At 40.0% G+C, this 137,395-nt stretch overlaps 16 protein-coding genes and 2 long non-coding RNA genes across 37 annotated transcripts in view; 8 read left to right on the forward strand and 10 right to left on the reverse strand.

The window, feature by feature from the left end:
• Positions 1–489: 489 nt before the first annotated feature.
• grk1a (G protein-coupled receptor kinase 1 a) lies at positions 490–6,536 on the reverse strand. The gene is made up of 7 exons (XM_034679827.1): positions 5,773–6,536; positions 4,470–4,597; positions 4,043–4,200; positions 2,954–3,037; positions 2,326–2,450; positions 1,026–1,227; positions 490–869 (listed from the first exon to the last, which is right to left on the reverse strand). The coding sequence occupies exons 1-7, from the start codon at positions 6,472–6,474 to the stop codon at positions 577–579; spliced, it is 1,692 nt and encodes a 563-aa protein (XP_034535718.1). The 5' UTR covers positions 6,475–6,536; the 3' UTR covers positions 490–576.
• Positions 6,537–7,526: 990 nt separating this feature from the next.
• On the reverse strand, positions 7,527–19,193 carry tmco3 (transmembrane and coiled-coil domains 3). Of its 11 annotated transcripts, none has more exons than XM_034679824.1 (16): positions 18,989–19,193; positions 18,399–18,455; positions 16,912–17,035; positions 15,722–16,035; positions 14,763–14,930; positions 14,359–14,538; positions 14,080–14,277; positions 13,870–13,998; positions 13,669–13,761; positions 13,116–13,302; positions 12,797–12,914; positions 12,465–12,660; positions 12,231–12,381; positions 12,017–12,096; positions 11,785–11,934; positions 7,527–11,014 (listed from the first exon to the last, which is right to left on the reverse strand). In XM_034679824.1, the coding sequence occupies exons 4-16, from the start codon at positions 15,977–15,979 to the stop codon at positions 10,901–10,903; spliced, it is 2,022 nt and encodes a 673-aa protein (XP_034535715.1). In that variant the 5' UTR covers positions 15,980–16,035; positions 16,912–17,035; positions 18,399–18,455; positions 18,989–19,193; the 3' UTR covers positions 7,527–10,900. The 11 variants fall into 11 exon arrangements, with proteins under 11 accessions (XP_034535715.1, XP_034535717.1, XP_034535708.1 ...); XM_034679826.1 differs by having other exon boundaries at positions 12,465–12,645; positions 16,930–17,035; positions 18,399–18,535; XM_034679817.1 differs by having other exon boundaries at positions 18,399–18,535.
• Positions 18,468–25,730, forward strand: dcun1d2b (DCN1, defective in cullin neddylation 1, domain containing 2b). Of its 3 annotated transcripts, none has more exons than XM_034679829.1 (7): positions 18,468–18,713; positions 21,612–21,828; positions 21,911–22,079; positions 22,282–22,412; positions 22,541–22,623; positions 22,786–22,882; positions 23,360–25,730. In XM_034679829.1, exons 2-7 carry the CDS (start codon positions 21,654–21,656, stop codon positions 23,437–23,439), a joined length of 735 nt encoding a protein of 244 aa, XP_034535720.1. In that variant the 5' UTR covers positions 18,468–18,713; positions 21,612–21,653; the 3' UTR covers positions 23,440–25,730. The 3 variants fall into 3 exon arrangements, with proteins under 3 accessions (XP_034535720.1, XP_034535719.1, XP_034535721.1); XM_034679828.1 differs by lacking the exon at positions 18,468–18,713 and adding an exon at positions 20,465–20,543; XM_034679830.1 differs by lacking the exon at positions 18,468–18,713 and adding an exon at positions 20,569–20,670.
• Positions 25,731–28,312: 2,582 nt separating this feature from the next.
• On the forward strand, positions 28,313–31,791 carry adprhl1 (ADP-ribosylhydrolase like 1). The gene is made up of 7 exons (XM_034680251.1): positions 28,313–28,724; positions 29,765–29,929; positions 30,026–30,151; positions 30,420–30,560; positions 30,656–30,783; positions 30,878–31,010; positions 31,101–31,791. The coding sequence occupies exons 1-7, from the start codon at positions 28,511–28,513 to the stop codon at positions 31,268–31,270; spliced, it is 1,077 nt and encodes a 358-aa protein (XP_034536142.1). The 5' UTR covers positions 28,313–28,510; the 3' UTR covers positions 31,271–31,791.
• LOC117810420 lies at positions 29,942–40,238 on the reverse strand. 4 transcript variants are annotated; one of them, XR_004630778.1, is made up of 4 exons: positions 40,100–40,238; positions 39,812–39,917; positions 34,315–34,422; positions 29,942–30,348 (listed from the first exon to the last, which is right to left on the reverse strand). It is a non-coding gene; the product is annotated as an uncharacterized LOC117810420 (long non-coding RNA). The 4 variants fall into 4 exon arrangements; XR_004630775.1 differs by lacking the exon at positions 34,315–34,422 and having other exon boundaries at positions 40,100–40,235; XR_004630776.1 differs by lacking the exons at positions 29,942–30,348; positions 34,315–34,422 and adding an exon at positions 39,473–39,636 and having other exon boundaries at positions 40,100–40,235.
• Positions 39,382–48,630, forward strand: grtp1a (growth hormone regulated TBC protein 1a). Its single transcript, XM_034680248.1, has 8 exons — positions 39,382–40,000; positions 42,348–42,499; positions 42,622–42,780; positions 44,336–44,460; positions 45,611–45,707; positions 46,183–46,355; positions 47,731–47,916; positions 48,038–48,630. The coding sequence occupies exons 1-8, from the start codon at positions 39,939–39,941 to the stop codon at positions 48,128–48,130; spliced, it is 1,047 nt and encodes a 348-aa protein (XP_034536139.1). The 5' UTR covers positions 39,382–39,938; the 3' UTR covers positions 48,131–48,630.
• Positions 48,631–50,429: 1,799 nt separating this feature from the next.
• lamp1a (lysosomal associated membrane protein 1a) lies at positions 50,430–60,700 on the reverse strand. The gene is made up of 9 exons (XM_034680499.1): positions 60,302–60,700; positions 54,963–55,069; positions 54,650–54,869; positions 54,372–54,536; positions 53,330–53,535; positions 53,105–53,230; positions 52,954–53,020; positions 52,707–52,874; positions 50,430–51,429 (listed from the first exon to the last, which is right to left on the reverse strand). The coding sequence occupies exons 1-9, from the start codon at positions 60,354–60,356 to the stop codon at positions 51,290–51,292; spliced, it is 1,254 nt and encodes a 417-aa protein (XP_034536390.1). The 5' UTR covers positions 60,357–60,700; the 3' UTR covers positions 50,430–51,289.
• Positions 60,701–63,575: 2,875 nt separating this feature from the next.
• On the reverse strand, positions 63,576–77,280 carry cul4a (cullin 4A). The gene is made up of 20 exons (XM_034680510.1): positions 76,613–77,280; positions 74,240–74,355; positions 73,828–73,931; positions 72,040–72,109; positions 71,884–71,957; positions 71,638–71,800; positions 71,463–71,552; positions 71,284–71,366; positions 69,945–70,012; positions 69,420–69,538; positions 69,141–69,333; positions 67,274–67,378; positions 67,022–67,132; positions 66,563–66,648; positions 66,322–66,429; positions 65,285–65,398; positions 65,095–65,200; positions 64,831–65,003; positions 64,559–64,711; positions 63,576–64,474 (listed from the first exon to the last, which is right to left on the reverse strand). Exons 1-20 carry the CDS (start codon positions 76,752–76,754, stop codon positions 64,379–64,381), a joined length of 2,274 nt encoding a protein of 757 aa, XP_034536401.1. The 5' UTR covers positions 76,755–77,280; the 3' UTR covers positions 63,576–64,378.
• A 1,698-nt stretch (positions 77,281–78,978) lies between these two features.
• Positions 78,979–93,802, forward strand: tgfbrap1 (transforming growth factor, beta receptor associated protein 1). 2 transcript variants are annotated; one of them, XM_034679960.1, is made up of 14 exons: positions 78,980–79,118; positions 79,207–79,439; positions 81,594–82,309; positions 83,169–83,363; positions 84,939–85,093; positions 85,190–85,272; positions 86,508–86,688; positions 86,764–86,924; positions 87,048–87,105; positions 87,207–87,350; positions 87,469–87,612; positions 89,239–89,398; positions 89,548–89,999; positions 91,258–93,802. In XM_034679960.1, exons 3-14 carry the CDS (start codon positions 81,613–81,615, stop codon positions 91,444–91,446), a joined length of 2,619 nt encoding a protein of 872 aa, XP_034535851.1. In that variant the 5' UTR covers positions 78,980–79,118; positions 79,207–79,439; positions 81,594–81,612; the 3' UTR covers positions 91,447–93,802. The 2 variants fall into 2 exon arrangements, with proteins under 2 accessions (XP_034535852.1, XP_034535851.1); XM_034679961.1 differs by having other exon boundaries at positions 78,979–79,439; positions 81,599–82,309.
• A 987-nt stretch (positions 93,803–94,789) lies between these two features.
• Positions 94,790–101,588, reverse strand: LOC117810453. The gene is made up of 8 exons (XM_034680300.1): positions 101,476–101,588; positions 100,258–100,388; positions 100,021–100,166; positions 98,340–98,457; positions 97,513–98,199; positions 97,202–97,362; positions 96,997–97,114; positions 94,790–95,564 (listed from the first exon to the last, which is right to left on the reverse strand). The coding sequence occupies exons 1-8, from the start codon at positions 101,586–101,588 to the stop codon at positions 95,179–95,181; spliced, it is 1,860 nt and encodes a 619-aa protein (XP_034536191.1). The 3' UTR covers positions 94,790–95,178.
• A 4,562-nt stretch (positions 101,589–106,150) lies between these two features.
• Positions 106,151–110,243, reverse strand: mettl21e (methyltransferase like 21e). Of its 4 annotated transcripts, none has more exons than XM_034679922.1 (5): positions 109,955–110,243; positions 107,157–107,332; positions 106,941–107,058; positions 106,758–106,855; positions 106,151–106,651 (listed from the first exon to the last, which is right to left on the reverse strand). In XM_034679922.1, the coding sequence occupies exons 1-5, from the start codon at positions 109,989–109,991 to the stop codon at positions 106,340–106,342; spliced, it is 741 nt and encodes a 246-aa protein (XP_034535813.1). In that variant the 5' UTR covers positions 109,992–110,243; the 3' UTR covers positions 106,151–106,339. The 4 variants fall into 4 exon arrangements, with proteins under 4 accessions (XP_034535813.1, XP_034535814.1, XP_034535816.1 ...); XM_034679923.1 differs by having other exon boundaries at positions 107,157–107,314; positions 109,955–110,242; XM_034679925.1 differs by lacking the exon at positions 109,955–110,243 and adding an exon at positions 108,172–108,284 and having other exon boundaries at positions 107,157–107,314.
• Positions 110,244–111,917: 1,674 nt separating this feature from the next.
• ercc5 (excision repair cross-complementation group 5) lies at positions 111,918–120,028 on the reverse strand. The gene is made up of 15 exons (XM_034679918.1): positions 119,771–120,028; positions 119,450–119,625; positions 118,776–118,891; positions 118,547–118,648; positions 118,327–118,402; positions 117,997–118,140; positions 117,705–117,912; positions 116,108–116,992; positions 115,735–116,018; positions 115,074–115,193; positions 114,662–114,875; positions 113,932–114,076; positions 112,961–113,161; positions 112,787–112,871; positions 111,918–112,685 (listed from the first exon to the last, which is right to left on the reverse strand). The coding sequence occupies exons 1-15, from the start codon at positions 119,856–119,858 to the stop codon at positions 112,119–112,121; spliced, it is 3,411 nt and encodes a 1,136-aa protein (XP_034535809.1). The 5' UTR covers positions 119,859–120,028; the 3' UTR covers positions 111,918–112,118.
• Positions 120,029–122,212: 2,184 nt separating this feature from the next.
• Positions 122,213–126,844, forward strand: blzf1 (basic leucine zipper nuclear factor 1). The gene is made up of 7 exons (XM_034679920.1): positions 122,213–122,352; positions 122,626–122,711; positions 123,810–124,270; positions 124,517–124,716; positions 124,909–125,037; positions 125,261–125,489; positions 125,582–126,844. The coding sequence occupies exons 2-7, from the start codon at positions 122,693–122,695 to the stop codon at positions 125,765–125,767; spliced, it is 1,224 nt and encodes a 407-aa protein (XP_034535811.1). The 5' UTR covers positions 122,213–122,352; positions 122,626–122,692; the 3' UTR covers positions 125,768–126,844.
• A 65-nt stretch (positions 126,845–126,909) lies between these two features.
• Positions 126,910–128,732, reverse strand: trmt10c (tRNA methyltransferase 10C, mitochondrial RNase P subunit). Its single transcript, XM_034679919.1, has one exon. The coding sequence runs from the start codon at positions 128,464–128,466 to the stop codon at positions 126,991–126,993; it is 1,476 nt and encodes a 491-aa protein (XP_034535810.1). The 5' UTR covers positions 128,467–128,732; the 3' UTR covers positions 126,910–126,990.
• A 199-nt stretch (positions 128,733–128,931) lies between these two features.
• txnl4b (thioredoxin-like 4B) lies at positions 128,932–131,226 on the forward strand. The gene is made up of 3 exons (XM_034679927.1): positions 128,932–129,141; positions 129,237–129,388; positions 130,229–131,226. The coding sequence occupies exons 2-3, from the start codon at positions 129,267–129,269 to the stop codon at positions 130,392–130,394; spliced, it is 288 nt and encodes a 95-aa protein (XP_034535818.1). The 5' UTR covers positions 128,932–129,141; positions 129,237–129,266; the 3' UTR covers positions 130,395–131,226.
• LOC117810225 lies at positions 130,708–132,426 on the reverse strand. The gene is made up of 2 exons (XR_004630738.1): positions 132,040–132,426; positions 130,708–131,717 (listed from the first exon to the last, which is right to left on the reverse strand). It is a non-coding gene; the product is annotated as an uncharacterized LOC117810225 (long non-coding RNA).
• Positions 132,117–134,838, forward strand: mrpl16 (mitochondrial ribosomal protein L16). The gene is made up of 5 exons (XM_034679921.1): positions 132,117–132,354; positions 132,645–132,716; positions 133,687–133,835; positions 134,058–134,351; positions 134,476–134,838. Exons 1-5 carry the CDS (start codon positions 132,288–132,290, stop codon positions 134,665–134,667), a joined length of 774 nt encoding a protein of 257 aa, XP_034535812.1. The 5' UTR covers positions 132,117–132,287; the 3' UTR covers positions 134,668–134,838.
• An 867-nt stretch (positions 134,839–135,705) lies between these two features.
• LOC117810212 (centromere protein Q) overlaps positions 135,706–137,395 on the forward strand; it is a 4,737-nt gene continuing 3,047 nt past the window's right edge. The window contains exons 1-4 of the mRNA XM_034679909.1: positions 135,706–135,978; positions 136,071–136,134; positions 136,242–136,353; positions 137,227–137,295. Of these exons, the coding sequence (XP_034535800.1) occupies positions 135,880–135,978; positions 136,071–136,134; positions 136,242–136,353; positions 137,227–137,295 (344 nt within the window). The 5' untranslated portion in view covers positions 135,706–135,879. The remainder of the gene's footprint in view (positions 135,979–136,070; positions 136,135–136,241; positions 136,354–137,226; positions 137,296–137,395) is intronic.

Raw genomic sequence — 137,395 nt, forward strand, 5'->3', positions numbered from 1 at the left:
TTTTTATATGACATGAAGAAGCAGGAAAATACAATTTAATCTCACTATAAGTACAACAGTTATTCCACCTGGTTATTATACTCCATCGGATTTCTTCATACTTTTTTTTTGTCTCGTATGATTTGATATAAATCTGTTTTTATTTCAGAGAGCAGAGAGACATTTAATACCAAATAAATAATGGAGAAAGATTTATAGTTGGTTTTACCAATTAGAAAATACTTGTCTTTTTTGTTAATCATGACATGCACAAAATGTTTACTTAAAAAAATATTTATTTCAATCAATCAGCGTCTCTGCTGCAGTAGATATTCACTTATATATACACTCCTGAACCTGCAAAGAAAACCTGAACATTCAGACAGAACATCTTAAATTATGATCAGTGAAACATGGGCGAGTGCTGCAGCAACAATTCAACATAAAGTGAGTGTCAGTATCTCACATCCTCTCAAAGCTGCACTGAAAATATAAAAGAAGGACAAAAAGGAACAAACAGTTGTTTTTACTGACTTTCAAACACTCCTCCGTTAAAGGCAGAAGCTTTCTATGGAGCACTGCAGCTGGTTTCATCTCTCAGGACACTGCGCAGGTGGAGGACTTGGCCGGCTGCTCCAGGATGGACTCATGGCGCAGATCTTTGGGTAAAGTCCCTCCAGGTCCCCAGACTGTGAGCTCAGCGTAGATCCCCGTCTCGATCATCTCCTCCTGCCATGGAATGGAGATGTTCCCTGAGGCGAACTCATCAAAAAAATCCCTGTCCTGGTCTTTAAGCTGCACACCTTTCACCGTGGAGAAGGCCCCGACATCATCGAGGTCTTTGGCATAAACTGTCTTTGAGTCCGGGACAAAGGGAGGAGGGAGAATCCCTGAAGAGATGACACAGAACAGAAGCAGAGGACAAGACAGTAAGTTAAGCCTTTCAATCTTAAGAACTTCTCCATCACTTTCAAAACTTCTGATTAATCATCCAGTAATGAATATCAACTTTCTTGCTGGAGGATTAGTTTCCATGTGAAACAAACCTGCGTCCAGTTTTCTCCAGTTGATCTGTCTGAAGAAGGGATGCTCTCGGAGCTCGTCACAGGACCCCCTCTTGAACCCAAGCCTCCTGTCGACCTCTTTGAACAGCAGACCCTCACAGATGGACCGGGCATGCTCACTGAACTCTTCTGGATAAGTGACCGGATCATTCAGGACCCGTTTCTTCACCACCTTGTTCTCCACCTGAAGACCAAAACAGATGAAGGTCTAACTCATTAAAACCTGATCAGTTGACATTATTCTACTTTAAACATGTTCATCCTTTTGTCTTTGAATGCACCAGAAATAACCCTTTAAAGGGAAATTACAACTTTTATTCAAACTTATTTTTTATCTGCATGAAACACAGGTGTAATAACATAAATCCTCTATAGGTACATACTTAGTGATGCGCATAAATGTTCAATGTTAACACTTGTATATTACATGTATATTCATCTATATGGACAGTTTTAGAGTTAAATTCACTCCCTTAGTATATTTACTGAAGAGCTCCACAAATAAACACGTTAAAAAATGTATGCTGCATGATACTGCAACACAAATAAACCTTCATGATTAGAAAATGAAAGATCTAAATGCCACAACAACAAAATATTAACCAATTCCACGACTCAAAATTATCAAAAATAATTTATTCACCAAGACTCTGAAGTTATTGTTGCCCGATTAATGACCCCCAACGCCCCATGTCTGTCTGTTTGTCTCCTTTTTATTTTTGGTATTATTTTGAATGTCTTTTTTTATTATAAATTCATTTTATTATATTTCATTTATTTATTTATTCAATATAAATATGTTGCATTTTATTTGTATTCGATATTATTTATGTTTTATTCTATTTATGCATTCATTTTATATGTATTTTTATATCATATACTGTATATATATATGTATCTATTTATATATTATATATTGCATTTATATATACAAAGCATGTTAAAATAAAAACAAATATAAATTCATTTGAGAGAAACAAACTTACATTTTTCTGATATAAAATCCTAAATGAGAGCATTCATAAACAATTTTGTATCAATGTAAACAAACATCCAATAAGTTACATTTAAAATATGTCTGAGCACATAAAAACATAAAGTCTCTTCAGAGTACTTTTTATAGAATGACTTCAGTAAACAACACTTGTCATTGGCAAAGAGTGGCCTTCATATCTTAAAGCAGTTTCAGCATCACACCACAAGGGGGCAGTGTTGAACCACAATATCTCAAATTAAAGTCCAACACAAATAACAGGGGAAAAGGTCAAAGGTCAGAGCATACCTTCTCTCCTCGGTTCCTGAAGGGTCCCTTTGCAGCCATGCACTCGTACAGAGTGACTCCCAGAGCGAAATAATCCACAGAGAAGTCGTACTCCTCGCCCCTCAGCAGCTCTGGAGCCATGAAACCTGCAGAGGAGAGACAACAGGTGAGCTGCTTCTTAGATAACTACCATCTAATTAGTGGAACCCGTAGACCCAAGCACTAATATATTTACATAGTGATCTTATTTAAGAGAGTAACAGGAGTCCAATGTTTCCAGTGTAGACACTCAAACTCGACACCAGAAACTCTGAAGCTCTTTAAATTTGTTGTTTAATCACAAAATTTAACTAATTTAAAAAGTTTCATTTGTTTATTAAAGATATTTTCTGTGCATGTTATTTGTCAAACATCTTGACCTGATTGTATTTTGACAGATTATTCATGCTGGTATAAGCTTGGGTTATATTTTGGCAGAGGCGGCATCATTCAGTCCTTCAGGTTCCTCTGTTTGGATAAAGGTGTACTCACTGCAGCATGTGGTTTCACATGGGACAAAGTAAATGTCAAATAATCAGTGTGACAAAGACAAACAGTGTGGAGCTGTGGAGATCCTGCTGTAAGAGAACAGGTACATGCTGAACTGTACCTGGAGTCCCAGCATAGCCCTTTGTCTTCGCCTGGTCTTCAGCCAGCTCCACCGCCAGACCGAGGTCAGAGATTCGGACGTTACCTGTGAGAGCAAACGGCAGAGTGATGAGGAGACACAAACGCTGACGTGCAGATCTCTAACGTGTAGCTGCAGACATCCTTGTTACTGTGGGTGTGGAGCATTGTGAGTTTTATGGTGTGTACATACTGTGTGTTTGTGTGTACCATGCACTGACTGCACACACTCATGACAGATCAGGATTTGTCCTTCAACTCCCAAATTTAGATTTCAAGGTCAGCCTTTTTTCACCTACGCAATATTACAAAAATTAGACACTAGTCACTGCTTTTGTATCTAAAGTCTCTAAAAATAGTATGGGAGGTTGAGCCTTAAGCAATCAGGTGCCTCTCCTTTGGAATCATCTACCAGTCAGGATCCAGGAGGCAGACACCCTCTCTACTTTTAAGAGTAGGCTTCAAACTTTCCTTTTTTATAAAGCTTATAGTTAGAGCTGGCTCAGGCTTGGACCAAATCTTAGTTATGCTGCTATAGGCTTAGACTGACACACTGGGATCCTGTCTTTCCCTCTTTCTCCTCTGTCTGCCTGTCTCTTACTTTAACTCTTCCTGTCCCATTAAAGTCACTAACCATAGACCTATCTGGAATCCCTGAGCTCCCTTGTCTCGTAGGTTCCTCTGGTTTCTGCTGCTGTGGACGTGCCAGACTCCAGCTACTACAACTACTACTATCCGTCTCACCACTATCATCTCTCTCTTTTTATCTCCCTGTATCCCTCTCTCCAACGCGGTCTCAGCAGTTGTGTGTCTAACATGAGTCTGGTCCTGCTGGAGGTTTCTGCCTGTTAAAGGAAGTTTGTCGTTGCTACTGTAACTTGCTGAATGCTGCAAAGTGCTCTGCTCATGGTGGATTAAGATGAGATCAGACTGAGTCCTGTCTGTGAGATGGGACTGGATCTTATCCTGTCTTGATGTTGGGTCTTTGTTAATAATAGAACATAGAGCACGGTCTAGACCTTCTCTGTTTGGAAAGAATCTGAGGATAACATTTGTTGTGATTTGGTCTTACCTTGGTTATCAAGCAGCACATTCTCTGGTTTGAGGTCTCTGTAGATGATCCTCTTCTGGTGGAGGTGCTCCAGGCCCTGGATGATCTGAGCAGCATAGTAGCACGCGCGCGGCTCGTCAAACCCAGGATTGTCCTCATCCACGTTATACATGTGATACCTGGTGGTAGCAGGGTAGAACAGACAGTCTTGACTCCCAGATCCTTTATTTAATGCTAGCTCGATTGTAACTGGTCACATTTTCAAACCGGCAAGCATCTACTTGAGTATATCTGGACTGCTTTATTATAATAATTTATTTTATTTTATTTTAAAATCGAAGTTTAATTCAAAGGTGTTACATAAATAAAGTTGAGTTGATGTGGGATCAACACAGAACCTGTTGGTGGGACTTGTTAAGGTCAGTGAAGGATGAGATTAAGATCTAACCTCAGGTCTCCTCCATTCATGATCGTCATAACCAGACACAGCTCTGTTTTTGACTGGAAGGCGTACGCCAACGAGACAATGAACCTGCTGTGGACTCGAGCCAGTACCCTCTTCTCCACCATCGCCCCCTACAGGGCACAGGAGGACAGCAGCTATCAATCAATCTTTATTTAAATAGCACCAAATCACAACAAATGTAATCCTCAGATTCTTTCCAAACAGAGCAGGTCTAGACTGTATTCTATGTTCTATTATTAAGACCCAACATCAAGACAGGATAAGATCCAGTCCCATCTTACAGACAGAACTCAGTCTGATCTCATCTTAATCCACCATGAGCAGAGCACTTTGCAGCATTTAGCAAGTTACAGTGGCAAGGACAAACTTCCGTTAACAGGCAGAAACCTCCAGCAGGACCAGACTCATGTTAGACACACATCTGCTGAGACCGTGTTGGAGAGAGGGATGGAGGGAGATGAAGAGAGAGAGAGATGATAGGGGTGAGACGGATAGTAGTAGTTGTAGCAGCTGAAATCTGGCACGTCCACAGCAGCAGGAACCTACGAGACAAGGGAGCTAAGGGACTCCAGAAAGGTCTACGGTTAGTAACTTTAACCCTGTAAAGCCTGAACCATCAAATAATTGCCAGAAAATTCTAATTCTTTTAAAATGGAGTGTTTTTTGGACCTTCTGAAAAAAAAAAAAAAAAAATAGCTTTTTTTTTTTATATGAGTTTTAATTTGTATCATATTTGATACATCAGGCACTTTGGTGCAACTTTATTGCTCAAAGTTTATTCTTTTTTAAACAAACTAAAACATATAAAAACAACATTTTTAGCCTATTAAACCTTGAATTTCCTTCAAAAATTTCCCCAAAGTAATTTCAAACATAGAAATTGTTTTTTCCATATTGCACAACAACATCATACATATTTTGTATCTGCTACACTGCAAAAAAAACTAATTAATTGTATATTTCTTCTCTTAATTGTTCAATTGTTAGTGGAATTCAATGAGCAAAAGACAATTATTTACTAGGGAGCCATGGCAACATTCAACTAGTCATGAATCATCATGATACAGCAGGTTATAAAAATACAATATACGGTATAAATATCTCAATTTTTACTCTAAATATAAATTACGTAATGAAATATTAATTCGTTTACATTGCATCAATCCAGTAACTATTCCTCTTGAAGTTTCAGGAACAATTTGAAAGTTTTTTCTCATCCAAACTTTTTCTAAATTGGTAAAATATCTCTGAAAAAGTCACTGATCCACATCTACGAACTCCTCACCTCGTAGCTTTTCCTTTTCTTCAGCCTCTTCTTGTTGAGCTTCTTGCACGCGTACAGTTTACCCGTAGCCTTCATCTGACATGCGGACACTTCCCCGAAACCTCCTTTCCCCAGGACACGAAAGTCCAGAAACCAGTCCTCTCCTGTGGGCTGCATCTCCAGCCACTTCCACTGCAGAAACCTTCTCAGGTACATGCTCTCCAGAAAGAACAAGTAAGGCACCTCCTGCAGAAAATCCATCACATGCTCCATGGTGTCGTTGAACAGGTCATCCCCAGCTTCTTGGTGTTCATCTTTGACCTTTGTGATCCCGTTTTCAGACAGGAAGGAGCAGAAATACTTGGCCTCAGGCTCCATGTACCTGGACAAGATTTTGCTGGCTTTCTTGACTCTGTCTTCATCCTCAGACATGTTGTATTCCTCAGCATCCTTCCACAGGCGGCAGGTGCCTTTGTACTCATTGTTGGAGTCCAGAAACTCCTGGAAGAGTCGTTTTCCGATGGGCTGCTCCACACAGACGGTCCTGAAGCCGAGGTCTAACGTCTCCCTCAGGCCTTCGCACACAGTTATGTGAGGAAGCTTCAGGCGAGAGTGGTACTTCTTGTCTCGGTTGGATGCCGGGTTGGCAGTGCCGTCGAAGCTCCCGCGGGCTGAGATGTAGGCCGAGTTGGCAACCACTGTCGTCAGGCCACCGATATCCATGGAGGGAGAAATGTGTGAGATAGAGAGGGAGGTGAAGAGTGCAGAGCAGTCTGAATTTCAAATGATACAAAAACTTTCCAAACAAAAACAAGATGTGTTTTCCTTCCAGAAGCAGAGGTTTGTAGAGTTCTGTCTCTCCACATCTATCTCCTCAGAGTCCCCTCTCTGCCTCTCACAGACAAACAGATCTACCTGACTCATCACTTTCCCCCCAAAGGGATTTATCCACTATGTAGGCCAGCTCTGTAAAGCTTCATCCTCTGCTGGCCGATGTGCACACAGAGTGAAACAGACTCAGAAAACTTGATGGAGAAGAGAGAGAGAGGAGGGAAGTGTGGTATGCATGTAGTGGGTTTGTAATGACAGGAATGCAGGGGAGCAGAGAGAAATGAGAGATGAACAATTGACTGATTTCCTCAGATATTCCTCTTGAAAACTTTGAGGTCTGAGGAGTTTTAGCTTAGTTAGCATGTTAAAATTGGTTAAAATCAGCCTCATCATAAGACTCTGTGTTATAAATCTGAAGTCTCCATGTCTAAGTTCATGTTTGCAGACTTTGCTGGATGTTATACAACTGTTTTCACCGGTTGAAAGATAATCTGTCTGTCTGTCTGTCTGTCTGTCTGTCTGTCTGTCTGTCTGTCTGTCTGTCTGTCTGTCTCTGGGATATTAAACCTGACAGTAATTGCCAGTAAACCACATGTTGTTGTTGTTGTTGTTGTTGTCACTTCTGTTTTGTACTTTCTATACATTATCCCTTACTTAATGTCTACCCCGACTAATAGGATGATTATGAAGGGCGTTTATGTTTCTTACAAATCTGCTGACTGTAGAATCTGTGTGTTATCAGCTTACATTGTACATGAGGGCTCACATGCATGTCCATACTGAAACACACTCACATATCAAATCATATCATCTATCTATCTATCTATCTATCTATCTATCTATCTATCTATCTATCTATCTATCTATCTATCTATCTATCTCGATTGTGAACATTTTTCCCCAGAGAATACTGCATGCTAAAAATAGACTGAAGCAAACAAGGCTTTTCTTCGTCAGTGTATTTTTTAATAAATAACCAAAATAATTACACATTTTTTAAACACATGGACATTTTGATGAACACATTGTGCCTTGAAGCCTCAGTCATGGGCACCAACAGAGGATATGTAAACTCATCCAGACAGAAACTTAAGAACATCCCTCAGTGTTAACAAACCTCAGGAAACACAATTATAAAATTGATGTAGCTACGTATGTTTACATATACATTGCACATGATGAACGTTAAGACAGTTTACACGACGAGATGTTCTCTCACACCTCTCAGAGTCTTTGTTTTAGTGCAGAGCAGGCACGTCAGTTTAACATTCAATGGTATCTAGTGCAGGAATGACAGGAAACGTTGTGTGACGTAATGTTACTTCTCCATTTCCTACTTTGAACTAAAGTAAAAACAGAGTTCATTTAAAGGTGCAGTGTGTAGAAGTAAGCAGCATTTAGCAGAACAGATTTGGTGGAAATGGGATAAAATATTTATAAGTGTTAAAATAAGTGAATATTCACTTTTATAAAACCATACATTTATTTTGAAGCTTTAAGGAGAAGAAGAGAGCGGTTGTTTTTGAAAGAGAAGAAGAGAGAGCGGTTGTTGCTGAAAGAGAAGAAGAGAGAGCGGTTGTTGTTGAAAGAGAAGAAGAGAGAGCGGTTGTTGTTGAAAGAGAAGAAGAGAGAGCGGTTGTTGTTGAAAGAGAAGAAGAGAGAGCGGTTGTTGTTGAAAGAGAAGAAGAGAGAGCAGTTGTTGTTGAAGGAGAAGAGAGAGCGGGTGTTGTTGAAGAAGTACTACTCATACAGTAGGTACACGTACAGCTCATCTTTAGGCAACAGTACAGTAGATTACTTCATCACTGACCTCAGTCTGGAGTCTCTCAAAGCGTTCACAGTCAGCCCACTAACTCCCCTTTCAGACCACAGCAAAACCACAATTTACCTAAACAGAGCAACAACCAATCAGGAAGCACAGACACCAATCAAACTACATAATATCAAGAAACGCTATAAATGGAAGGAGGACAGTGCAGAAACATACCAAAAGGCTATTAGGCAACAACAAGTCCAGTTACAGCTAGACAAGTTTCTGAATGATGACTTTCGTCCTATCAGTGAAGGTGTAAACAGAGCAGTAGAACACCTAAACAACATATTCTACCTTACAGCTTCCATATCTAACCTCAAGGCCTCAAATAGAAACCCCCCTAAAACACACAACAAAGACAAATGGTTTGACAATGAATGTCAAAACATCTGAAAACAATTGAGAAATCTATCAAACCAAAAACATAGAGAGCTCGACAACCAGAACATACGCCTCCACTACAGTGAAACACTAAAACAGTATAAGAATACGGCAAGGAGAAAAAGGTACCAACATATTAGAACTGGAAAACTCTAAACAAACAACAACACAAAGACCTACCGATCCAAATGGAGACATATGGATAAACCACTTCTCCAATCTTTTTGGCCCAACAGAGCAGAACAAAGAACAAACACATATGAATTGGCCAACTCCATTCGATCTGCAGAGTCCCTCTCTACTTTCAAAAGACAGCTAAAGACCCAGCTCTTTAGGAAGCACTATGCACTTAGCTAGACTGTTCTCCACTGTTGTCCCCAGAGGCAGACCATGTCGCCCAGCTACAATTGACTCGCACTTTCCTTCTCTACTCTGGGAATCTGTGTTCAGCTCTGGAGTGACCCAGCACTTGGTACTTTGGTAATTATTTTGGTGATGTTAATTGTTGATGATGATAACGGAAAGTCTTAAATGGTTTGGTTGCTTCATTGTAGATGTTCCTTATTTTACAAAAAAAAAAAAAAAAAAAATCCTTATTTACTTTTGTGCATTGCCTTTACACTGCTTGGCAGTACCTGCACCCAAATGGACTTGAAGCACTCTGTTACTCTTCCTGATCTTGTTTCCTCTTGTCTAGATCTTTGCTTGTGTTGTTCTTGTTCTCGTTGTACGTCGCTTTGGATAAAAGCGTCTGCTAAATGACATTGTAACATTGTAACATTGTAACATACAAGAGAAACAACAAAGTCTAGAGTCCACTTTTAAAGACTATCAGAACTCCTTGGATTTTCCAATCACACTCAAAGAACTTCAGGCCAAATCCAGTCCCTAAGATCTAAAAAGGCCTGTGGTATTGATGGAATCCAAAATGAAAGTTTACAGACCTCAAATTTCAATTGGCTATTCTAAAACTCTTCAACGTTGTCCTTAGTTCCGGGACCTTCCCCAATATTTGGAACCAAGGACTAATAACACCACTTCACAAAAGCGGAGACAAATTTGACCCCAATAACCGTGGGATCTGTGTCAACAGCAAACGGAGAAAAATCCTCTGTATGATCATCAACCACAGACTCCTATTTAAGCTTTAAGGAGAAGAAGAGAGCGGTTGTTTTTGAAAGAGAAGAAGAGAGAGCAGTTGTTGTTGAAAGAGAAGAAGAGAGAGCGGTTGTTGTTGAAGGAGAAGAAGAGAGAGCAGTTGCTGTTAAAAGAGAAGAAGAGAGAGCGGTTAAGCTAACAGCTTATAACATTTAATATCTTCTTTTAGTCTTTTGTCTGATGGTAATACGACATATTGTTGGATAACTAATTTCCATTTTTGGAAGAGCTTCTGGTCCTTCATCACCACGGTCTCTTAGGTGATGAGAAGGTTAGGAAGCGAGGGATCATTCTAGAATCTGAACGCTAGAAGTCGCTAACATTCCCATTTCTACACACTGCACCTTTAACAATCGTTCAATGGAGAGTTCTTAAAGACGGCTAAATAAAGACATCTATAGTCTCTATCAGAGGAACTAGGGGTTTACCATAAGTGTAATCACTGCTAAATTCACAGTTTCCTATTATTAGAATACACTTCAAGTACCATCTTCTAGACACAGCGAATGACAGCTTTTTAAAATTGAGGCAATTGGAATTAGAAAAAAAATGTAACCTCTAACAGAAATCTAAACCTTTGACTCGATTTCCTCAAACATGATAACACAAAATACTCAGTAAACCTTCAGATTTTGTTTCAGTGATTATTAAAAAGGACAAAAACCAAGGATCAACAGAACTGGAATGATATTGTGCTTCTCCACAAAACTTGTTCATTTAAGACGGATCGATTTTTGCTAAACGATAAGAGGAATTCAGTCTGCGTCGTCTAATACAGCACAGGGGGTCAGGGCTTGTGAGTACATACCGGTTGAGATCCAGGCTCTTTTATATGTAGTGATTTAAACATCTAATATTTGATGTGAGCACTAACATGAGCCTCCTCTGAATGAACAGCACTCCTGCGTCTCATGATGCCTTCCCTGGCTTTGTTGACAGAGTAACCCTGAAGCCACTCCGATCTTGTCATGTGAGCAGTTTGCGTTCAGCCCAGGGAACCCATCTGCGTGTGGTAACTCTCCACAGAACCGGTGCCAGCAGCAAACTGAGGGTGGTGACACTGAGGACCAGCAGGTACACCTGAGCACAGAGACAGAAATGGGACACTGTGAGGAAATGTGTCAATAAATGTCTATTTGTTAGTGCTTTATATGCATGCCTCATTTTAAAAGAGCTCTATGTTTTTTATTTCATTATGTGGGAATGAGAAGTGACGGCATGTGTTTACCTCCTATGGACTTGATCCCTTTGTCTGCATACAGACTTGTTTGTTGATATGTTTTAATTATTTATTTATGTATTTATTTATATCATGAAATATGTATTTATTTATATATTTTGCATTTATCTTATTTATTTATATATTAATAATTTTTTTGTTTATATATTAATTATTGTTTTTATTTATATATTAATTATTTTATTCATTTATACATTTAAATATGCATTTATTTATACATTTATTAATTTTATCTTATTTATTTATATATTAATTATTTTATTTATTTATTTGTTTTTGCCTGACCTTTATTTATCACTTTTCTGTCTTGTTTTATTGCTTTTTCATGTGTATATTTGTGTTGGTACATGTACATACATGTTCAAATATTTAAAAAATATAGAAAGTTAAAAAAAAACAAAAAACTTGTCCAACAGAACCTCACCTGTAATTAAAAACTATCTTTGACCCTAACCAATAAATTAAATGACAAATAAATGTTCAATTATCTAATAATTATAAATATATATAATACATATATATGACAATAAAGATATATTCTAATCTAGTCTTCATTAAAGCTGTTCCGAAGAGTGAAAAGTGAAAACTTCTCTAATCATCTATCACTGACCTCTCTGGAGATGATTCCAGCTCGACGTGCTCGGCTGCCCAGGACAAAGGAGAACTCGCTGACCTGAGCCAGACCGGCTGAGACCACCCAGCGTATGTGTCGAGAGTTGGGAGGCAAGATCAACGACAGCACCAGGACGGCCATCCCAAACTGGAAGGGAAGGAGGGGTCAGTAGGAGGGATTAAAAGGATGACCAGAGGAGGATAAAAGGACTAAAAGAGGAGTGCTGTACCTTCATGATGACGAGTGTTAACGTCAGAACCAGCAGGATGGTGAGCTCGTACAGCACGAACGTCGGGAAGACGTGCAAACCTGCAGCGCCAGAACACAAACTCAGATTTACTCAAGTCTCACAGTATCTTATAGATCAGCATGCTTCTATCATAACGAGATGATGCTGTGTTAAACTATTACTATATATTTTAAAGTCTTCAGTTGGGTCTCACCGATTGAGGCAAAGAAGATGATGGTGAGGAAATCTCTGATCGGCTCGATGCATCCCATGACCTCATTAGTGACCATGTGACCCTGTGTGGACAGCAGAGCTCCAGCCAGGAAGCAGCCCAGCTCCATCGACACATCCAGGAAGTCCGTCACCTGCAGGATCCGTCAGTGAGAGAGAAATCAACACAGGTCGCTTCTACGACAGAGAAACGTCGGCCATTAACTCTCAAGCTTACCGTCAGCATGAAAAAGACAAACGCTGCCATGCCCAGCACCAGGATCTCCTTGTTCCCTTTGCTCTCAGCGTGCAGCTTCTTGTAGTACGGGCCAATCAGGAAGGATTTGAGTAACAGACAGAGCAGCAGCACGGCGGCCAGAGAGCCCAGGACCTGAGCCAGCAGATACAACACGCGGAGACTGCCAAAAAGGAGGCTGTGTTTCACAAAAAGACCAGAGGTAAACGAGCCCTGAACACCTTCGTACAGCTGTGACTGCGTGTGCTTGTGCGTGTGTGTGTGTGTATGTGTGTGTGTGTGTGTGTGTGTGTGTATTTGATTAGATAGCTTACCTGTCCAAGTCACCGCTCTGGGCCTGGATCAAAGTTGGCATGATCGCGATGAAGAGACCGAGCTGAACATCTTGCATCACTAACATCCCGAGAAGAACGCTGCTGTAGTCTAGATCACCTGTCACACACACACACACACACACACACACACACACACACACACACACACACACACACACACACACACACACACACACACACACACACACACACGCACATATATAAGTATTGTGCAACACCACCATGGCACCAAACAGTCGTGTTTTAAATTCAACCTAAAATGAAAATACTACGATGCATGTTAGACATACCTACATACCTTCTTTGTCTCCTCTGCTCCCACCTGCAAGGAAGCGGGACACGAGCGGAGTGCTGGATAGAGAGAGACACGTGGAAACGAAGACGGTCTGTGTGTACCGAATATGCAGGACTTGTCCCCACAACAAACCGGCTCCGACCATCAGCAGACTCAAGTAACACGACCCCTGAACAGAGATCTTCCATACCTGCACAGACACAAAAACCACCACCAAAGAAAACACGGTTACCAATCCCTTTTTTTTACTGACTAAAAGTTTGTTTTTATAAGAGTTCAAAAACATTGAAGTAATCTTATAATATTTTTGATGCAGGATGTTAAAGATGTGTGCCAATTCCCAGAGAAAGCAATATCTCAAAATGTTTGGAGAGGTAAATAAACTGCGAAAAGGAGTGACAGATTGCATATAAACAATAGCTTATGATTAAAAGCTCCCTGATGCAAGTTCAAGTCGATGTGTTTCACATGTTTAAATGACAAATTAGGTCAAATAACAGCGTACTAAAGTTTCAATATGCTGAAATTCAATTGAACTTAAACCCCTCTTGTTTACCTTTCGAACACGCTCAGGTGAGAACTCCAATCCCACCACGAAGAGGGTGAAGAACACGCCCAGTTCGCCCAGAGTCTCCACCTGAACCATCGACTGCAGGACACAGAGACAGATAAGGACATGAAAAACTAGTACCATACTTATGTTTAGGATAGATCCATCACTCCAACATTTAAAACCCTGAAGCAGATCCAAACACACCTTGATGCTGTTGAGACATGAAGGACCGAGCAGCACTCCACAGATGATGTATCCAAACATGGGAGGAAGACCAACCAGAGAGCAAATCCAGCCACAAGGCAGGGACAACATCACCACCGATACCAGGTCCTGTAGTTACATAATGCATGATGCTGAGTTTGACTTTCTGTAATCTGTAAGCCTGTCCCTGAGTGTGAGGTATGAACTGACCTTGATGAAGTGATGGTCGGCTCGAGGCATGGTGGAGTCTCGAGGTTTGGTCAGAACGTACTGGTTGTTCTGTGAGTCGATAAGCATGCTCAGTCCCAAATCATCCTCCACCTCCCTCTGCTGGGACTTATTCTTCCTCTTCCCACTCTTCTCCTCATCCTCCACTCTCAACACTGCTTCTACATTTACACCTTTCATCTGCACAACAGAATGTCATTTAACACTTTGTTGAAAAAGCAGAAGTATTTGCAGAAACCGTATCACGTCTTATTCGCTGACCTGTTTGTTGTTGTCGAAAGCATGCTCCTCTATCACCTCTTCCAGCCGGTCTGCAGCCTTCCTGACGTCCTCCAGGATCTCATCCAGCATGGACAGAGTCTTATTCTGGGCTAGAGCGCTCTTCAAAGCTTCCTGCTGATGCTTCTCTGCAGCCACCAGCTCTACATACTCTTGCTCCTCCTGAGGGGGTAAAGTCAAACCCAAACGGCAGGTTAACAGAAGAGATACTCGTCCAGCGTGCAGGACGATCACTTTAATAAACTTTTGAAAATTTGCCCTATACCTAAATAAAGTGGATAGAGTTTATATATTACTCTGCTACTAACCAAAGACACTTAATAAAGCCCCTCTATCGACACTCTCAGCTAATCCCCATGAAGCCCTGCTGACCGTGAAGCTCTCACCTTTATGGCTGCCTCCCTGAGAGCCTCCAGCCGCTGTCTGCTGCTCTCTTTCATGTTGACCACGTCCCTGTAGTCTCCCTGCAGTGCCCTCTGCAGGCTCTGCACCGCCTGAAACACCAGATGCTCACTCTCATTCAGCTCCTTCTGAAAGACCTCCAGAGTGTGAACCTGAATGCAGACAGAGAGATACCGCTCAGTCTCAACATATTGATTACAAAAACTGACATCAGCTTGTAGAAGCCTAGGTGTTTCTTTTTTTAATACATATATGTCAGTTGCTATGTCTCCATTAGAGATAAAAGATGATACATAGAAAAATAAATGCTCCAAATAAAAAGATCAACATAAGGAGGAAAGTCTGAACTTTGAGAAGAATAATCCACCTGATTCACAGCAAGTTTCAAAAAAGCTTTCACCTCGCCCAGAGCTAAAACGATCAGTCATTTAATCAGTTAGTTAAGAGAAAATAAAGTAGCAACAACCCTGATGAGATGTAGACATAAAAGTCAACAATCATGTAAATATGAAAAATATTTCTGGCCAAAGTTTTTCAGTATGGGTTTATTTTTTGCGATGAATTTTGTATCATTTAGAAATGTGTTTGTCTGAGGTGTCAGACAGGCTGTATCGTGAAATGCAATCGGGAGTTTTATGCAACTTTCTTTATATCTTAAAGGCCTCAACATAAAGAAAGAGAGTGTGAAAATTGGATCATTGAAATAGTTGTGGTTCCAGCTTTTATCTAACCAGAGCATCATTCCTCTGCAAGTGAAACCTGAACTGAGAGGTTGACACATGAAGACAAAGCATTGTTGAGCCACATACAAAAACTAAAGACTTGAAAGACAAACCCTGAAGAGCTGCAGGCAACATGTCTCGCACACTGTGGGCTTCCTTAGACTTATAACTGAGTTTAAAGACATTAAATATATTCCTTCATCACATTGTCAGTTTGGTACCTGGAAGAGTCTCTCCGGTTCTGAAAGGCTCTGGTCTTTTCCCACGGCGACAGCAGCAGCTGCCAGCTTCTTGACCACCACATTCTTCTGACGCAGGAGACCGACCAGCTGCTTACAGTTTCCTGCCAGCCAGCTGTGGCCCTGTTGGACCCCTTTGCCTCGATAAAGCTTGATGGCTTGCTGGGCCACCTGGTTTTTGTGCAGCACGGCTAATGCCCCCGCCGTGCCAAGGCACAACAGCCAACACAAAACCTGCATCCAAACCTGGACTTCTGTCTTCACCCGAGGGTGGAGATCGATGAAGAGGAGGGGACCTGGAAGCAGAGAGAGAAGAATAAGACAGACTACAGTGAGCAGGATGTTATTGTGTTCTGAATTTGCACAGCTGAAACCTTGCCAGATCTCTCTTAGCAAAAAACAAACAATTTTTGATATCAAGATGACTCCGCAGTATAATCAAGGGAGGAGAACAAATATTTAAACTCCCTAGACTGAAATTAGTCCCCAAAAAAGGTCACTACTTTTCAGGACACTCCAAAGTACACCAGTACATTTTAACACAACAGCATCAGACTGTTTTATGAACTGGTCGTGGCGTTTTTAAAATTTGATTGAAGTGTTTGAATTCAAACATCAACCTCTTTAGTCGGCTGAGGGTAAGTACTGGAAGTCAGACCGACGTGCTTAGTTTGGTCCTTTAATGATTAAAGCAAAATGAAAGAAACACAATAATTCCCACTTATGCGTCTTAAAGCACTGACAGTAACAGCATTTATCCTCAAATCGGATGCATAAAAGCACATTAAAGCCGTAATCTCCTGCTATGTGGACACTCAGTGCTGCTGTACTTCTACAGTCATCTCCAGAGACGGCTTAATCTTTAAGTTACAGATGAAAGCTCAGGCAACAGCTGTGTATTCACACTTGTGGCCATTCTTACTTACTCTTAAGTGGCTAATACCACCTTGCAGTGCTGGGTTTAGTGCAAGTGACTTGTATGAGCACGTCACATGGATAAATTCCAGTAGCACTTGCTTTTCTGCCTAAACCTGATGTGATGCTTCATCTCCATCTGAGCTTCAAGCACAAAAAAAGACTGATCTAATTTAAGAGACATTCTCCCCACCCGGACATGTAGGAGTTTTAATATCATACTACATTGGTATTGTGACTGAAGGCATTCTACTCACACCCAGGAGGGACCGCACCTTTGTGAGCATGAGGTAAGCTGAGGATATTTACTTTCCAAACTCCTCCTCTATCCTTCTTCCTATGACTGGTCTGCAGCCATTCTGCTACTGCTGATCGAGATCACTGGAACATAAGTAGGTATTCATTAGGCGGATTCATTTGTAATACTGTCATACTTACTAGAGAACCACAAACTGGTTTGTATATTAAAAACTGGCATCTGTGCTGTTTGTATGACTATACTATGACTGAAAATGTGTGTTTCTCTTTAAAACAGTTTAAAAATGTCAAAAATGTTACCTCATAGTTGGGATGTTTATGTAAATACAAGGCTAGTCAATTGTTAAAACCGCCTGTAAAGCTTTTTCCTGCTAAAGTAATTCACTTTGTGTCACACAGGAGTTAATATGAGATGATATTCACATGTAAGATGCAGGAATCAGGTAATTCTGCTTTATATTAATTTGAAAAATTATTTAGTAAAGTATTTTGTGATTAAAATAATGGCTGAATCAACAAGGAATAAGTCAAACTGTGTAAAATGACAGTAAAAGAGTTAATGTACTTTCAATCAATCAGACTTTATTTGTAAAGCACTTTTCATACAATGATATTGTAACACAAAGTGCTGTACATAAAAATAAAAAAAAGAATAAATTATAAATACTAAAAAAGAATTAAAAAATAAGAAGCCCCCCCCATCCAAATTTCAACCTCAGCCCTGACCCAAAAACCACCCCACAATCCATATGTTAAGAAGGTTAAGAATATGATATATGCAAATAATAACAATAAAAATAAAATATATAAATCAATAATAAAAAAAAATAAGATGCTGAATACCAAAATAAAATAAAACAATAAAATATTAAAACACTGAGAGATTAAATCAGTAAAATAAATTAAGATACTACACTAAAAGTAAATACAGTAAAGTAAAACTGAATAAATATTTAAAGCTATTAATAATAATAATAATAATAATAATAGTATTACTTTATACATAGCAATTTTCAATACAGGTAAAAAAATGCTTTACAGTGGGCAATAAAAACAAAAAGAAGTGCAAAGCAAAATGAAGCGATAAAAAATGAAATGCAATAAAAAATTAAAAACATGCAAACTAACAAAACAGACCCTTCAAATCAGAGCTAAAATGAAATAAAATCACACAATAAAAGCTTTCCTGTAAAAATGTGTCTTGAGTAATGACATAATAAAACAAGGGACTGACTCTGCAAGTCTGATCTCCTTGAAAAAAAGCTTATAAGCAAACTATTGAGTATATAACAAGTTAATATACATACTATTCCTGGAATGAAAAGTATAAAAATGTAGCATGCAAAGCTGAACACTACCCAGGAAATGAATGAGGTTTGAGAAACACCAGGAGAAATCCTGACTTTAACACGTATTGAGTTAATAAAGCTCCCTGATCACACACATACAAACACAGATAAATAAAGAGAGTAAAGTAAAGGAATACCTGTTAAATATGTGCACAGTGCTGGCTCTCAAACCAACTCCAGGACTGAAGGAGAAGCTGAAGTAGAAGGGAACAATCATGCTGTTGTACCGCACCACCTCCTCCTCCACCTCCCCTCCTCCCCTGCCACATAGCTGCTGAAGCCAGCGTCCATACAGACAGACAGGCAGGCAGATAGACAGACAGGCAGGCAGACAGACAGGCAGACAGGCGTTCACTTTACTCCTCTACCAACTTCATGTTTACCTCCACCTCCTCCAACACTTAAGAACAGCTGTCGAGCTAGCAAGGGAATGCTAACGTTTCCTCACCCAGGTAGGTTCCTCGTTTCTAAAACAAATCAAAAACTCTAAAGAAGTTGGATTAGCTGAAGTGTGTATAAAGTTCAACCTGTTCTCTAAAATGGAGCAGCAAGTAGAGCCAAGTTAGCTCTCAAATTCCTCATGGCTGTCAGACCAGCTCCAGCCAGCTGAGCTCACACACACTGAAGCTAACACAACTTTGCTAACATTAGCTAAGAAACCGTTAAATAACTGCTGAACTGAGAAAACAACATTATAACTACATGATAAGTTATCATGTTTACATACTTTGTCGGTGAAAATGAACAACTTGTACGTTGTTGTTGTTGGAGTAATATCACGGTGACATAACTTTGATCCATTTGAAGATTACTTCCGAAACATCTTTATCAGCCTCGATATGGGACTTGTAGTTTTTCCGACATTTTTTCTAACAGCACTCAGACTGTGATGACAACAGGTCAAAACTACATCCTGCCTATCTCAACTCAACTCAACTTTATTTATATAGCACCTTTCATACATAAAAACATGCAGCCCAAAGCGCTTCACAGAATAACAGAGAGACAGAAAACAACAGCAATGGTAAAATTCTAAAAGTCATGATCATAAATAAAATACTTAAAAATAAAATAAAATCAATACAGTAAAATTAATAAAATAAGTAAGAGTGGAAAGAAAAGTTAAAAATAAGGTAGTGTTAACAAGATCAGATGAATACAGGAAATAAATAGATAAATAAATAATTAAATAAGATAAATAAATGTTAAAGCAATGGTTAAAATAATAATGATTGAAATAATAATAATAAAAATATTAAAAATAGTAATGCAGTCCAGGGCTAAAAATAAATTACCCCAATTTAAAAGCTAGATTAAAAAGGTAAGTCTTAAGTTTGCTTTTAAAAACACCCAAAGAGCTCGCCGTTTTGATGTCCAGATCTCAATGTTAGAATAAAATCATATATGTAGCTGTCAAACAGCAAAGTACACTACCAGTCAAAAGTTTGGACACACCTTTTCATGCAATGGGTTTTATTTATTTTAATTATTTTCCACATTGTAGATTAATACTGAAGACATCAAAACTATGAAATAATATGGTTTTGCCATAATATGGATTACATCAGTAGTCAAATAGGGCTATCCATTGTGTTCTAACCCTACCTCTGAACAACCCAACTGATGGTCTCAAACACATTAAGACGGCAAGTCATTCTACATATGAACTCTTGACAAGGCTCATGTTAATTAGAAACCATTCCAGGAGACCACTTCATGAACCAGACTGAGAGAATACCAAGAGTGTGCAAAGCTGTCATGAAGGAAAAAGGGGGCTACTTTATAGAATCTAAAATATAAAACATATTCTGGTTTGTTTAACACTTTTTTGTTCATTAAATAATTCCATATATATGTTCTTTCATAGTTCTGATGTCTTCAGTATTAATCTACAGTGTTGCAAACAATTAAAATAAATACAAACCCTTGAATGAGAAGGTGTTTCCAAACTTCTGACTGGTAATGTAGTTCAAAGCTATCCACTGTTTTAGTGACAACTTTCATTTTAAAGACAGCTGTTAGAAATATGTCAATATGCCTTCCAAAGCAATGTCAGAACAAGCACTTGAACAAAAGTTAACATTTTGCCTGACATTTTATCCTTTAATTAAAGCAACCTCTACATTTGGGGCGTCCATACCACCAGGGTCAGAGGGTTTACAACTTATAAAGAACTACATTTCCCACGAATCCAATGCCCGTACAGTAGCGCAGTTCTTTTCGCGCATGCGCACTAGAGGTAATTGGATATCAAGCGGGCCAAAACAGCGTGTGATAAAATGGTAGGTAAGATTAAATTTGAGAAACTGGAGCAAATCTTAAGCTCCTTGAAACAAGTGCATAAACCGTGAACGGGTCTGTGTAGCGTTAAGGGGACGCACCGGTATTAGGATTCGGGGTTTTCCCGAAGTAAGTGTCGCATTGTCAGGGTGATATGTGTGGGGAATATGAGGGAAATGGAAGGTCAGTTATTGGTATTTTGAGATCGGACGCTCAGACTCCCTGCGGCACGTACCTTTCCCTTTTTGGTAACTCGCATGTGCTCCTGCTGCTGCTGCCCCGGGTCAGGAGAGAGAGCCTGCAGGATCACACGTCCCCTCCCCAGGAAAAAACTGGGTCGCAAAACACTGGCCTGTCACGGTGGATTTGCTGTGTGATCATCGGGTGGGTCAGGTCTGCAGTTCTGCATAAGACGTAGAGAGTCCTCCCAAATGAGCGTGTTGATTAAGTGAAGTCGAGGAGGAATCAGTGAAAACTAACGGGATCTTGCAGCAGAGCGACGAGAAGTGACAGTGTTTATACTTAGTTAAAGGCTGCTGCATGCATGGTGTCAGCCTTACTTTTTAAAAACTGTGTGCATGCCCCCACACCATCATAAATACATTTCATACAGCCTATTCTGCAAATAGATAAAGCACAAAAAGTCATTGCAACACGAGTTTTCAGTAGACATGAAATCTTTGCACTCTTGTTCAAAGTGTTGTAGTCTAAATGTGGATCAGTGTGCAGCCCATGAACCCAGGACTAGATTGGTAACTTGTCCCAAGACCCTTGATGCACACAGAGCCCCAGGTTGCATGCATGCACTTATATATTTGTTTGCAGACGCCACTAAAGCACAATACAAACTAACATAATCACCTTTGATGAATGAATGAGTGACTCGATATTGTGCAGCAGAATTGTGTTTCTTCACATCCAGACTCGTTACATGTGAGAGAGGTTATCTTTCAGGATAGTCTGACATCAGTTCATGCATTGATCAAATGTGTTGAGGGAAAGTGAGTGTGTGTGTGAAAGTAGAGGTTATTCCGTCCCTGTGTTTATCTGTCTGTCCGCTCACTCCACAGCACAAGTTGAAGTCATCGCAGAAGGACAAGGTTCGGCAGTTCATGTCCTTCACGCAGGCCGGGGAGAGGACAGCCGTGTACTGCCTGACGCAGAATGATTGGAAACTAGAAGTCGCCACAGACAACTACTTCCAGAATCCAGACCTCTACTACAAAGAATCCATGAAAACCTCAGTGGACCGAAAGAAGCTGGAGCAGCTCTACAACAGATACAAAGGTAGTGCAGCTCATGTGATTATCAATGCATCCTGCTTGACAGCACTGTTCTACTCACTGCTCTGTGTTCACTGTGTTTGCAGACCCCCAGGATGAGAATAAGATAGGCATCGATGGGATCCAGCAGTTCTGTGATGACCTGACTCTGGACCCGGCTAGCATGAGCATACTCGTGGTGGCGTGGAAGTTCAGGGCGGCAACGCAGTGCGAGTTTAGCAGGAAGGAGTTTTTCGATGGCATGGCTGAGCTTGGGTGAGTAATGTCAAAACTGGAACTTAGTATTTAATCAGATGTGTCAGAGGATGTGTTTACAGACGGAAGTCAGACGTAGTTTTTGTTTAGAAAAATTACAAGTGGCATTGCAAACATTTTAAGAGTGTGTATTCTTTCACTTTGACTTTTTCTAACAGGATTTTGTAACCATGATGTTTGTTTTTTTCCCTGTCTCCTCTAGCTGTGACAGTCCAGATAAACTCAAGGCAATGCTTCCCAGACTGGAGCAGGATCTGAAAGACACGGGAAAGTTCAAAGACTTTTATCAGTTTACCTTCAATTTTGCCAAGAACCCCGGCCAAAAAGGTTTAGGTAAGCTAAAGAATAAGTTCAAAAAGACTTAAACCAACACATAAAATACCCTGATGTGTAAGAGACAGATTTAAAACATTTCAATTTAAACACCGAAGTTTTAAAACTGTTGACATTTTGTGTCCTAGACCTTGAGATGGCTGTCGCTTACTGGAATCTAGTTCTCACAGATCGGTTTAAGTTCTTGGATCTCTGGAACCGCTTTCTGATGGTATAAGTTGTCATTTATATTCTGCAAAATAATTCTAAAACCATGCAAATACATCTCCAGAAATGTTGCAAACACACTGCAAATGAAGATGCAAAAGCCTCATATTACGCTCTGAACATGAGCACGTTGTTAAGAGGTGTTTTGTTCCTGTGTTGCATTCAGGAGCATCACAAACGCTCGATTCCCAAGGACACGTGGAACCTCCTGCTGGACTTTGGAAACATGATTGCAGACGACATGTCGAACTACGACGAGGAAGGTGAGGATGTGAAAGACTTCTCGATGAAAGCTATTCATTACGGCGTCCAAGCGTTAACATTTCAGCTGTTAATTCCCCGGTGAAAGATGAACACTCACAGATGCATGCTGAAACTCCAGTCTGTCAGTCAACTGGATGAACCCAGAGTGAAGCAAATGTCGTGTCAAAGAAAGGACGCAGCTTTGCATATGTTAGAGCTATACTTTTCTCACTTACAGTGGGATTTAAATGTGTCACATTAATCTAAGTAACTAACATTTGAAGGACAGGCAGAAGCACAAACATTCACTCTGAAAAGATCTGTTGAAAGAGTTTTTTTGTTTCAGCTTTGTGGTAAAGTAAAGTGTACAGAATGAAAGAGAAGCATTATATCAGACCAGCAGGTGGCACCTGTAACCACCACATCTTTAACCAAAGCCTTGATGAGTGAAATAACAACAATAGATCCCATTGAGATGTCTTCTTTTCTCTCCTCAGGAGCGTGGCCCGTCCTCATAGATGATTTTGTGGAGTTTGCTCGACCGATTGTGACAGGGACTAAACGCAACATGACATAGTTGTTACCCCGGCCTCACCCAGTGGACAGCGTTTCTCCTGATTTTCTTTTTGTTTGAATAAGGATTTTTATACATGAGCCAAATACAGACTACTCCTCAAAGAGCCTGTCAGCAGCCTGTCTTTAAGATCGTTCTTCCAACTGCATCAGATGCCTTGGCTGGAGAGCGAGCGCCACTGAAACGCCACTTCAGAGAGGACGGCAGCAACAGGAGAGAGAGAGAGAGAGACTATGTTTATGTTTGTTTTTGACTTTGTAACTGCAATATGAAAACGATGGGAAACCGTTACTCCCATCACTCATCGATAAACCACCGATAGGCGTGGTTTCGAAACCGCTGCTGTGGACTTCCCTAACCTGAACCCTCGGCACAGTGAGGAGGGGCAGCGACGGCGAACTTTCAGCACATGGAGAGGATTAAGTTATAGATGCAGTAGGACGTGGCCTCATGCGTTATCAACACAGCGTGTAAAATCAGCATGTGTGTGTCGGCTGGTGCAAAGTGACGGATGTTGTTGATGTGAATGTGTGTGAGGAGAGAAGTGAGTACGTTATTTTCACTGAAGCTGTGAATGTGTGCTCTCATACAATCACGCTGAGAGCAGAGAGAAGTGTGTGTGTGTGTGTCAGTGTGTGTGTGTAAAGGGGTGTTTCAACATTTTAATTCTTATAGATTCAAAAGTTTTCGTTTGATTTTATTATAATGAGTAGTCAGTACGTTATTATCGGCCTACGCTGAGAAACAGTGGAATGATTTTGTGTTCACACCGATAATTGGATCACCTGCAGAATTGCCGCCCTGACGAGTGTGAAGTAGGACTTAAAATACGTTAAATTAAGTAAGAATGACAAAATGTGTGTGTGGAAACAGGAAGTGGTATTTAAATCATGATTGGTGCATAAAAAGCATTTAGGATGGCGATTTTTCAAATGCTTCTATGTTAGTTTGACTTTATTTTTGCAGTGTGTGAGCTGCTGTACACAAGAACAACTGACTGTTTCTATACTTCAGGTAACGACGACTTGCCAACCCTGCAAACTGCACTGATTTTACACTTTGTTTTCTGTTGTAGGTTTTCTTATCAGACAGCACTGGATACAGCTACACAACCATTCAAGTGTTAAAATGAACAACCCCGGCGAAAAGTGTTGTTACTGTTTGTTTACACTGTTTGAGGCTTTTTATTGAGTACAATCCTGCTGTAGGGGTACTGGTGGTGTGTTCAAGTACCACATAACTACTACAAAGAAAACAGGTCATTTCAAGAACACTGCTTTTGCTGCCATCTAGAGGCGGCTGTGCGGTAAAGCACTTCTCAAAGTACAATGCTTCACAACAACTGGATGTGGTCATAAGTATTTAAGAGCATCCAGTTACTTGAGCTTTTTAATGTTTAGGTTTAAAGATGAAGTATTTTTGAACACTTCAAAGCTCCCCATTAGCTTCAGGGGTCCCTGTCCCCGTATTTAAAGCATGACAGAAGGTAGAGCTCAGGTACCAGATGTCCTCTCCCTGCCATAGTGAGCAGCAGGCAGCTTTCTGAACATGCATCAGTATTCATCAAATTCTGACTCTACTGTCTTCTGGTTTTTGTTGTCGCCGTGATTTAACAAAACAATTACAGAGGATTCCCCCGTGTCAAACTTCTCTGTCCTGTCACACTCGAACAACACAGGGAATCATTTGCCTTCAGTTTCCCTTAAAGTGACACACGTTTGAGGTGTCATATTTATGTAGACAGAAGTCTGATGATTTGGTGCGTGAAGATGAAAATATAAGCGACTCCTGCGCTGTCACTGCAAGAGCTGGTACGTGTGTTATGCCAATCTGTGTAACTAAGCAAGCTCATGTTGGTGCAATGAAATATCCCATATACAGATTTCCAGAGTCATGTCATGGTGGTTCTAAGTTTGGTCCAATGTGCAACAAACTTGGTTAGACTTTAAGAAGTTCAACCAAGCCCAGTCGCCTCTTGGATTACACTTGAAACGTTACGAGTCTGTTCCCGCTGCTGGGTAGTGTGACGTTTTCTACCAGTTGAATGTTGTCGACTTTATGATCTGCTTCACGAGCGAGAGACCTTCCAGTGTTCAGTTCGACCACACGGTACATTTGATACATGTTTATTTTGTCGGATGTGTGGTGAACAGTTTCAGGTCATTTCTCATAAAAACAGTATTATTTTTGCCGGTAAAGAAAACAGTTATTTACAGAATGTTATGTTTTGACATAGGAGCATACCATACCTTGTTTTCTTTAAGGACATTTTCAATAAAGCATGTTGTTTTTAACAGTCTTGTGAATGTTGCAGTGTTTCCAGCAGGAAGTCAAGTGTTTGTTTGATGATCAGAAAGGAGCTGAGCTGAGGACAAGATCCTTAAAATGAGTTTATACAAGGATCCTGTGACCTTACAGAAGTCTTACATAAGAAAACACATAACGTTACCTCACAGTGACCCATCAGATTTTAGTACAGTAAGAGCTGGTGAGCAGGATTCTGTATTAAAGTCTCCCAGTGTAATCATTTGTCTATTTCTAAGTGCAGATAAATACACAACATGATCAACACTTCTGCCGGAAAAAAAGCTCTACTTATCTGAAACAAAAAAATACAGTTTGGGAATTTTTATTTTGAACTTAGTTTGAATAATTGATCAGATTTGGTGCTTTGTAAAACCGTTTTTCCAACAAACCCAATTCTCAAACAGTTTGGATGCTGTGTAAAAATCTTAATGAAATCTGAATTTGATGGTTTGAAAATCATTTTAGCCTTATATTTATTTTTAAAAGAATTAAAAGAAAGAAAGTGCAAAAAAGAAAAAAAACTCCAGAGCAAATTTAAATGTTGCACCTGAAAAGTTTTATTGTATTATGAAAAATATATAATTTAAAATTTGATTCAAGCAGCATTTTTACCATTTAGTTGCATTACCTCTCTTTTTTTGTAACTTCTTTTTATTTGGGGTTTCTTCTTATCTCCAAATACAAACAAGAAATCATAAACATGCAGCAACAAAAAAAAATAAAAATAAATTTTAATGATTAAAAATAGATATAATAATAATAAAACTTGGAGGATGTCAGGTGTTATGTATTTAACATGTTATTCTAATTTTTTCATGACTTGGTTTTGTTATGTCTTTAAAAGGCTGCCATATTGAGTAAAATGTATTTATCTTTCACTTTTACTTTCAGGGTACATTTTATTTTTTCTAACTGCAAATGCTTCATTACATCATTCATTAAAGCTCGATAAGCTGAAGGGTTTTAATGTTTCCAGTTCGGCAGTATTCTTCTCGCTTGCAGTGTCACAAAGCATATCACATACCTTTGGCATTACCTCTCTTTTTCACATCACTGCAAACATTTGGGTTCAGAGGAGAGCAGTTTCTCAAGTTTTGAAAGTGAAATGTGTCGGCTGCTAGTTGTTCCCTGAAAAAGTCATTGTCTGGATGGCAGCATATGTTGCTCCTAAACCTGTATATACTGTTCAGCATTAATGGAGCCTTCACAGATGTGAAAACTAACCATTATGTATGGTTTCCTCTTTACATGGTTCAGTTTTAACCTGCATTTGTTGATGCAGCAACAAACTGTGTTCAAAGACAATGATTTTTGGATAGGATTTTAAGGTAGTGCAGTGATTTCCACTACAGAGTCATGTCTGTTTTTAATGCAGTGCTGCCTGAGGGACTAGATCACAGCCATCCAGTCTTGGTTTTGGTCCCTGTCCCTTTTGTACAGAGGTGTCTCCAGGTCCTCTGAATCTTTTAATGACATTATGTACTGTAGACGAGGAAATACACTAAATATTTGTCATGTTACTCTGAGGAACATTATTCTCAAACTGTTGAACTGTTCGCTCACTAAGTCTCACAGAGCGGTGCAATGAGGTTACTAACTTTCTACAAATTAACCCAGTCTGTTAGGAGATGTTCCTGCTGGTATTTTCTTTTTAGCGTTACACAACTTTGACAGGGTTTTCTTTTCCCCTTTGGAATTGTAAATCTTAAAAGAAAAAGTGTCCGTTTGTTTCACTGCGTTACTGTGCCCCATGAAGCAGCTGTTTACATCCTAAAGAGGCCAATGGATTGAAGTATTTAATCAAATAAACCTTGAGTTATTCAGAGATCTACGACGTGCAATAGTTCAGGGAACAGATCAAAAATAATCTCCATGTTTTACGTGGGAAACCGTGGCCCTACAGGGTGAGTTTGAGTGTGTGTAAAATGTCAGCTTGGCAACAGTTGTCCCTTATCAGGTTGCATTCTTACTGCATATCGTCATCGTCATCGGCTCCTCTGGTAATGCTTTGTCTTCCTTTATTCTGATCATGATGTGAGCTAAACCCATCAACAAAATAAAAGAAAAAGTGAAGACGTATAAAGTGCTGCTGGATGTCACAGATTTCATGTTTATTGCTCAAAGGGGTCAAATAAGGTTAGGATGAAGTTAAAAGTAACTTCTGGATGTAGTGAAGTGCGTCAGAGTCGGAGATGATTAATAAAAAAAGTTTAAAATAGTGAGGTTAGGATTAGAAAGTTGAGCCTGAATGAAGGAGGAGGCACCAGTTGGGATGATGTTCCATTCTTACCCTGCTCCCATGGGACTGGTGGGATGTCAACAAGGTCCAGCACCAGCTGGCAAGCTTTCAGTCCAGCCCAGCAGCGCATTAGCATCTCTCCTAGTGAGTCCAGCCCCTCCCTCCTTTACCAGTCCACAACCAGTCATCCAGCTTCCAGGCTCTGGTGCCATGGGGATTGCCTTTTTAGGAGACACCTGATCGCAGCTGAACCCTCCGACGCCCAACACAAAGAAACTGCTGCTGATGTGCGAGCGGCAAACCCTCAGATCTGAGCGTGTGTGACGACTGATGAGACTCTGAGAGGGTGGGAAGGTGGTGAGGAGACGTCTGTGGTGAATCTACATCCAGCAGGAATTTACAAATTTGTTTGTTTTGAAGAAGAGTTTGTTGTCATGTCTGTCAGCGCAAGCTTGTGAAGATCAACCACAACATCGTCCTAATTCCAGGAGAGGAGCGAGTGAAGCGACGTGAGCTGACCCCGATATCATGGAGAAATTCAAAGCGGCCATGGTTCTGGGTGCCGCTGGGGATGCCCTGGGCTACAGAAAGGGTCGCTGGGAGAGATGCATCTCCGGGAAGAAGATCCAAGAGGAGTTGGCCTCTCTGGGGGGACTGGGGGCCCTGAAACTGGACCCTGATAACTGGCCCTTGAGTGATGCGACTCTGATGCACATGACCACAGCTGAAGCGCTTGTTACAGGTACATTTTAAATATTTGTGTCACATTATCCATCCCAAAACCTTTCTTTCGTTATCTGTTCATTGATATATATGAATATCAGACCTGTCCTGCCAGGTGTTCTCTCGTTCTACATTTAGAGGCACCAGAATAGTATCTTCTTTACCATCAATGGAAGCTGCTAATCACCCACTGGCAGGCTCTTTGAATGAAAAACCCTGCTGACATGCAACTAATCCACTCTTATGACCAGTCATCAAAGAAAAAACATCAGCGACTTTATCCAGAGTGCCGTCACCCAGAAGTCATTTCAAGCCCCTCGGCGGGGAAGCCAGGAGTCACCAGGACAGAAAAGTCCAAAATAGCCTACTTTGGAAAAGCTGATCCTCGGCTCCCCTTTGCTAAACAATAGCGGCGCGGTAATCTGCCGGTGTCATGTTTTGCTGCAGATGTGGTTCAAAGCCAGCGACAGCAGTCCCATGAAATGGTGATGACATCTTTTGAGATTAGGAAGCCCAATTTAGACACAATGCCTGCGTACGAAAACATACACACATTGTAATAGATCTTGTCAATGACAGAACATATGAGGTGACGTTAAAGGCACCTCTTCTCTCACTGATCTGACTCCAGGTATTATGCATGAAAGAAGATCATAAGCCGAAAGACACAATCTTCTTTTCTGCTTCCTTTTTGATCACTTTCATTCGATGATTTAAAGAGACACAGTCTGACACGTTCGAGTCCTCCCTCATTAGAATCTGAACCACAGTCCAGTCTGGAGGGGGGAGAGGTCTCTCATCAACATCCAAGATCACCAAACACATACTGTACAGTACACACACAAACAGATTGTAGCAGGATGTCTGTGGGCTCTCATGGAGGATACCAGTTGACCTCTCGGTGTGTGGAAGTGACTCCACTCACTCCGAGGTATGCTGGTCCTAATCTGTGGTGCAGCAGGCTGAGGCTAAACATAGCCCACCACAGTACCACTCATCTCGTCTTGCATGCCAATCATGAATGAGTCTCAGTCTCTGTGTGTTTGTGTGTGTGTGCAGATTACTGGTGTCTTGAGGACCTGTACAGGGAGCTGGTGCGTCTCTACGTTGAAGCCATGGTGTCTCTCCAGGGCAGAGCTCCGGATCCGACCACAGTTGAGGGCTGTGTTCACCTCAAACCTCACAACTTCCTGCTCGCCTGGCACACACCGTTTAATGAAAAAGGCCAGAGGAGACTTAAGATAAAGTTATTTATTAAAAATAAACAACATGTTTTATAAAAATGTGTGTTCTGACGTGTGGACATATGTTTCCGTGCAGGGTCAGGCTTCGGGGCAGCAGCCAAGGCCATGTGTGTGGGTATGAGATACTGGCAGCCCGAGAGACTGGACAACCTGGTGGAGGTCAGCATTGAGATCGGCAGAATGACCCACAACCATCCAACAGGTGACAACATCACCTTTCTGACCTGTCCAAGCCATAGCGACATAGCGGTGCGATTCAAGAACCGCTCTCTTCTTCTTCTTCAGGAACAACCACTCTCTCTTCTTCTTCTTCTTCTTCTTCTTCTTCTTCTTCTTCTTCTTCTTCAACAACCGCTCTCTCTTCTTCTCCTTTGACAACAACCTTAAATTGTATCCCACCTGCAAATTTGAACACACAGGTGTGTAAATAGAGTTGGTGCATTAACTATCAGTGTCATTCTCTGCTTAAGGCTTCCTCGGCTCCCTGGCATCAGCACTGTTTGCATCCTATGCCATCCAGGGGAAACCTGTGGTGACCTGGGGCCGCGAGCTAATGAAGGTCATCCCTCGCGCTGAGGAGTACTGCAAGAAGACCATACGACACATGTCAGGTAGGATTGTGCTTCTCAGTTTTTCAGTATTTGTGGAGCTTTTGTGCATCGACAGCAACAATTTCAGGATTAATTGTGTTTGTGAATTCCTGCAGAATATCAAGAAAACTGGTTCTACTTTGAGGCCAAGTGGCAGTTTTACCTTGAAGAGAGAGGGATTGAAAAGGAAGGAGAGAACAAAGCTTCATTCCCTGATTTGTATGATGCTGAGGAAACAGACAAGGTGAATGAAGGAGCAGACATGGTTGCCTTTGGGTTCTTACATCAAACCCAGCCCCAAATTTTTAAAAATTTCTGGCTGTATTCTGTCCACACAGATGTACAAACGCTGGAGCTCAGAGGGCCGTGCAGGCCGCAGAGGTCATGACTGTCCTATGATCGCCTACGATGCCCTTCTAGCTGCGGGCAGTGACTGGGCTGAGCTGTGTAAACGAGCCATGTTCCACGGAGGTGAGAAGCACGGCATGCTTCACCTGTAAAACCTAAGACATAGACATGCAGCTGGCTTGATGTGACGTCTGTGAAATGCTTTTGTTTTAGGTGAGAGTGAAGCCACAGGCCTGATCGCTGGCTGTCTCTATGGTCTCATGCACGGCCTGAACCAGGTCCCCCAAAGCCTGCACCAGGATTTGGATAAAAGAGAGCGCCTGGAGGAGCTGGCTGGAGCGCTTTACAAAGCAGCGTCTACAGAGAAGTGCATAGACAAGTAATTATGCTCTTCACTGGCCTGAACCCTGCTGGCTGCACAGAGGAACTGCACATGACCCTAAAACTGCCTGCCTTTGTCCTACACTACCCTCAGTCCTTCTTCTATACACTTATAAACTGATTCAGCTTAATGCCTCAGCTGGCAGCTGCAAACATACTTCTATAACTGCAAGTATTTACCTGAGGCAGCTGTGCTCGTTTTAAGTCCTCTGACAGGCTCAAACTGTTTTCAAATGTCTGACAACATCACAAAGAGCTTACATACTGAGATAGGATTTCTCAAATTTAACAATCAACAGAGAACTTCCTTCTCTGAAATCCTCTTTATAGAACTAACCTGTATTAACATGAAGCTCATTGTGATGTTGGAAAACATTATGCAAACTTAAAAAGAGCTGTTCTGAGTTTAAGACAAATTTCTCTTCACAGAAATTGTCGTATTATTTAATCTGGATTTATATTCTAGTGCATGCAACATGTTTTGAAAACTGTAATGATTTTAACTTGTATGCATTAAATTACTGAGGTGTCATAATTCTATCTTATATACTGTGATCTATTATTTGCACTGTGATGCTTATCAGGTTAAGTGTACTATCTTGTGAAAGCACCATAATAACATGGTGGATATTGATATGATATCAACATTAAAATGAACTCAGATAACCATGCATGGGACGCCTGTCTCTCTTTGTTTGTTTGCTATCTTAATTTTCTACCAAAATTCGTCTTCTTGCCACAAAACCCTTGTCTCCAACGCTCCAAACTAATCTGTAACAAGATCACTGTGCTGGAGCATTTCCCTTCCAGTCTGAGAATTATATTTTGTCCACTTTGCTGCAAACTTGGGAGAACTATCGGCTCAAGTATAAGTTCAGAAAAAAAAGAGTGTGATAACTTTTCTCCTCTGTACGGACCTCCGCCATTGTTGCTGAAAAAATTGTTGATATCAGAAGTCCCGCCCCTTCTTGATTCTGATTGTACGATGATCAAGAAGTGACATTGGTGATGCTGCAGTGTTCCAAAAGTTGAACTGTTTTCAGCTGAGGATGCTGGAAACGCTGTATCACACTGGGTTTGAATAGAAAATGGGCGCTCCCAGTGCAAAAAATGGCAGAAGTGGACACGGCAAGTTTAACTCCTGTGAGGAATCCTGTCTGGTAATATTGATGTCTCTGTATGACCTACAAAGCAAACAAGACCTTTTTTAATTATTTCTATGCCAAGCATTCATTGTAGATAAAATGTGACATATTTAAAAGAAAGCAGGAGGAATTTACTTTGCCTGTCAGAAATAATAAACCTTCCTGTTTTGTCCAGAGGAGGCGCCAAATTCAACATAACTCAAAAGTTCTTCACAGGATCTTTCAAGAGAAAAAGTAAAGAACCTACGGGGACGACTTTAATCGATATGAAATCTCCATTTCTGTGTTCACAAGTGTTGAATCAAGGGTTTGAGATATTTAAAGCTCACCTTTAGGAAACAAAACACAGATATAGCTGTGTATTTCAAAGCGGGTAAGGTGGTGGGACACCTCTGTTCTATCCAGACAGGTAAGCTCTCGATGGGTGACATGAGTTAGTATTTAGTATCTTCAAACTTTGAATTTGAATACAGTTTCAAGTGTAAATCATACAATAGTGACTAACAGATTGGAAACACTGGACTCAGTTACAATAATGACAGCATTTATAACCAGTGACGGTCTATTCTCATGTCCAGGAATGCCGCAATGTCTGCTGTCAGTATCTGTAACTAGTCAGGTGTGCTCAGCTAAAGATGCAACAGGGATTAAGTTCTGCATGTCCTCCATTCTCCATAGATTAGATTCACGGAAAACCAGTGTCTGCATTGATGCTGGGATGTTGAGGAAGCTGGTAAGGAACTGCAACTGCCACCCAGTCCTCCGAGGGATCCTGGAGACTCTCCTGCATTACCTCACACAAGATCTCCCAGAGCTGACCTGCAGAAACCTCCAGAGGTCAGAGATTGTTGTTGGGAGAAACGCAGATTGGCCTCATCAGAAAACTGAGACTTTCGTGGAGCAGATCCAACTTCAGACAAGTTGCACCTTTGTGCACCTCAAGGAGAGCCCTGAAATGATCAGAGAAGACAATGCCGAGACTTGTTCCAAGATTCCCCGCAGGTCGGATCCACAGAAACAGAATGCAGAACAAAGAACAGGAAGCTTGGTATCCCGGCGCCTTACCACATTCCAGATCCTCCAATCCAAATTCACAAGATCCACACCCAAACCTCCCCTCACTCATCAACGGGAGGTAGGGACTCTTTTCCCAAGCACAGGACTGGGGGGTTATGTGAACCGCTGCCAGAACAGCAGGCATGACGTGCATGCAAAGGCTCGCACTGGAAGAGAACAAGGACTGAAAAGAGGGGGCGTGAAAGATATTGTTGCAAAGTTTGTCATGGCTGAACAAAAAGAAAAGGGACAGAATGTGTCCAAGAAAGAGCCGGTCAAACCAAGACTCATCGGGAGGGGGATCCTCCTGACGTCCTTGATGGAAAGGTTTGAGACCATGGCGACTGTACGCAAGGGGAGTGAGTTGAAGTGCTCACATGAGAAGCCTTCTGGGGGAGTGAAGGTAGCAAGTAGTGTGAAGGAGAGGGTAGCTTGTCATGAAAGACAGTGCCAACAGAATGCTGAACAAACTGTACAACACAGGCAACTGAAAAGTAAATCTGTTGAAGTGAAGTTGAGAGAAAAGGAGACAAATGGGCGCGAGCAAAGATCGAAGAAAGCGGTGATTGCTTTAATAAAAGTGGACGCAAATCTGGAGGAAATAAAAGATTTAGAAGCAAAGCAAAGAGAGCAAGGAACTCAAACAGGAGACCAGACTTCAGATCTAAAAGTGGAAGATCATGATTTGTTTGCAGGTCATATAACTGAAGAAGCTTATGATGAAAACAGTGAGAGAAGGGAGTCAGTTGAGTATATTGAAACTCAGACAACAGTCGAAGGAACCATGACGTTAAAACATGGACATCTAGAGCTTTTCTATTCAGCATCTGTTACTGAGAGCTCACCTCCTGAATCCTGTCAGCTTACTCCTCAAGTGGAAGCCCCCAGTGAGTGGCATGTTGTGACCATCAGGACCTGCAACCCAGTGTGGTCTATGTGTGTGGTTTCCTCTGCTGAAACAAAGACTGTGGAAGCATCAAAGAGCTCAAACTGTGAGGAGGTAGCGAAATCGGTGACAGAAGTTCCTCTACGGCACTCTTATTGGGAATCAAGTACAGCTGAACGTTCTCCTTTAGTGACCCAACAAAGAACAAGCCCTCTAAAGTCCCAAACTGGGGGGCTTTCTACATCGACAGACCCAATAGAGGAAGGAGCAGCAGAAGATCTGAATCCAACCAAAGCCTGGACCATTCAAGGAACTGTGCCAAAATACCCCATCCCCTGTGTTCGCCGGTTTGATTATCATGAAAATGTTGACGATCAGGCGGACTCCTCCACTCCATCAGCACCAGAAACTTTGCATCCCTCAGTTTCAACGCCAGTGACGACAGACCCGACAGAGGTAAGAGCAGCAGAAGATCTGAATCCAACAAAAGCCTGGACCATTCAAAGAACTGTGCCAAAATACCCCATCCCCTGTGTTCACCATGTTGATAATCATGAAAATGTTGATGATCAGGCTGACTCCTCCACTCCAGCAGCACCAGAAACTTTGAATCCCTTAGTTTCAACACCAGAGTCGATGGACCCGACAGAGGAAGGAGCCGCAGAAGATCTGAATCCAATCAAAGCCTGGACCATTCAAAGGACTGTGCCAAAATACCCCATCCCCTGTGTTCGCCATGTTGATAATCATGAAAATGTTGACGATCAGGCTGACTCCTCCACTCCATCAGCACCAGAAACTGTGCATCCCTTAGTTTCAACGCTGGCGCTGCCGGATGATACTCCTGAAACAGCTTGTAGCACGAGACTGGTGACTTTTCAAGACATTAACCTGTGTCTTCCTTATCATGAGAAGGTACAAACCCATCAAATACAAACAAGACATGAGGACAAATACATGGGGGGAAAAGAGAAAGATCTGGAAGCAACACAGGATGAGATAAAAGATACCAGTGTGACCCAGAGTGTAGGAGTTTCTGATGACACTGACATTGGGACGCCATTTAAAGGCAGAGAGACTTGTTCAGTATCGTTATCGGCAATCCAACCAAAGGGAGGCAGTCCAAGAGAGAGACCAAAGTACACAACGGTCAACTACGGGGACCCTTCAGTCAAGCAAACATATAAACCCAAAACCATACGGTTTACGGACACCTTTACTTTTTAGTTTGGCACCATCAAACAAAAAGGGAAAGGGAATCTCACGAGCGACAGCAAATGTTTGGTCAAGAATAGTGAAAAAAGCTTAAAAGAAGATTTCAGTTACTCTCAAAGAATCTTTACATCACGACACTAAGCTCCTTTAATGTTACAGACATACAATTGCAGTGGAAACACAAATTTAAACCATTGCATGTCCAAAATCTTGATTGCTGCGACCAGTACTGCTAACTCGTTTCCACCATTCAGTACAAAATTTAGTATCGCTGTGTATTCTACTTGCAGCATTTAAAAGGGTTCACATGGTATCAATAATGTAGTCTTTACACTTTGTACTTGCGCCATAATTTAATTTAATATACATCTGCCCAGTAACATCTTGCAGCATCTCCAGAAGAGCAGACAAATACACCTATAGTACGTGACCTGAAGGCTGCTCAAGTTTGACGTCATGCCATATAATTTTCAACAAACATGAAACACGTTCTTCTTGTTCTTTACAGCTGTCAGTAAGGTATGATATTGTTCTTGTATTAAGAGTGACAGCAAGATCAAAAACTGGCCTGTGCCATGCCACTCCTTAGCTAGTGGCCTGCCACACTATGTCGCTCTTAAAACAGCGACACGTGTCATGTCAAACACATGTCCCCAGCTGCTTTACTTCTGATCCATCTTCAAATATTATTACATTTTCATGTTTGATGATAATTTTGCTTTGAAAATTGTCAAAAGTTGTCTTTTAACTTCTCTTCTCAAAAATCAACTGTATTGAAATTCCATTTATTGGAACCAAGCGGCAACTTCCGACCCTATAATTAAAGCCAATGCAGAAGTGTTACAAACTGCAGTTCCTCAGGTGTCCACTAGAGGCTGGCTCCGGAAGTACCGGAAAACACATACACACCAATTCAAAGGAGACGATCTTTAAAGCAGAAATAAACATGTTTACAGCCTGGTTAAAAAAACTGTTTAGTCAGAATAGCTAATTTGTTTATCGGTGTGGGAGGTGGATTCTTTATAATGTAGCCGTTTAGAAGATATCAAGATTACAAGTTTTCCATAATTTGAGGCACAGCTGACTTGACTGACACGTGGGCATCCTGTAGCTGTTAGCAAGGAGGCTAAAGGCCCGCCTCTTTACCTCACACTAGCTTGACAGATGTTAGGTTGAGATCAACATTTCAAATATGGCACCTACCGACGATCGGCTTCAAAACAGGGCTTCAGGAACAGATGGGTGATGTCACAGATACTACGTCCATTTATTATACAGTCTATGGCCCTGACATGTCTGTAGAGACCGGCACTTACTGCTGTTTTAGGAGCAACATGGCGTGGCAGGCCACAAACTACGGAGTGGCACAGCAAAGGCCAATTTTCAATCTCTGCTGACTCCTCTTTGTTAATTTATGTTGTTCATTTATTTTTTAAATACACTTTCAAGGCCTAAAGTGTACTGAACTATTTTCAAGATTATTCTCATTCCATCACCCACATATACTCTCACACAGAATGACTTACTGTAGCTAGCCTGTCAGATAATAATGCATGTCTGTTGCATATTAAGCAGCGCCTCGAAATGCTTACAGAGGTCTTAAATGCTTCCATTCAACATGTAGAGATGATTGCCAGGAACAGATGAATGGCCGCACACAGCAGGCCAAACATATCATTGGCGGGGAGCTCTTCCTGTGGACACACCCCACCCACCAGCAGGATTATACTGCTGCAGAAGCATTTGGATTTATTCTCGTATTTCACAGGAGGATAAGAGATAACGGGCTACATTATCCATCATCTGTCTGTACCGGCTTATCCTGGTTCTCTATGCTCTGTCCTGGTTCTGGTGCTTATGAGGAGTGTTTATTGAGCTGTGTGAAGCAGGACCTCTAGAATCAAGTTTTGAGTAACTTTGTGAAATGGAAATACAATTTCTATCCACACCTGATTTCTCTCTTTTGTCAATTACTGCTACTAAGAAACTAGAATAAGACAATGATTAAAGATGACCAAGGAAACCAGCAAAGCGCTGTCGGTGTCATCCTGGGACAGTGGGTACACAGTGTCTGCATCCCTGCTCCAGATTCTCTCATAATAGTACATAATCAAATCAAAGTCTGGTGACTTGATGTTAAGTCTGAGGCACGTGATGCTCATCACCTTCTCCAGAAAGAGAAAGGCTTTCTACTTTTACTTCTGTGTGGACGACTTATCAGTTTATTTCTTCAATTATTAGTGTCAGGCCTGCTTTCACTTAGGGATGTGATAAAGAAATGATACTGGGTTTTGAAAAGGCTTAAGGTAAACTAAGGAATGTGGGTGAACTATTTTGAGGTCATCCAAACCTTAGTTTGTTTTTAATTATCTGTTTATCTGAAAACATTGACTAACTTTTAAGGTCTGTGGGAGCCCCCTGCAGAAATGTTTGGTGCCAGGTATTTGCTGTACATGTAATGCCCTGTATAAGCGCATTCAAGCAGATGACTGTATTTACCTGTGCTACGTGGCTGTGCCGAGGAGGGCGCGGTTTTTATGACTGTTGCTGCTGCCTTCAAGTGTTATCGGAATTCCAAACACCGTGGGGGAAACTTGGGAGTTTCTTGGCCAGACTGTGAATGAGATACTGTGATATACTGTATATGTGGAAAGTTGTACCTGTGTATTGTAATACACAGATGGTATGCTTTATAGAACATCGATTTTGCTTTTGTAAATTTACGTATTTATTTATTTAATACTAATTCTGTACATACTTTTCTCAGTCATTGAGTCTGTCCTGTGCTCATCCCTCACTGTCTGGTACGGTTCTGCCACCAAATCAGACATGAGGAGACTGCAACAGACAGTCAGGACTGCAGAGAGGATCATCGTCGTCCCCCTGCCCTCCCTCCAGGACCTGTACTCCTCCAGGATGAGAAAAAGGGCAGGGAAAATCCTCACAGAACCCTCTCACCCGGGTCAGCACCTCTTTGACCTGCTGTTCTCTGGCCGGCGCTTCAGAACTCTGAGCACCAGAACATCCCGGCACCGGAGCAGTTTCTTCCCTCAGGCTGTATCCCTCATGAACAATCAAACTGTAAACCATTAAAGACTCCTGTGATATTTCAAATACATGTGCAATACTTTGATTTCCGGTGCAGTACCTCGTAACCAGGTGCAATATTGTAATTCATTACATAACATATCTTATTGTTATATTCATCTTCGACATGTGCACTCTGGCTTAGGTTAATTTAACTTAATTCATGTTTTAATAGTACTTCTATACCTTTCTTTGTGCAGAGAGTATTTTTATTTTGAATTTTTGGATTTGTGTTTAGGTTTATATATCTATTGTCCTTACTGTCTTGTTGTGTCCTTACTGTCTTGTTAAGTACCAGTGTTCCAATCACCACGTCAAATTGTGTGCGCGAGCTCACTTGGCAAAACAGCTTTCTTGAATCTTGAATCTCATATGCTAATTTAATTTTTTTAATGGCTAATCATTTTTGAAATTATTAAGATTTTTATTTGCTCTTGTTTACTTTATACTGTTTTGCAGTATCTACTTTGCTGCGTTCTGCTTTAATTTTTTTGATTTACACTTAATTCTGTTTACGTAAATACTAGCAACTAGATGAAATCAAAGGAGAAAAATCTAGAAAAAAAATATGAAAAGCCCAAACTGAATAGCTTGAAAACTGTAGCACATTCCCTCTTTTTTGATCTGACAGTGAAACTCCAAGTAAAGCCTCATAACAGTCAGTGAAGCGCTCCGAAGTGGGATTTTACGTGATTCCCTTGAACGCAGCATTAGCTTTGATTGACGTGCGTGTCCTGGGACAAACGTCACTCCTGAAATCTTCCACCCAGGAGTAAATGAGTCCGCAGCAGAGGAGTGGTTGTGACTTGTTGTTGTTTTTTGGGTCATATTCGGCAGCGTTTAATAGTCTTCGTGTTTACTTGTTGTTTTGAGCGCCGTAGTAGTAGAAGAGGGGGAACCAGCAGCAGCAGCAGCAGCAGCAGCAGCAGCAGGTGCATATGGATGCCGATAAAACTCAAGGCAAACTCCCTCCACATGGCTTGATTCAACAGAAGAGAAGAATCTGTTAAAAACAACTACGGTAGTTTATTCCTTTAAGAACAGCGATGGAAATCGTGAGATTATACCATCGTGGCTGTCCAGAATAGCATGTTAATCCCTGGGAAAGGCAGCTTCTTGTCCCCTGCTCCTCCAACATGCATAAACAAAGTTACCTCAACTCCAAGCCGTGACTTCTTCCACTCTCATGAACCGGGCTTTGTTTGGAAACACAAACTGGTGGATAACGCTGTCAAACTGTAGTGTGGACTTTCTGGATATCTGTGGAAAAGAAGGGACTCAATGGAGAAGTACAAGCCGAGCGGAGCAGCTGTGAACGGAACAGCCAAAGACCGAGTGGAAAGGTACCTGTTGGTTAGCATATGTTTGTCTTTAACGTGATAAAACAATATAACTCAACGTTTTAAATACTTCATGAACTCAATGATAGTTAAATAACTAACCTGAGAGGAAATTTGGTTGTAGTTAATTAGTTAATCCTTCTTTACGTGGAAATTGGCAGCATTAACTTACTATTTTAAACTGTTACTTTGCTCGTTAGCCTACAGGTAACGGCCAACGGCGTGAATATGTGAAATATCGCGATATTTCCAGAAAGTTGCGATCGTTGGGATTTTTCCCGCTTAAATAAAATCATAATCAAAACAAACTTCAAAGTGATAATGCTATCTTTTTTCTTCAGTGAATACACGTGGTCTTTTGTATAAATGGACTCTAAGTTGATTATTAATCGAATAAAAGTATTTTAATGTATGCAAAAGTTCAAAATGGAGCCAGATATTTAGTTTTAGTCGAAAAAGCTAGGAACCCACTGATGCTAATAACAGTGTGATGCTAACGCTATATTAGTAACCCTCAATTTTAGAAAATTATAATGTCATTGAACAGTAATTTATAGGCTTCAGTTTGTGGTGTAACTAAATTTTAAGGATGTTTCACTTATCTTTTCAGCCAGTTTACACCATAGACTGTAAATAAAAATGGACAGCGTTGCTCCGCCTCTTCCCGTTGTACAGTTCTGAAGCCAAAAAAATCCCGCTCCTGGGTGCCGCCATTGTGCAGCCAGAGCCTGCGAAGCCACTGTAACGAGCACTGCCCTACAGTGTAGCGTCACAAGACGCTGTGTGTCCTTTGAAGTTTCCCTATGCGGCGTCTTTGAATCAAAGGAAACCCGGAAGTAAAACCCCGTTTTTTAACCTCTAATAACTAACGAAAAAGAAACTTTTCAGAAAAAAGAGGCCTTAAACACAAAACAGTCAAATACTAACTACATATCACCACAGCATACGGATGTGAGAAACATTCGTACTACGTGTATTTATTTTTTAAAGTTTGAATGCTGGAGACAGATTTTTTGACCTATACTGCAGCCAGCCACCAGGGGGCAGACACTCTGCTGAAAGCTTCACTTCCAGCCGAGGGAGATGCACCCCTGGTTTACACCAAGCGGCAGCCTCTGGTCTAAAAAAATAGGTCCAATGCGGAAGTGCTAAAAACTGCAGTTCATTGAAGATCCACTTGAGGCTGGCTCCCGAAGTACCGGAAACCATGCACACCAATTAAAAAAAGTCGATCTTAACAGCAGAAATAAACGTGTTTACAGCAGGGTACAAAAGACAGCTTGGATCTACATAGCTTATTTCTTGATTGGCACACATTGTATGGGGGGTGAATTTTTATCTAACGTAGCACTTTCAAAGATATTGAGATTAGGAGTCTTTCAATAAGAGGCACAGCTGACTTGACTGACAGGCGAGAACACTGTAGCTGTTGGCTAGGAGGCTCAAAGCCCCCGCCTCTTTACGTCACAATCACTTGACAGCAGCAATATGGCTCCCACCGACGACTGGCCTGAAACCAGCGTTTCAGAAACAGTGGGCGACGTCACGGATACTACGTCCATATTTTATACAGTCTATGGTTCTACCCTAGTTAAACTTTTTAAGCCTCAAAAAAGGACCACAACGTTGATATATTCGCCATCAAAGTGTACTCTATAAACCAGCTACTGACTTTTTATTGGACTTGGATGCAAAGGTACATCACATGCAGTTTAAAGGAAGCTGTTGCACCTGAAAACGACATGGTTTTACAAACCACACACTGTTGCATCAAATGTGTGCCTCTCCTTTGTTTTGGCAACACAATCATTGGCATAAGAAACACAATATCTGCAACACAATACCTTTATTTTGACCTAATACTTGCACAACCACCCCAAGCCTCGATTGTGCTTTGATGTGTTTCAAACAGATGTGGTAACTCACCACAGTACTTCTTTGTATCTACAGGCTTTTCCTCTGGGAAGACTTGGCTGTTGAGAAAGGGTTAAGCTGCGGGGAGATTATCTTGTTACCTAAGGCATTAGGTCGAGCCGCCTACACACACACACACACAACTTTTTCATCCAGAATCAGCAAGTATACACGCTAAACAACAATAAAGATTACTTGCAGTAAATAGTGCCATCAGTCTTCTTTTTGTGGTTGACTCGTTTAATCAAATCTAGATGTGCCTAAATAAGGAGCTAAGTATGTGGGACAGGCAAGAACTAAATGCTACAAGCAGCAACAGTTAAAGGTAGTCAAGGAATGTGGAATTACTGTCAGCTTTAAATGTTAAAACTTCAAAGCGTCAAACATGTTGTATTTAAGCAGATTACAGTTTCTAACTTTGTGCTTTTTGTCCCAGTGTGGATCCGTACGGCTTTGAACGCTCAGGGGACTTTGATTACGAGTCATATGAGGAGCTCATGTCTGAGTATCTGGTTGTGCTTACTCGGCGCTCCATCAAGTGGTCCAAAATGCTGAAGGGGAAAAACAAGGTGCAGAAGAATGTCAAATGTAAGCGTGAAAAACTGCACTTGCCAGAATCCTCACAGAGAGAGTGTGTGTGTGTGTGTGTGTGTGGTGAGTGTGTGTGTTTGCCACCAAAACTAAACTGCAATGTTCCCCCTCTCCCTCAGTAAAACGTTATGTACGTAAGGGGATTCCCAATGAGAACAGGGCTCTGATCTGGATGGCCGCCAGTGGGGCTCAAGAAAAGCTGGACAAGAACCCTGGATATTACCAGTCCCTGCTCGGAGGACAGCACGACCCCAAACTGGTGGAGACCATCTGCACAGGTCAGACTGTCACTTCACATCTACCCTCAGTCTCACTTAGTCCCGACACACTTCACACCAACCTCAAATGACTGTTATGCGTCATGTTTGAATCTCAGATGCTATTTTTAAAATTTGATTCTAATTGAAAGTCAAATTTGTTCAAATTAGACTGGTATCATATCCTTTTTCTTTGTCTACATCCCCGCATACTTTTCAAGAAAGAACATCACTTCAAAGTCAAACTTACAGGCTGCAGCACTTTCGAAATACTGTGGATAACAGGGACACAACAGACACATGTTCAATCTTATGAAATTTTTATTTTTCCACATGTGAAACAATAAAAGACGAAATGAAAATTAAAGAATTTCATGAGTAAAATAAAAGATCCAGTTACAGTATTCTTTCTTAGTCTGTAGTGACTTCAATGAGCCGCTGAAAGGTTGGGCCAAGTAACTTGTCCGACGTGCTAAAGCAGAAAATCACTGATCCAAATAATACGTTTCACTTTTTATTAACGTAACAGGATAATCAACTCATGATATAGTGCACAAAACTGATGATCAATGAAAGACACCCAGCTCCCCCTCTCTCTCCAACTCCAAAGAAAAGGTAACAGGTGGCTTAAATGAATAGAATATCCCTGCCCCTAACATGACCTGCTATTTACCTAATCAACCTGATCACACAATAAACCACATCAGAAACAAACAGCAAAATATACAACAATTGCCTACCCTTAACCTATACCTCTTAAATCATTCATTCATGGTTCCTACAGTCTTTCTCTGAGGCTCAGTTATAAGATAAGATAAGATAGTCCTTTACTCATCCCACAACTGGGAAATTCAAGTTTCACAGTAGCAAAGTAGACGAAAAAATGCACTGATTTGGTTTAACAGATGCTGTTTAATGCTGACTACAGCTGAACCAGTAGGCATCAGTCAGAGACTTGAGACACAAGGACACCCAGCAGTTTAGCGTTCTCCTCACCCTTCCCTTAATTGGCATCCCTGCATGTTTTGTAGTGGTCAGCGTGATGTATGCACGGCTCTCTGAGTTAGTGGAAATGAGATTCTTGGAGACCAACCATCCTGTTGATGTTTCCCACTGTGAGATACAGACCGGGCATTGAGACGGATAATTAAAGAGTGCTGTTTACGGTTCTGGTGGGGAGATTTAAGATCGCCAGGAGAGCCGTAGACATGAAGGTGTATGAGGTCATAAAACACGGCACGGAGCTTTGTTAGAACAAAACAAAGGAGAGTTTTCTCAGCTGCAGCCGGTTTATCCTTCATCAAACAATTCTTACCTCACAAGTTTGAAGCTCGTGTAACAAAATAATCTTCCAGAAATTCATGCCCGAGTTGTGTATTTGATTCTGCTATTAATAGAACGTTTCATCATCTGTGTTCTCTCATTTCAGTACTTAGTAACACTAGCAGAACTGTACATGTACTGTATTTGAGCTAGCTGTGTTTGTTTTGTCAAGAGACAACAAACTGTAAATGTTTTTGACACTTGTGATTTGTTAAGTAGATGTTAACACTTCTTTTGTGTATTTCTCTCACAGACTTGAACAGAACATTTCCAGACAATGTCCAGTTTCGTAAGACGTCCAACCCATGTCTGCAGAAAGCTCTGTACCGCGTACTACTGGCTTATGGCCACCACAACGCGTCTGTGGGCTACTGTCAGGTAATATCACTGGAGATCCAGTTTCAAGTGGATTTGCATCATAACATTATTGCACCTCGTCATTCAGTTAACAGATAATTTATAGTAAGCCAGAAGTTATGGGAAATATCTGTGGATTGATTTGACATGATGTGTGATCAGTTTGCCTCTGGTGTTGCTCATTTCAGTGGAAGTTAATAACTGTTCTCAAGGGGGTTTGACCAATCAGAAACAAGCATCAGTAAGTAATGTTAAGGGCCTTACAAATTGACCGAGTGCATTATTTCATTCCGATTGGTGATTGTTTATAGGACTCAATGACTGATATTACTCTGGAGGATTAGGACCATAGTTGGAGTGGATTATTGGACACAAATATACACAACTGACTTAAATATACTTCAATATGATGTACATTTGTGTGGGTAGAGTTATATATATCTTCAAACATGGTCACATCAGTCTGGGAAGTGATTGCAGGAACATCCACCCTGAAACTCTGTTGAAGTCTATGTTGTCATAACTGCCCTACATCCATCATTTCCATGTAAAAGGAACATTTCATTCAGCAGAGTGTCGTCGGCATGATTTGCAATTCAAAGAGGCAGCAGAGCGACGGTTTCGTCTCTTTTGAAGTAAAACTCCGCAGCTTCCATCCGTGGACACACTCGCATCACCTTCTTCATGTTTCAGTTCCCTGTGAAACATTTTCATTTTTTAAATGTATGTTTTTAAACTTTAGTTTATAGTTGCAACAATTTTGAAAGTCTAAAGCAGACAGTGTCTATTTTTAGATCCTCAAGTTTTAATCATACATAAAATATGGAGATTCAATTAGATTTATCTTTATAGTTTTCTGTGCATATACATACATTCACATTGAAGAGGAACACATGATGCACATTTTTAGGGGATTAGATGGTGTGGAGGTGGCTGTAGTCTCTGTATATGTGAGTGCATTTGAGTTGTCTAGCTTAATTTAGTGTGCTTTATATTTCTTTTAAATGGTGTTAAGAACCCAAATGAAAAACAGAAGGTGAAGCATTCTCCGTATAAAAGACTCTCTGCTTCTTCCTCAAATGTTTTAATGAAAGAGTCGCACGGTCAAAGCTGCTCAGGCAGGATTATAAGACTCATGTGTAACCTGAGCGTGTCTCTCTTTTGTCTTCAGGGGATGAACTTCGTAGCCGGGTATCTGCTTCTTATCACCAAAGATGAAGAAAAGTCCTTTTGGCTGATGGACGCACTGCTGGGCAGAATCTTACCAGGTGTGTGTGTGAACATTAAAGTATGACTCTGACGTCATGACAGGGCCGTGGAGGTGCTCTAGTTGTCCCTTTCTCTTGTGAGAGGTCACTTGACCTTTATCTGTGCTCACAGCGAGGCTTCATTAGCATCATGTTTTCAGTCAAACGAGGACATGTTGATGGAAATGTGTTTGTATGTAGTTTGGCAGCTGACAGGAGAAATGTTTGTTTTCATAATAGACAGAGCAGATGATTGGTGAATTTAGGTTCAGCTAATTTCCATTTACAAATGTATTTAACCAAACATAGATCTATTGAAGTGTGTGTGCTGCTAATCAAGAGCAATGAGTAACTGTGTGTGTGTGTGTGTGTGTGTGTGTGTGTGTGTGTGTGTGTGTGTGTGTGTGTGTGTGTGTGTGTGTGTGTGTGTGTGTGTGTGTGTGTGTGTGTGTGTGTGTGTGTGTGTGTGTGTGTGTGTGTGTGTGTGGGGTTCCAGACTACTACAGTCCTGCCATGCTCGGGCTGAAGACCGACCAGGAGGTGTTGGGGGAACTGGTGAAAGTGAAAGCTCCCAGAGTCTGGCAAACCATGCTGGATCATAACGTCATGTGGACTCTGGTGGTCTCTCGATGGTTCATCTGCCTCTACATAGATGTCTTACCGGTGGAGGTGAGTGTGTCAGTGTGTGTTTCACTGTGTGACCAAAAATGAATTCTGGACGTTGGTGCAGTCATTTATTTGTCTTACCTGATGAATGAAAAGACATTTCTTCATGTAAGGGGTGCGTCATTAGAACATTTAGGACAATTTATACACAGGAAAATGTGCAATGTGTATAACGTATTTGGGATTTGTTGTTAAAATGTTTGTTTTTACCTCCTCTACTTCAGTGGACTCGTATAGAAATAGTTAAAATCTGCTTTTTAGTGAAACCTTCTCTGAACTTTGAATGCTCAGCAGTATTACACAATAATCCTGTTGTTGAGAATTCCCTCTGCCTGCCCGGGGCGAGGTGTGGTCAGCTGTGTTTTTCCTCCAAACACTAATGGAGCTTCACTCTTGAGGGTGTCACACATGCAGATGTTCACACTGTTCCCACCGTCACATGACTCACCAGTTTCTGAACCTCAGATCGATTCAGCGTCGCTGCTGCAGCTGAGGTTTTCTCAGCTTCACTTGATAACCACATGAGTCATATATGGACGTCCTGACAGAGTTTATGGTAAAGGTGTTGCACAGAAACAAACCAATCAGCTATTCTGACAGAGGAAGCTGAGTTCTTCTCACAGAGACATTCATGCAGTTTATTGCAGAGCTTCACACTGCTCAGATTCATCATTAGGATGCTGTAGCTCCAGTTTATACTTAAGGGATAATGTATGGTTAGCAGGTGGTTATGGGATTTGATCTAAAATGATTTATATATACAGTTTTTAAAAACAGTCCCAGTGATTCCACGTCAGTAAGCGTTCCATGGTGATGGATTCTTATCTGCCTGTTGCGGTTGATTTAACATGAAACTGTCCTCATTCAGCTCTCCTTCTTCTCTGAGCTCTGCGGTTCACACACCTTTATTAAAACCTCACCTTAAGGTCTATGGTGTCAACAAGCAGAAGTTAAATGTGCCGGAAATCTTTTTAACGGTTTGATTTTTTAGCTACTTTCTTAAATAAGCAAATATTGAGTCTTTTAATCCTTGGAGAAATAGCCTGAAGTTCTTGAAGCAAACATCTATTTTAAATATTTGCAACACAGAGATCATCTGCTACAAATATGGACATTTTCCAGACACAATTTTCACTCGTAGTGGCAGAAATAAATAAATTAATTAATTAAATTTGCAAAATTGCCTGTGTTAGGTACTTGGTGAGGAAAGGAGGAGTGTGTATGAATGACAGGTCACATGATATTTTGATTCAAAGGGTGACTTTAATATACAAAAAACGTATTACTTTAAAAATACATTGCTTAAGTTGTGTCTGTTTTCTCATTTAAGTTTGGGGGAGTTTATTCATTCTCCGTCTTCTTGCTCTTTTCTTTGCAGACCGTTCTGAGGATTTGGGATTGCCTGTTTTACGAGGGCTCCAAGATCTTGTTCCGCGTAGCTCTGACACTGATCCACCACAACGAGGCTCTGATCCAGGAGGCCCAGTCCCTTCCAGACGTCTGCCAAAACTTCAAGCAAATCACTCGTGGACCATTCGTGGAGGAATGCCACACTTTCATGCAGGTAAAAGAAGGAGAAGTTTCCCATCACTGCTTGTTACTGGCATTGTTTCAGTTCACCCGAGGACATCCCTTGTTGTTTTTCTCCCCTCAACCCTTTAATCCTGTTTTTCTGTCTTTCCTAGAAAATATTCACTGAACCAGGAAGCCTCTCTATGGCAACCTTGACTAAACTGCGTGAGACATGTCGATCTCGCATCATCGCGGAGGAATCTTGAACCAAACACGACTACCTGCTGAAAGTCTAATCACATTCCACTGGGATCAGGACCCAGCAGCTCTTTTGCACAGTTTTTTACCGACTCATTGTCACACTGACGACATGCTGAGTAGTTTCTCTGAAACAGATTTAGTGTAAATATTCGGTCTAAGATGAAGAATAGTTATATCTCTGTGCTGTATTAACTGATAATTCCACTTTATCATATCAGTCTTATTTTGTTAATATTTGGTATTTTGCACTTTACTCCAGAGAGTCAGACACACTGTAGAGACATGTCAGATGAATGATGTGCTGCACGCTGTAAACACAGCCACAGGGCCTGCTGTGCTCCCTGCTGACACCACCTGCTGTAGGAATGAATGTGAGTCTTTGTAGTTTGATGACTTTTTTTCTTAAACATTTCAAAATCTGTCACTCTTGTTGAAGTCTTTGTTGTGGTTTCTGACCTCAGCTATTAAAGTGTACTAACATGCATTTATCAAAGCACACGTCAAAGAGCTGCTTCAGTTTGTTCTGTCAGACCTCAAACCGGACTTCATTCATGTGAACCAGAATAATCTCAGTGAGTTCAACATATCTCAGACATCTTTTCCTGATCTGGCTTCACTGAACCGGACAGAGGAGATCGCTCTGACTGTCACAGGAAGCTGGTTATCAAGATGATGAGTCAAAATAGAGTTACTCTCAGTGGGTTCACATGAACGGAGCAGAGTAGGAAACATATCACCAATCAGACACAGAAAGTCTGCTGTGAGCACATCAACATTTTTCATATTGAGAACACTGATATTAGAAAAATATGAAGAAGTTAAACGATTCATCCGGACTAACATCAACAGCTGTTTGAAACATGAAGGAAGAACTGAGAGATAAGACAAAAACACAATGAATGCACAAATGACATTATCTCTATCATCACTGCAGATAGATCTGACTTTAATAACTCCTCAAGATTAAATTGTCATGTGTGTGACAGTTTTGGACCTTATTCATAAGTGAGTGCTAATAAAAATGAAAACATGATTTAAATAGGAACGGACAGTTTTTATTAACTTCCTCTGACTCCCGTATTTTAGCATCCGTTGAAGTATGATGTCAGAAAAGTGTGATCAATAACTGTCATCAGTATTTTAATATGTAAAATCATACAGATAGAAGAAGTGTCCTGCCCACTCCCCCTCGAATCAGCTCACAGAGCTCCCCGATTGAGTGAGCTGATTGGTCAGTGGGCGGAGCTATCTACAAACTGATCTCTGATCCAGAGTATTACCTTGAGGCTAAGGCTGTTTTTGAAACTGCCTACTATACTAGCAGTACGTACTGATTTGGCCTAAATTCAGTATGTAGTATGTGAACGAGTAAAATCTGCAGTACGCCAAAACTACCAGGATGTTGTACTGATTCAGGAAAATCTGCTACATACTACCTACGAATGTAGTATACAGTACGTACTGCATACTACATTTGAGGGAGTATTTAGTATGACTGTTCTGTTGGATCTGGTCTGCAGAATGCTGGGTCAGGCGTAGCTGGATTTTGGGAAAGTGGAAGTAAACAATGACCAAGCTGATAGATAAACTGCTTCTTTAGCATCACTTATGATTTAAAAAGTTAAGAAGTGGTTGATATGGAATTTAATCATTTTCACAGCACCTTTCATATATGGAAAAAAGAAGAAGCAGAACGTTAGCGCTGGGAAACGGTACATGAGGGAAACTGGTCCAATGCATACTGAGACATGTTCCTGAATCAGTACAACATCTGGGCAGTTTTGGCATACTGCAGGTTTTGCTCTTGTTCACTTACTACATACTGAATTTTTGCCAAATCAGTACGTACTTCTACTACAGTAGGAGGTTTCAAAAACAGCCTGCCTCACGTATTGTTTCCTACAATGCACAGCGCCAACGTTCTGCTTCTCCTTCTTTTCCGTATATGATATTATGTGCTGTGAAAATGATTAAATTCCATATAAACCACTTCTTAACTTTTTAAATCATAAGTAATGCTACAGAAGCAGTTTCGGGATCAGCTTGGTCGTTGTTCACTTCCGCTGTCTGAAACCGGAAATCTAGCAATGCCTGACCCAGCATCCTACAGAACAGATACAATGGAACAGCGGTTTTAAAAACAGCCTATAGGAGTTCAGCATGAGTAACTACTGATCTATCCAGGGTAAGGAGTGAACCATCTTTGTAGTACTGAAGTTACCTCGAGAACTACTAATCCCGCTCTGCTCAGATCAGACAGCATGTTTACAAATAAGTGAAACAGCTCAATGAAAACTAAACAACTCTGGAATTGTAAGACTTTTATTAACTTTCAGTCAGATGCATAATAGAAAACGAGTTCAAACCATCCTCTCAAAAAATAAAAGCTCAAATCAACGGTTCATATCTACATGTATTTCCAGAAAGTGGGGAGAAAGCAGGGATAGAAAGTTTACCCATGCATGTTTTCACTCGTATTGATAAATACAATTTGAGTTACCGGAGCGGCCCTGTGTCTTTAGCCTGAGAGCAGCAGTCCACATTTTTAATACAGAATCAGGACCATGCTGAGCAAGCTGGATTTCATTACCGGGTCAGCTCAGGCTCTCGTCTGTGGAGGAACATGATGAGAAAGGATACATATTAATTTCCCTTTTCTTGGAGTCGCTGGGATTATGAAGCTCAGGAGGCTTATAGAAACTTGCAGTGGGCATGAGCGGGCTTAGGAAAACATCTTCTGACCAACAGTGGACGAGCTGTTTGATCTGTTTGGACTAAAAAAGTTGTTTGTGCTGTTTATCAGACGCTCCCTCTGCTTCTGTAAACACATGGGTCACAAGATTCTTCATAAATAATTACTGAACATGACGATAAACAGCAGTTCAAGAAGAGAACAGCTGATGGTGAACGTGCTACAGCAGCTCAAACTGCCTCCATCCTCTCAGACACCATCTGGACCTTCACACGGACTAAGGTTTGCAGATCTTTGGCTTCTAATCATCTCAAAGAGAAAGTGAAAATAAAATATCTGGAGGTCACACATGGTATGCAGAAATAGCATGCACTCACCACAGAGCAGCAACTGCTTCCATTCACTCACTCACACACTCAGGTTCACCTCCGCGCTCCGGTCTGCAGGTTTTAGTTAAAAGTTAAGAGTCAGTTCAGATGGTTTGGTATCCAGCGTGGCTCCTCTTCCTGCCGATCAGATAAGCGATGAGGACGATGAGCACCAAGCCGGCAAGAGCTGCTCCAACGATGATCGGGATCAGCATCTGTGTTTGGTCTATCTGACACTCCTCCGCTGGAAACAGGAAGAGAAGAGAGAAGATGTGAAATATTTTGTAGACTTTTTGACCTGGACATGTCGATGTCTTTGTATTTCCACAGTGGGGCCAGTCTGGTGTGACCATGTTTAATCATAGCCGACCACAGTCAGCGCTCAAATGTCCTTTTGAAATGTTGAATAGAGGGATTATTGATTCTGGAAACATTGGCCTTTTTGATTCAGGACTGTTTGAGGCCCGTCCAAAACCTCACTCTTTAAATAGTTTGAACATTCTTATTAACGGCTGAAACAACCCAGACAAAGAGAAATAGAGCATTTAACTTATTTTAAAACATATGAAAGGTTGATAAGTGGTAATACAGGTATCACCAAACAAAGTATATATAGATTATGATGATATTCTCGTGGCATCAGAATCACAAAAATAAAAATTAAATTAAAAAAGTCAAAAACAAATAAATACGTTAGGATGAGTAGGCAGAATAAAAATTATAAATATATATATATATATATATATATATATATATATATATATATATATATATATATATATATATATATATATATATATGTTTAAGAATATATATTTTATTTAATATGTTTTATTCTTTATATATATTTGTTTTTTTAAGTATTTTTTATTCTGCCTACTTATTCAAATCTATTTATTTTGACTTTTTTAATTTTATTTTTGTATTTTTTTTTATGATTATGATGATGATATGTGAATAATATCATCATCATCAAAATGAACTGTTTGGTGACATCTTCATTTGCATTTAACAACCTGTCCTTATAAGCATCTCATACTCTTAAACATAGTGTTTATTTATTTTTAATATTTCTACATGTTTATATTTTTATTCTCTGTATGTTCTTATAAGGGGGGAGGTTAACAACAGTTAAAAAACTAAACTTTTTTTTTTTTTTTTTCAAAGTGGTTTGAACCTATAAGAAATGTTTTTTATGTAGGAACAATATTGACACAAAAAAAGTTTTATTTTAAGAATGTGGTTTAAAGGGAAGTCACACACTCCTCTTCCAGTGTTTGTTAAGATCCACAGTGGCATCACTTCTATCCTTGAGGAAGCACAGCTCCAAAAAAGTCAAACTGTTCCTTTAAATCTGCATATTTCTCTTATGTAAAACTACATTTATAACCTGCAATAGTAACTATGAATTAAATTAAGCTTCTTTACCTCAATAATCCTGCAGAGAACTTCATTCTCTTCTACAAGTGAAGAGAAGTTGTGATAAAAAGCAGCAGAGAGGATGAGAGAAAGCCTGGTTACCTGTAGCAAACTGGTTTGTAGTGACCTCAAAGGGCTGCACCTGCACTCTGAACGTGTTGAGAGAGAAAGTCGGCACCACAGCCAGAGTTTGCTCCGCGTTGCACATGTATGAGCGGCCCAGTGTGCTCCTCAGGTAGTCCAGACTTGTGTTACTGGCCCAGAAAGGAGCTGCAGAGAGAGGCGGGTGGGTCAGCACGTCTTTGATTTACAGAATGCAGAGTCAAGATAACAAGAAACATCGACATACCCGTCATATCAGACCAGTTAGCAAGCAGAGTAATCCCACTGAGGTGATACCTGTTGCTTGTGGAGTTCTGTGGATGAAAGAGAGGGCTTCATTAACACAGAGGAGCAAAAATGTAACACAAACATTCATGGAGGAGAAAGTGTGAATGTACCAGGGTGAAGGTGAGGCTGAGTGTGGTGACTTGTTCTTGTGTTAAAACCAAGGAAGCACTGCTGGGTTCACATGATCCTGATACACTGGTCTCATTGGGACTCAGATTCACTAATTCTGTGACCGTCTAGAAACAAAGAGAAAAGTGTTTTCATTGTGTTACGTCACACAGAACAGGAAGTGATGTATTCATTATTTTACTTTGAGGTGTAAATCTCTCTTTTACCTTATTCTGGGATAGAGAGAAGTAGGAAACGTTGAGCTGCAGTCCCATCCGAGCCAGGAGACACACGGAGCCGTTGATGTTGTTTACAGAGTAGGTGCCCCGTTCAGGTGTTCCTGGAGGGCTTGGTGGAGCCACTGGGGTCGTTGTAGGAGCGGCAGTGGTGGGTGGAGCTGTGGTAATGGCTTGATCTGCCGTACATACACTCTCTGCAACAAGACGAATGATAAGATGGTAAAATGATACAAAACGGAAACAAGGTAGAGGAAAGTAATATGAAATACTTCAAAATAAGATAAAATAATTATAATAAAATGAATACAATAAAATCTGAGAAATATCAGAAAAATAAAATCACTGCAATAAAAAAAAATCATAGCAATAAAATCAATCAAATAAATCAAAGGAATATCAGAAGAATAAAATAAAACCATTACAAAAAAATCGTTAAAAAATCAGAGAAATAACAGTTCAATTAAATCAGTAATCACAAAAAAACAATAATCACAAAATCTGAGAAATATCAGAAAAATAAAATAAAATAATTACAATAATTTTAATTAAAAAAAATGAGATACATTATCAGAAAATTAAAACCATTGCAATAAATTCAATAAAATACAATCAGATAAATATAAGAAAAAAAATCACCACACTAAAACAATATAATAAGATCAGAGAAATATCAGAAAAATTAAATAACTACAAAACAAAAATAAAATAAAATCAGAGTACATGCAAATATATAATTAAAAAAGTAAAAAAATAAGGTAGAATAAAATAAGTTTAAAAAACGATGCCAATTCTTTTTTAATAATGATAATAATGCAGTCCAGGGCCTAAAGTAAATTACTCCAAGTTAAAAAGCCAGATTAAAAGGTAAGACTTAAGTTTACTTTTAAAAACACCCAGAGAGCTCGCCGTTTTGATTTCCAGAGGCAGAGTTTAGAGTTTAGGGGCATAAGAACAGAAAGCTCTCTGGTCACCTGTAAACAAACAAGTCAAGCAGCACTTTTATGAACAAACACACAGTTAGGGTCAGCACCTGTTGCACTCAGGTCATTTTGTGGCATGTACGCCTCCAGCCTCATGCCAGAGAAGGTGACGGATGCTCCTCCACCAACGCTGAAATTGGAGGGGCTCTCACAGCGGTAGGTGGTGTTCATCGTTGCCCAAATGCCAACTGAAGATGACACAACTGTGACCACATCTAAAGAAACAAACATAAAGAATTTAGTTTGCTGTATAAAACTGCAGAAATATTAAACATCAGCATGCCGTGGACTGGACTGGACTAGAGTTTGTTATTGGATTTGTCCTCACCCGAACTGCCTGCATCAGGGAAGATCAACGTATCGCTGAGGTTGTACTGCAGCGTCAGGTTAGCAACACTGTACAGACTCCCGTTGGTTGAGAAGCCGAGCCCCAGAGCATGGCCGGGTCCAAACACGACCACCAGCCACGGTGAGCTGGAGTCTGTGCCACACGAGCTGCTGCTTGCATCGACCATGGAGGAGTCTGGCAGAAAGAACTTAGCTGTTTTCTGGAGAAGAGACGGGAAATATAACCGGTGTTCATTAAGAGATACGATCAATAAGAGCAGTGTTAATGAGAGTGCTGCTGTCACTGTGCATACCGTGCTAGTGGAGGTGTTGTATGTGATGGAGAAGGAGGCAGAGAGCTCGGCCTTGATGCAGGTGGAGTTCCCTGTTTTCACCTCCAGAGTAACGGCCTGAGTGTGACCTGAAGAGGAGAACACAGTGAGTCATGATGTCAGAATGACAGGCAACTACTTCTTCTTTTATTCCCTTTGACAGAGTCTGTATTTTACAATTATGTAATTGTTTTATTCTTTGAGAAGGAATATGTCTTTAAAATGCTAATTGTTATACGTTCAAAATTTAAGTTAAATTAATAAAAAATGTTTTAAAAGTCTGCATTTCTAAATCATTTTTTATCAATTATTTTAGGGGGGCTTTGTTAATTAAAATTAATTTTAATTAACATATTTCTTTAATTTAAGAAAATATTTTTAAAAAAATCGGAATTTCTGTATAATTCTGTAATTCTGTATTTTTAAATTTGATTTTATTGATTCTTTTAAAGGGACTGTATCTGTAAAAAAATTTAATTATAATAGGTTTAAATATTAATTTAAAAAATATTTTAAAATACAAACAAATATTTTAAAAAAAGAAAAATTCAGAGTCTGTATTTTTAAATTATTTTCTTATTCTTTAGGGGACTGTGTGCAGAATGTTAAATGTTAAATATTCAAAAATGAATTAAAAAATTGTGAAAAATAAAAAATAATGTGGAACAACACTTTTTTCAACTATCTTTCACTACATTCATTTCTAATGCATGAAATGATAATTATTATTAAGTGTTCTGTGTTATAACTAAATACTAAAACGATTCCACAATGTCATTCAATAAACATGCCTAGTCATACAAATCAGTTACAGTTAAGTTTGCTTTATGGAGCTAACTTCACTCTTTATAAATAAAAACACACGCCCTGATGTTGTGAAAGTATTCATTATCTTGATGTCCTTGTTTTGATATGACTTCCTGTAAGATAAAAACTCCTGCACGAATATAAATGATAACAGAGGATTAGAACAACACAACCACTTGTGTCACATGATGTTATGTCCTACATTAACAGCCATGCAGTTCACATGAGCCACCGGCAGAGGGCGGTAGACTCTCTGTTGACAGAGATAAAGAGCCAATAGCTTGAACAGTTACAGATCAAAGGCATGTAAACAGATGGAATAATCAAAGTATTTTCTAAATATGTTTAATATATGAAGGAGAAACTCACAGCCCTCTTGTACCTGTACCTCGTACCGGAATATTCCAATTGTTTTTATACAACTGTGAGTTAAATTGCTAAACATATGCCTTAAATAATAACAATAATAATAAACATTATAATTTAAAAAATGATAACAAGATGTATCATATATATAGTGCCTTTCTTAATTAAAATAATTTAAAATTAAAATTAAGTTAAAAAAATAGCACATAAGAAAATCTATCAGACTTAAAAAACATGTTTCTTAGTTTAAAAAAATAAATAATAAAATAAATGCAAAATTGTACATTGAAGAAAATGTAGGGAAAAAATTAAAGCTGTTGTTTTACTCCAAGTACACCAGGTGTGAAGCCAAACCTTCCCTGAACTGAATAACCACGAAGCACTACCCGACTACGCCAACCTGGCAACTTTCACATTTTCATGGTAGGCTATTAATACCTTTATGCTACGGAAACTGCCAACTCACTGCTGCTGTCAGTGCTCCTGTGTGAGAGAATAACTCTCAGACCTTTTGTTTAGAAGCTGTTGTATTTCACGACTCGTGTGCTAATCAACTCTATAACCAATATCCTGAAAAAATGTTCTTCATTTATGCAATACAGGAAATGTACTGTTTGCTTCACACTTCCCAGAATAAACATCTATAAAGAGATAGAGACAGAAGAGACGGAGATATATGCACAGGGATATTGTTTCACTTCTGGATTCTGTTGCGTCAAACTTCTGTGTTGTCAAGTGTGTGTGTGTGTGCAATAAAATAAACGCTACTCCGAATATCTATTTATGCCGCAGTCCACAAATAAATAAAGCTGTGAGTCAAACACACTTTAAACAAACACTTTTCCTGCTAAGAAGGATTTCTGTAATTGAATGTTGCTACTTATAAATGCAGATTGCCAGATTATATTCCTTATTAACAGATTTATTCAGTTGTTTGTTTGTGTTGATAATTTAGCAGCTCGCTTATTACACAACCGACCGACCAACGGAGCGCTCCCCCTCCTCTTGAGCTCTCTCCACTGACACATTGATCTCATTGGGAAAGGCTCAGTTCTCCTGTGCGGGGTAAACCACACACACACTCTCTCTTTTGCTGCCGTACTGAAACTTGACCTGAATGTCACCTCTCTGTTCCCCATGTAAACACACGGCAGACAGTTTGCACAACACTGCAATCTGAGGCTGCATGACTCTGAGTGTATATCTGGCCTCGGATAGCAGCGTTAGACAGTACGGTGACGTATCCCACAATGTTCTCTGTGACGGGTGGGAATGCTGGTGTTCAGAGTCTCCTGCAGAAATGTTCAGCGTCCTGCAGAGTTAGAAACAAAACTGAACGACTGACTTAGGTTACATTAAAACATAATCCAAGTACTCGAGCTGCAGCTAAACTTGGGGCTTTCACTCTGTCAGCAGCCTGTGTGTGTGTGTATGTGTGTGTGTGTGTGTGTGTGTGTGTGTGTGTGTTTGTGTGTGTGTGTTTGTGTGTGTGTGTGTTTGTGTGTGTGTGTGTGTGTGTGTGTGTGTGTGGTCAGGGAGATTAAAATGCTGATAAACTCACACCGTCAGTAGGCCCCTAATGACCTGTGTGCCAACAAAAAAACATCATCCCAGTCATGTGAAGCTCTCCAATGACACAACAAAGGGGTCAACGGGGTCCATTAACAAAACAAGAGCTTTAAAATAGAAGAGAAGAGAAAACGCCACACGTGGGAATCTAACCTTTGGATTTTTAAAGTTCTCAAAGTCCTTATCAACCTCCTACACATCTTATCACCTGGCCTTAATTACAGCTTAGCTAAATCATAGATATGTCATATATTACTTTAGCTCCATACCAAAGGGAGGTGTGTCCTCCTGTGATCTTTTGTAGACTGTAAACAGCATCATTGCTAACAGACAGCTAGCTTAAAGCTCCAGTGAGGAACTTTGGTTTGTTTGATTATTCGGAATCAAGGTACTGCTAGTAACGAGCACTGGCGGTGTCCGTCTCGATCTTTACGTCGATGTTTCTGTGACGCAGCATGGTGGCGTGTATGTTTACATTTTACAGCCATGCTCAGTGTTTGCAGTCTCACACCACGACACACATATTTGCAGCGACTGTCGCTAATGTTTTCTTCTTCTTTTGCTATTTCATGCAGTTAGCATTCTCTTCCTCCTGTTACTTCAAAACAGCTTTAAAACTCTCTATCGCCACTGTCTGGCAGGAATTCTGTATTACAACCAGCCACCGGTGAAAACGATGACAAATTGTACTTTTAAAATGCGACAATATTTGCATTAACTCTTCATTTTTAAACAAGTGAACAACTATTCAATTATTTGAAAATCATGTCCCATCCAAGCGGCAACCACCGGTCTCAAAATATGAAGCCACACATGACAGTGTTATGAGCTTGCAGTTCGTTGAGCATCCACTAGAGTCTGGCTGCAGAAACACCAGAAACCACATACACACCCATACAAAAAAGACGATCTTTACAGCAGAAATAAACATGTTTACAGCCTGTTTAAAAAAATGGCTTCAGTCTGAATAGCTAACTTCCCTATCGGCACACACTTTTCTAACGCGACAGCTCAGAAGATATTAAGATTCCGAGTTTTGCCCATTTAAGGGCATGACTGACTTGACTGACAGGCGGGAACCCTGTAGCTGTTGGCTAGGAGGCTCAAAGCATGCCTCTTTACCTCACACTAGCTCAACAGCCGTTAGGTTGAGTTCAGCATTTCAAATATGGCTGCCACCGCCGATCAGCTTCAAAAAAGCTTTTCAGAAACAGACGGGTGACGTCATGGATACTACGTCCATTATTTATACAGTCTATGGTTTCATCCCTACTGTCGTGGAATTTTCATAGTCTTATATATATGTATCTAAGAATGTTTAACTATTGTATTCTTTCAGTCTAAATGTCATGTTTAGAGTAACTTGTTTCCTATGTCGTCTGTGACGGGCGAGATAGTGTCAGGGTAGTAGTCAAGGTCTCTCCCCCTGCTCCTGTCTTTATCTATGTGTTATGGCCGACTTACTGTCTCCAGAACTAGAGCACAGGTCTTCTTCCTACTTGTTGTGCTCCTATTGTCCAAACATGGTTATCTAACTTTAGTGTCGTCTTCAGAGGGAATAAATACCATGCCAAGGGTTTTGTCTGTCAGAACTGACTTGGCATTGCACTGCACTCTCCTGCCTGTGTACTGTTATGTTATTTCTCCTTGATCAAGGTCTACATAAACTATTTCAACGTAAGCCGTCCGAGTCTCCTGAGTCTTCTGTGTCCAGTGTCCAGTTTGTTGCTGAATTCCATCACAGGTTCTATCTCAATGCCAACATGTGACTGAGCAGCCTCATGCTACAGGTAAAGAAAAAGGCCTTGGCCTGACACCTACCCTCCTGCCAGTGGTTTCAAACATTGAAAACAAGGATTTAGAAATAACTACACCTCTAGTAAACACTGTTAATGGCTATTTTCCGTCTTAAAGATGCATCAATATTAATTTCAGTCTGTTTCGCAACAAGCTAAAAACTCCTCACAGCAGCTTTAAAGTATACTGCAGAATGTGATTAAAGAGGCTTCTTGGGAAGCTAAAACATTGATCAATAGATCACCTAAATGGACATTCTTGAGTCGATCTCAACACCAACATGTGACTGAGCAGCCTCGTGCACCAGGTAAAGAAAAATAACCTGGCCTGACACCTACCCCCCTGCCAGTGGTTTCAAACATTAAAAACAAGGATTTAGAAGTAACTACACCTCTAGTAAATATTGTTAATGGCTATTTTAGGTCTTAAAGATACATCTCTAATAATTTCAGTCTGTTTCGCAACTAGCTAAAAACTCCTCACAGTAGCTTTAAGTAGGCTTTTTGGGAATCTAAAACATTGATCAACAGATTGTCTGAATGGACCTGATCAATCTTGGTTGGATCTCAACGCCAACATGTGACTGAGCAGCCTCATGCTCCAGGTAAAGTAGTAAAACACCTGGCTAATGCTAACTTTAACAACCTAGCTAACAGTAACAACCTCACTTGTTAGAATGGACAGCAGTGACGTCACGACTAACCAACTAACGGTTATGATTTATGGGTCGAGCCCGAGCCGTAACAACGATGATTAAAGGCTTTAAACCGTAGAACACTCACCGATTACCGTCAACCAGGCGATGATGAGCACGGACAGAGCGTGTGAGAGCTTCATCTTGTTAGATTGAAGAGTATTTCACCAAAGAGGGCAGAAAAACAAGCCCGGACTGAGAGACACACCGGTGCGTTACCGCTGCAGGCGCAGGTGGGATCTTCTCCCCGCACACTTGACTTCACGAACCCGTTAGTCGTAAATCGTAAATCGAGGCTCTTCCGGTTTTAATTTACTCTCTAAAGAAAGCTTAAAGGAACATCCAGCCGTCTTTAAGCGTGTCCTGTTAAAAAAAAGGGCAGATAAACGCGGTTAGATGTCGGTCACAGCCTCACTAGTCTCTTCACGTCATGTGAACGGGGAGCAGTCAGAGCTCCAGTCACGTGAAGCTGCTCCCCACCTCCTTCATTCAAGGCATTACTTTATGAACTGTCCTCTGTAATGAAAACAAAATGACATAAATGTGCACAACTGAGGGGGAACTGCAGATTTGATTTATGTTGTTTTAAAAGAAGATGAGTTTTAATATATATTTGAGGTCGTGCAGACTTATATAAGTCTAAATAGACGAGGGTGGGTGATGCCAGCAGGGTGAAAAGAGACCCCAGAGAGGAAAAGTAGTGCCCTTCCAGGAATAACATTACAATGAAGTGACTCACAGTTGTGAGTTATGTCAAAGCAAATGAATTACTTGTAATTAGGATGTCATGAAAGAGGATTGCTGTCTTTATTAGCATTCAATATATATAGTTGTGCTCATAAGTCTACACACCCTGGCAGAATGTAGGATTTCTTGGGTAGTTTCTGTTGTTATTATTATGATATAAAAAGAGTACACAGTTGTTTGACAATAAATGGCTTCACCCAACCACTAACCATGAGTGAAAAAAAAGTTTTTCTCTTATCATTCATATTCTGGCACAAATTCTGCCAGGGTATGTAAACTTATGAGCACAACTGTATATTCTAATTCTAAATACAGTGGATTTCTGATCATGAAAGAGTGAACTTTATTTATTCTTTATTCTTTATTTGGATCCCCATTAGCTTCCACAGTATCTTCCTGGGGTCCACACAACAAAAAAAAAAATAAGAAAAATAATTACATTATTGTTTTTTTTTGTGTGTTGTTTATTTATTTATTTATTTATTTTTCATTCTTGTCACTCTTGTCTCTAGGTTTAGGGTGGGTGGGTAATATGGGTGGTTGGGTGGATGTAGGGAATAAATGTTCTTGTTTGTAAAATAAAAAACTATCAATAAAGCATTTAAAAAAAAATTAAAATAAATCAAACAGTTATTTAAAATCACACATTATCCGTAAAACAAAAATGCTATAGCAGCAAATCAAAAATGAAAATGAAAAATAAACAAAGTATCTGAGCGAATAAATGATGAGTTGCATTAAACAACAAAATAATGGAAACAAAAACAACATTGTAACAAACACATGGCCCTAAAATGAATAAAACAAAGCGTTTCAAAACAGTGATTACATCATTTCAATGAGAAACTCATCAGCATTTTTTGAGTGACTTTTTAAAAGTACATTTTTTGATTTTGATCATTCTCATGTTAGTGGGGAGCAGATTCCAGGCAGAGGAACCTCTGAAAAGAATAGATTGATGATTTCATCATACAGTTGGTTCTAGGACCACAACATTCCTGAAATATCTACCTAGCATGCACAAGATAAATTAAATGGTATGTATAAAATGTATGAAGTGGAGCACAGCAGAGTTTACTGTAAAAAGGGAAGGTAGCATGTGAGTCCACACACACACACACACACACACACACACACTTACACACTGATGTGCAGGCTGAAAGTGCATGAGTGGCTAGTAGTCAGCTGACACCTTCATCAATTCACGAGGGTGTGTAAAACCCCAGAAGGAACGCAGGGGCTGCTTAAATGCTGCTGTACAAGACTTATCAGGACCCCACCACATTCCCCTTGCATAGTTCAGTCACGCTTTGAAACAAACTTCATGCATTTTTTGTCTTTGAATGAGAGCACATTGTCAGGAATCGACCCGTTGCAGACTGCATGGTGTAAGAGAGGCTGTACTTTTCTGCTGTTATAGTGAAAGTAACAAGAAACACTCTTTTTGTTTTCACTTCCATCTTCCAGTAACTTGAAATATTAAAAATCTATAAAAGGGGAAAGTGCTTATTCACAAAAGATGAGTATCTTAAATTTGAAGATCTACTTTTTGTTTCTATTAAAGCTCAACATGTGGAAACACAAACAAATTGTATCAATCTGAGTGAGACAAACAGGAGAAGGATGGAAAATATGTCAGAAATTCAATTTTTGACGCTTTAATTTGACAAAAATCACTTTCCCAAACTCACATTATTCCATTGAGGTTTGTTTAACTAAGATTCAATTTATAAAACTAGATTAGAAACAGGGAGTTGATGGTCAGTGTGGTTGGATGTTGCTTGAAAAGCTATTACACCATTACCAAGCAACAGCACCTAATAAAGTGACACCACTACAATTAGAGTACTTTGATACTTTGTATTTGGTTTGCAGATAATAAGTAGTCAGTGTTTGATGTTTCTAAACTTTTCTTTTCTCCTTTCAAATTAAATGTAAGCTAGATTTTTGAGGATATATTAAAAGTAGTAGGCTTAAGTAGTAGGTATTAAGAGTAGGCTTTAAACTTTCCTTTTCGATGAGGCTTATAGTTAGAGCAGGCTCAAGCTTGGACCACCTCTAGTTATGCTGCTTTAGGCTTAGACTGCCACACTGGGATCCTGTCTTTCCCTCTCTCTCCTCTGTCTGTCTGCCTGTCTCTTTCTTTAACTCTTCCTGTCCCATTAAAGTTACTAACCATAGACCTTTCTGGAGTTCCTGAGCTTCCTTGTCTCGTAGGTTCCTCTGGATCTCTGCCGTAGACGGCCTGCTGCTGTGGACGTGCAAGACTCCAGCTGCTACAACTACTACTATCTGTCTCACCACTATCATCTCTCTCTCTTCTTCCTCTCCCTTTCCCCAACATGGTCTCAGCAGATGTGTGTCTAACATGAGTCTGGTCCTGCTCGAGGTTTCTGCCTGTTAAAGGAAGTTTGTCCTCGCCACTGTGACTTGCTGAATGCTGCAAAGTGCTCTGCTCATGGTGGATCAAGATGAGATCAGACTGAGTCCTGTCTGTAAGATGGAACTGGATCTTATCCTGTCTTGATGTTGGTGTAATCCATGCAGCAAGCTCCAGCTGAGGGAGGCAACAGGACACTGTGTCACCAGCTGGTTATCTACAAATCACCCAGTAAATCATTAAATATCCATTTATTCAGGTTCACTTTTCTCACTCTTACATAGAATACAATCTGATCTACAAAAACGTCAGCACATAACATTGGACATTTGGACATTTTGGTCAAAACATATAAGGTACCCAAAGAAATACCCAAGTGGCTTACCTTCGTGTAAATCAGCTTCTGTGTCACAAGCAATGAACCCTCCCCCCTGACCCAAACATGTCCATCCCAGACTTCACTTCATCCCTCAAGTCTTTTCTCACATCTTTTAATGTCCTCAACAGCTGTTTATCAGCCAAAACAAGCAACCCACCAATCAGGTTTACACCGAGCAGTTGATGAAGCCATTCATAAGGATACGACCTGATCAAAAAATAAAACAAAAAACTTAAAACTCAAGACAAACCAGCTATAGTAGAAAATAAGTGATCTTAGAACTTGATGGAGAAAAAAAAATATCCCAATCCCGAGGAGCAAGAAAAAAAAACAGATTAGAGGGAAAGTGCTAAGTTATTTTCAGTTGAGTTTTGCATTAGCAGATTTGTAAGTCACATAAACCAACCATCAAAAACCTGGGTCGCTCCTCCAGCCCCCTCCCACTAAAGATAACGCAGTGGGAACAGTTCGGCCAAGTCTCTCTCTTGTCTCTTGAGCTCTGTGTGATCTGGACGCTGCATCCAGGCTCGTGAATGGAGGGAAAGATGAGCACCAGAGGAAAGTCTGGGGGGCTGAAGGGCTGTGATGCTGTGTATTTTGGGGGGCAGCCAGCTGTACGCTTGCTGTGAGGAAAGCATGGCTGTAACAGTGGCTCCCCTTCAGGCAACATAGTGGTACTGGTTAGGAGTCTCCTTGTCACGTTCCATGTAGTCTCTGTCTATGAGGGACTCGATGCGCTTTTTCAGATCGCCCGGCTGTGGAGAGGACGGACAATGAGAGTCTGCAGGATTCGTGTGCATGCTTTAAATAAATATAACGAGATGATTCAGATATCTCACCTTGACTGGGAACTTCAGCTGGTTATAGAGCTCTGACACCAGCAGGTTGTGACTGAGGGTCTTCCTCATCTTCATGATGCGCACCACAGCTGCATCAATCTGATACTGCCTGTCCTGGAACACACGCTCTGTGGTGCTCACCTGCTCCTCTACCTGTAAGGATCAGTTTTAAAGATTTAGAACCCTGCTTATGCAGAATTAAAGTTTCTGCACTGTCATGTGTCATAAAGTTAAAAAGGATTGTGTGAAATGTAGAAATGTTTTTCTTTTACCGTTTCCTTCATTTGGATCTGGTTGATCTTGATGCGAAACAGTTTGTGTTTGAAGTCGTTGTTGAAATTGAACCGGTCCCCATCCTCCACATCTTTCCCTCGGGGGTTCTTGTTAAGGACCCGGGCCTTTCCGCAGGCCAGAGACTGCAGCGTGCGCTTGAGCTCTCCCTCCTCTGTGCAGAATGAGACACAGTATTAGGTTTCACGCTTGCTTCCTCTACAACAACAGATTAGTCATACTGCATATCTAAAGACGGGGCTAACCTATGCCGGTGGCCGTGCGGATCTCCTCCATGCTGAACTCTTCGCCCTCCGTAAACATCAGCAGCACCAGCGTCTGGAACAGAGAGACCTGCAGCTCCTTCTTACCCTGCAGGAGAGACAGCAGTTATGTCTTGTTCAGCTCTGATGTTTACTCCTGCCAATTTGTACAGAAGCACTGCCGTAACCTTACCTCTTTAAACTCTGCCTTTAGTACAGCATGGCCCAGTGTGGGCTGCCACTGCAGCTTCCTGCCGCTGTGCTTCCCCAGATAGAACAGCTTAAACACCTCTTGGAGTTTAACCATCTATAAACACAGCACAGAGATGAAACTGGTGTTAAGATCTTCCTGAACACAGACTGTAAAGGCTCAGTAGTTGATCCATCACCTACTTCACCTACTTCTAAATAAGTAAGCCCCAGTGTCTTAATGTCTATTTTTATATTAAAACTTTCATTTTGATAAAGCTTATAGTTAGGGCTGGCTCAAGCTTGGACCAGGTCTTAGCTATGCTGCTACAGGCTGAGATTGTTTGTGTGTTAAAGAGCTCATAGTGCCCTATTACTCCTCTTGAACACTACGATCCAACATATGTAGGCCTGCTCATTGTACCTACAGTCTCTAAAAGTAGTGAGGGAGGTTGAGCCTTCAGTTTTCAGGCCCCTCTCTTTTGGAGTTATCAAACAGTGTGAGTCCAGGAGGGAGACACCCTCTCTACTTTTGAGAGGAGGCTTCAAACTTCCGTTTTTGATAATGCTTACTGTCAGAGCTGACTCAGGTTCAGACCAGCTCTCAGTTATGCTGCTATAGGCTTAGATGGCGGGGAGAACTGACACTGGGATCCTGTCTTTCCCTCTCTCTCTCCTCTCTCTGCCTGTCACTTACTTCAACTCTTCCTGTCCCATTAAAGTCACTAACCATAAACCTTTCTGGAGTCCCTGAGCTCCCTTGTCTCGTAGGTTCTTCTGGATCTCTGCTGCTGCGGACGTGCCAGACTCTAGCTGCTAAACTACTACTATCCGTCTCACCACTATCATCTCTCTCTCTTCATCTCCCTCTCTCCCTCTCTCCAACACGGTCTCAGCAGATGTGTTTCTAACATGAGTCTGGTCCTGCTGGAGGTTTCTGCCTGTTAAAGGAAGTTTGTCTTTGCCACTGTAACTTGCTAAATGCTGCAAAGTGCTCTGCTCATGGTGGATTAAGATGAGATCAGACTGAGTCCTGCTCACCTCTGGGGGGAGGTGCACCTCCATGGGTGTGTATGAAGGCCAGTAGCCCATGGTGAGGATGTTGACTGTAAGTTCTATGTTGCTTGGCTCACTCTGGTTCTGTATGTACTGATAAAAACAAACAAAAATCAAGTTTAAGATGATGCATGAACATGTTATTAATGACGCAGTACAGTTGTATACACCCACAAACTGTTATAACTGTTATAGTGAACCCATGCATGTTTCATGTTGCACAAACCTGTTTGAACTGGATCATAATGTCTTTGGAAAGCTCCATGTCCTTAAACATCCCCTCTAACTTGCTGGTAAAAGCTGCTCCGCACTCTGAAAAATGTGAAAACCGCAGATTATCACACTTAACTTCCTCTCACAGTTCACACATGCATATGTGACGGGCTGCTTCTGATTCAGATCTACACCTTTTAAAATGTGGAGATACTTTATGCACTGTGGTGTGAAAGAGAAGGTCAAGGGGGGAACTTCAACACAAGTAATTCTGAGTGTTTTGTAAAGCGTTACACTCTCCAATTATAGGCATCATCAAAACAGAATGTGATCACAGTACATAGAAGGACAAGTCAAAGAAACTTCTTCCATCTTTGTTGGGATCACACTGACTTAGCTGCTGAGCTACTTCCTGATTCTCATTAATAAAAACTTGCTTCATAAAATATAAAACAATGGACCAGAGACTCACCATGTTTGAGCTTGGAGAGCATCGACTTCTCAGCATCAACAGAAGCACTCTTTCCGACCAGCAGACGTTTGGCCAAGTCCTTCTTATAAAAAGCTTCAAACACATCTTTCCCTGAAGGGAGAAAAACAGAGGAGGGCTTGTTACAGGCGTATAACAAGCGTGATGGTGGTGACTGACTATCTGACCCAGAAAGCAAACAAACGTATCAACTGCACCGACGCAGACATGTATGTGTGTACAGGTTTGACTGACCATGAATGAATCTGAAGATTATCATTATCTTGTCCAGGATTCGCTCCAGCTCCTCCTCTGTAGCTTCCTTGTTCCCCGCTCTTAATTTAGAGTCCACGTATTTAGCTGAAAGGTGAGGAATGGACAAGACAGGCTGTTATCAGCTGATGGAAATAACCAAAGACTACATTCATGAGGACTAACATGTACATACTTAAAATGTGCAATACTAGAAATGCATATACACACAAGAGGGGTGTCAAGATTCACAGATCTGAATCAGTTAGTGAGCTGATGTTAGATCTGAGTGCATCACCTTGGACTGTTATAAATGACATAGAAACATAGTAAGACAGGTCTTGTTATTAGACCAGTGTGTTTTTCTTTTTTCCTTCGAATACAAACTTCCTGCAGTCTTCTTTAATACCTCAGATCACCCCACAGCCCACACAATTTCCAGAGTAAGGACTTTATACAATCGGGCAAACATAGCAGACAAGATGGACTGACAGGAAAAAAGAAAAAGATGGACAAGACACAAAAAGAAGTACGGAGAGAAGTTGATAAAAGGACATAAAAAAGTAGAAAAAAAGAAAATCTAGCAATGGTCACTCTTCCACACGTCAGATAGGATCCAAAGAACGGTGAAAAAGCACTCCTGTAAAGCCAAACATCAAACTGAGACAGTTACTGATTCATCCAAAGGACCAAACTGACCCTGAAAGAAAGAGCAACGTCATTTCTGAAACTCCTCTCCTGCAACAAAACATACATCGGCGAAAAAGGAACACAGAAAAGAGAGTAAGAAAGAAGCATGTTGAGCATGCACAAACAGTGGACCAAGAACATTCGAAATCAGCCATCTCAGACCGCTGGCAGTTTTTAGCACTTCCGCATTGGACTCATATTTTTAGACCGGAGGTTGCCGCTTGGCTGTCACACACCTGGACATCTGGGGGCGTGGTCGTCCTGCCGTTTCAGGTAGGTCGATCAAACCTCTATAAATCCTCTGAGAGCATCACAACAACATCACGTGACTCTTCTGAAGAAGACTGCAGGAAGTTTGTAGTCAAAACACACTGGTATAGTAACAAGTACTGTCTTATTTTAACATACGGTGTCAGACCTGATTAACCTTTTTGGGTATAGAAACATATCAGGCTTGATGGCCCGATTTGAAAGCAGTGGTGAGGTTTGTTCTGCACACTGTGGTCTGCCAGACTCTTTAGACTACCTTCAGGCCTCATAACGAACACTGTGCTGATTTTAGAATTAGCAAGCAGCTCAAGCAGCCACCTGCATTAAACACCTCTCAGGGAAGTCTGTGGTTATCACAACATCTATGGCCTGTTTGTTTCTCAGGTTCATAGCCTTACTTTGTCGTTGGGGTGAGGGCTTTGTGACAAGTTAAATCTGAGTTACAAGATACCGAGCAGGCAACATTAAACTGAGTGTGAAGGATAGGAATTGAACATTTTTTAACATAAGTGACAGAAATTATGAGAAGAGAGAAATGATGTCTTGAATTGATTCGTTACAATAAGTTCTGTCATGCATGTTTGTTTTCCTCTACTTTTATGGATCTAATTTTGGTCACTTGGAAAAATAAGTAGTTGTACTTGGTTGCAGAGCTTTGCAAAGTCAAAGAAGTTAGATGTCCAAAAGAGCAAAGATGTGTGTTCGTTAAACCAAAAGTTTCATTTTTCTGTCAGACACCCGGCATTGCCTGTGCAGTCGACTGAGTCTGAAAAGTTATATTGAAAGACAGATTGTCTTTATGTCTTTACTCAGCTAACTTGGGATTCAATTATCAATTTGAACCGTATCGAATGGAATCACACTGGATCATTCAACCCCCCATGTGATGTTTTGCTTTTATCTGACCCACCAATAAGTTCTGCAGGTTTGTTGGGCCTCTTGTTGATGAATGTCTCAAAAGCCTCCTTCATGGCGTTAATGAATCCCTCATTCCGTGTGAAGCAGTTCTGCGCCACGTTGTCCATCTTGTCCTTGAAGTCCAGCAGCTCCTGCACCATGTCCTTGTCTTTTTCCGGAGTGCAGACGATCTCTCCGCCGAAAGACTGAGACAAGAGAGAGTTTCAACAATGGGTAACCATGCAGGAGAAATAAAAGGTTTCTTTGTAGTATTGTTGTGATGTATATGTACCTTTATGTAATCCCTCCAGAACTGAAGCAGTGTGGGAAGTCCTCCCTTTACTTTGCTGAACAGCTGGTACAGGAGGGACAGCTCAGTCACTCGGTTCTCATCCAGCAGGGTGCTAAGACCTGGAACAAACACAACACACATTTTGATGCTTTTATAATCAAAAACACTCATGGGGCGCCGTTGGCCTAGCGGTCTAAGCACGCGCCCCATATACAGAGGCTAAAGCCCTCATTGCAGAGGTCGCAGGTTTTGTTCCAGCCTCGACCATTTACTGCATGTCCTCCCCCTCTCTCTACTCCCCATATTTCCTGTCTCTCTTCAGCTGTCCTATACATCAAAAGGCAAAAAATGCCCCCAAAAAATATAACTTTAAAAACATTCATTACAGACTCAAACTGAACTCTTTTCATGACACCACTTTACAGAGGGAGTGTGTCATATTTTTTCTGTAGCCAGGATTAAGTGAAGAATAAGCACAAACACAACCTCTAATGCTGGGACTCTCACCAGGTCACGCAGACGTACCTTTTTGTAGCATTGCAGTCATGTGTTCTCCTAACAGTTGTTTTTCAACACAAGTAATGAGGGGTTTCCTGTGAAATAACCAGATTTGAGAGGAAAGGTTAGAAAATGTATCAGATTTTTGATCTAATGACCTCCTTTCAAGATTCCTTCAAACTTTCAGATACTTTTTCATATTTGTCTATCAATTATTGAAAAGTTATGCTACTCAAAGATCATGTGTTAAAAACCAGGGATGTTAACAATTATTCATTTATTATTAATTAATTGTTAAGAACATACTTGAAGATGCTTTTTTAGTTTTCAAATTTCTATCACGTGGAACAAACATCACGTGGTCTCATATTCAGCTAAAAGGGAATGTTTACGTTTATGTTTGGGTGTGAATCAGCAGCTAAAGGTGCACTCAGAGGAGACGCCCAGCTGGAGGATGCGGCTGTGCGACAGCTGTCCACGAATGCTTTTTTAAAGGGGAGCGATAGATACACAACAACTATCGATAGCGACATTAACACGAAGGTCGAGAACTCAACACAGGACATTTCTGTATTTTGGATACAAAACCAACAGACCACTGGGATGGCTTTGTTGTTGCTGGCACGTTAATATATCTGCAGATCAGAAACATCAGAGCCGTCTGAGCGTGTTCTCTGCCACCGGACTGATTATAACCCAGTTGTGCTCCCGACTAACACTTGACCACATGCAGATTTTTGTCAATGAGAAACACTGTGCGTCTGAAATATGTTTCTGTTCATTTCTCTTGTTGCAGGATACACACATGTTGTACTCTGAGCCTTCACTTAATATGACGATATGTCTGCTGAGATTATTTTTAAGAGCCTGCTCCACATGTTCAGCATTTTAACATTTTTTACAAATTTATAAGATTCGTAGCTATTCAATACATTGTGTTGCAGTGGAAAAACACTTTTGGTATTGTTTTTTGTCACAGGAAACATCAACTTTTTATTAATGATTAATTGATAACTGATCATAAACATTTCCAAAGATCGATCACAGAGAATATTTAAAATTAGCATCCCTAAAACTACGAGAAAAAAAGTTGTTATTGATATAAGGGAGTAAAGAGAAGCACAATTAAATGATGAGTTTTTAAAGGAGGCGGAGGGAGATAAATATAGAATATTTTAACAAACAGGGAAAAAGAAGTTGCTCAACAATTAATAATCATAATACTGTGGACTAGATTGGAAGTAGTCAACGTGATGCAACTGTAATATAACTGTCAAAAAACAATCACTTGCAATCCACATTTATTATCTTTTATGAAGTTTGATTGTAGCAAAGATAACAACATGAATAGTAAAAAGATAATTACTGGGTGCTCTGGTCGAGGTAGCTCAAAATACGATCATTCTCCTCCTCCAACCGACGAGCCACGTGGTGCAGGTACTCAGGCACCTGGACTCAACACAAACACACATGCAGAGCAGGTCACAGCTGGATAACTTAATGCATGACAAACTAACGCATACATCCTTTAAAAGCCTCACTCACATCTCTTTCCTGCATCAGTCGTTGTCCTTCTGCTGCATACAGGCGATTGGTCTCAATCAGAAATCTCTCCTCGAAGGAATCTTTGTAAACCTGAGCAGAAGGGTCAGACGGTCAGGAGGCTGAAACTGTTTTATTTAATGTACTTACAAGTCTTTTGAAACAGGTGATCACATACCTGTAGGTCTGACAGCATGCCTAGTAGACTCCTGAGCAGACTGCGGTCTATTGTCTCTCCATTTCTTTCAAGTTCTATCTGCTCCAAAATGCCGTCCACCGTGCGCTTCTGAACGCCGCTGTCGCTCACGATATGTGTACGAAACAGCTCCAACCCAGTGTCCCTACAAAAGATACGCATACCATCAGTACATTATTTAAGATCAACCGTAACAGACAGAATCATTCAAGTGAAGCATCATTTTACCAGATGGAGGGAAGCAGGGAGTTCTGCAGCACGTAAGTACGATCCAGGAAGAGGAAGATACTTCGGATCATTATCTAGGAAATTAAAAGTAAAGACTTTAACTCTCATGTCCGCATGGCATTTTGAAATGTGAAAAACTTGTAAAGACATGCTCACCGTTTGCCTGCAGTGGTCCTGCCAGCAGCGATTCATTCGCTTCAGGAAGGAAAGGTTGTCCAGAGACTCTGTGAACTCAACGTTAAGGAAAAAAATCTGCACTCACGTCATGAAATCAAAACTTTGTATTCATTTATTTATTTATTTTCCATTTTTTAAATATTAACTCATTTATTTTGATTCATTATTATTCTCTTTTTCTTCTCTTCTCTTCTCTATGTATGTATTTATTTTCTATTTTCTATTGTTAAAATGATTATTTGCACTATTTTTGCCCTTCATATTTATTAATTTTCTCTCTTTTTTTGAATATTACCGTACTGGTTTTATTTTATTTTCATTATTACTTTTCGTTTTTTCCTCTTCTTATTTTTCTATTTTTAATTATTAACATTTTTTTTAATGAATTTATTAATTTATTCACTTATCTACCTACTTATATTTGTTTTCAAGTCATTCAGCATACATGTTTGGGAGTTGTATGCCTTGTATAATATACATGCATGTAATTTGTAATATGGGTACATGTACAGCCTGTATACGCACTCCTGTTCTATGGGCAATGACAAATGTCTTACTATTTATCTTACTCCCTGATTTATCGATTTTATTTGATTTTTTTAATGTTTCTCAAAAGAAAAACATAATTGCCTGAATTTTTTTAAGTTGATCTTTTGTACATAATGTGTAAAAATTCAAATAAACTGAGCTTTGAAAAAAAAATATATATATATATACTGTATATTACAGATATAACATCACAATATGCTGCTGGAAGGCCACATGTACCAACAAACTGGTCTGACTTCAAACTCTATATTCTAATTTCATTCAGAAAACCAGCCCGCTTAAACAAAGCCGGTAAAGCAGCTTAATAAATCCAGTTTAACAATTATAAATAAACAAGCTCAGTTCCTTCTATAAGCTTGTTTATGATTGTTGATTTTTGCCAATGAGTGACTTCATACTGCTTTGTAGTACAATCAAGTGTCTGTGCTCCATCTGTCAGTCACAGACACTGATGGAAATATAAAGTATTACTCCCTAACTGGTGGTTTGTTGACCCCTTGTGAGAACAGACTGCAACAACACCAGCAAGACGCCAGAGCCAGGACTCCTCTGAGCAGAGTTTAAAAGCAGACCCAGAGCTGAGTCCTTAAAGACGGAGGCTCATACTGAGGAGAAGCATGTAAGAACAGTCAGGGTCCTGGAGGCAGACCCCCTCTCTACTTTTAAGAGTAGGCTTCAAACTTTCCTTTTTGATAAAGCTTATAGTTAGAGCTGGATCAGGCTTGGACCAGCTCTTAGTTATGCTGCTATAGGCTTAGACTGTCAGGGGAACTGACTGATCAGCCTGGCACATACTTGAACTCTTCCTGTCCCATTAAAGTTACTAACCGTAGACCTTTCTGGAGTCCCTGAAATCCCTTGTCTCGTAGGTTCCTCTGGATCTCTGCCGTAGACGGCCTGCTGCTGTGGACGTTCCAGACTCCAGCTGCTACAACTTCTACTATCCATCTCACCTCTATCATCTCTCTCTCTTCATCTCCCTCTATCCCTCTCTCCAACATGGTCTCAGCAGATGTGTGTCTAACATGAGTCTGGTCCTGCTGGAGGTTTCTGCCTGTTAAAGGGAGTCCTTGCCACTGTAACTTGCTAAATGCTGCAAAGTGCTCTGCTCATGGTAGATTAAGATGAGATCAGACTGAGTCCTGTCTGTAAGATGGGACTGGATCTTATCCTGTCTTGATGTTGGGTCTTTGATAATAATATATAAAAAAAGGATATTCTCTAAACTGGTTGATCTGGGCCTGCACGTGATCTTCACAGACCTGCCGGAGCTGCTTGTACAGCGTGGGGGAGACTTTATAAGAACAGAGGTTCTCCACCGCCTTTTACAGAAACAGAGGAAAGAGACAGTTTCACAATTTGACTCAAAGACAAAACGACACAAGAAACACGACTTACACTTTGTCTCCATTTCAAAAAGGATCAGAAATGTCCTGCTAACTATAGAAATGTTATTTTTAATGAGCCACTGTTTTGACCATTATAAAACCACTTTTTAAATCAAAAGTGCAACTATACTGCATGTGTGGTAGTCATGTTTTGTCTTGTATCAACTCTTTAACAGTCAGATATTGCTTCAAATGAAAAAAGAAGACTTGACATGCTGGTGGCTAAAAGAAAGAGCACACACCTGATAGAGCTCCTCCAGGTTGTACTTGATGGAGGTGCTGTTCTGGATGGCACCGACTGCATCTCTTAGTTTTAGCCATGTGTCCTCGGTGTAGTTCTCCGCTAGTTTTGGCCTGTCTGTTACAAAAAGCCAGAGACAAAGTTAGTTAATTTGCCACAAAAAATTAAGAAAACATCATGTGGACAGAAAGATATTATGATTCACACAAATGTAAAGGTTGTACATCAAGCAAAATTACATTTCTTCAACCAGTTTCTGTAATCATCTGCTACAGGAAGTACTGGTTATACAGTATGTGGATGCTTGAGGTGACAGTTTAAATATATAATTGTCCATGATTATTATTGGAATAACCTCACATGACCTATGAAGTAGTGATTTCTGAATCTTACACTTTGGACCCTCAGGTGAAAAAGTAAACACAGATTTTTTACAAAAACAAAAACATTCTGGCTGAACACGTGAATATGTAAGACATTTTTTTCACTCTGGGAGGAACTATTTTAGTAGATCCAAAAGTGCCCTACAGCCTGCCGTGCCATGTCGCTGCGTGTCCTGTTATCTGTCGACATGTCAGGGGCCCAGCTGCTTTTCTTGTGACCAGTCTTCAAATAGTCACATACTTTTTATTTTTCAGTTTTGTGTTTTTTTTGTTATTATCATTATTGTTAATTTTGTGTTATTATCATTATTATTATTATTGTTTTTTACCTTTTGTACTTATTTATTTATTGAATATTAACCTATTCATTTATTGTATTTGTTTTCTTCTTTATTTACTTTAAAATTCTTATCATTTATAATTAGCTTCATCAATTCACTTTTTTTTTCTCATACAATAAAAACATCACTTGTTTAAATTGATTTTCTGTATATAATGTGTAAAAATTCAAATAAACTGATCTTTGAAAAAAAATTAAAAAAAATGAAGTGACACTTTTATAAAAAGTAAAAGTAATGATCGACATAAATTAAGACTTGGTTCCATATAATTGTTACTTTTTTCTAACACAGGAAAAAATGAAGTCAGATTATTTTTACATTTTAAGTCACACCCATATAAAACTCATATGTTGCTGCCATGGAAGCCCCTCACTTAAAGTGTAGTTCTGACTTATTAACATTATCATTATTATTATTGTTGATTTTGTTTTTTTCACAGCTGCTGATGTGTTTGTTTGTTTGTTTGTTTGTTTGCTGTTAAATCAGTATTGTTAGGATGTCCTGTATGTTTTCCAGAGCAAAATTATCAATAAAGTAAAAAAATATGATGTGTTTTAATGGTACAGTGTGTAGAAACAGGAATATTTAGCAACATCTCGGGATCAGTGAGAGCAATGATGGCCTTCAAGGACGTATGATTCTCAATTTGTCACGTTTCTAACCATAAATACAAATTCTTCTATACACACTTAAATACAAATTAAACCAACAGAATAGTTCATCCTATTTCTACTTAGTCACAGCACAGCAGCAGTAAATAATACACACTGCAGCTTTAAGAAAGGCATCTTTTTCAAATGTTGCATCACGTTCGTGGATATTTTTCACTCTAAGTGCAGTCAGTAATATGATTGTAATATGTTTGTACACATACCGGGCTAATTATGCTGCCTCATTCATGTGTTCATGTTTTAACCCTCCTGTTATGTTCGTTTCTCAGGAAGAGCAATATTGTCTCTGTGTCAACATGGCCCAGGGAATATTCAATGATCCAAAAGTGTCAGAACCCACAAAAATCCCAATAAACATTTTTTAAATCTCATTATTAACTCCATTACTAACCATTTAAATCAATATTTGGTGCAATGGTGTTCTTTAATCCTCACAGATCATGGATCAATGAGGATAACACTAATTTTTAATGAAAATGAATGTTGTTTCAATGTACATTGGAAAGCCCTAAATATAAATATTTTAGTTTTACATGACAGATTTTGTTTTTGAAGTGATGTTGATTAATTAACACGAACCACCTCTTCTGTCACATGCTGCCCAGATTTTAATGCTGTATTTAGCTGGTTTGGAAGGCATACATTGCCTGAAATGTGAAATGAACCACTGTGATTTTATATGATTTCACCTATTAAGCCAAGCCAAAAAATACTTAACATTTTTTGGGGGGATTTTATGAACTTTTAAAAAAGGGTCAATTTGACCCACAACATAACAGGAGGGTTAAGTAATCAACGCTGTTAAATGTTTTGATGCATTCACTGTTAAATTGGGTTTCAGACACTTGCACACATAATGTTGTACTTCACACTTTATGCTAAAAAAACAACAACAAACTTAAGAAGTATGAAGTTAAAGTAGCATCCTCTGTCGCAGTGAGATTGTGTAGCTGTGGTGGAAAGACGCAGTGGACTGTACCTTTGAAATTTTTGATCACTAATTTCTTTGAAGCCCCAGTTTTGCTGGAGGCCACGGCGGAGGTCCTGGCCATCCCGTTGGTGTTGTGCTCCGTTATAGCAGAGAAGCTGGCTCTCTTGTCCTGTCGGGTGTCCTCTGCCATTATCAGATTAGCGCTTTGGCTTAACGCTGTGTGCTTCAAGTGTTTTGCTAAGTTAGTGTTGGATTGTTCAGTCGCCTTGTTTATTTACTGTCTCTTACACAGCCTCTTTGTTGAACCAAGAGTCTTTGGTTTACAGCACGGACAGTCTCAAAGTACACCAAACACATTTACAAACTCCACTAACCTCAGGTTGATCAATCAGACAACATAACTAAGGCCAGCTGACTGAACAGAGAGCTAGCTAACACAAACTGCAGCACACTTTAGCTTCCATTTTTCCCCCACAACACTTCAGTTAGCTTCAGCTTCGTATGCTAGTCCATGCCGGTCCTCAACACTTGCAGGCTTACAACCTATTTCATTATTGTATTTTGCAGCAGTAAACTAACACATAACAGTGACATAGTTAGCGTTGATATAACAGACCCATATTATTAGTGGCTTTCTTTGCCCACATAGCTAGCTAGCACAACAAAATGGCTTTTCTCAGACGGTTCAGTCGGACAGGTGCATCCTGGGTGATAACAGCCGAGGTGCGTTCACGGACAGTTTGGACTTTTACTGTCAAATACTGTTCTCTCGACATTGCACTTAACTGTATAGCTCTTTATTTAACACAAGAACTTTAAATTATTTTTTCAAAGCTATTTAACGTTATCAAATGTATGGTTTTAATTCTTTTTTTGTTTCGAGCAGTGACTTGCCTTTCCCTTCAATGAACTGTATGTTACTCACATGCTACATCCTCTTTGCACGTCAGATATGGAAGCCTTCAGATGACACTTCATGTACTTTATTTAAATAATTTATGTTATTTTCTTGAGACCTTAACCTTATTATTTCTTATCTTGGTATAACAAGCTTTTCCCATTATTTTTAGCCTTCAACTCATATTCCTACCCTTTTTTATTTATCTACTTTAAAGCTGCTGTTGGTAGGAATGGTGTAAACTTGTGCACCCAAAATGTTCAGCATGAAATATACTGCGGTTGCAAGGTGGAAAAAAACAAAGAACAAGCAAAACAATACAATGCTTGTCATTTTATGTCAGAAAATGTAAGGTATACTCTCTTAGCATGCAACACTTTTTTATGTCAACAGTTAAAGCTGCTGTTGGTAGGAATGGTGTATAAAAAAGTTCCTTTTTTTTCTGCTGTGTTTGGATAAAAGGTCATAATGCCCATCAATACTGATCGGTAAGTGGAGTAATTTGAGACTATTGCCAAATCTCTGCGTCTTCCAATGCCTTTGTATCAAGCAATGTTATTATTCCCCTCGTTCCCGTTATGACAGACCAATCATAGCTAGCCTCCAATCCTATGTCCTGATTGGTTAAGGGGCGGCCACTACTACATTCCCCTATTTGTCATGAGTCCAGCACCAATATGACTGCATACGCCAATCTGTGTTGGGGGGCTAAGAGGAAATCTAGTTGGGAGGGATAGTGTTGACATTCGAAGTCCCTCTCTCTGAACAGATGTTTACTCTGTGACTACCAACAGCAGCTATTTATATTCTAAATGTTAATTTAATGCTTTAACTTATTCTAATTACACATATATTATTGTTGTTGGTGTGCATTTGTCTCTGATATTATAGTGCTGACGGAGTGCACCTGAACAGCGCTTTTTTTCTCAAAGTTAGAAAATAGATTATTTGCTGTTTGCATAATCCGGTTGAGATTCATAAAGACGTTTTAGAGCACTATAAGATGATCCACTAACTACTAACACTAGCACTACACCCCTGCATACAACACTGTCCAGCAAGCAAACTGTTCATGCTGGAGCTGAGGGGTCCAAAATAATCAACTTTACCTTTTTCATTATTCTAATCTCTGTTATTTTGCAGGAAACATTACACTCTGTCAGGTGAATGGGAAACCTGTGTTTGGTGTGTTCACAGCAGGTTTCAGGGCTTAAAGGGTAAAATATTTGGCCCACTATAAGACTCATCATGACAAAAAATACAACAGCTGTTTTTGTAGAAAGATAGTTCATTAAATGTGAACACTTTCAGAATGTACTTTTACTTTTTTGCACTGAAACAAAAATTTAGAGTTGTTGTTATTTATAGGTTATTATTTTATGATTCTACTTGTCCGACCCACTTTAGATCAACTTGGGCTGTATGTGGCCCCTGAACAGAAATGAGTTTGACGCCCCTGCACTAAACATGTCTGTTGACTATTTCAATGAGTCAGCACCTGTTAGTGGCAGTCTATGGTTAGTGGAGTGCAGCCATCATTCATGTTGTGTTTAAATGTCTACAGTCCACATTTTGTATTAGGAAGGATTGTGGTATTATGAAAATACTACAGCCCTCAGAAGTATCCACATATCTGCTGCATTGACACAATTACAAGTGAGTACATGACGCTTTGAGTTATCACCACCTGCAACAATCTTCCACACAGCTCGGCGGTCTTGAACGCAGCTTGTATCACCTGCAGCCAGCAGGACTTCTTCCTTGCTAATGGGCGGTGTTATATTCTGGACAAGGAAGACCTGCCGCATCTACTCCAGCCATATTCTACGCCTGTCAGTTTGGTGCCGAGCAGAGCATCATGGCGTTATTGCTGTCTGAGTGTACATTAAGTTGGAGGAGTCTGTGTGTGGAGTAGGAGGAGGGCTCGCCCTGTTTCTGGAGCTGACCGGCCTGCCGTCCTGAGAGCTGTCTGCAGCGGTAGGTTTGCTTACTAATGCCCACAGCTTCAAGAGATCCTGGGCAGGGAGAAGTCAGCAGCATCACACATAGAGAGGTGAAGCCGGGTGTGATAAATGAGGGGCATCACAGTTTGTTTTTCTACTTCACAGCTCAGGTTGTTAGCACATAAGCCATCCTTCAGCTAGCTTAGCATTGATTAGCTAAGTGAGCTAAGCTAGCTCGCCCAAAAGCTAATTACTGAATTAGAATAGAAACGACCACCTCATTAAAACTCCCTCACACTCAAGTTGAGTATCCAATTCACAAGATACCTCACATGTACCCTGTGTCAACGTGGATTATTAAACTATGCTGATAACCTGTGATAATTCAGCTAGCTAGCTAACGTCATCAGCTAGCTATCATCTCTTGAACAACATGACAGGGAGTGTGCTGGATCATGTTTTGAAAATAAGCCCTAACATGTACTAACATGATACATAAGAAGGAAAACGAGATAGGCTGGCTTCAAAAATATTACAGTGTTGACATCTCAGGATTGAAGCTAAAGGTGCATGTGGCATTTATTGTGAAGGAAAGCAACCAAGTATAAGCAGGTGCAAAAGTGCTATTAGCAAGTGGACTAGGCCATGAATTCAATTCTTATTCAAATGTGTCATACCCCAAAATGTTCAGCATGAAATATACTGCAGTTGCAAGGTGGGAAAAAAAGAAAAAAAAAGCAAAACAATACAATGATTGTCATTTTATGTCAGAAAATGTAAGGTATACTCTCTTAGCATGCAACACTTTTTTATGTCAACAGTTAAAGCTGCTGTTGGTAGGAATGGTGTATAAAAAAGTTCCTTTTTTTCTGCTGGGTTTGGTGAAAAGGTCATTATACCCAACTGTACTCATCGGTAAGTGGAGTAATTTGAGACAATTGGTAAATCTCTGCGTTTCCCAATGCCTTTGTATCAAGCAATGTTATTATTCCCCTCATTCCCGTTATGACGGACCAATCATAGCTAATCTCCAATCCTCCGTCCTGATTGGTTAAGGGGCGGCCCCTACTACGTCCTCCAATTGGTTGTGAGTCCGGCACTATCATATTGCGCACACCGATCTGTGTTGGGGGGCTAAGAGGAAATCTGGTTGGGAGGGAGAGTGTTGACATTCGAAGTTCGTCTCTGAAAAGATGTTTACTCTGTGACTACCAACAGCAGCTTAAAGTCATTTGCCTGATATGTAAACATGCACTGTCATGTGTCACATCATCAGAGTGTGTTAATACTTCCAGGAGAAAAATGCTATTTCAAACCCTACCTCATCAGTATAAATGTCCTGAAACTGTCAAAGCACACTGTGGGATCTTGTCTCAAGTGTAGCACACAGGCTCATTTAAAGGGTTTAAAGTGAGAATTAAATACATATGTGTGAAGGGAATGTTTTGTTTGTAAGATATATTCTGGTGCTGATAACAAATCTTGTTATTTTTGCATTTTGAAGAACTATTAGTTCAGTATAGAAAACTTTAATGTCCTCAAAGAGACAATTTGAGGTACAGCACAGCTTAAAACATGGAAAGTACATCATACTCACAGAACAAGACTAATCCAAATAACCTGTAGTAGCTGTTTTCATTACTGCAATAAGACCACCTCAACAGACACGACATAATACTCACAGTAATTGTCAGTGCTCTCTCCGCCTAATGTGTATCAACAATCATACAACAACAACAACCATAATACAATATAAATACATAAAATAACACTGGGTGTACTTGAAAACCTTAGTTCATGTATCTCATCACTAATGCATCTTATTTCATTGAGTTATCACCCTGGGGATGAATTAGTTTTTTGCACAGTATTATGTCAGGAAGCTGTGAGGAGTGTTATGAGAAGCTATTCCCAGAGTACAAGGTAATGTTTCAGATCCAATCTTGTTAGGTATTTGAAAAATCTTCCATGTTGAGGCTCATGTGTCTTCCTCAAATGTAATCAAACAGACATCAGAAACAACCAAACATTCAAAGCACATGGGATCCAGAGTTGTGAATGAGGGACACGCCCTTGCCTCAGTTAATTCTATCAATAATGTATCAGAAGATTTGCCGTGAACTGAATCATTGATTTGTTTTGTTTTGTCTTCAGTTTTGACCATGTCTGTCTGTTTTGTGTCCTCTAGTGTAGATGCCTTGGCTGAGATGAGTGTGAAGGCTTTTGAGCTTGTCCCCGCTGTGGAGAGAGATCTCCTCATGGGCGACAAGGCTCGCATCAACATCGAGTGCATCGAGTGCTGTGGGAAGCACTTGTACCTGGGTACCAATGACTGCTTCATCCACCACTTCCTGCTGGATGAGGTCACTTCGCCTAAGGGGAAGCTGAGTTACTCGGCTCAGAAGCTGCTGCACAAATACCTGGGCCTTAAGAAACCTGTTGCAGAGCTGCGCGCTGCCTCCGCTTTGGAGCGCCTGATCGTGCTCTGCGACGCTATAGTGTTCCTCGTTGATATGGTGACACTGGAAACGGTGCCCTCTGCGGCAGGAGGTGGAGCCAAAATCAGAGGTGTGACGGCCTTCAGCATCAATGAGAATCCAGTTAATGGCGACCCGTTCTGCGTGGAGATGGGCGTGCTGTCATCCAAACGACGGACTGTGCAGATTTACATGGTGTACGAGGACAGAGTGCAGCTGGTCAAAGAGGTGAACACTCCTGAACAGCCCTGTGCTGTCAGCCTTGATGGATACTTCTTGTGCCTGGCCCTGGCTACACAGTATATGATTCTGAACTACAACACAGGAGCCTCCCAAGACCTTTTCCCTTACAGCAGCGAGGAGAAGAAGCCCATCCTGAAGAGGATCGGCAGGGAGGAGTTCCTTTTAGCAGCACCAGGTGGTCTTGGTGAGTCAGGATACTAACAGGAGATCTGCGGGGGATATAATTAAGCTTCCTCAAAAATGCCTGAGAACATATTTTGCATATCAAAGAGTCTTTTTGGTCAGCTTCTTAACCTTTCTGTCAGGAGAGATCATTATCCGTAAACAACAGGAGGGGCTGGTGCCTCAGGAGTTTGTTTTTGCAGGTACTTAAGTCAGCACAAACAGACCTTGATGCTGTAAGTTCTGGCACTCTTGCTAACTGCAGTGGCTTGAATGCTCATTGACTTTAGCAGAAATTGAAATACAATTTTTTCAATCAATTAAAAAAATTAAATTTTAATTATTGAATTGTCAATATTTTTTTTTTTGTTATTCTCTTTTTATTGAGGTATCTTGTCATTATAACACGTTTCAATACATCTTAAAAACATGACATTTTATTTATTTTTTTATTAAACAAAATACATATGAAGTAAAAACAAAAACAGACAAACAAAAACAAAAAAACAACCTGATAATAGGGTGTCGTTAACACATCTAGTGAGAATTTACTCTTATGAAAATATATATCCAAATATCTCAATTCTAAAATCAAATCTTTTCTTTTTTTCAGTCATATAAATCAACTGGCCTCTCTTTAAATTTGCATTTCAATGAACAGTCATATAAGCCAAGAGACAGGACCAGAAGAAAAGTAAATAAAGAATATAAGTAAATAAAATAAAGTAAAATAAAATACAACAAGATTGTCAATATATTTCCATGTTTAATAATCGTTGCCCCTGCTTGTTTTCTAATATCATATGACTTTTATATCTGTTTGTAATGTGTCTTTAACTTCCTCCCCTTAACCCTCCTCGTTATCTTCTCTCACCCCTCAGGTATGTTTGCGAATGCAGAAGGAGTCTCTCAGCGAGCTCCGGTCAGCTGGTCCGAGAGTGTCATTGGAGCCGCCGTGTGTTTCCCATACGTAGTGGCTTTGGATGAGAGCTTCATCACTATCCACAGCATGCTGGACCAACAGCTGAAACAGACCCTTTCATTCAGGGACGGACACATCCTTCAGGACTTTGAAGGTATTCTTCCTAATATATTCTCATGTATCCTATTTTAACTACAGGAGTAAAGCTTCATGCTGTACCTTTCCTTTGCCTTCATCAATTATGTCTCCATTAGTGACCAAATTGAATATGCCCAGGCTTTAAAGGATACTCCAACAACAAACCTACAACCATAAGGGATCAATCAATGTTTATTTATAAAGCACCAATTCACAACAAATGTTATCTGAAGACTCTTTCCAAACAGAGCAGGTCTAGACCGTACTCTATGTTCTATTATTAACAAAGACCCAACATCAAAACAGGATGAGATCCAGTCCCATCTTACAGACAGGACTCAGTCTGATCTCATCTTAATCCACCATGAGCAGAGCACTTTGCAGCATTTAGCAAGTTACAGTGGCAAGGACAAACTTCCTTTAACAGGCAGAAACCTCCAGCAGGACCAGACTCATGTTAGACACACATCTGCTGAGACCGTGTTGGAGAGAGGGACATAGGGAGATGAAGAGAGAGAGAGAGAGAGAGAGAGAGAGAGAGAGAGAGAGAGAGAGAGAGAGAGAGAGAGAGAGAGAGAGAGAGAGAGAGAGAGAGAGAGAGAGAGAGAGAGAGAGAGAGAGAGGAGAGAGAGAGAGAGAGAGAGAGAGAGAGAGAGAGAGAGAGAGAGAGAGAGAGAGAGAGAGAGAGAGAGAGAGAGAGAGAGAGAGAGAGAGAGAGAGAGAGAGAGAGAGAGAGAGAGAGAGAGAGAGATAGTGGTGAGACAGATAGTAGTAGTTGTAGCAGCTGGAGTCTGGAACCTACGAGACCAGGGAGCTCAGGGACTCCAGAAAGGTCTATGGTTAGTAACTTTAATGGGACAAGAAAAGTTAAAGTAAGAGACAGGCAGACAGAGGAGAGAACGATAGGATAGAGATCATATTCATCTCTCCTTCTCAAAACCTTGTGTATACACGAGCCAACTGTATTTTGACTGTTGACAGTGTGGTTGAAGATTTGGGCGTGTCATGAGCATGTGATCCCAAGAGGGAGCTACAGATGTCTGTAGAGCCAGCTTCACAATATCACTTCAAACTTGTAATTTTTGTCTCAATCTACCACCATTTCAAGCAACATCACTTCAGGCTGGGTAACAGAATTTACACAGCTCCCTTTTCTGGGTCACAAATCTTGTTACACGCATGATAACAGACTTTTAATGCTTGAAACTGGAGAGCTCCTTTTGATATTTCCATCGCATTGGGATAATAAAGATACATAATTTAGCTCTAACTATTGAGTGGTTCCATTGCACATCCTAAAAAAATTGAGAAGTAAAACAGGATTTGGTTTATTAATGAGTCCAGGGATGGATAACATCGTGGCTTTTGTGGACTGAGAAAGCAAAACCTTTTGCAGCAAACACTTGCATCCGGATTAGCAATACTGACTGACCACCATCAACCATTTACTGCCACAGAAAATCTGTCAGCATGGTGTTAAGATTGAAAAAATTACACAAGCTGTGAAAAACAAAAAATAGGCATCTAAACATAGTGATGTTATCAGATCAGGCTTTCTAACAAGTGTTAAAGTGAGTGTTTTATCTTTCAGGAAAGGTCATCCTGGCGTCCACTAAAGCAGTGTACGTCCTGGTTCCTCTTCCTCTGGAGAGACAGATCCAGGACTTATTGGCCAGTCACCGAGTGGAGGAGGCCCTCATCCTCACAGAGGGAGCACAGAGAAATATTCCCAAAGACAAGTTCATGGTAACAGACAGTGTGTTGTTTTATTTTTTATGGCCTAATGTATTATTCATTTGTTATGCATGTAGTTGTCTGATGTGTCGCTTTCTCTGTCCTCAGATTTTGCACAAACGAATCCTTCAGCAGGCCGGTTTCATACAGTTCGGTCAGCTTCAGTTCCTGGAAGCAAAAGAGCACTTCAGGTGAGAGTCTGGGTCAGAGTCAGATTCTTTACAGCTTGTGTTGAATCGCTCTGTTCTGTTATTGGGATTAAACTGTGAGACTTGTAAATACCATTTAGGCTCAAGGAATCCTTAGAAAAACATTCACTGTGTCATGAATGAATGTTTTTCGGGATCAGTGTTGGATTACAGTGTTTACTTTTCAGTTTCACTACTGTTCCTTTTTTTATTACACTCAGCCAACAGAACACAAAACAGCAATGTAGTCATAAGACCCAGAGGCAGATCTCATACACAAATATTTCATTAATTTTAATAAAATCAAAAAGAAAAGTCCATAGTTTGAAAGGGAAATTCAAAATTAAATTAAAAATAAATAAATAAATTTAAAATTAAATTAAATAAATAAATATGTTTTAAAATCAGATAAAAAAATATACTCATTAGAATAGTAGAGAAGTTATATAAATATATGCAATAAACTTTAAAGAAAAATGAATACATACGGTTAAATTAATAAATAATAATGTAATAGAAATAATAATATTTAAAAACAGAAAATAAATATAAATTGATAGATTAACTTAAAAAAATGGTAGATTAATAAATAAATATATAACAAATGATAATCATTGGAAAAATAGGAAAGTAATATAAATAGATACATACATTTTAAAGAAAAATAAAGGTAAATTAATAAAAAATAAAATATAAATTATGAAAACTAGAATAATTGAAATAAATAGATACATAAATTCTAAAGATAAATAAATCAATCAAGTTAAATTAATGAAAAATAATGTAATATAAATAATTAGAATTAGATTAATAGGAAAGTAATATACATTTATACAATATACTTTAAAGATAAATAAATGAAAAATAATAATCAGTCCATCAGAAAGTTAACTGAGAAGAGATGAAGCAACAGGTCTGCTCTGAACTATTTTTTCCTCTTCTACTATAATGTGCAATTTGTTAGCTTGGAGTGGGATCAGGGGCAAGGCGGCATGAAACGAGGAGCAGGGTAAAGCAAAACATGGTGGTAACTGACCACTTGGACCCTAGCTTACTATGATTTGTAGAGCTGGGATTGATTGAGAAGTCTCTGTTGAATTTAGTTAATTACAAAAACAAGCTCTCTGACACCTTGGAGAAAGAAACTCATTTCACCAAACGATCAACTTTAAGAACTTTGGTGATTGACTGTCTCCCTCATAAGTGCTTTTTTACGACCCTACGTTTTATATTTGCAGGAAGGGTCAGCTGGATGTGCGGGAGCTGATATCTCTCTACCCTCTGCTGCTGCCAGCTTCCTCTTCATTCACTCGCTGCCACCCTCCCCTCCATGAGTTTGCAGACCTAAACCACCTGGCACAGGGCGACCAGGAGAAAGTGCTACGATGCAAGAAATTCCTTATTACTTATTTGGGAGAGGTAAATATAGTAAATCTGATTATTTATGAAAACATATCCAGTGAGGTCTCTAATGTATGTTTTATCTCCATGCAGGTACGAAGCACAGAGGTGGCTAACGGCTGTAGAGAAGACGTGGACACTGCATTGTTAAAACTCTATGCTGAGCAGGATCATGATAGTCTTCTGGACCTGCTGGCTTCAGAAAACGCCTGTGTTCTAGCAGACAGTGTGCCATGGCTGGAGAAATATCACAAGTGTGTATACCATTGATCTATCTACCGTGATTATTGGTTCAATTAATGATACAATTAATCGATACTCCATGAGGTTTGGTGCTGTTTCCACTTAAATCAGTATTCTTTTTTTTTCCCATGCAGATATTTTGCACTTGGGCTGCTCTATCATTATAATGGTCAGGATTCAGCAGCACTGCAGGTATGTACACCTAAAATAGATCTGTTTGTGGTTCTGATTTATTATCAACACCAACAGGATTTCTATGACTTTGAAGATAATCCTTGTTTTTTTCCTGACAGTTGTGGATTCGGGTCGTAGACGGGGAACTGCAGGACTCCACCAGATCTGACCTGTACGAGTACATTGTGGACTTTCTGTGCTCCTGCTCAAACCTGGACCTTTTATGGAAGTATGCAGACTGGGCCCTGCAGAAGGATCCCACCGTAGGTTACCACGACCGTAAAACAGTCATCACGACGCAGTTTGTGTTGATGTCGCCTTTGTAACGCTGTCTGTTGTCTCGAGCTGCATCGGTAACCTAACCTTTCTGTTTTCTCATAGAAAGGTATCCATATCTTCACTAAGAGGCCTGCCAGTAAACACCTGACACAATTAAACACTGATGATGTCATCACTTACCTGGAAAAGCACAGCATGGCGCTGCTCATCTACCTAGAACACCTGGTGTTGGAGAAAAGGTTGCAGGTAAGATAACAGGATAAAGTAAAACTGCTTTTAAAGTGGCTGCTCAGTGCAAGAGAATGTATTCAGACAACGCAATAACTCTTTCATAACACCAGAGATGATAAGTTGTTGTTAACCCAGACTTTTCTGCAGGGAAGCAAACATAAAAAGAATTCCCACAGCAGTATCAGTTCTCCAGAATCACAGTGCATACCTTCACATGGTCTGCAGCAGTCTCACTTTTAACCGCATTCTAAATATGAAAGTGCTCACAAGAGGAATTGTAGCTCAGTGGTCAGCACTCTTAGAGCTTGTTCCTACACTCCTGGCCTGCATTTGTGTAACTCCTGTCTTTCCTGGATTCTTCCTGGAGTCCTGCTTCGTGAATATTAGCGCATTAGATACACACATTTACATTTCATCATCTAAAGAATATTTCTAAAGTGAGGCCGTGTCTCTCTCTGAGCAACACAGAGACACTAAAGCACGCTTTTATAACTTGCAGGCTGGACTACTGTAATGCTCTCCTTACTGGTCTACTAAGAATACAGAAAAACAGCTGTAGTTAATTCAGAATGCAGCAGCACAGACCAGAAGGAGAGCACACATCACGCCTGTTTTAAAGTCTTTACACTGGCTGCCTGTCGCACCAGACTACACCTCCTTTTAGTGAATTAACCAGGAAGGCCTCTCAGATCCTCCAGCCCCTCTCTTTAAGCTGTTCCTCAGAGGAGAACAAAAACTTTCAGTGACGCTGCTTTCAGCCACGACGCTCCAAGATGATGGAACAGGATCTGAGAGGAGCTGGAGATATTCAGACTTTTTTTTATAACTTCTTATAATTTATCATTTTAATGTCATTTTATATTTATTTTTAATATTCTATTGTTTTATTTATTTTTAACTCTTCCATTTCTTTTGATCAAACTATTTTTTTATTGCTATTCTTGAGCTATTATTTATCTTTATCTTTTTATTGTCTTAATTATTTATGTTTTATCTTTTATTCTATTATTTCTTAACTATTTTTATTTGTTGTTTATTTATATACATCTTATTGTAGTTGGTGTGCATTAGTCTCTACTTCTAAATCCATTTCTGTTTTATGTTTAGTCATTATATATTTAATTTATTTTTTTCACTCACTCTAAAGCTCTTCGAATTGCATTAGATTTGTATTAAAGGAGCTCTATAAATGAAGCTTGATCAATTAATTGATTGATTGAAAGGAACCAGTCAGTATTTGCCTGAGCAAAACTTTAGTTTGAGACATTTAGACATTTGTCTTTTTCAGAGTATCTTGCTTCAGATTCTGCCCACCAACCATCTGATGTGATGGTTACAGTAATACTCCACGAGCAGTTTGCTCACAAGCATGTTTATAATCGCTCTGTGCCCCTAAAAATTCCTTTTACATTAGGCTTTAAAACTCTTAATTTGTCTAATTTCATAGATTATTTTATTCTATGATGCTATTTCTTTGTTTTTAAATTTTAAGGGTGTCTTTAAAAGATCACACAGCTGAATCAAGTCTCATTTGTGTATCATTGTGTGAAAATAATCCCCACGAAGGTTTTTGTGAAGTTTGCTGCCTTGCTGCTGGAAAGTTTAACCTCAGTCCTTTTCTTTCTTGTTCTTTAAATGCAGAAAGAGAAGTTGCACACACACCTGGCCGTGTTGTATTCAGAGAGAGTTTTGTCTTTGCTGTCGGAGTCGCCAAGAGATGAAGAGCAGATCACCAGAGCCAGAGACAGGCTGCAAGCGCTGCTCAGGGAGTCTAATCTGTACAGTGTACAGGTCCTTCTGGGTGAGAAATACGTCTGAAGCTCATTTTAGGTTGTGATGATGTTCAGCCTGAGAAACTACTCCAGATTAAAGCTTTGTTACAAAAAGATGATTGGAGATTCTAACATGGAGTTTGGTCTGTAATGCAACCTGTTGTTCTGCTCTGTTTAGGTAAACTAGAGAACTGTAAACAGCTGCTGCTAGAGCGTGCAACACTACATGGAAAACTGGAGGAGAACGATAAAGCACTTCACATTTTGGTGCACAAGCTCAGAGACTTCCCTTCTGCCGAGGCCTTCTGTATATGGGCGTCTTCTTCTCGGGACTCTGCGTACAGACAGCAGCTGTTCCACCTGCTCCTGGAGGTGTATCTAAAGGGGAACCAGATGTCAGCAGGAGGTGGCGATGGAGATCTGGAGATGGCTGCTGTAGACCTCCTGAATCGGCACGGGGAGGTGTTCGATGCGGCCCAGGTCCTGCGTATGCTCCCCGACGGATGGTCTCTGCAGCTGCTGCGCCCCTTTCTGAGCCAAGCGGTCAGAGCCAGTATGCACGCCGGTCGCACCTCCCAGATCGCCCTGAGCTTGTCCCACTCTGAAAACCTTCAACTGCTGCATGACAGGGTGAGGAGCACACCACACCTTACAAACACATGCAAAGATGTTTGTCTAAAAGCCAGATATGATATTTATTAGATGGAACAAAAATATTAGAAATTATTTTTTGATGCATCTTTTTTGTAAGTCTATGTTGTTGCAAATCCTATTATTTCACAGCCTGCAGTGAAGAGTTGTAGAGTGCACGACTTCTGAGTGTCGTTGATAAGACTAGCCAAAAGAAAGATGTGAAAAAAGTTTTAAAAAATGTGCAGATAAATATAGATCAAGCAATATTGAAAGGCGGTGGTAGACTAGGAAAGAAATCATCAGATTTTTGTTCTCTTGCTTTGCAGAGCTTCAATTATTGACTCTAAATCAATAACCGTCTCTATTATTTTCAGCTATAGTCGTTGTAATTTTTCCAAACTTTAATGCTAACCATGCCTGTTCAAGAATCTTGGGTTTTATGATTTTGCTGTAAAATAAGACACAGTATTGGGATAATCGATACGGATAAGACACAATTGACAGTTTAACTACAAGTTGGATTATTTGTATGTACAGTTCTCTTTGAAATGTACGTTTTCCAATATGTAAACATTTATTTAAAATAACTTAATGTCTTGGATCTTTCATACTTTCAAAAATTGCACTTTCATCTCAGTAGTAGGAATTTTACCTAATTTCTAATAAATAAAGCACAACTAGAGAGAACATTTTTAAATTAAGTATACATTTATTTATTTTTTAAATAAGGATTAAATTTTAAAGGTTTCTCTGCTAAATCAGATCCAGTCATATGACACTTTAAACTGAATATTTGATTTCTCTGTCATTAAATGTATAAGATTTTTCCTGTAACTATTAAAAATGCAACTATTTCTTTGAAACGGCAAAAAGGAAGAAAAACTAAGACTGAAAATTGGCCGGTTTGTGTATGGAGGCAGATGTGTGTCTAACATGAGTCTGGTCCTGCTGGAGGTTTCTGCCTGTTAAAGGAAGTTTGTCCTTGCCACTGTAACTTGCTAAATGCTGCAAAGTGCTCTGCTCATGGTGGATTAAAATGAGATCAGACTGAGTCCTGTCTGTAAAATGGGACTGGATCTTATCCTGTCTTGATGTTGGGTCATAATAATAGAACATAGAGTACGGTCTAGACCTGTTCTGTTTGGAAAGAGTCTAAGGAGAACATTTGTTGGGATTTGGCTCTATATAAATAAAGGTTGATTGATTTATATAGTCAAATAAAGTGTCATTAACATTGGATGTGATTTCTCCACAGCTGAAAGAACGGAAGAAGCCGGTCTTTGTCTCTGAGAAAAAGGGATGCCACCTGTGCCACAACACCTTCAGTGAGCCTGACGTGGTGTGTCTGCCGGGTGGAGTCCCCGTCCACAAGCACTGTGTCGCCCAGAGAGTAAGAGACTCTCCCACAAAGAGACAGTTAACGAATAGCAGCAACCACACGTGAGACTCGGCCCCTCGAGCTACCACTCGATCTGTGATCATAGGCTCCAAACTGAAGCAGGACCTGCTGGGTGTTTGGACCCAGGCTGAGGAGTGTGGGAGTAACGACAAGCACAGAACTATTGTTGCCGCAGTGGAGTCTGCTGCGGAGCTGAAGAGAAACGCAAAGAAAGCTGTCCGAGTGTGAGTGTGTGTGAGGGAGAAACAGATTACTTCATCTATTTATTCCTGTGCTGCAGTTACACACAAGTTTTTATTAAAGTCTCAAAACAACAGCTCAGTCACCCGGCCCTTCAGTCAATCTAACTAAAAGATCCCACAGGCTCTTGTGCTTTTATCTGTGCTGCACGGCTCGCTGTCTTCGCTTGAACAGTTTCAAACCTGAACACAAGAAACTGCTCAACATGCAGAGCACAATATTTGAACCTGTTGCAAATATTTCTGAAGCATGCATAGTATTAGCACTCTAACGGTTCCAGCCACCCTGATCACCTCATATCGCTGTTGTGAAAATATTGTCCTAACTTGCACATTTCAGTGTTGGGTTTAAATGTGAAATACTAACAAGGCTCCTCAGATTACTTCCTGTGTTCTGCTGCTCAATTTCCTCCCTCTTATCATAACAGCACTCAATGTTACATTCATCATATTACAGGTGACTCAATTTGATCCAAACTCATTCAGATTGACAAAGTGAGAGTTTTAAAACATTACATGAAGTCTTGTTTTCGAGTTTAACGAGGGGTTCAAGATTCAGAATGACCTACTAAACCAAATCAGACACTTCTTTTGATAACAGGCGAGGAGAGTTATTGTGAAACAGGGTTATGATACAAGTGGGAGATTTGTAAAGTATCATGGATCATGTGAAATCAAGTTTCATACACTTTGTCTGGTTTCAGATAACAAATAAAATCAACTACTCCATTCTGTTTATTCGGCTTTGGTACAATTATCGACACAGATCTCGAACCCGAGACAAAACAGGCTGGTGGCAAATCTTTATCAGGTTTTTGAGGTCCAGAAAAACATCTCTCTGAAACAGAGGCAAGGGCAGAATATGATGAGCTTATTATAAATGACTTCAATTAGGATTAATGCACTTGTTCTTGGTGATGCAGGAGACATGTTTACATTGAGGATGCAAAACTAGTGTTTCACCACTAGATGGCAGTAGTGAGATGAAAGTTGGACATGTGGAACGGCCAGAAGTTGCAACATAATGCATAATGAAGGATGCTCTTTGTAACCTTCTAAACATCCTTAATATCACTATCATAAATTATAAAATTAAATGAATTTAGTAATTTTGATTATTAATTAAACAGTGAGCAGATTTTTTTTCTGATTGACTTTATCAGAACAAATTGCCTCGCTGTAAAAATATCTTCCTTACATTTTAGAAGGCAAGTTTGTATTGCGATGTGTGGAAAAATAAGTACGTCATAATCAACAGAATTAATTTAATTTTTTGATTTAGGAATTGAGGTTAAAATTAAGCCTATCTGAAGACTGTCTTCCCCTGAAAGAAACTGAAACCAGCTGATTTTTATCACAAGGCTAGTCTTCACACAACATCCTTTAAAACTTACCTTACAGTGAGCTCGTATATAAAACAGAAACCCCTAATGAAACCTAACCATGGTTATGTGAAGCTGCTGTACCTCCATGTCTTTTTTTTTTTAGTGTGTGTAACTGATTGTTGGTCATTGAAAATGCACACGCAGACATTAAGTTGTAGAACTAGCTGCTTTGGGGGAAAACCAAACATTAAATTCCATCTCATCACGCCTCCTAACCTGATTCTGAAAAGGAAATCCAAAAATCTGCCCTCATGGACTCTAATTGTTTGATGTTACAAGTTTGTCTATAACACCAAGAAAATTTTGTTTTAAACTTCTTTACAGTCGTCTGACCTTCCTCGACACGTCACTGTTGTGAGTCCTGCTTGTTTCTCTGGTGCCTGTGCTGTTGATGCTTTGCCTTGATTGAAACCCATTTCTATAAGGAACTCTTTGCAAACACAGGACTATTTTTCTAATACGCAGATCACGATAATAAAGAAACTTCCGGCTTGGCTCACTCTCCATGACAGAGACTCACGGCTTCTGCGCAGCATCTTCCTGTCTGAACTGTTTCAGTGTCGCTTGCTAAAAAAGCCTCCTCTCCTTGACTTTATATAATTTCAAAACTACAGTACTGTTGTGTGAAAAATACTATTGTGTTTTATAAATACATGTATACTGGTATGTATATACTGCATTTGTACTCGTTTGTCGCTTTCTAAATCAGTGCAAGGTGGATGGGGTGTACAAACTGTAAATCCGTCTCATTTTAATAAACATGAAACTGTAAATCAATCAAGGAGTCTCAATCTCATATTTGAACTCACGTGTACCAAGACATGATTATTGTTTGACATCACATTTTCTTTAAGTTCCCTATCCTATAGCAACATTTGACTTCATCAATCTTTATTTATATAGCACCAAATCACAACAAATGTTATTTAAAGACGCTTTCCAAACAGAGCAGGTGTAGACTGACTCTATGTTCTATTATTAACAAAGACCCAACATCAAGACCGGATAAGATCCAGTCCCATTTTACAGACAGAACTCAGTCTGATCTCATCTTAATCCACCATGAGCAGAGCACTTTGCAGCATTTAGGACAAACTTCTTTAACATGCAGAAACCTCCAGCAGGACCAGACTCATGTTAGACACACATCTGCTGAGACCGTGTTGGAGAAAGGGATAGAGGGAGATGAAGAGAAAGAGAGATGTTAGTGGTGAGACGGATAGCAGTAGTTGTAGCAGCTGCAGTCTGGCACGTCCACGGCAGCAGAGATCCAGAGGAACACGAGACGAGGGAGCTCAGGGACTCCAGAAAGGTCTATGGTTAGTAACTTTAATGGGACAGGAAGAGTTAAAGTAAGAGAAAGGCAGACAGAGGAGAGAGAGGGAAAGACAGGATCCCAGTGTGTCAGTTCCCATGGCAGTCTAAGCCTATAGCAGCATAACTAAGAGCTGGTCCAAGCTCTAACTATAAGCTTCATCAGAAAGGAAAGTTTGAAGCCTAATCTTAAAAGTAGAGAGGGTGTCTGCCTCCCGGACCCTGACTGGTAGATGATTCCAAAGGAGAGGTGTGTGATAGCTGAAGGCTTGACCTCCCATACTACTTTTAGAGACTTTAGGTCTGATGAGCTGGCCTGCATGTTGGGAGTGTAGTGTTCTAGAGGGGTAATCGGGCACTATGAGCAGTTTAACATATAAAGGTGTCTGATCATTAAGAGCTTTGTAGGTCAGAAGACAGATTTTAAATTCTATTCTAGATTTTATGGGGAGCCAGTGATGTGCTCTCTCTTCCTAGGTCTAGTCAGTGCTCGAGCTGCAGCGTTTTGGCAGCTTACAAAAGTTTCACATTAAAATACAAAACAAGACTTTCACAAGCAGAAATACATCCATAAATGAGTTATGCATTCGAGGACAGGTGCTTTCACCGGTCAAACAATCATCAGGCTGTTTTTATAATCTTCAAAGCTTATAAAATATCCCTAGGACCAGGATGAGGATGCAAATACAAAGACAGCAAATCCAAAACACTTGATTCATCATGTGTCAAAACACCAAAGGTTACAGCAGCTTAACGTTTCAGAAGTCAGAAGGGCACATGGGAATGTAGAATAAGATAAATCCTATCCTGTACATGAAGTCAGATTTTTCTGATGTCTCTCACTTTCTACACGTTGCCGTAAAGATCTTCATCTCTCCATCTTCAACCAGCAGCGATGTCTGAAAAGCCTTCTTAAAGTTCTCAGTGAAAGTCAGATCAGTCCCAAACCTGACCTTGTTGGCCCAGATCAGAGTGGTCCCTGGTCTGCAGAAATGCTTCATGGTGACCAGGAGCTCATCCAGGAAGTCATGATGGTAGACAATATCAGCGCACAGCACGTAGTCATAGTGGTACCTTGATTTAGGGTAGGTACGCTCCAGGTCGTAGCCCCAGGAAAGAGTTGCCACCTGGGGTGTGTATCTGCAGCACCCCCTGGTGTTCCTGATAATGTTCGCCTGGAGGTTGCCTAATATCTCAGGTAAGTCTGTTGCTGTGACTGATGCTCCTGAGGATGCAGAAACAGGATATTTGTCACCACTTTGGCTAACAGCAAAAATACTGTGACAATTTCATCTAGTTGCTCGGACAAGATGCAAGCAAAAAGTTGTATTCAGTAATCCTGAGTGCGAGTGCCCCATGTATAGACACTGCAGTCCTCGTCACAGGGGTCGCAAGTTCGACTCCCGGCCTAGACCATTAGCTGCATGTCCTTCCCCACTCTCTTCAACTGTCCTATCCATTAAAGGAGATAATGCGCCCCAAAATATTGTAAGTATCGATATAAATGTACTTAATATTATACAACAGACATTATATCCTCAGACTCTTACCAAACAGAGCAGGTCTAGACTGTACTCTATGTTCTATTATTAACAAAGACCCAACATCAAGACAGGATAAGATCCAGTCCCATCTTACAGACAGGACTCAGTCTGATCTCATCTTAATCCACCATGAGCAGAGCACTTTGCAGCATTTAGGACAAACTTCTTTAACATGCAGAAACCTCCAGCAGGACCAGACTCATGTTAGACACACATCTGCTGAGACCGTGTTGGAGAGAGGGATAGAGGGAGATGAAGAGAGAGAGAGAGAGAGAGAGATGATAGTGGTGAGACGGATAGTAGTAGTTGTAGCAGCTGGGGTCTGGAACATCCACAGCAGCAGGTTGTCTACGGCAGAGATCTAGAGGAACCTACGAGACAAGGGAGCTCAGGGACTCTAGAAAGGTCTATGGTTAGTGACTTTAACGGGACAGGAAGAGTTAAAGTAAGTGACAGGCAGAGAGAAGAGAGAGGGAAAGACAGGATCGTAGTTAGGCAGTTTAAGCCTATAGCAGCATAACTAAGAGCTGGTCCAAGCCTGAGCCAGCTCTAACTATAATCTTTATCAAAAAGGAAAGTTTGAAGCCTACTCTTAAAAGTAAAAAGGTAGGGGTCGCTAAATACTGATGGGGGGTAGCAAAATGTCTTCCAAAACCCCAAACTAGGTCAAATTGAATATTGTATTCATAATTATAAAAATATTAACACAAATTTAGCTAATTTCTAAATTTGTTTTCCCCTTCTCCTTGCTGCCACAAGACCTCTGAGGTGACTGAGCCAGATAAACGATGGTATCAGAGGCAGCAGGTTCAATTACAGCAGCACAGGAAACAGAAATATATGCACATAGGTAGTCTAATTTTCTACCAACTAGCTAAACTAAGTATCTATGGCCTTTTTTTTGTTTAATTTTGTCCAATATTGAAATTTACCTATTAGTGTATTCACACAGCGGTGCAAAACGTTTAACCACCTTGAGGGACAGTGGGTGTCGCAGGCTGAAGAGTTTGGGAACTCCTGCACTAGCTTACAATATTAGCTATTACATATTATTTGTGTGTTATTTTTGTATTTCTGTACATGCTCTCTGAATTGAACTTGAAGACAGCTCACCAAGAAGACTGGCCACTATAGATACAAGTCCTGTTCCTGCTCCCAGCTCCAGCACCTCCTTTCCCTGCAGGTTCACCCTCTCTCTGTTGTTGTCCAAGAAGGAGCACAGAGCCAACGCCTGCAGGAAACAGAGACACAGACCTGTTACAGTGACTTACACAGCTTTATCATTCTGTTGTTGTGTTTTGTTTTCAGGGATACTCACTGCGGGCCACATCACTGCTCCAAAAGAGTCCATGGACTCATGAATGAGAATGTCCTGCCCCACATAATGGTACACATCTCTATCAAACCTGTGTTTGTTCCTGGAGACCCAGGCTTGTGTTGTGTACTGCCGCACCACTCCTGGTTTGATGTTGGCGTCTCCTATTGCAAAAGCGTGGATCAAAAGGTCAGAGGCAACAATGTAAATACTCAAAGCACATCATCCCACAACACCAATTTATCCCGCTATGATGATATAAGGGCCACAAACTTTAATAATGTGCATTTATAAAGATCATACAGATAACTCACCTGTAAAGTCTTCATCACTGGCTGAGCTACAACTTGAATCATCCCTCTCTGTTTTATCCCTCTCTTCCTCCTCATAGCCCTCATCTTTGAGCACCATAACCGTCTCCATCTCTTCTTCTTCATGAGACTTAAGCTTGTTTTTGTCTTCCTGATCTTCCCTCCTGTCAGGCCTTAACACGTGATGTTCCTCTGTTTCACCATCATCACATTTCTCTGTATTTACATGGTGATGCTCTGCTTCATCCTCCTCCTTCTCTTTCAGCAGATTTGGGATTTCCACCCCGACACCACCCTCCTCCTCTTCCTCTTTAAATGTTGCCATAAAAATCTTCATCTCCCCGTCTTCAGCCAGCAGTGATGTCTGGAAAGCCTTTTTAAAGTTCTCAGTGAAAGTCAGATCAGTCCCAAACCTGACCTTGTTGGCCCAGATCAGAGTTGTCCCTGGTTTGCAGAAATGCTTCATGGTGACGAAGAGCTCATCCAGGAAGTCATGATGGTAGACGACATCAGCGCACAGCACGTAGTCGTAGCGGTACACAGATTTAGGGTAGGTACACTCCAGGTCATAGCCCCAAGATAGAGTTGCCACCTGGGGTGTGTATCTGCAGCGCCCCCTAGTGTTCCTGTTTAGGTTCACTTGGAGGTTGGCCAGGACCACAGGGAGGTCTGTGGCTGTCACCCAGGCACCTGAGGACAACAATAGAAAGATTTAGGATGCTTTTTTTCATCTCCTTTAAATTATTTCTCTTTTGTGTTTACACCCTTTCAAACTGACAAGGATAGTTTTTCTTTAAACCTATTAAATTAAGTTAACTGGCATCTCTTACCGAGGAGCGTGGCCACAATAGAAACAAGGCCGGTACCAGCCCCGATCTCCAGGACTGCCTTGTCCACCAGATTGATCTGTTCACGATGAGTATCCAGGTAGTGACAGAGAGCCAAAGCCTGAGAGGGTCATCAACAACAGAGTTTAAGATACAAACAGATATATCTCCTCTATCCCTCTCTCCAACACAGTCTCAGCAGATGTGTGTCTAACATGAGTCTGGTCCTGCTGGAGGTTTCTGCCTGTTAAAGGAAGTTTGTCCTTGCCACTGTAACTTGCTAAATGCTGCAAAGTGCTCTGCTCATGGTGGATTAAGATGGGATCAGAGTCTTATCTGTAAGATTAGACTGGATCTGATCCTGTCTTGTTGTTGGGCCTTTGTTAATAATAAAAAGTGATTGAGTGCAGGAGGCTTTAAGTGCTCCAGTTTGTGACTGTAGAACTAGGAATGGGACAGCACTTTGCGACTTCTCAGGTAACCTGCATGATGTCATGTCGCTAACCTTAGCAGTGTTCGGAATTTTTATTGCACAACCAAAAAAGTAGACCCCATCACTCCAGTTCTTAGATCTCTACACTGGCTTCCTGTCTATCAGAGAATAGACTTTAAAATCCTGCTGATGGTTTATAAAGCACTGAATGGTTTAGGCCCAAAATACATCGCTGATCTGCTGCTACTTTATGAACCACCTCGACCTCTGAGGTCATCAGGTACTGGTCTGCTTTCAAACATGGTGAAGCAGCGTTTAGTCATTATGCACCACATATCTGGAACACACTCCCTGCAAGCTGTAGGTCTGCTCCAACTCTCACCTCTTTTAAATCAAAGATTAAGACTTTTTTATTTGCCACTGCCTTCCTATCTTAGCTTATTTTAACTCACTTTAAATTAAAATTTTAATGTAATTTTTAATATATTTCTAATTTTCCTTTTCTTTTCTGTTTTATTATATTTGTCATTTTAATTATGTTCTTTTATGCCTGTCTGAATGTCTCCAATGCTTTTAATGTTTTAATGTAAAGCACATTGAGTTGCCCTCGTGTATGAAATGCCCTATACAAATAAAGCTGCCTTGCCTTGCCTTGCACGTTTTTTCAAATTCAAGGTGCTTAAGGTGCTATGAAGTAGTTAACAATGTGATAATATTAATGTTGTTTCATCTACATTTTAACTGAATGTATTTCTGTTTATATGTACCATTATATATATAAAAACATAGAGAACCAAACAGGCACATGCAAGAATACAAGCAACAAGAATCTCTCTCTTTTTAATTTAATGTTATGGCATTCATTTACCCTTCCCCTGGGAATCCTGTGTTTCATGGCACAATGCTATGAACTATGGGTAATTCCCTGACGCTGAATCTGCCAAACATGCTCACTTAGGGAAAGGTCTCAAAAAGTCTGTGAGAGATCCCCTATGCACTTGACGTTTTGATAGTGGGACATCCCTAAGCCCTTGTGGACGCGCCTTAAAGTCAGTGAGTGTGGATGTTGAGATTGGGCCTATGTCCAGACCTCATGCAGAGTGGAAAATTGAGTTCAGAGGACAAACAGTCCAGAGCTGAAATCCACACTGAGATGTTTGCTTCATTTACGGTAATGCAAACGCAGCTTTAACAAGTCGAATGATGCACACAGGTGCTTTATGTCAAGGTTGCAATGAAGACTCTACTCACCGCTGGCCATATCATGCCTGCATACGAGTCAAGACCCTCTTCAATGATGATCTCATGCCCAACGTAAGAGTACACCTCTTTGTTTAACCTGCAGAAGAAGCACGGAGCCCAGGCTGGTTTCTTCTGCACCAGGACAGCTGGATCATCTGCGTAAGAAGAAGGAGACACGCTGATCTCAGTAGTCTGGATTTATGTAAACATCCAGGGGAAACATTACTTCCTCGTAATGCATCTTACCCTTCTCCTCTTCCTCATCATCATTAATCACCTCTCCGTCCTTGTTGTCCTCATACTCCTCTTTGCTTCCCCTGTATTTGGTTTCTTCCTCAAAGTTTGTGGCCAAAGTAGCCATGTAAGAATGACTTGTTCTACGTTATATAAAAGAGAAAAGACGACAAGTTATGACAGATGTAGGTCAGATTAAACCTTAACAATGTGATCATATTAATGTTGTTTCATCTACATTTTAACTGAATGTATTTCTGTTTCTATCAGGGGCAATTCTAGGATCAGATGTTTAGGGGTGCTGAGTCGGGCAAGATAAATTTCACTGTTTTGTACATTTTAATGCAATTTCATTCCCACATTTGTCAAAGAAAAGTATAATACTTTTTGGGAAAGTCTGTGACTAAACCATCAAATCTGATAAAGGTTATTTAAAAGCTGAGCCACAGCAAAAGAGAAATGGATTGAAATCATAAAAGAAACATATGGTAGCCCTAATTTCTGGGGAAAGACAACTCATTTTGATACAGCAGCTCCTTAACATATACATAAACAGTATGTATGTTTCTGGAGTAAACCAGCCCCCCCTATAGTGAGTACCAAAAATTGACATTGGAGTTATTTTTTGGACTTTCATTTGAAATGCAATGCTCAACATGTAAAACGCGGTGGAGCTGCTGTATTTTTGTTGTTAAAATATTACGTTTCAACCAAGTACTGTATGGTTTTGAAACTTTTCTAGCATGTTAAAAAGGACATACATTATCTCTCAAAATCTCTCAAATTTTAGGGGTGCTAGGATTCAAGCACCCCCAAAAATGGGCTAGAAATGCAGATGTTTTCTATGTATCATTATATATATAAAAATATAGAGAACATGGCACATGTAAGAATACAAGCAAGATTTTCTATTCATGCATTCTGCTGTTTCTCTTCTTTTCCTCTGTTACTTTGCTGTGTTTGTGAATTCATGCATTTCAGTTTCCCTGCAGTCCTCGCCAGTTAAAGGCTAAACAAGTCTGAGAGAACAAACTCCTCATTAAAGATGAATCCGATAAACAAAAAAAGTAATTCCTAAGTTTTACTTTCAGAGACATTCTGGAGACACTTTGTGCAAAACAATCTTAACTTTTGCAAAGAAACTTCTCTCAACAATTTCTTCAACATGACTTTTGCAAAAAACAGTAAAAACTTCTCAATTCAGTTCTCAACCCGTGACCTTTGACGTACCTTCTGCTGCTTTGTTCTGCGGTGAAAGATCTCAGGAGCGATTGTGCTCCATCTGGAGACCTCAGTGCAAGGTAATAGAGCCTCAGCATCCTGTTGGACACACCCATCACCATCGCCACATGGGCATGAGGGTATTTTTAGAGCCTTGCCCAGGAGAAATAAACAGAAGCAAGATAGAAGAGCAGAAGGCACATAGTTTCACACACACACGCACACACACACACACACACACACACACACACACACACACACACACACACACACACACACACACACACACACACACAGGGTGAAGGAGATGGTTCAGTGGGTGAGCCAAAAAGAAAAAGAGAACGACAGGGATGTAATGATGCCAACACCTATCAATGGATATCTGCCCTCCAGAATGTCTTTAACCTCATGCCAATTTCATCTGAATTTACTCAACATTAAAAACTAAACAATTTGTGCAGAATATCCACTGAACGATCTCCAGCAGCATTACAATTACATTATTCTGGTTGGGGGTTCAAATCAGCCCAGATTTGTCATGTAACACTGGAAATGAATCAGTTTCATTAAGTCAAAAATAGCAACAGAGAGGCATACAGGAGGGGGATGAACCCTGCTGCAAATCAAGACTGATACCTTAGAAGAGTCCTTGAATGTGTGCTGTGGACAAAACACTTTGACATATTCAAAATAAAGATATGAATCTGTGAAATACTTCTCAATTGAAAGCAGATGGAAGTTATTTTCCCTGCTTTTAAGTTGGTGTCACTTATAGAAATTGAGGATGTAGCTTGTTCTCATCGTGCATACATGTTTATGTTTCTTCTCACACACGTAGTCCGGAAGTTGTTGTGAAAGTGTTGTGTTCACTTGCCTCAGTATCCTACAGTGGTCTCAGTTGCTTCAACAGAAACAGGGGGTAACACAATCATACAGGCATGCAGTCCCTGTGAGGGAAGAAGGGGGGCCCTGTAATATAAAACTCAATTAGACGTCCCCTGGTTTCCTTTAACAGCCTTAGACAGTTAAGTGTCAGCATTCTGTTTTTAAGTACCGTCAATCTAAAGCCACTTATCGCACCAAAACTTGAAATCCATCTGGTACCTCGGGATGCTTTGACATGTTCATGGAGCGAGTGCAGCATGAGGTCATGGTCTGACTTTGATGTTGATGTGGAGCCCTGTTTGGATCAATGATAAGAGTTTTTAAGCTTGGTGACAGGCAGCATCTGTCTGTCAGTGAAAGGTTGTTTGTTGTTGGAGCCTGTTGAAAGATAAACCTTATCTCTCTGAGGCCACACAGTTGTTGAGTATTTGTCTTAACAATGCACTTCACTGCCATCCCTTTATATAACCTCTCTGTCCTTCTTTCTGTACCACACCTGTTTGTCTGCAGCCAAACAGACATATCCATCGCATGGCCAAAATTACAAGATGTGACAGGGCGGAATATCTGGAATCACAAGTTAGATATCAGATTTAATAGGTCACAGTACTGGCAGCCCACTCTTCCTTAGTCTTTCCAACATAATAGAATTAACTGGTGGGTTTCCAAAACAACAAGATAAGTATGCTCAGTGACCGAAGCAGCAAATTGACCTCCTCGATGTTTTGAAGGCAAAATATAGGAAGTAATATGTAAGACGTGATGTTGCTGAAACTTAATACATTTATTAAATTTGACATATTTTCTTAAAGTTAGCCGAAGTGTTTCTACGCTGATTTTTGAATGTACGGTCAGATTATTATATCATTTATTTTTTTATTTTCCATTTATAAGGAAAATGCATATTAATTCACATTTCTGTAAATATGCCAGAGTTAGCCAAAATGCTATAGTTTCAATCTGCAGGCCTGTGCCAGATGTTAAAATAGGCTCCTGTAGTTACACTGTGATCAACTCATATCCTGTATTATAAATGGACGTAGTCTCTGTGACGTTACCCATCTGTTCCTGAAGCCTTGTTTTGAAGTTGATCGTTGGCGGTGGCCATAATGGAAATGCTGAACTAAACCTAACGTCTGTCAAGCTAGTGTGAAGTAAAGAGGCGGGCCTTTAGCCTTTTCGCTATAACAGTTACAGTGTTCTCGCCTGTCAATGAAGTCAGTCATGCCCTTATTTGGGAAAAACTTGTAAGTTCAATATTTTCAAAAATAACGAGTTATAAAAAAATTCACCCCTGTACAGTGTGTGCCGATAGAGAAATTAGCTATTCAGACAAAAACTAATTTTTTGAACCAGGCTATAAACATATTTATTTCTGCTGTAAAGATCGTCTTCTTCGAATGGGTGTGTATGTGGTTTCCGGTGTTTCTGCAGCCAGCCTCTGGTGGACGCTTGATGAACTGCAGTTTTTAGCACTTCCGCACTGGCTTCATATTTTAAAACTGGAGGTTGGCGCTTGGATGAGCTTGATGGACACCAGTTATTTTCCTCTTTATGTAAGTCTACATATAATGCAAACTGAGGACCTCATTGTTTCATTGTTTCATTGTTTCACAGGTTTTTCATTAAAAGTGCCAGAGGAGATAAGAAATACTGATGTGCTTTCATAGATGGCACTGTACAAATCATAAAGTATTATTACCAGGAATAAAGTTGAGGCCTTTCATTTGACGTAAATATATCAGAGTTGAAGTATGTTTACAGCTCATCAAGTCTACATTTCTCTAATATTAATAATAACCCCACCACCACAGTAAAGTCAAACAGAACAAACAAAACATAACAAAGTCTATCATGCAAGTGGTCATGTAAATATACAATGTTGAACCTAGCATAATGTTTTTTTTCTATCTGCTTTTCTGTGGTGTCTTGTCCACTTGCAGAATTTCGGGCCACTGTTCACCTTCTTTCAGCTCTGTTTTTGGTCTCCACCAACACCTGGAATGTTACACCTGGATCATTAGCTGCTCGATGCTACACTTTCTAGAGTTATTTTTCCTATTAGCAAGTTATAAGAATGTATTAAAAGTATTAAATCTAGCTTAACAGCTGCAGATAATGAGCTGATTAGATGTAACGCTCTATAAACCTGATGTGAGTCACACGGTTTTACAAAGGAGGGTATGTTGATGGAGCTGTGTGTTTGTCATGGAACTTGGTGGAAGGGTGTAGCTAATAAAAGTTAATCCACATTACCTACAATAATAGGAGATAAGCTTTTATGCCTCAGTAGAGGCCTTGATCTTTGAATGGGTCTTTTCTCACCTTTACCTTCTATGGTGTCTTTCTTAGGATGCTCTAGTCCTTGCTTGTCAAGGTTAAGTCTACAAAGACTACAGTCTCTGACTGCCAACATTTTAGACGATCCACTTTATAGTTCTTGAGATGCTGAGGTAATAATAGACTTCTTCCCGAGTCCTTGAAGCTGGCGCTTCTAACAGTAATCAGACCAGATCATATTGTCCTTGTGAGATCACACTGCAGTGGACCTCCTAAATAAAAGCGTCAGGGTCGGGTCATTGGAAATCCTTTTGGAACCATGAGTGCCAAGACATTCAATGCTGTGAGCTGGACCCAAACAACATCACTAGCCAAAACCCAGAGGGAGGAAAGGTGCTGCAGATAGATGATGAACAGTTTTAAAAACGCTCGTAAGGATCCTTTAACCTTTGTGACCCAAATAGGAAACCAACTTTAAATTGATATAAAAGCCTGCTTGATAAACACCTCAATGAAAAAGCTGTGGGTTGTTCCAGGTGAGGAAAAAAATAGATTTTCAATTTTATTAACGTCCACCTCCATGAAATCTAAAGCAATAATCCCGACTTTGGTTGGCATTGTGTCGGATTAAACCCAGTTTGATTTTGGATGATGATTGATTTAGTCATAGACTCAGACCTTAATTTTAGCAACCACATTAAGACAATTACAAAGTCAGCCTACTATCACCTTAAGAATATATCAAGGATTAAAGGACTTATGTCTCAGCAGGATGCAGAAAAACTCGTCCATGCATTTATCTTTAGCAGACTAGACTACTGTAACGGGGTCTTTACAGGACTCCCTAAAAAGTCCATCAGACGGCTGCAGCTCATACAGAATGCTGCTGCTCGAGTCCTAACAAGGACCAAAAAAGTAGACCACATTACTCCAGTTCTTAGATCTCTGCACTGGCTTCCTGTCTGTCAGAGAATAGACTTTAAAATCCTGCTGATGGTTTATAAAGCACTGAATGGTTTAGGCCCAAAATACATTGCTGATCTGCTACTACTTTATGAACCACCTCGACCTCTGAGGTCATCAGGTACTGGTCTGCTTTCAGTTCCTAGAGTCAGAACGAAACATGGTGAAGCAGCGTTTAGTCATTATGCACCATATATCTGGAACACACTCCCTGAAAGCTGTAGGTCTGCTCCAACTCTCACCTCTTTTAAATCAAAGACTAAGACTTTTTTATTTGCCACTGCCTTCCTATCTTAGATTATTTTAACCCACTTTAAATTAAAATTTTAATGTAATTTTTTATATATTCCTTTTCTTTTCTGTTTTATTATATTTGTCATTTTAATTGTGTTCTTTTATGCCTGTCTGAATGTCTCCAATGCTTTTAATGTGTTAATGTAAAGCACATTGAGTTGCCCTCGTGTATGAAATGCGCTATACAAATAAAGCTGCCTTGCCTTGCCTTGCCTTGCCTTGGAGATGTGTGTAGATGAATGATGCTGCATTATTTTTATCTATAAGTTACAAAAAAACACCAATCATTTTGCAGAATTTATCCATCAGATACATGACCATATTTGATATCAGAGAATAAATAAATCATTTCCTTTAAGAAAGACAATTTTAAATGAAAGTTGAAAAAGGCATCTCTCACACACCCCCACACCCCCCCCCCACACACACACAGAGTTCAAGCCACAGGCTCTCATTGGTCCTGTGTCCTCCTTTCCTTCCTCCAGGCTCGGTACAGATTGATGCTCAGGCTGGGCAGGTTGTAAAGCTCCTCCACGTTGAAGCGCTGCTTAAAGAGATCCACAAAGCTGTTTTCTGGGTCCAGACGAAAACGCATGGCCCACAGGATCTGTGTGTTCTCCTGACACAGGTAGTCAAAAGTGTCCATCAGCTCTTTCAGGTAAGGATGAGAGTACACCACGTCAGCTGCCAGGATGTAGTCGAAACAGTGCGTGGCTCGTGGGAAACGCTTCTCCACCTCCTGACCCCAGATCAGCTCTGTGACCTGAGAACACATCAGACAGTTTACTCTTTGCTCTTGCTGAAGAAAGGCACCCTGGCTGAAGGTTTGAATAAAGCCTAGATGATGAAATATGAATGTAAAAACTCACCACAGGAGTATACTTGCATCTGTCTCTAGTGTTGCGCAAAACATTGTACTGGAGGTTCCCTAACACGTCTGGTAGGTCAGTGGAGGTCACTTTAGCACCTGGAAAAAGAGAGAGAACAGTTACAGGAACCATTAAACACTGAATTTTAAATGTTGACTCTGTATTTTCTTGTTTTGTTTTTACCTAACAGGCCGGCAACGATAGAGACCAGCCCGGTTCCAGCTCCTAGTTCAATCACATTCTTTTCCACAAGGTTGTATTTGTCTCGATAGGTCTCTAAGAAATGACACAACACCATCGCCTGTCGAGGGAAACACAAGTATGGAGATTGCCAGCAGGACTCACATCACAGATCAGAATGTTAGATAATTGGGAATGCTGTATAAGTTTTGGGTGTACCGAAGGCCAGAGCACAGCTCCGTAAAGGTCTGTGGACTCCTTGATCTTGATCTCCAGATCAGAAAACAAGTATCCCTCCCAGGCCTCCACACCGATGACAGAGGGGCGGAAACCTCGCGCCATGATGGCTTTGGCGAGTTCTGCATCCACAGCTGCACCTGCATTACAGATGGGTACTGTATTAAAAGAGAGCATTGTGTACAGCCAATAGATACTAATAACAACACAAAACAACAATTCAGCCATTAGACTGAGAAGCAGATCTCATCTACAAATATTTCACTCAAAACAAAAAGTCCATAGTCCTACAAAGAAGAATAGAAATAAAATAAAGTAACAGATAAATGCATAGAAAATAAAATAATATATATATTTTTAAAAGTTCAGAGCTCATGCAAAAAGATGATATTATATTAAAAAGATCAAAATAAATAAAAAGTCCATAGTTCTAAAGAGATTTTAGAAAATGAATAAATAAATAAATACAAATGAAATAAAAATAAATAAGTATCAAATGAAAATAAATAAAAAAGTTCAGATCGTATGCACATATATTCCATTACATTTTTTAAATTAAAAGTCCTAAGTTCTGAAGAGAAAAATGAAAATAAAATAAGATAAATGAATAAATAAATTCAAAATAACTGCAAACAAAAAGGTTACATTAATAAATACAAATAATTACAAAATAATATCAATTAGAATAATATGGAGCTTTAATATTTAAAAGGTTAAAAATATCAGACTTTAATTAAAACTGAAAAATATTCCATAAGTTTTTATCTTCACATTTTATCAACAAATGTTTCTTTTTTAGTCTCTACTTCAGCATAATTATGCGACTTAGGGATTTGATTAGACTAGCTTATCATACAGACATGCACCATGACAAACACAATGGTACTGTATCTGCAAGGGGATCATCATATATACCAGCCAGTTCACTGAAATTCACCTAATTTCTTATGAGTTTAGTTATTTACAATAACAGTAACATTTCATCTGAGATACTTCCCCATGAGGACTGAAGGTTATCCAGATAAAAAGGAAGTGAAATGAAATGGGACAAAACCGTAGACTGTATAAAATATGGACGTAGTATCCGTGACGTCACCCATCTGTTCCTGAGAGCTGTTTTGAAGCAAATCGACGGCAGCAGCCATATTGGTAATGCGGAACTCAACTAGGCAGAGTGTGACGTAGTGTGAGTCTCTTAGCCAATGGCTGTGTGTTCCCGACCGGGAGTCACGTCAGTCATGCCCTTATTTGGGCAAAACTCATAATCTTAATATCTTCTTAACCGTCACGTTAGAAAAAAATTCACCCTCGTACAGTGTGTGCCATTAGAGAGATTAGCGTTGTAGGGCCAAGCCGTTTTTTGAACCAGGCTGTAAACATGTTTATTAATGCTGCAAAGAGTGTTTTTTTCCATTCATATCTATGTGGTTTCCGGTGTTTCTGCAGCCAGCCTCAAGCGGATTTTCGATGTATTGCAGTTTATATCACTTCCGCATTGGCTTCATCGTTTGAGACCGGAGTTTGCCGCTTGGACAAAACTAATGAAACCAAAAATATCTGATGCTCCCAAATCATTTAGGTTAGCTGATACTTTACCATCCTACCTGCTACCCTGTCTCAGTGAGCTAAAAGCAGTAGTGTACTCGGGGGGAGGGCAAGGGAGGCGATCGCGCCCACTGTCCAAAAGTAACCGCGCTGAAGAGCCGTCTTAGATTCTGCTGTAGTAGATAAAACATTACAAACTGCATTCTCTGGGACCCCTTAATAAACTTCAGGTAAAATGGATGCTCTAAAGTTTCTGCTTTAATGAGAAAATGCAAAAAATCTCCCCCTAGATTTCCTTTATGTTATGTTATATAATCAATACTATGGAAATGTATCAATTGTTTTGTGTTTTCCTTTTTACGTAATTCAATTTCCACCACAAATGGTCACAAAAATATTCACCATGATTCAGAAATTAAGTTGAAAACATTCAAAATGTTCTGGGGAGGACCCTCAGATCCTATCTTGTTTACCTTTGCGTCAGTACATTTAAATCAACCTTAAACTGTGGGTACCAGGAGTTTGAAAGGAGGGCCCCCTTTGGTTTGTTTTCACCCCTGCCCCTCAAACAGCCTGAGTTCACCCCTGGCTTAAAGCCCATATCTGCCAGTAACAACTTGTTGAAGCTGCAGGGTCATACTGTGCATACTATACAGTGCTGCTACATGTTTGATTTAGTGCGTCTACCTCTGCACATCACGTTAAACTGTCACTGAAGACCTGCAGCCTTAAATCAACCTGATGGGTAAACCATAGACTATATGGGGTAAACATGCTGTTTTCCTTTTGTATCAGGTTACAGGTAGACCTAGAATCTCTGCTCTATAAATGAGTCACATTACGGCTCACGTTAAAGCTCCTCTGATCTGTGCCAGTGTGCGTCTGACTCCAACTATGTCGCAGTGCTGTGGGTCACTGACACACAACTTGTGTTATGTAAGACCGGGTCAGAGTAAAGGTCAGGAGAGCCCAAAGAGCCATGATGCAAAGACCAGGGGAGGGCTTCAGAGCTCGATTCATAGCGTCCGTGTGCGTTAATAAATGTGGAGCATTAAAAGGACGAGTTGCAAGTCTGCAAGGAGAACAAAAGCTCTGACTGTAGATTCATTTTTATCTGTTTTTTCATATATTTTCTCTGAAATGTTGGAGAAAAGTAAAATCTTTACCATTTTGCAAGCCACAAACCAAGGAAGGACTCACTTGACTTTCTGTTCTGTATTACTGCAAAGTCTCACCTTCTTCTGTGGTGTCCTTGGACTGTGGCGACTCCATGTCTGAAGGATTTCAAGAAGGCGGGCAGGAGGGCCCTGAATGGAAAAACCTGATGCTGATCCTGTTTCCTAGTCCTTTGGATTTGGGTCAATCTGGATCCAGTTCTGATGCGATATTCCAGTTATCGCCCTCTATGGTCTTTAATTACACTCAAATAGGGTTTCCTGAGTTGTTTTCCAAACACCCACCACGTTTCCTCGACTCCTCCCAGCATGTCTTCCTCTCTCTGGGCATGCTTGGACTCCCAGCTCTGATCTAAACCTGATGGACAGCAGCAGGTGCTCCATTTCTCTGCGGAACTGGAGCTGGGGAGTGAAAATGAGGGGTTACATTCCGCCGATTGAACCCACAAGTTAAAATAGAAGTAGGTGTGAGTGCTAGAAACATCATCTGTTTATTAGCATCTTTAGAATCTTTGAGAATAGTTTTTATGGGGTTTTAAATCTCTTCATTATCTATCAGATTTGCTTTTATCATATGAGCCTGTGAGAGCCTCAGGTCTTCAGGTCTTCAGGTCTACAGGTCTTTTAACTGTACCCAGGCTTAAAAGAAAGACTCACTTTGAGACAGCTTTTTAACATCAGGCCCCATATCTTATTCTTATTCTATCTTACCTTATGTATTTATTATCTAGTTCAAATTTTAGCCTATTTTAGAAGTCCCATTTTTAATTATTATAGATACATACATATATATATATATATATATATATATATATATATATATATATATATATATATATATATATATATATATATATATATATATATGTATGTATCTATATATATATATATATATATATATATATAATTTATTGACTTAATTTTTAATTTGTATTTATTCATTGATTTATTCTGGTTTGTTTCATTTTTTATTTAGCAATTAGTTTTGATTTTATCATTTTAATCCAGTTATGTTAATGGATTAGATCTACACGTTTTTATATTTTATTTATTCTGTTTCACTTAGCTGTATATACTTGTAGTGCAGCATCTTATTTTATTTTACTGGTTTAATATTGTATTATCTTATTACCTTCTTAATTGATTTGATTTAGGTTTGTTTAATTCCTAATCTTAAGTTTTAGCCAAGCGGCAAACTCCGGTCTCAAACGATGAAGCCAATGCGGAAGTGATATAAACTGCAATACATCGAAAATCCGCTTGAGGCTGGCTGCAGAAACACCGGAAACCACATAGACATGAATGGGAAAAAGACGATTTTTGCAGCATTAATAAACATGTTTACAGCCTGGTTCAAAAAACGTCTTGGCTCTATGAAGCTAATCTCTCTATCGGCACACACTATACGGGGGGTGAATTTTTTTCTAACGTGACGGTTAAGAAGATATTAAGATTACGAGTTTTGCCCAAATAAGGACATGACTGACGTGACTCCCGGTCGGGAATACACAGCCATTGGCTAAGAGGCTCACACTACGTCACACTCTGCCTAGTTGAGTTCCGCATTTCCAATATGGCTGCTGCCGTCGATTTGCTTCAAAACAGCTCTCAGGAACAGATGGGTGACGTCACGGATACTACGTCCATATTTTATACAGTCTATGGTTTTAGCATCTTATCTTACTTCATGTATTTTTTATTAATTTCCATATTAAATTTTTTGGGGGGGGGTCATTTTTTATTTTCTATTTATTCCATTTTTTTTTTACAGCTATTTCTTTTTATGTGCAGCACTTTGTCTTACAATATTTTGGTATGAAAAGTGCTTTACAAATAAAAAATCATAATAATAATAGATTAATAATCAATCATAATCTTTTCCTTTATGCTTGTAGAGTGGAAAGGAGTAGTTTGTGTGCACAGACAAAGGCAGCCTGGAAGATAATTAAGGGATTTGTGTAACTAAATCAGTGGTCTCAGTTTCAGCGTTAACACCTGGACAAACAGACATCTACTGTGGAAATATTTCAACTTCAAGAAGTGAAAATTTAATGCAAAATGTGTCACATTAATACAAAACATGTTATTTCATGATACAGAAACATCTCATTTCACCTCTGTATATCACATCATGATTCATTAGCACCTTTCACATTTAAATGTGAAACACAGACCATGAAACTGAGACCTGTTTGGTAAGCCTTATGATAGTTGTGGTCAAAGTTCATTTTTTCCCTTCCATCTTCTTCCCCTTTCCTCTCCCTCTTCCTCTCCCTCGTGTATTTTTCCCTCCTCTGGCTCGCCGGCTGCCTTCGAACACAGACCGAGCTGTAACCATCGCAACTTCCTCTCCTCCTTCATCACTGTCCTCGCTGGAGCTGCTGCTATTCCTCCTCCTGGCCTTCTGAGGTAGAGTCTTAGTTACCTGAGGGACTTTAAAAGTGGGGGACTCCTGGCTGCTGCTGCTGCTGCTGCTTGACTTCTTCAGAGGCGTCACAGGAGGTTCAACGATTACCTCTGACCCCAGAAACCCTCCTCCTGCTGCAGGCCTCCTCTCCTCTCGGCTCTCTGATCCTCTGCTTTTCTTCAGACTCTCACTCGCCGTCTTTTCTTTCTTGGATTTGGATGGAGATACTGTTTCCTCCTCGCTGTCTTCCTCATCCTCCTCCTCCTCTCCTGCTGCTCTCTCCTTCCTCTTCATGCAAGTGACCGCTCGGCGGAGACGCTGGCTGCGGATCGCCTGCTTCTCCTGTTGCTCCATGCGGAAGAACGAGTCGATCCGCAGCTGAGTCTGAATGTGTAGGACATATATATTATTGTTTATCCCTTAGATCCCTTGTAAGCACACACAGCTCTGCTAGAGAGTCTCAGGTTAAAGATTGTGCGAGGTACCTGCTGGGTGTTGAGCTGCTTGATCACAGGCTGAAGAGTCTCCTCCGTCTTCCTGCTGCCCCAACCAAAGCGACTCATACAGAACGTAAAGACACGGGTTAAGGAAACTACACACACTCATTCCTCACACACACACAAACGATGTCTGCACACAACCACACGGTGAAAGGATATTCTTTGATCATGTCCAGCTGTGGGCGTCCCCAGCTGAAGGAGCTGTCTGACTGATCCACAGCCGGCTCCAGGTAAGCTTGAGCCACCACGGGGCTGGGAAACCCCGGCTGCAGCTTCAGATCTCTTAACTTCTTCTTCACCTTTGTGTCCCGGGGATCAGACGCCTGACGCTTTTTCCCCTGAGCCTCTGACCACCATTTACTAAACAGAAGAAACGATGAGCCGGTACACAGGAAGTTAAATCTGTTACACTCAATATATTATCAGACTACACAAGTTTACACACTATCTCAAGTTTGGACATCTCATAGTCGAGGGAATGAAGGCACTCAAAGAAGCCTACAACTGCCCAGTATCAATTTTTAGTTGAGTGTAAAATAGTTATATTCTTTTAACGGTATTTTAAAGGAATTTTATGTCTTTAAAATATGTTTTATTTCTTGATCTTGCCTTGTGATTTTTTGACTTGCTTGTTTTATTTTGCTGCCCATATAAAGCAAGTTATTACCTTGTTTTTTAAAGTGCTCTATAAATACAATTATAATTAATATAAATAATATTATTGATAACATTTGTATAGGTATTGTTACAATATATAAAAGTAATAATAATTATTAATAATAGTAAAAAAAGAAAAAGAAAAAAGGGTTATTATAATAGTTATACAAATAATAATAAAATGAAGTAATAATAATAATAATAATAGTAATAATTATCGAAACAATAATAGAAAGTAATAATAACAACGCTAATAACATAACAATAACCATCAATAATAATAATAATAATAATAATAATAATAATATAGTAAGTATAATAATAACACAATCTAATAATAAAAACAATAATAATTATTCTTATCATTAATATTTTTATTTTCATTTTTATTATAAGAAAAAAAGTAAACAGGTGAGCACAGCTGAAAAATGAACATGACCCAAAACCCCCCCCAAAAGTCATGTGTCTCACACCTGAACTGTAGGAGTGGCTCCAAGCCCGGCCCGGGGAACTCATTCAGGATCTCCATGCCGGTCACATATCCGACCCCCGGCACTCCCTCTGTGTAGTCACTTCCCAGCAGATAAGCCAGGTTTATCAGTTTGGTTCTGTCCAGACCTGAGGAAATGAAAAGAGGAGTACAGATAAATAGAAACAGTAAATAAAGGAGAAGAGGAGGAGGTGAAGTGAAGCCTAGAGTGGCCCTGTGTGTGTGTGGTCAGGCTGCTGACAGCCCATCAGTCAGCTCTGGAACACTCTCCCTCATTTACAAACACCTGTCTCTGATATGTGCAACATAATCCCATCAGATTAACAGGGTAATGTGTTATCTTAACGCAATTTCAACACCTCATGCTTCTGTTTTAGATCACAACATGACACGGTTTCATCATGAGGCTGAACGGATACGTGACTCAGCAGCTGAAACGACGACAAACTTCTCATAAACAGACACTTTAATGTCTGGTTATCTGCAGGCTGCACAGAGAGGGAGAGTCAACGAAAAGCTTCATCAAGGTTGTTTTTATCAGAGGTTTGGTGTCCTTCTCTGTCACACATGATAAAAGATTAAATAATGACTTTAAAGAAGTACTCTTGCTGACATACCTTTCCATTTATTTTAGTATTTTTTTGTCTCTAAAGTGCTTTCAAAAGAAACCGATTGCAACTGTTCATGAGGTTTACATGGAGGGTAGCACTGACCCAGTTGGTTCTGCATGTCGCTGAACTGAAAGTGTTCCACGTATTTGTTCTGGCTGAAGAAGTTCTTGTATACGTGTCGTCCTCCAAACAGCCAAACGTCAGAGTCGTCAGTTATGGTGCCATTTGTTTGGTCGGCACGGTCGAGTGCTGCACACTGAGCCTCCGCCTCCATCGGCGCCACAAGGAACGGCACGCCAAACAGACGCAGAAGCTCCTGGAATCAAAGAGGAGAGAAGTTATTTCAACACTATTTGTATGCATTTTAGATGTTGTTTTGGACAGCTATTATCCTTTTATTTTAACATAACTCCTCCTCTGAACTGTCATAGTTTCTACTTATAAAGGTTAACATGTTTCAGGACAGGTGTTTAGGCTTGATATGTGCCTGCTGATGTGATCCCTTTGATTTCACCTGGCTCTCCAGGTACATCTGTCCAGTGACAGTGTTGGCCATCCTCTCCTGCTGCTGCTTCAGCTCCCTCAGGTTGCTCTGCTCCATTTCAAGAGAGCTCTCCATTGCCTCCAGCTCACCCTGCAGCACACACACACGAACACACACATACATACAGCATCGTGTGAGGTGAATATTAAAGCAAAGATATACTGTATAAATATATATATATATGTGTGTGTTTATTTTTATGATAAAATATATAAGTGATTTGTGTTAGAAAAATAAATTAAATTAAAATAATTAAAAATGTGCGTGTGTTTATATATATATATATACATAATCATATTTATTGATATCAATAACATATACTCTATGAATACTTTATATATGTATGTATGTATGTATGTAAATGTTTATTATTATTATTATTTTGAGACATTCGCCAGACTTAATAAGATTTCTTTCACTGTCCTAATACAGTTATAGTGTATTGAATGCAGTTTCCTTAGTTCAAATCAAACCAAAATTAAATAAGTGTGTAAATTAAAACAGGTATATGTATGGTCAGTTATTACTAGAATTACATTTCATGAAATATCATATCCAATTTGTGTGACTGACCCTTTAAGTTACTTTGAGTACTTAAATACAACATTCTACTTGTCTTATCATCACTTACCACATCAATATGTTCCCATTCATTGACTACTGGAGTTGACTCTTTCTCTGCTCCCTCCTTTAGCTCTTCCTCTTCAGCCGGAGTCTCCTCCTCTTCTTCCTCCTCTGATGTCACATAAGCGTTTGCTTCACTTTGAGCTTTCATCAAACCTTCCTCTAGCTTTTCTTCCACCTTTGACTTATCTTCTTGTTCCTCTCCTGGAGATGCTTTTTCTCTAATCATAACAACTGAATCATCTTCATCCTCCTCTTTGATTTCTTCGTCCGACACCTCGATAAAGCTTTCTGTGAAAACAACAAAAAATGTCTCCAGATGTTATCTACTGGTTCATGATAAAGGATGAATGAGTGATCTTGTGTGAATGATACTGTACCTTCTGACTCGCTCTCTTCCCCGGCCTCAGACTTCACGTCTTCAGGAGGAACTTCAGTCTCAGCACTGAGAGGCTGCCCATGAATCTGTGCAGAGGGGCTGATGGGTAATTTGTCCTGATTTGATGCAGCAGCTGTCAGTGATCGAACCAGATCTCCATTGAGTCTGATAAGTCCTCGCTCTGGTTCTCTTCTCTCCGTCTGTTCTCTACTTTCTGTCCCTGTATCCTCTGTTAACTGTCCTTCCTTCGCTCCCTCTCCTGTCTTCTCCTGAGGTTGGTGCAGTGCTTTGTTTCTCTGATTGATGACTTCTTCCATCTCGTCCTCAGAGCTGCTAACCAACAGACCATCTCTCACGTGTGAACTCTGTCCTGTCATGCTGTTTTTAAGGTCAGAGATTTTAAGAGACAGAGAGTTCCCTTTGTCTCGTTCTATCTCCTCGTCTGAGCTGATGATCACCTGGGAGACAGGACGGTGAATATCTGCGATCACTTCTATGTTTGATTTGCTGTTCAGACTCCTGTGCTCAGCAGCAGCTTCCTCTTCAGTGAGAGCTTGTTGGATCGCCATCAGGGTGCGAGGAGACACGTTTCCACTCCTCTTATCCTGCTCCAACTTCTCTTCATCCGAGCTGTCGGTCATTGCAGCCTGGATCGCTTTCAGAGTACGAGGTGAGGGAGGAGATGTGTTTTCCTCAGAAGGTTTGGAGACAGAGGGTTTGGAGACTTCTGAGGAGGGACGACACACTTTCTCCTCTTCCTCACCAGCAGGACGCCACAGAGGCTCCGCTCTGTCCGCTGCTCGTCGACTGCAGCCCGACAGAGAGCCTCCAGACCAGGGATCAGCTGCAGGACGGCTCTCAGGGGTCGGCTCAGTCTTTTTGGAGCCTGAACAGGAAAGAGTGCAAAATATATTCATGAGCTTCAATTCTTTCTGATACATTCAAGAAATCTGACACAAAAAAAATTTAACAACAGAGACAGTGTTTATCTCCTGCCCACAGACTGATGATGTAGATCAGATCATAGCTAACTGTAGTACAGTAAAATGTCTAAACACTGTCCCTGTTAAATCAAACAAATAAACAAATAAATGATAAAGTAAAATAGAATCAAATTAATATAATACAATTAATAGATCATAATTCTAAAATAATAATTAAATCAAATTACAATTTAAAAATTTGATTGAATAACATTAAATAAAATAGAATGCAATTAGTTCAAACTTGATATAACTAAATAGAATAAAAATAAAATACAATATAATTAAATTAAATCGAATAATATAAAATTAAATTAAATTACATTGAATCAAATCAAATCAAATAGAATATGATAAAATTATATTGAATTAAATAGAATATAAAACAATTAAATAGAATCCAATAAATTACATTAAATTGAATTAAATTAAATTAAAGTAAATTCAATTCAATTAAACTAAATAGAATAAAATAAAACAGAAAACAGTTGTTACATTCAATTGAACAGAATTGAATACGAAGAAATAATATCAAAAACCCCTGAAATAAATTAAATAAAAAAAGCTCCTTTAAAATACTGATCAATTTAAGCACAGTATCATAGCTGCCCTTACCTTTTATAAGGATGTAGTGAGAATAGTCCTCAGACACCAGCCGCTGTGACTCTACGTTGTGACTCTTCTCCCCGTCCTCGTTGTAAAGCTGTGAAGCGCTCCCTGAGCTCCGCTGGCTCATCTCTTTCTCCACACCTTGCAGGCGCTGGTTCAGATGGTTCCTCTGCAGCAGGCCGGCCAGCTGGTACTGAGAGAAGTCTCCAGAGCTCTGAAAGGGAGGTGGAAGCCCAGTTTAAGAGGAGCAGATCATTGTGTGTTATTGTGTTTGAGAGTGAGTGAGGGGGATCAGTACCTCTGGAGGTTTGTGGTACATGGTCCGCCGCCTTTTGGAAAACTCTTTCATGTCTTTGAGGATCTCATGTTGCATTTCAGGAGGCATGCTAGCAAACTCCTCTGAGTTGATGTCCACTGAGTTTGGGTCGTCATACATCTCTCCCTGAAACACAGTGAGCTTTAAATGTCAGTATCAAAACAAAGAAAGCAAACATAAGAACATTTAATTCACTCAATGTGTTTGTAGCCTCTTAAGGGTCAGGAAGATACCGTATGAGAAAGGATAAGACGGTCTAAATATTGCCTCACGATGTATGATGTATTACTCTGGTGCATTTCATCATTTTACCTGATACATGTGAAAACTGTCAGCTGTCTTCTCCCCCTCTGTCCCTTCCTCTACCTCCTCTTCCTCTTCTTCTGAACTGTCAGAGTGAAACACATTAACATGATTACAGCACAGGTATTAAAGTAGGGGAGATCAATGTGCCCAAAGAGGGACGTAAAAATGAAATGTATTCATACATAATAACTACTGAATGAAAACCTCTCCCTCTTGAGTTTCTGACCTGCTTTTCTCCTTCTCCTCTGCAGCTGGCAGCGCTGGCAGTACGTACATGTCATCCACCTCATCTCTTCTGACATTGGAAAGGCTCGGGAGAGGGTCCTTACTGTGGGAGGAAAAAAGAGTGAGGTTAGAATGAATCTAAGAGGACAGTTTGTGTGTTCCTATTTTAGGGGTTGTGTGATTCAAGAGACAGGGTGTGTTACAAAGTGTTTGAATATGCATGTGTCCACCTGCGGTCTCCAAGAGCAGCTTTGATTGCTTGTCTCTTCAGGAAAGTCTTGAGGAGTTTCTCATTTGTCTGTTTGGACTCCCGGGTCAACTCCTCTTTCCTCTGCCTCCTCAGTGCCTGCAGGAAAGAACAAAACATTGTTAAACACACAACTGGAGCAGGAGCTTATTGGAGTCCTTGAGCTCCCTTGTCTCGTAGGTTCCTTTGGATCTGTGCTGTGGACATGCCAGACTCCAGCTGTCTCCAGCTACTCCATCCGTCTCACCGCTATCATTTCTCTCTCTTCATCTCCCGCTATCCCTCTCTCCGACACGGTCTCAGCAGATATGTGTCTAACATGAGTCTGGTCCTGCTGGAGGTTTCTGCCTGTTAAAGGAAGTTTGTCCTTGCCACTGTAACTTGCTAAATGCTTCAAAGTGCTCTGCTCATGGTGGATTAAGATGAAATCAGACTGAGTCCTGTCTGTAAGATGGGACTGGATCTTATCCTGTCTTGATGTTGGGTCTTTGTTAATAATAGAACATAGAGTACGGTCTAGACCTGCTCTGTTTGGAAAGAGTCTGAGGATAACATTTGTTGAGACTTGGCGCTATAGAAGATTGATTGATTGACAACACACAGTAAGACTATTTGAACTCTAATAACATCAAAACAGATGCGTATGTGAGAGCATACCAGAGTCTGTTTCTTCAGAAGAGGTGCATCTCCATCAAACACGAAGACAGGTCTGATGCGGAAGAAGAGCAGCTTGCAGACGCGATGAAAGAGGGTGAGGAGGTGAGCATTCTGGACGCTGTTTCCATCACGGTCCCTCACTCCCTTCACAGCCTGGTTCAGCCATATACTGATATCTGGAGGTGTCTGGTTAAGGTTAATGCTTCGGCTTTAAAGAAGTACACGAATATATCTAACAAAGGTAAGAAATATGATAATTGGATCATGATTAAAAAAAAAAAAAGACAAGTTAAAACATATATCATAACACAGTCAGGATACCAACAGCGAGGACCTTTCCCTCCAGAGTCTCAGGGTTGATGGGTTTCCCTGTGCTCTCCAGCAGCCTCCACAGTCCGTGGACTCCCATCTCAACTACGGCCCCAAATCCTTATTAAGTTTATTATGCAAAACTGAAACAGCATCAGGTTAAACTTTCTTTAATTTTAGGAGCATTTAAACAAGCGATCAGAAGAAAGTGGAGTAAAACAAGTCGAGGCAAATTTCAATATTTGGTGTTACACCCTTTAAGTCCGTGTAGAAAATTATTGACGGCGCACTATAGTTCCGCTTCAAACTAATTTCACAGTATGTTTCACTGTATTCGTTTTCTTATCAGTTTAAACGTGTTATTTCATTGTTTTTTTTTCTGTTATGATAATATTGGTTGAATTGAACATTAACCGTTGTGATGTCAGCTCTTTAACGGGAAAGAAAATTCTCGTAAGGGATTATTTTTCCCTAAGTGACACCTGCCAGACTTTGTTGGCTTCACTGGTGCTCGCCCAACATGAGCTATAGTTAAAGGTGACATATTACGCTCTTTTCATCAATATATATTGGTCTAAGAGGTCCCCAAAACATGTCTCTAAAGTTTATGCTCAAAAAAACACTTTGAAATCAGATTTTGGCATGCCTGAAAAACCCTCTTTTTCAGCCCTGCTCAGAACAGTCTGTTTTCTCTCTGACCACGCCCCCTCATGAAGTGGATGTGGCCTCGGCTCTCCAGCACTTTGATCTAATGTTTACATGTTGGCTGAATAGACACACTGCTCACAGACCCGCGTTACTTCGACCCTCTGAATTTGATCCAGAACGATTGGTCACAGATTTTGTGTTTCTTGTTGTTTTATTTGTCAGTATGTAGACATGTGTCTTGGTACACAGCTACTAACATGTAGCTATGTGGCTATGCTAACTAGTGCTAGCACTTATCCATGATAAATAAAAATCATCCACTAGATCTTCAAATCTTCAGACGTGGGAAGTAAAACCGACCTCTACCAGAAGGGCAGCAGGACCTTTCTGAAGGATTGGTCACAGATTTACTGTATCTTGTTGTTTTGCAGACGTGGGGAGTATACCGACCTCTGTGTTTATTAAGACAGCCTACAACTAGCATGCCTCCCTCCTAAGCTCCTTGTTAGCACACATGTGTACAGGTAATTAAAAACAGAGGAGAGTTGAGTTGTATTTTATACAGTCTATGGGCTGAACAAGCTCCGAGCTCTGACTCCGTTACAGACCGGATATTGTTGTGACGTAACAAAAAAACAGAAGTCTGAAACGGCTCGTTTCAGCACACATTTACAGAAAGGTGGAGAAATCAAAACAGGGGCAGAATGGATTTTTTTCATTTTTGGGGGGTTTGTAGACATGCCAGGGAAACATATTTCAGGTAGAGGACCATTAAAAAGTCGATTTTGCATGATATGTCACCTTTAACTTTAGACATTTTGAAAATGACTGTTCGAAACATGGTTATGGATATGGATTCAGAATCGACCAGGGACTTATCAGTGACTTTTTTCAACGTTAAAAAAAAGCCTTTTGAGGACCCCCCCACTCAGAGAAACTAGTTGGACATTGTAGAAAAACCACACGATATGGAGAACTTTACACACAATTTAAAGACTTCCACAATCTGCCTGCCAAGGAAAATTGAAAAAGTGGACTGACTTTATGACAAATCAAAAAATCTGAAGAGAATGGACTATTTTAAAGGAGGCTAAACTGACTTCTGTTTGCTTAAAGCTGCTGTGAGGAACTTTTGTTTTGTATTGATTCTGGTGCCCCATTGTGGACAAAGTGATACCTCTAATCTCTTGTCCTCTCCATGCAAAAGTAGTGTTTTCAACAAATCCTGCTGTCTTTTAACAGTCAACTTTATAAGGCAACGTGATTATTTTCCCTGAAACATTAAAATAAAGGCTGTTTCTGAAGCGAGATGTCCATCATCTGGTCTGGCACCTACCGCCTCAGGGCAGTTTCAGGCATTAAAAATGACAACAGAAAAGGTGTCAGTGTTGCTGCTGATGGTCTTGTTTGCTATTTAAGGTCATAAAGAGGCATCGGTATCATTTTCAGTCTGTTTCTCAGCCAGTTCAAAACTCCTCACAGGGCCTTTAATGTGTTTATTTTGATGTAACCTCATCAAGAAAAGCAAATAAAATATAAGTAAAAAAAAGAAAATTGCTCCAAAATCTTTTTTTTTAATTTAAATTTTAATGATTTTTATAATTTAATTTAATTTAATTTAAAAGACATTTTTATTCTATTTTATTTTATTTCATTTCAATGTTTTTATTTTTTTTATTTTTTTTTATTTTGTTTATTTAGTTGTTTGTTTGATTTAATTTAACAATTTCATTATTTCTACTGCCTAAAGTCTCCTCTTCCTCATCCAGTCCAGTTGGTGGCGGTAGTGCGCCTAAGCCGGTTTGCCAACCGCCACCAACAATAAACTACAAAGAAGAAGAAGAAGAAATCCCCAACGCGTCGGACGCCAACTGTTTCCGGTGACAAAAAAACGTCTTGTGATTCTTTCAGTGAAACAAACAAGAGGATTGAACCGTCGTTAACCGGTATGTTACCTAACAGTTTGTCTAAATTAATCTGAATTATATAGATTCATATTTATACTGTCATTCTAAATGTTCCCGAGAGCGCAAATGTGTCTGTAACTTACTGTTACTTCTTTTTAGGAGCGCCACTCAAACAGCATTAGCATGTTATCTGTTATCAGCTACCTTCGTTATCTGAGCCTCAGCTGTTAAACCTGATCATTGACTGGCGGCTTTATCAGAACACTGAATGACACGGATGTCAACAACAAATCTCTGTGTTTCATGTTACAGGACGAAGATACACATGAGCCTGAGCTAGAACAACAGACTTCCCTCACAACTTAACACCACGTCCACCATGACGGCTGCTGTGAGAGGTGAGAGGTGTTTCCATTGTTTGCTGTCAGCAGTTGTTTCCACCAGTTCAGACATGTGAACACAATGATTGATAGTTGGTATGACACATTGACTTGACATGTTTCTTTTGAGAAGTTGTCTTTATTTACACCTACACACATTTGTGCCTCCATTTCCTGTTTATTCTGTACATTTATAAACATTAGTTTCTTACAAACCATAAAGGAAAAACATGTTTTTTGCTATCAGGATCACAAAATCAGCTTGTATATGCTGATAATACTTTGGCTGACCCTGACTGTGTTTCATTACAGCTCCAATTCATTAGCTTCAAAACAAAGCATCTTAACTGATCACTTGATTTTCAGAATTTGTGACTTTTTGCATTTATATTCACCGTTAAATTCTACATGCAGTTACATAATTGCAGTTTGCCTACACCAGGGCTATTCAATTTAATATTTGGTCGGGCCAGATTTTCAGACTAAGGACATGAGCTGGGCTCAAAAAAAGTTAACCATTTAAAAGAAAAACAGAAAGATAAGATAACAAACACACTGGATGTTTATTGACATATTGCCACATCCAAAAGGGCATAAACACAATAAAAGAGCAGCACTTGTCATTGTTAGTAAAAGGTGTTTTTCTTGCCGGACCCAAGTCACAATCACTCAAGGGTTGCTTTTGGGCTGCATGTGGCCTGTGGGCCGCTATTTGAATAGGGCTGGCCTACACCTTTCAATAAGGGAATAATTTAAATCCCCTTGTGTTTAATACTACAGTGTAAGCATGGAAAAATCAGAGTAAACCAAGAACTATCTGATGGAAAGAAAAGACAAACCCGATTGCACCAGCTTGGACCGGTCTTTATAACATTGTGCAACAATCAATGCCATATCTTCTGCATTATCACACCTGGAAGTTTTCAAATCAGCTGTTTTCTTTGCGTTACAAGACCAGGCAGAAGCTCACTAGTGTCACACATTATGTTTTAAATTACCCATTAAATAAAAGTTGAACTTCTCAATCTTCAATGTGGTTTAGGAGTATTCATGCATGCATTTAGAAATATTCACTTGTAATTGAAGTGTGAACTTTGTCTGTGTTATTTCTTACAGGCTTGGCCAGAGTGCCTGTTCGAGGGGCCGGTGATGGCATGGAAACTGAAAAACCGCAGGCCGTCTTGGAGGTTAAGACGGACACACTGCCTCCAGGTCCAGCTGCAGTCCCCCTCCTCAAAGTGGCAAGCCCCAAACACAGTCCTAAATCCAGTCACCCTGCTCCCCCTGTTGCACCGCAGCCGCTTGGCGTGCTCCACCTTGGCAAGGTGAGCCGAGAGGCCTGCACAGAGGTGGAGGCAGTAAGGATCATGGTCCCTCGCTCTGCTATTATCCGGACTACCCGAACAGGACCAGCTGAGGGGAAAGGAGAGGCCGGGCAACAGAATGAGGAGCAGGGCTCCCCGTCGCTGCCTCTGTTCGAGGACTGGAGAGTTCAGCTGGAGAAGCTGCAGAACTCTGAACGCAGGCTGCTGCAGGATAAAGAGGGTCTCTCCAATCAGCTCCGAGTGCAGACTGAGGTACGGCCCCAATACAACAAAGACATTAGATTTTTATAGGTCAGGTTTTTCTGTTTCACCGATCAAATCATGAAGAAGGTATTGTTAATAGTACAGCAGTATGCAACATCATAAATTAGTTTCTCTATTGAACATAAGAAGGTTTAATTTTAATATCCTGTTTGTATGTGATACAGCGAGGTTTAATGATTGTCTCGTTAAGAAGACTTTGCAAAGATGACACCATATATATTTTTCTTGTTCCAGGTGAACCGCGAACTGAAGAAGCTGCTTGTGGCGTCAGTGGGTGATGACCTTCAGTACCACTTTGAGCGGATGTCTCGGGAGAAGAACCAGCTGATCCTGGAGAACGAGGCTCTGGGTCGCTGTCTGTCGCACACTGCCGAGCAGCTGGAGCGGATGAGTATCCAGTGTGACGTTTGGAGGAGCAAGTTCCTGGCCAGCAGGTATGAAATACAGAAGATCAAATATATGGGATGTCTTATTTGGGACATGCTCTACGGCTCTCAGTTTCAAATATGTTTCAAATCCATTGTAGAAATATACGATTTAGATAATTCAATCTATGCAGAAATCTGTCAGGGAGAACTTAAAGACTGTTATTATGAGGAATAAACTCTTGCATGTTGTTTCTTCAGAGTCATGGCCGAGGAGCTGACGAATGCCAGAGCAGCTCTGCAGAGACAGACCAGAGAGGCACAAGGAGCCATCCAGGACCTGCTGTTAGAGAGAGACGAGTTCTCTAGAGACATGGTGCTCACTCACAGGTAACATAACCTCTAATCCATTATTACTAAATAATGATGTCTTAGCTCACAACCCCAAAAAATAAATCTACATTACATCCAAGCCTTCTGAAAGATAACACAAATCTTTAATGACTATAAAAAATGTAGGGCTGTAGCTAAATGTCCAGAGAGTTTGTGAAGCCATGCAGTATATCGTCCCACAGAGTCTAAACCCTGATGTTTCTTGTTGTTCTGCCGTCAGATCCCTGGAGCAGCTGCTGGTGTCTCTGCAGTGGGGCAGACAGCAGACGTACTACCCAAGTGCACAGCCTCACAGCACAGGAGAGCTTGCTGTCGCCAATTACAAGCTGGCAGATGCCATCAACTCCCACCTGCTGGGTAACACCAGCAGCAGCAGCAGTTTAGTGAAGAGCAGCAGCACACCAGCTGAGCAGCTCTGCAGCACACCAGCTGAGAAGATGGCTGAGAAGGTAAGATGTCATTTTCATAAATATGTGCTTTCTCTAAATTTTATTCTGAAATAAATCTAAAAGTTTATGAATGTGTGTTCTGTTCGTTTTAGGTGCTGAAGATTTTAGATCCAATTTCCTGCTCAGACAACAAGACAGATCCTCCGCTCATCGACTCCCCCGCCTCAAACTTCCTCAGCAACAAGAAGAGCATCGGCCGGTTTCACCCCTACACCCGCTACGAAAACATTACCTTCAACTGCTGCGAGCGCTGCTCTGGAGACATCCTGGTGCTGTGAGGTCAGATAATCTGACACGGTGAAGCATCAAAGCGCATTATGAATGACTGATGACCGAGCAGTAGAGCAGCCTGGAGGATAACGCTGCTTTATTTAATCTGACTTCTCAAGTGAACATCATGTTACCTGCACAAGAAGACTTTTTCATGCAGCAGACCTGATTATTGCATTTCTACATTTTTGAAGAATGGGTTTTAAATTTTTTTGTCAAGCTGTTTTTTTTCTCATGAACTTTGAAAAACAAAGGAGCGACCCGTTCATGAATTCTGATGCGAAAGTGATGAAATGCATTTCAGGGACACTACAGCCTGGTCGTAACCATGTACGGTGCTATTTATTGCCTGGGTGTGGTCAGGGAGAGTTAAAGTTGCTGAGCTGACACTGTGAGTGTGTTTGCTTATTCAAACTTGAATATTGGGATAGGGTTCTCAAAGTTTACTGAAGCAATCTTGTAGTAAATATGTGAAAACAGAACAAACAGGCCCGAAAGAGTAAAGTTGAAACCTGAGGCAAAAAAGAGATAAGCTGTTTGCACATGTGCACAATGAGTGTAAAATAAACACTAGAGACGACGCCTCCTCCTAAGCTGGAATGACTCCAACAACTGTGTTTTAAAACATTGTATTAATATATTTGGTTTATCGCTGCACTGACAGATTCAGATCTGATTTTCTTTTGGTGGTGCAATGTTATTATAGAGCAACACTGTTCAAGGACAGCTCTGATTAATACACACACATATATAAACTGTACATGTCCTGTTATTTACAAAAGATTGAACTTTTTTGATGTTGAAAGAAAAATAAAACATTTTTCGAACATTTTTAAAAAAACATTTAAAATTGAGATTTTTAAAAATCTGATTATAGTCATCCTGTGATTTAAAATTTTGAAAATATTTCCTTTTTTTTTTGCTCTTTCCTCTGATTAAATTATAACTCACATGCCTCTTTGCATTTCTCTAAAATCAAGCCGTATAATATTTTGGTTTGTTTCAGCGGCATGGAAATGTTGTGACGATGATTTTTTTCATGACAGACCAAAATAAAGACCAAAACAGTTTCTGCCTTTTTAAAATGAATGTTTCTTGTCCTTTTTTTGTATATTTCTCTGTAGGAATTCAGACAAAAAAAAGTATCAAAGAGAGTCAATAACATTTTATTCACCACTTGTCTCTGATGGTGAGCAGAAAGATGTCAATATTACAAGATTACATATTTACTTCATTCCTTATCCCACCATACCCTGCCCCTGCCTGCACCTTTCCCCCTCTCCATGCTGTTCTTTAAAGATGTCCGTACTTTGCTCAGTCCATCGTCTTTATAAGACCGCTGAAAGCTTGGACCGTCACTTCTAGGTCTGACTGGCCGGTCCTCACCTTGCCTGTATCCATGAAGTGACACTCCTCTGACAGTGTAATCGGTCGTCACTTTCTGTGTCCTCTGTTGATGGAATCCATCGTGCTTCCTCTGAGGCACAAACTGCAGCGCCTCCTCCCACTTCCCTGTATCCTTCATGGTGAGCATGATGCGGATCATCTGGTCCAGAGTCAGATTTTTGGCTCCGATGTCCCAGTGGAGGAACTCATCCAGGGGTAACCGTGCAGTGGCCAGCTTCAGGCGCTTGGCGTTGGCTAAAGATAAGCCAGACTGGATTGACCGGTCCACCAAAGCCCCGATGATGTAGACCTTGGAGTGGTCAAACTTGCGGAGAACATTAGGAGAGTCTGCAGTCAGGTACACAAGCTGCTCGTGGGGGAACATGTCGACATGGTGGCGGTCAGTGGTGGTGATGAGCAGGCGGTCCAACCTCTCAGCTCCGTATCGTTTGAGCAGCTCCTGCATGTAGGCCCCGTCCTTCTGCAGGTTGCAATAGTGGAGGTGAAAGGGCTCGGTGGCACGTCGGTTCCTCCCTTCCACCTCCATAAGCTGGGACACAGTGTTCTCCACCTCCCGCCTGGTCATGCTGGTGGCGTAGCTCATGTCAAACACCAGAGGCTGATCAAACATCATGGCCTGGGCGCTTCTCCAGGCCAGAACCTGGTCCAGGGAGCGGTCCCAGTACTTGCGGATGAACGTCCTTCTAAGATTCCAAGCTGTATGATCGTCTTCTTCATCGTCCTGCTCTTTCTTCTGCTCCTTAAAGGCTTCCTTTTCTGCCTTCTTCTTTAGCTTCTTCTCTTTATTGGCCCTTTTGTGGCCCTCCTTGATAGCCAGGTACTTCAGGTACTTCTTCCTGGCGGACTTGGTGGTGAGCTCTGCCAAAATCTTAACCTCTTCATCATTTATCTCCTGAGGTACCAGTTTACCAGCTTCACGCCACATTGTCACCATTTCCCGAGTTGCCTCCAGTGAAGAGCTTAAGTTTGAATCACCTCCTGGTACCTGACTTCCATCATCATCACTTGCTTCATCTTCTTCATTGACTTTCTCTCCTGATGCAGCTTGAGACCTCATTACTGATTTCCATTTGTCCAGATCTACTGTGTCCAATTCCTCTGATTTGTCCATTTGTGGCTGTAGAGCATCTTTCCACACTGGGAACCCGGTACTGAAGCCTCGACCCAGGATGTGTGGTCGGTGCTGCTGACCGGCGCTGCTGATCAGGCTCAAAGCTCTCCTCTTGGTAACACAGGCTGCTACATGATGACTGCACCTCCAGAGTTCATACAAACCCTGGTTAGCGAAGAGGCGCAACATTGCAATGATTTTTTTAAAAGTGCAGTTGTCTCAAATGTAGTAAACACCAGGAAGCGTGGGCAGCCACTGCAGGTCTATATCTCTATTAATTTCAACAGAACATAAACTCCTATAACTTGATTTATCTCCGTTTCGCTGCCACGATGAAGTTACAAGTCACATCTTCTTGTGTCTCCTAATCCAGAAGTTGTGTTCACTTAGCTCTGCTTCCATGCTTGTCAAATATTGGAGGAAGGTCACGTTGTAACACGGTGTCACACTATAAGTGGTCGTACTGAAACAGTAATTCATTCAATGATTCAATGACGCAGCTATATCAGTTTATAATTTTCAAGTAGCCAACCTTTAAAATATATGTGAGTTGATTTGATTATTAAGAGTGTTTTGTTTACAAGAACAAGTCAATATGATGCTTAAAGGCGTTTCTACACGAATGTTAATTTCCGGATGTTTCTTAACGGACACTTTTTTTAACCGTACAAGTTGGTGTCGTCATTTCCGTTTCGTAGTACAACAAGGAAGCTAACGTGTTAGCATCGAAAATGAGTTTGTTTTTTGCCCAAATTGAATTCTAAAAAAGATATAGATGAAGTTATAAAAGGAGTAGCGGAGAAAGTCGTAGTTTTGAGGTTCGGGAGGGATGAAGATTCAGTTTGTCTCCATCTAGATGAGATTGTAAGCAGAACCGATGATGCTAATAATGTAACTAGCATTCATAACAGTGTCTCTACTTTTTAAAATTTAATTTGTCTTTTTCTGTTTTTCCCTAGCTGTCAAAAACTGCACATGACCTGAGTAACATGGCCTCAATTTATATCGTGGATGTGGATAAAGCTCCCATCTACACAAGATACTTTGACATCAGTTTCATCCCCTCCACTGTTTTCTTTTTCAACGGGCAGCACATGAAGGTGGATTATGGGTGAGTTCATAAAGATAACTACATGCTACAGCTGACATTTATATGTATATAATTCTTACTCTCTCTGGGTGTTTATAAAAGTGAACTTATGACTTACCTTTTTAATCAAGCTTTTAAGTTGGAGTAATTTATCTTTGGCCCTGGACTGCATTATTATTATTATTATTATTTGTATTATTATTTTAATAATTGATTAAACATCTATTTATCTTATTTAAATATGTATTCATCTATGTATTTCTAGTATTTATCTGATCTTGTTAACGCTACCTTATTTTTAACTTTTCTTTCCACTATTACTTACTTTATTAATTTTACTGTATTGATTTTATTTTATTTTTAAGTATTTTATTTATAATCATGCCTTTTATAATTTTACCATTGCTGTTGTTTTCTGTCTCTCTGTTATTCTGTGAAGCACTTTGGGCTGCATGTTTTATGTATGAAAGGTGCTATATTAAGTTGAGTTGAGTTACGACTCTCCTTGTGATAATATTGCAAAGAGGGGGTTTGAATTGGCTTCTTTTTATTCCATGCTCTGCTGTTTGTTTTCTCAGTCATCAGTATTTGATTGAAAAATTGAAAAAATAAATAAATTAAAATGAATACAGTGAAATTAATAACATAAGTAAGGGTAGAAAGAAAGCCCTATGTAGACATGTATTCATACATTTTTATTTTCACTCCATTTTCCTTGATGATGAACTCATCTCAGTTGTTTCCCCAAGATCCAGATTTAATGCACACAAACATGCAGAGTAAACATGCAAAGTAAAAGATAACCCCTCAGGAACACTGTGGCAGTAAGATTGACCTGGTTTCCATTGTTTTATCTTTCAGCTCTCCAGATCACACCAAGTTTGTTGGCAGCTTCAAGACCAAGCAGGATTTCATGGATCTGATTGAAGTCATTTACAGAGGAGCCATGCGTGGAAAGATGATTGTTCAGAGTCCAATAGATCCTCAAAATATTACCAAATATGATCTCCTCTACCATGGAATTTAGAGCCAACATCTGCACAGTGCAGCTGTTCAGCCATGAGGACTTCTCGCTGAGTGGACCCTCCAGTAAACGATCTGCTAAAAAAGAAACTGAGACTTAAATCAACAGAACATTTTGAGGTATTGAAGTGTCCCACATTTGGGTCCTTTGTGTTTTTTGTTTCCCTCCAGATGGAAAAGGATTTAAAAAAACATACTAGTCTTACATTTTTGCCCTCAAGCTACATGTAGAGGTTTTAATCTTTTTCTTTGATTTACATAGTGGTCGATAAGACTGCAGGCTTGTAAACATTGATGTAAACAATGTTGGTTCAAAACTGGTTCTGCGAATGTTTCCTGCTGAAGGGATCGTCTGTTGTACCTCCAGGATACACAGATTGTTGTCTGTTTGGTGTTTGAGTCTGAACTGAAACTTTGTTTACAAGACAACTTAACAGCGTTAAAAAAAAACCATGAGTACACAAGAACTTTGTTTACCCTGACATCTGTGTTAGATCAAATCAAAAGTGAAATTTAAATAAATAGAACATCCAACACAGTTACATTAGCTTTGTTAAGGCCTTGAATCGACTTTATTTACAGCATTTGTTTAAATTCTGGAAACATGTTTGTCCACAATGTTTTATATGTTACTTATTGCAACTCTAAAGTCTGAAAGATGAGGTGTGATAATTGATAAAAAACCCTTTATTTATTTAACTTGTGTTTTCAAAAATGCAGTGTTGTTGTGATGTTTCCCATGGAAAAGAAGAGCATACCAGAAGAGAGATACAGTTAATGTATATCATGTCTGTGCTAAGTTTTTACAATAAACTGTTGTCATAAAATTCCCTCTACTTTGTCCTCATCCTATATATTTATTATTCTGCTGTTTATGCTTACTGATACTTCCTGAACATGAGTAACAGGCTGAGTCTGGATGAGTTCACATAAAGCATAACTGTATGTATTACAAAGAGTTCTGTTTTGTCACACTTGCTGAATATCAGAAACACAAATTGCTGCCTCCAAACAGACCATAAAACAGAGACACCTCCCTGAAGATACATAAACAAACAAGTGAACACAAACATCTTAGTTGCAACATGGTGTTGGACACTTATGCTCTTTGAATCTGATGAAGTGCTGGTAAAACACAGCTGACATGAAAACTAAAGGTGTATTTCCACATTCTCAGGGGACTCCATGCTGTCTCCTCTCTCCCCAGAAGGCCATCTGGATTCTGATCAAGTCCCACAAGAGGGAACATCTGCAGCTGATATTATATCAGGGATCCATTCCTCTCTTTAGTCCCAACGGCGTACAGCGAGTTAGACCGAGAATCGAACTGTATGAGAGACAAAAGTTAGCAGTTAAAAAGTATCATAAGGTCTCTGGTTTGGTTTGACCTGTTTTTAAGCAAAAGTAGGTCTAATGATAAAAAATATATATCCATCACCTTTTGTTCCTCAGTGTCACTATTTAGTTTTTGTCTGAATTTTCCTAAATAAAGCAAATGTTATATGACAACTTTAAACTACAATAGTAAAGATAATTCATAGTGGTCCTGAAATTACTTTATATTGCCCCCCCATAAAATCCAGTACATAATTTAAAATCCTTCTTCCGACCTTTTTTTATTTTATAGATGTCTTGATCGATTTATTTACTTGTGTTTACTTCTCTTTTCCAGTTAGAGAATGTATTTTCCGATCCACACTCCAGACCAGTAGGTGGCGGTAATGCACCCAGACGATGTTTACCAGAAGAAGAAGAAGAAGGCATCACAGTAATGGCAGCGACCTTGTTCTCAGCATGTTGGCCATGATATATTAACTAATTCAGCTTGTTAAATGGTCGTACATGGATCATACTAGGAGACAGGTTTGATAACAGTGTCAGTGTAAAGGTGAACATCATGCTCTCCTTCATTAAAGCTGCTGTCGAAGGATTGACCGGTGCGTGCAGAGCCCACGGTCACCAAGGTAACAAGTTAGCTAACGTTAACGTAAAGTGACTTTAATGTTAGAAATAGAGATCAGCACTGTTTGTCGTTTTCTGACTTTATTTTGTACGCAGTTATTTAATAAAACATTTCGCTTCTGAATCACTTTAAACATAAATAAAGCTCACTCAAGGCTTTCTCCTGCTGCTGTTTACCTTGAGAAGACATTCATTTACACTGAGAGAAACTATAATACATAAAAGTTATACATTAGGATTAATTTTTACAGTCATCAACGAAAAGACTTGTTTTCTATTGTTTGCCCCACAGGTCCTCTGCACAGCCATCTGAAGATCCTTACTGCTGGACTTAGGACTTATGACATACCTCCAGACTTTAGTGGTAAATATTCCCATCATCATTATGTCATTATTTTTTATCTATGAATTTTTTCCTACATGTTTTATTTGTGACTTAACGAATGAGATTGCTCAACAGGAGGCAGGGATATTTAGACTTTTTAAAAGTAAATTAAATACTTATCTATTTAGTCTGGCTTTTCTGTCATTTTTTTTACGGTTTCATATAATTAATCATTTCAGTGTAATTTTATATTTATTTTATTTTTCTATTGTTTCATTAATTTGAACTCTTAAATTTGTATTATTATCTACTAATTTGATGCTATTTTAGTGCTTTTATTTGTCTTAGAATTAAATATTTTTGTATTACTTTTAAAAAAAAAACTTTTTAACTGTTTATGATTTATCTTTCATTTACTTACTTTTAAACTATTTCCCTTTGTTGTTTATTTATATAGATTAGATTAGATTAGATAAGATTAGGTTAAATTAGATGATCTTTATTGACCCCCCATTGGGGGATATTTGTGTGTTCCAGCAGCTTACAACACTGGATACGAGAATACAATAATGTACTTGCATAGTAAAAAAATAAAATAAAATAATGATAATAATAATAATGATAAAAGTGAAGTAAAATCAAATATAGCAGATATAACAGATATATAAACTTTGCAATGTATTGCTATTGGTGTGCATTAGTCTTCTTCTAAATCCATTTCTGTTTTATATTTAGTCATTATATATTGATTTTTAATATTTTTCAATCACTGTTAAGCACTTTGAATTACATTTGATTTGTATGAAAGGTGGTCTATAAATAAAGCTTAATTGATTGACTGAATTAATGTATGCACATATACAGCAGAGAGGGAGAATTGGGGAAAGAAATAACACTGTTAACAGTTTCACCAGCCTCTTCCCTTGGTCTAATCTTTGAATCTTTATCAAGAAGTGCTGTCTGATAAATGTTTTTTATGACTCTTCACTCTTGTTTTGTCCCCCTGAAGATGTGGTGTTGCCAGAGAAACCAAAACTAAAGTTTGTGAACAAAGTACCAAACTTTAAAAAGGCCAAGAAGGAGATGAAAAATCTACAGGACATCCAGGGACCAGCTAACGCAGCAAATACCTTTACAACAGGACAGTATGCTATAGTGGTGAGTAAATGCTGATGTTCAGCAAGAATGAAGATACCTGCAGATTCTGAATGTTGTATTCAATTTTCTGTAGCTGTGCATTGCGAAACACATAATGTTAACATTAACAAAACTCAAAGTCTTCCTTTAATGAAATATAACCAAATGCATAGACATGGTTTCCATTACAGACTCACAAAAAGTGTCTCTTCTGATTTCTGTATCTCTCTCTCTGACGCTCAGGCTTTGGGAGGAGGCTACCTTCATTGGGGTCACATAGAGATGATGCGCCTCACCATCAACCGCAAGATGGATTCCCGCACAACCTTTGCCCGCTGGCGCATCAACGGTCCTTATAAGCCAATCACACGCAAAGGTCTGGGTCAACGCATGGGTGGGGGCAAGGGAGCCATTGACCACTATGTGACACCGATCCGCTACGGACGTTTAATTGTGGAGGTGGGAGGAAAGGTGGAGCTGGGGGAGATTGAGCACATCTTGATTGAAGTAGCAAAAAAGCTACCGTTCCCTGCCAAGGTGAGAGGACAGATACAGTGAAATAATAATAATTGCAGTTATCTCAAAGTAAATGTTTTGAATATAATACTTTTTAAAAACGAAGTAGTTCCCTTTTTTAATGATTATATTTCATTTAATCCAGGTTGTGAGCAGAGAGAGCCTCGCAGCTCTGCACAAGAAGCAGACTGACATGGAAGAAAACAACCAGAACCCTTGGACCTTCAAAAAGATAGCACGAGGCAACATGCTGGGTATCAGGAAGGTGCTCAGCCCCTTTGACGTGTGCTATAATGGACGCTTTACAGGCAAATTTCACCTCCCAGGGAGAGTGTGACGGACCTGAGGGACTAAAATCAGTGCAGTGTGATACTGGAACAGCATCCAGGCTACACCGTTTGAGAAGCAACCATAATTTGAAACCGTTTTACTTTCAGTCACATCTGGAAATCTTTTTTTTTCCATTGTTGTTGATGTTTTTCTAACTATAATAAATATTCATGTTTCACTTGTCGGCTCAAGTGTTGTTGTCTTATAAGTTATTGTTTCTTGTCATAAAAAGATGTCAAACAAATTAAAACAAATATTCAGTTGGATGTCTGATAGACTTTCTGCCTGAAAAATAAAGCTGCAACGAAACTGTTTCAGTTTCTTTACAACAGTTCAATATCATGCATCACGATTCAAAATAGGCTAATGGAAACATGCTTTTGTTAAATACAATGTGAAGTATACAAAACAATCATTCTTAAAAGGTTCCAATCATACTGCAGCTTGAACTCAACTCATTTTTATTTATACATCACCTTTCATACATTCAAGCATGCAGCCCTAAAGAACAGAGACAGAGAAAATAACAGAAATAGGCAAAACGATTCAAGTCTAAAACAAGAACAATAAAAATAAAAATAAAATAAATTAATAAAATAAAATAAATCAATTAAATAGAACAAATAAAAATACCACATTAATTAAAATAGTTTATAAAAAGAAGACAGACTAAAAATAAAATAGGTAAATAAATATGCTAAAACACTGGTAATAATGGTAATAATGCAGCCCAGGTCTAAGGAAATTAATCCTAGTTAAAAACTAGATTAAAAAAAGGTAACTCTTAAATTTACATCCTATGCAAGATTTATATGCCCTGTGTTTAATCTCACAGGTATCATTTTCATTCGAACGCTGGGGTCATTTTCCTGTTCAGCAAGACAGATCTATATTTAATTTAATATTTAACACATACATAAAATTGCTTCACGTAATGAAATTGGAGTCATCTCTATCGCGCGTTTGATTTACGATGTAATTCCTCGTCATCAGGAAGAAGCTCCCTGGCAAGCAAAACCCAGGGTATATCTTCACAACTTAAACGCATGCGCACTGTATACTCCGTCTGAAGCGTTCGAAAACAGCCGCGCGAAAATGAGCTCTTCCGCCGAGTTTATACCGGTTTATACGCACACTTAGGAGTTAAATTTGAGGTTTGAATGTCTTAACTTGTCTATATATTTATTAATAATATTACTCTATCATTAAGTCAGCAAACATGAAGCCTGTACGAGGTTCTAGCCGAGCTGCGTCCAAAACACCGAACCTGAAGAGCAAGAAAAAGGTTGAACAGACGAAGAAGAAAGCTAGCAGCCAGGTAAGATAAAGAGCTTATTCTACAGCTAACATTGACATATTGTGTTACTGCTGTATGAATGTGGGAATCTTACATTTCTTTAATAATTACAGGGCTTGGAGCCTGGTGATAAAATCAATGACAAACCCCTCTCAAAGCAGGCACAGAAGAGGAAAGGTTGGCTTCAGCATGTATTCCTACCTCCATAGTTGTCTAATGTTTTGATTCTGCTGTCAGGGACCACAAGAGAAACAAACTACTCTTTTTGTTACTTATGTTTTCAGCTAAAGGTTCACCATCAGTCCCAAATAAACAACTCAAAGGTCAAGAAAACTGGAAGGTGATGACAGGAGCCTCCATCGCTGCTCTGGGGAACATCATGGACTTATCAATCCTGTAAGTTTAAAAGAAAAACACTGTAGTTTGTTTTACCTGATCTGCTCTTGTTGTTTTAACTCTAGACACTGAGTGGCCACTACTTTAACAGACTTGAAAGTGACAGCGAGATCCAAAAGTGTCCTAAGGCATGTCACTCCATAGCAAGTGGTCTGCCACAAGGGAGCTGCTGGCATATGCTGGTCCTCAGTGGCCTGCCAGTCGTCTCGGTGCCTCCACAGGGAAAGGCTAGTTTCAGACTGTCACACCCTAATGCTCTAGCCCCATGATGAATATAAAAATAATCACCAGTTGTCTTGCTTTACGCTGTAATTATATAGCCTACAATTGTTTTAAATCAGTGTTGACAGCAAGCACAACAACGTGATATACATAAACCAAAGGTTTATTCTTTGGCTTGAGTTTCATATGTTTTATACAAGCGGCAACCTCCGGTCTAAAAATGTGAGTCCAATGCAGAAGTGCTAAAACCTGCAGTTCATCAAGGATCCGCTTGAGGCTGGCTCCGGAAGTACTGGAAACCACATACACACCAATTCAAAAAAGACGATCTTTACAGCAGAAATAAACATGTTTACAGCCTGGTACAAAAGACGAGTAGTCTGGATAGCTCATTTCTCAACGGGCACACACTGTAGGCACTGAGACGACTGGCAGGCCACTAGTCACGACATACGGCGTGACACAGATGCGGCAGGCAACTAGTTTTGGAGTGGCATGCCATCGGGCACTTTTCGATCTTGGTGCTGTTGCTTACAAAATCAGCAGTCAGGAACAAAAAACATTGATGAAAAAAAGAGGCATGGCATATATTGTGGATGTCCAGTTAAAATCAGCTTTGTATTCAACTGTTTAATTTTTTTGTTTTTACAGAGCAACTCTTGCCTTGAAGCGGACAGAGAAGAAAGAGAGCCAGGAACATCTGAACACAATGAAAACCAGGTGAGGAATAATAAGCAGTACATCATATAACAAACACATATGTAATTGATGTTGCAAAGTTAAGAAGGTTTTGTATTTTTTCCCACAAGTTATCTTTGGT

Source organism: Notolabrus celidotus, chromosome 3 (genome assembly GCF_009762535.1).
Source record: "Notolabrus celidotus isolate fNotCel1 chromosome 3, fNotCel1.pri, whole genome shotgun sequence".
NCBI lineage: Eukaryota > Metazoa > Chordata > Actinopteri > Labriformes > Labridae > Notolabrus > Notolabrus celidotus.

Coding starts and splice junctions, on each gene's coding strand:
- tmco3 (XM_034679824.1), bottom strand. CDS start 15,979: ATGCAGGTTTTGTGTTGGCTGTTGTGCCTTGGCACGGCGGGGGCATTA. Junction 13,762..13,869: donor CATGTCTCAACAGCATCAAG/GTGTGTTTGGAT, acceptor TGTGTCCTGCAG/TCGATGGTTCAGGTGGAGAC. Junction 12,097..12,230: donor CATCTTCTTTGCCTCAATCG/GTGAGACCCAAC, acceptor CTGGCGCTGCAG/GTTTGCACGTCTTCCCGACG.
- grk1a (XM_034679827.1), bottom strand. CDS start 6,474: ATGGATATCGGTGGCCTGACGACAGTGGTTGCCAACTCGGCCTACATC. Junction 2,451..2,953: donor GGGCTATGCTGGGACTCCAG/GTACAGTTCAGC, acceptor TCTCCTCTGCAG/GTTTCATGGCTCCAGAGCTG. Junction 870..1,025: donor CTGGAGAAAACTGGACGCAG/GTTTGTTTCACA, acceptor TCATCTCTTCAG/GGATTCTCCCTCCTCCCTTT.
- tgfbrap1 (XM_034679961.1), top strand. CDS start 81,613: ATGAGTGTGAAGGCTTTTGAGCTTGTCCCCGCTGTGGAGAGAGATCTC. Junction 85,273..86,507: donor GAAGCAAAAGAGCACTTCAG/GTGAGAGTCTGG, acceptor TTATATTTGCAG/GAAGGGTCAGCTGGATGTGC. Junction 87,106..87,206: donor AGGATTCAGCAGCACTGCAG/GTATGTACACCT, acceptor TTTTCCTGACAG/TTGTGGATTCGGGTCGTAGA.
- adprhl1 (XM_034680251.1), top strand. CDS start 28,511: ATGGAGAAATTCAAAGCGGCCATGGTTCTGGGTGCCGCTGGGGATGCC. Junction 29,930..30,025: donor CACACCGTTTAATGAAAAAG/GCCAGAGGAGAC, acceptor GTTTCCGTGCAG/GGTCAGGCTTCGGGGCAGCA. Junction 30,152..30,419: donor GACCCACAACCATCCAACAG/GTGACAACATCA, acceptor TCTCTGCTTAAG/GCTTCCTCGGCTCCCTGGCA.
- LOC117810453 (XM_034680300.1), bottom strand. CDS start 101,588: ATGGTGATGGGTGTGTCCAACAGGATGCTGAGGCTCTATTACCTTGCA. Junction 100,389..101,475: donor GCAGAACAAAGCAGCAGAAG/GTACGTCAAAGG, acceptor TATATAACGTAG/AACAAGTCATTCTTACATGG. Junction 100,167..100,257: donor TGATGAGGAAGAGGAGAAGG/GTAAGATGCATT, acceptor CTTCTTACGCAG/ATGATCCAGCTGTCCTGGTG.
- blzf1 (XM_034679920.1), top strand. Junction 125,038..125,260: donor GACATGGTGCTCACTCACAG/GTAACATAACCT, acceptor TTCTGCCGTCAG/ATCCCTGGAGCAGCTGCTGG. Junction 125,490..125,581: donor CTGAGAAGATGGCTGAGAAG/GTAAGATGTCAT, acceptor TGTTCGTTTTAG/GTGCTGAAGATTTTAGATCC.
- dcun1d2b (XM_034679828.1), top strand. Junction 21,829..21,910: donor GCTCTACAACAGATACAAAG/GTAGTGCAGCTC, acceptor CTGTGTTTGCAG/ACCCCCAGGATGAGAATAAG. Junction 22,883..23,359: donor GTCGAACTACGACGAGGAAG/GTGAGGATGTGA, acceptor TTCTCTCCTCAG/GAGCGTGGCCCGTCCTCATA.
- grtp1a (XM_034680248.1), top strand. CDS start 39,939: ATGGAGAAGTACAAGCCGAGCGGAGCAGCTGTGAACGGAACAGCCAAA. Junction 42,500..42,621: donor GGTGCAGAAGAATGTCAAAT/GTAAGCGTGAAA, acceptor CCTCTCCCTCAG/TAAAACGTTATGTACGTAAG. Junction 47,917..48,037: donor AATGCCACACTTTCATGCAG/GTAAAAGAAGGA, acceptor TGTCTTTCCTAG/AAAATATTCACTGAACCAGG.
- mettl21e (XM_034679922.1), bottom strand. CDS start 109,991: ATGGAGTCGCCACAGTCCAAGGACACCACAGAAGAAG. Junction 106,856..106,940: donor TATCGTTGCCGGCCTGTTAG/GTAAAAACAAAA, acceptor CTCTTTTTCCAG/GTGCTAAAGTGACCTCCACT. Junction 106,652..106,757: donor GATGCAAGTATACTCCTGTG/GTGAGTTTTTAC, acceptor ATGTGTTCTCAG/GTCACAGAGCTGATCTGGGG.
- cul4a (XM_034680510.1), bottom strand. CDS start 76,754: ATGGCAGAGGACACCCGACAGGACAAGAGAGCCAGCTTCTCTGCTATA. Junction 71,553..71,637: donor GCATGCTGTCAGACCTACAG/GTATGTGATCAC, acceptor CCTTCTGCTCAG/GTTTACAAAGATTCCTTCGA. Junction 70,013..71,283: donor TACCTCGACCAGAGCACCCA/GTAATTATCTTT, acceptor GTTATTTCACAG/GAAACCCCTCATTACTTGTG.
- ercc5 (XM_034679918.1), bottom strand. CDS start 119,858: ATGGGAGTCCACGGACTGTGGAGGCTGCTGGAGAGCACAGGGAAACCC. Junction 118,403..118,546: donor GAGGAGAAGGAGAAAAGCAG/GTCAGAAACTCA, acceptor TCACTCTGACAG/TTCAGAAGAAGAGGAAGAGG. Junction 117,913..117,996: donor TGTACCACAAACCTCCAGAG/GTACTGATCCCC, acceptor CCTCCCTTTCAG/AGCTCTGGAGACTTCTCTCA.
- lamp1a (XM_034680499.1), bottom strand. CDS start 60,356: ATGAAGCTCTCACACGCTCTGTCCGTGCTCATCATCGCCTGGTTGACG. Junction 54,537..54,649: donor CCCTGATGCAGGCAGTTCGG/GTGAGGACAAAT, acceptor TTGTTTCTTTAG/ATGTGGTCACAGTTGTGTCA. Junction 52,875..52,953: donor TAACTGGTCTGATATGACGG/GTATGTCGATGT, acceptor CTCTCTCTGCAG/CTCCTTTCTGGGCCAGTAAC.
- txnl4b (XM_034679927.1), top strand. CDS start 129,267: ATGGCCTCAATTTATATCGTGGATGTGGATAAAGCTCCCATCTACACA. Junction 129,389..130,228: donor CACATGAAGGTGGATTATGG/GTGAGTTCATAA, acceptor TTTATCTTTCAG/CTCTCCAGATCACACCAAGT.
- trmt10c (XM_034679919.1), bottom strand. CDS start 128,466: ATGTTGCGCCTCTTCGCTAACCAGGGTTTGTATGAACTCTGGAGGTGC.
- mrpl16 (XM_034679921.1), top strand. CDS start 132,288: ATGCTCTCCTTCATTAAAGCTGCTGTCGAAGGATTGACCGGTGCGTGC. Junction 132,355..132,644: donor CAGAGCCCACGGTCACCAAG/GTAACAAGTTAG, acceptor TTTGCCCCACAG/GTCCTCTGCACAGCCATCTG. Junction 134,352..134,475: donor AGCTACCGTTCCCTGCCAAG/GTGAGAGGACAG, acceptor CATTTAATCCAG/GTTGTGAGCAGAGAGAGCCT.